The 116,624-nt window shown below is 45.9% G+C and overlaps 4 protein-coding genes across 8 annotated transcripts; 2 read left to right on the forward strand and 2 right to left on the reverse strand.

The window, feature by feature from the left end:
- The first annotated feature begins 786 nt into the window (after nt 1-786).
- Nucleotides 787-28,777, forward strand: STRADA (STE20 related adaptor alpha). 4 transcript variants are annotated; one of them, XM_044247649.1, is made up of 13 exons: nt 787-880; nt 10,517-10,596; nt 12,281-12,338; nt 14,586-14,614; nt 19,995-20,097; nt 20,501-20,622; nt 22,217-22,325; nt 22,444-22,567; nt 24,309-24,480; nt 24,983-25,087; nt 26,985-27,226; nt 27,541-27,583; nt 27,859-28,777. In XM_044247649.1, exons 2-13 carry the CDS (start codon nt 10,561-10,563, stop codon nt 28,009-28,011), a joined length of 1,296 nt encoding a protein of 431 aa, XP_044103584.1. In that variant the 5' UTR covers nt 787-880; nt 10,517-10,560; the 3' UTR covers nt 28,012-28,777. The 4 variants fall into 4 exon arrangements, with proteins under 4 accessions (XP_044103584.1, XP_044103585.1, XP_044103587.1 ...); XM_044247650.1 differs by having other exon boundaries at nt 10,517-10,572; XM_044247651.1 differs by lacking the exons at nt 787-880; nt 14,586-14,614 and having other exon boundaries at nt 10,566-10,596.
- A 2,657-nt stretch (nt 28,778-31,434) lies between these two features.
- Nucleotides 31,435-33,855, forward strand: LIMD2 (LIM domain containing 2). The gene is made up of 5 exons (XM_044250369.1): nt 31,435-31,525; nt 32,293-32,387; nt 32,587-32,631; nt 32,718-32,857; nt 32,933-33,855. The coding sequence occupies exons 2-5, from the start codon at nt 32,346-32,348 to the stop codon at nt 33,090-33,092; spliced, it is 387 nt and encodes a 128-aa protein (XP_044106304.1). The 5' UTR covers nt 31,435-31,525; nt 32,293-32,345; the 3' UTR covers nt 33,093-33,855.
- A 1,538-nt stretch (nt 33,856-35,393) lies between these two features.
- On the reverse strand, nt 35,394-98,214 carry MAP3K3 (mitogen-activated protein kinase kinase kinase 3). Of its 2 annotated transcripts, XM_044247653.1 has the most exons (17): nt 97,943-98,214; nt 88,614-88,735; nt 86,672-86,764; nt 74,657-74,697; nt 69,205-69,304; nt 65,685-65,798; nt 55,912-56,032; nt 47,809-47,942; nt 44,831-44,904; nt 42,822-42,889; nt 42,516-42,608; nt 41,731-41,922; nt 41,027-41,175; nt 40,242-40,373; nt 39,795-39,924; nt 39,280-39,457; nt 35,394-38,177 (listed from the first exon to the last, which is right to left on the reverse strand). In XM_044247653.1, exons 1-17 carry the CDS (start codon nt 97,944-97,946, stop codon nt 37,949-37,951), a joined length of 1,974 nt encoding a protein of 657 aa, XP_044103588.1. In that variant the 5' UTR covers nt 97,947-98,214; the 3' UTR covers nt 35,394-37,948. The 2 variants fall into 2 exon arrangements, with proteins under 2 accessions (XP_044103588.1, XP_044103590.1); XM_044247655.1 differs by lacking the exon at nt 86,672-86,764 and having other exon boundaries at nt 97,943-98,212.
- Nucleotides 98,215-107,014: 8,800 nt separating this feature from the next.
- On the reverse strand, nt 107,015-112,976 carry LOC122906091 (translational activator of cytochrome c oxidase 1). Its single transcript, XM_044247656.1, has 5 exons — nt 112,503-112,976; nt 110,171-110,277; nt 108,552-108,679; nt 107,877-108,054; nt 107,015-107,567 (listed from the first exon to the last, which is right to left on the reverse strand). The coding sequence occupies exons 1-5, from the start codon at nt 112,783-112,785 to the stop codon at nt 107,367-107,369; spliced, it is 897 nt and encodes a 298-aa protein (XP_044103591.1). The 5' UTR covers nt 112,786-112,976; the 3' UTR covers nt 107,015-107,366.
- Between the last annotated feature and the right edge of the window lie 3,648 nt (nt 112,977-116,624).

The raw sequence follows: 116,624 nt of genomic DNA on the forward strand, positions 1-116,624 counted from the left end.
CAGCACAGGCCTCTCAGACTTGTGCACGAGGAAGGATCCAGGGACAGAAAGCTCCAGAAGTGGGGGGAAAAGTTCCTGTTGGCTGTTTTATTCCTTTTACAGCGAAGGAAACTGAAGCCCGGAGAGTGGGTCTTCCCTTTGCAGCTTGTCGGTCTGATGTTGGAGGGGCGTTTGGGAGGCCTTCAAAGAGAAGTGCGAGACAGCTTTTTTCACTAAAGTCCTACCACACAAAATGGGGGGGGAAATTATTTTTTTTAAAGTAGCCAAGTCATCCGCCAATATTTGTTTGCCTTCCTCTAGTCCCCCCGACTCTTCACTATTGAAATCCTCCTACTTCCTTCCTGCTGCGGGGGCGGGGAGGCTCCTGGGAGCCCTCGTCGGACCCCGCAGGCCCCCCTAGCCCAGCTACGCCTTCGGCTTCCGCACCCTGGGGGAAAAGGACCCCTTCTGTTAGAGACCGCGTGCCCTCCCTCAGGAACGCGCTGCGCGGACCGAGCTAACTTAGAACGGAAGAAGCGCTCCCCGCGCGGCCGGTGCGGGGAGCGGCCGGTGCCAGGAGCCTGCGGCGGCGGGGGGGGGGGGTGCCAGAGCACCCGACGCGACGCGGGACGCACTGGGGAGCAGCCCCACCCCCGGCCGGGAGGGAACCGGGCGGGGAACGGAGGACCGAGCTTCCTCACCCGCTTCGCGGAGGAGCCGGGGCGGGGCGGGACGGGACGGGGCGGGGCTCTCCTCCACCAGCCCTACCCCCGGCCCCGCTACTGCGCATGGCACGTTGCGTACCTCCCCCCACCCCCAGCAACCGGCCAGGCGGCGCGGCCCTAAACTAAGGAGGCGGAGCTGAGACGGGGTCGGGACTGCTTGCTAACTCCAGGACCAGGTACCGGGCTGGCGGGGCCGCCTGGTGCGCTCCAGGGACCAGTCCTCTCCCGCCCTGACGCCGATTCCATCTCCTCAGGGGCGGGCCTTCGTCAGATCAGCCATCCCGCGCCCCCCCCCCCGCCCTCCACGGGTCCCTTTTCACCCCATCCTCCTCGATTCCCGCAATGAGAGGGGCTGCAGCCTGAGAGCAGGATAGGCTTGGGCCTGCCCGGGAGACGCCGGAGCGGAGTTGCCGGGCGAGAGAGGCGTGCGCCTGCTTTCCGTACCCATCTTTCCCCCTGACTCCTAGGTGGGGAACCTGGGGCCCAGGTGTCAGTTTGCCCTTCCCAAAGAGGTGGCCGATGCTGTGCTGACCCCCCTCCCCCATCCCCATCCATCCCAGTCTGGACAGGCAGCGAATCAAGCTTAAGAAGAGAGATTTAGGTGACTCCTTGAATCAGCAAAAACAAAGAGCTTCTAATTGTCCTGGTGTTTTCCAAGAATGTTTCAGTGCCCACGGTAGATTTGGGGTAGCGATGGGCGGTGGGGGTAGGGAAGTGAGCGCGAGGGAAGGGGAGTGGTTAAATAAAATTGTTCAAGTTTCCAGGAAATGGGGGACTAATTTTTCTGCCCAGCCTTCTGTTAAGATAACCTAGCATATTCTAACCCGACTTTCCCCGAAGAGGAAAGGCCGTTCGAACTGGTCCTTTTCTTACTGTATAATACCTGTTGAAGTACAACCGTAATTCAGTATGTATTTGAGGCTTGAGGACAGTGCTCCATTGACTGATTCATACTGTCTAAAGACACCCAAGACTGTTTTTTATTCTTGAGAATTGAAGAAACCGAGTCTTACTGGTTACCTGCCTTAGGCCAGGAACCTACTCAGCTATTAGTTACAGTGCTGAACTTGTAAAGTCTGTTCCCCCACCCTTCAGCCAGGTTTCTTAGAGTATCCTAACTCAAATGCAGTGTTTGTAGTTGTAACCCGAGACATAGAAGAAGTTTAGGAAAACAGTGACAGAAACAGGGGAAAAGGAAAAAAAGAAATAGAGTAAGGTAAACGAGTTCTTTTCTGTTCTGTTTGGCATCTGGTCAGCCACACTGTCAAATCGGGCCATGTCTTCTTGGTCAGTCATCATTCTATCTTTGCAGACACTGTCTTGACACTTCTCCCTAGACTTCTCCATTATCACTCTGGTTTCTAGAGCACAAGCATTGGAACACATCTGCCTGGTCCTCTACCAGTCACCTGTGTCATTCTGGGCATTTAACCTCTCTAAGCTTTAAGCTGCTGATCTGTAAAATGAGGAAGATACTACTTACTGTGAGCCGATCTCTGTGAAGCATTTAGCATATAGTAAGTTTACTATAAGTGTTTGCTGCTTTTATTATTTTTGCTATTAACAGTATAATAGATAAGTGCCCATCTGATGTGTTGGGCGCCACAGCACCTGGGAATGCAATAGTGTATAAGATGCACTTAGCAGTTGACATTGCGGTAAGTGTAAGGGTTGAATACAGAGACTGGATACCTAACAGAGGTGTGGGGTCGGGGGTGGGGGTGGGGGAGAATGATGGCCAGGGAGGACTTCTGTAGCACAGGGTACATGAGATGAGTAGTAAGGAATGACAGGTCAAAGTTAACCAAGTTGGGGGAGTGCAAGTGGTCCAAGAGGGGAAGGAGAATCTTTAAAGTTCTTCCTTTGGACTCCATTTCCTACCTTCCTTCAAGCATGATGTCCGACATATGGACTTATCCCAAGGCTTCTTTCCCAGCCTTCTCCTTTTTTCTCCCCATTTTCTCCTTGAGTGCATTTGTCACTGTATAGCTTTGGCTGCTAACTCCCAGGTCCACATCGCCGTCTCTAACATCTCTCTTAAGCATCAGTCTTACTTTTCTGACTGCTCTATCTTCTCACTTGGGATATATAACTATTTTCTCAACCTCAACATGATTTAAAAACTCGAACTCATCTTCCCACCAGAACCACTTCCACCTCTGAGTTTCCTGTTTTGTTGCTGACACACTACTCTTTCCCAGTTACTTGGGCACAAAAAAAATCAGAGTCATCAGAGTTGTCCACAAGTCGAATGGGTTCTGTGATAAGGCAGTGAGTCTCTGGCAGGGGAAGTTTTCAAGCAGAGGCTAAATAACCTTACATCCTAGGGTTTGTAAAAGCTCTTCCCCTGAAGGGTGGAGGACGGGCTAGATGATTTATGGTGTCTTAACTAACTAAATATAATTTCTTTATTTTTCCTTCATCCCCTACCCATCTATTTCTTTTCTGTTGTTGTTTTCTTTTCTTTTCTTTTCTTTTCTTTTTAAAGATTTTATTTATTTATTTGACAGACAGAGATCACAAACAGGCACAGAGGCAGGCAGAGAGAGAGGAAGGGAAGCAGGCTCCCTGCCAAGCAGAGAGCCTGATGCGGGGCTCGATCCCAGGACCCTGGGACCAAGACCTGAGCCGAAAGCAGAGGCTTTAACCCACTGAGTCACCCAGGCACCCCTACCCATCTATTTCTTAACATTCCCTCTGCTACAAGCTCTTATCACCCAAATATGGTCCCCTGTAATTGTGTTCTAACTGGCATTCCTTCCCCTGCGGATTTTGCACCTCCCATTCTTCCATTCATTTGCAGATTAATATTCCTTAGAACGTTTCTTAGAACGAGGCTTCTCAAACATTTGTCAATACACAGACCAGACCAGCAGCGTTACCATCAGCTGGGAGTTTGTTAGAAGTACTAGGCCCACTCCAGACCTTCTAAATCAACATCTGCGCTTTTAACAAGATCCTCAAATTTTGTGAATGCACTATAAAGTTTGAGAGACACTATCTTAGACCACTGTTTTGCATCTGTCACTTTTCTGTTCAAAACCTACAGTGGCTCCCTCTTGCCTGGTGAAGAAAATGCATCCTCTAGCATGCCCATTAGGCCTCTTCATTGTTCTCATATATCTGGAGCTGTGCTTCTGTAACTGGTTATACAAAGGGCTGACATAACTCCTCGGTATATTTGGTCAATCAGTCAACATTACTGAGTGCCTACTACGTGATACGCACTAGTCTAGAAACTGGGGGATTCACGCGTGGACAAAACAAAGTAAGCACTAAAAATGAGCACCTAATACCATTTCATGCTTGGAATTCCCATTTTCTTTAAGTCCTCTTTGACACTGACTACCCAGGTCTGTTCCAGGTTATAGTAACTGTCTTTCCCTTTGCTGAACACCATAAGGATTTGCCCATTTCTACGTATGTCTTCCCCAGACCTGCTGAATTAAAAATTTCTGAAGGTGGGAGTTTGAGCACCCATAGGTTTTTATAACTACATGAGTTAATTTGAAACACATCCTGGTTTGGGAGCCCATGTTCAGAAAACTGATGAAGCTGTTGGTGTGGTAGTCAAGGAGCAGTTCCTAGGTTTTGTTAATTTATAGTGTTTGGAGACTGACTTTACTTTCTATTTCCACTATTTTCCCAGAGCATAAACAGTTCCTTCCACAGATAAAAATCACCTTTTTATCTACATTAATATTCTGTTTTCCTTCTGTTGTAGACTACATATGGATATGGACTCTGCTTCCTCTTAAATTTCTTTTGCACGATGCTTTGTGTTCATTGTTATTAAGTAATGTGCTCTCTAATAATCTTTTTTTTTTTTAAATCAGTCAATATTTTTACTATTTCATGCCAGGATAAATGATTCTCAACATGGTGATGATCTTCTATAAGAAGATTAGGATAGGGGCGCCTGGGTGGCTCAGTGGGTTAAGCCGCTGCCTTCGGCTCAGGTCATGATCTCAGGGTCCTGGGATCGAGTCCCGCATCGGGCTCTCTGCTCGGCAGGGAGCCTGCTTCCTCCTCTCTCTGTCTGCCTGCCTCTCTGCCTACTTGTAATCTCTCTCTGTCAAATAAATAAATAAATAAAATCTTTAAAAAAAAAAAAAGGAGATTAGGATAGGGGTGAGGATAGATGCAATTTGGTAAAAATATATACATGATTTTAATGCCCCTGGATTGAAAACCATTGCTTTGATTTCTCTGAAGCAGTTCCAAGGATTCCAAGAACTCTGTGTATCTGATTAAGTTCCCACTCCCATTGCTATACTATATACTATCGCAATCCCTCAAAACCCCAACCCACCTCAAAAAAAAAAAAAAAAAGGAAACATGGCAAGGATTTTTTCTAGATTCTTCAAAAGTGTTTCTGATTATTTAGTCATTTTACCTTTAAAGTCATTTTTATTGAGATACAATTTACCTACAATAAAATATGCCTACATGAAGTATATGGTTTATTGAATTTCGACAGAGACACTTGTGTAACTATAATGCAATCAAACTACAAAACATTCCCAGCACCCAAAAAGTTCTTGTGTGTCTCCTTGAATTTGGTCCGAGGCAACCAATGACCTGCTTTCTGTCATAGTATTTTTACTTTTTCTAGAATTTCATGTATATGAGTATGTAGATTTATGTCTGAGTTTCACTTAACATGATACTGTATGTATCCATACTTTGTTCCCTTTTTATTCCTGAGTAGTATTCCACTTGTGAATATACCACGTTATGTTTTTTCACTTACCAGTCGATAGACATTTGGATTGTTTCCGATTTGGGGCCATGGTGAATAACGCTGTTATGAACATTCATGTACAAGTCTATGTGAACATATGTTTCTATTTCTCTTGAGTAGTCTTCTCTTTCTAGAGCAGACTTAGTGGGTCACAGAAAGCTACTAAACTATTTTCCAAAGTGGCTGATACAGTAGTTTGCATCCCCATCAGCAGTGAATGAGAGTTTCTGTTGGTCAGTATCCTTGTCAACCCTTGGTATTGTCAGTTTTTATTTTTAGCCATTTCAGTAGGTGTATAGTGGTATCATATTGTGGCTTTATATTACATTTCCCTGATGACAAGTGATGTTGAGCATCATTTCTTGTCCTTAGTGGCCATTCCTGTTCTTCTGTTCAAATCTTTTGCCCATTTTTTAAAATGAGTTGTCTTACTGAGTTGTACAAGTTCTTTAAATACTCTTTTTTTTTTTAAAGATTTTATTTATTTATTCGTCAGAGAGAGAGGGAGAGAGAGCGAGCACAGGCAGACAGAGAGGCAGGCAGAGGCAGAGGGAGAAGCAGGCTCCCTGCCGAGCAAGGAGCCCGATGTGGGACTCGATCCCAGGACACTGGGATCATGACCTGAGCCGAAGGCAGCTGCTTAACCAACTGAGCCACCCAGGCGTCCCTCTTTAAATATTCTGTATATAAAATGTTTTGTACACACACACACACACACACACACACACTTCTCTCTCAACTTGTTCATTTTCTTAGTGGTGTCTTTCAAAGGCAGAATTTTTTCATTTTCATAAAGTTTATATTTTTCTTTTTTATTTCATGTACTTGGTATTCTTTTTTTTAATTATTTTTTTCTTATCCCAACATCATGAAGATTTTCTCCTGTTTTACTTAGTAGTTTCAATTTTTTCTTTACTTCTGTGATCCATTTCAAGTTAATTTTTGTGTATCATATAAGGTAAGGGTGAAAGTTCATTTTTTCTAAATGTCTATTAAGTTGTATCTAGGTTATTTTCCCCCATGGAATTACTCTGGCCCCTCTCTTGAAAATTAATTGCCCATACATGCATGGATCTATTTCTGGATTCTCTGTTCTGTTTCATTGATCCATTTGTCTATGCTAGACCAAAGTACACTATCTTGGTTACTGTAGCATTAAAGTAAGTCTGGAGGGGCGCCTGGGTGGCTCAGTGGGTTAAAGCCTCTGCCTCCGGCTCAGGTCATGATCCCAGGGCTCTGGGATAGAGCCCCCCATCGGGGCTTTCGGCTTAGCAGGGAGCCTGCTTCCCCTCTTCTCTCTCTGCCTGCCTCTCTACCTACTTGTGATCTCCGTCTGTCAAATAAATAATAATTAATAAATAAATAAATAATCAAAGTCTGGAAATCAGGTAATAGAAGTCTTCTAACTTTGTTCTTTTTCAAAATAATTGTGGCTATTTTAGGTCCCCTGTATTTCCATATAAATTTGAAGATCAGTTTAGCAATTTCTCAAAAGTCTGCTGGGATTTTGATTGGGATTGTACTGAATCCATACATAAATTTGGAGGGAGTTGACATCCTCACAATACTGAGTCTTCCAATCTATGAACATAGCATATCTCTTATTTAGCTTATCTTTAAATACCTCTTAGCCATGTTTTATAATTTTAAACACACAGGTTCTTATTCATAATTTTAAAAAATTATTCCTAATTATTTTATGTTTTTGTTTGTATTATAGATAGTTTCATTTTTAAAAATTTCATTTTCTAATTGTTCTTCGCTAGTATATAGAATTACAATTGGGTTTTGTAATTGAGCTTCTTTCTAAATTCATTTTTTTAGATCTAATAATTTTTTTGTATAATTCTTAGAATTTTCTACATACACAATCGTGTTGTCTATTAATGAAGAGTTTTACACTTTCTTTTCCAATTTGTTTGCCTTTTGTTTCTTTTTTTTTTTCCTTTTTGCTTTGGCCAAGACCACTAGTACAATGATATACAGAAGTGATAGGAGCAGACATTCTCGTTTCGCTTCTGTTCTTAGAGGCAAGTCACTAATTCTTTTTACTACTAAGTATGATGTTACCTTATACATTTTTCCTATGTATTTTATCATTTTAAAATATTTATTTATTTATTTATTTGAGAGAGGGCGCGCACTCATGCTTTCTTGGAGCGCTCCCTCCAAGAGAGGAGGGAGAGGGAGAAGCAGACTCCACACCGAGTGCAGAGCCTGATGGCAGGGCTTATTCTCCTGAGATTGTGACCTGAGCCGAATCAAGAGTCTGATGTCTAGGGTCGCCTGGGTGGCTCAGTTGGTTGGACGACTGCCTTTGGCTCAGGTCATGATCCGGAGTCCCAGGATCGAGTCCCGCATCAGGCTGCCAGCTCCACAGGGAGTCTCCTTCTCTCTCTGACCTTCTCCTCGCTCATGCTCTCTCTCACTGTCTCTCTCTCAAATAAATAAATAAAATCTTAAAAAAAAAAAAAAAAAGAGTCTGATGTCTAACTGACTGAGCCACCCAGGCTCCCATTTCATATATATATTTTTACCAAGTTGACTTGGTAAATTCTATTTCTATTCTATTCCTATTTGACTGAATTGTTAAATCAAGAATTGGTATTGAATTTTTTCAGATGATTTTTCTCTATCAAGATGGTTTATTTTTTTTTTTCTTGTTTACTCAGTTACTCTGGTAAAATTACATTGATTCTTTCTTTTTTTTTAAAAAAAAGAAAAGCTCTAATGCCCAGTGTGGGGCTTGAACTCATAAACATGAGATCAAGAGTCACATGCTCTACCAAGTTCATTTTTTTTTCTGCTCACCCTACCATTTCTTTTAACTCCTTAAAATTATTATTTGCATACAACTTTGGACAAAAACAGTTTGGTATATATTGATTCATTTTTTAGTATTAAAACAGTCTTCAGTCCCTGAGATTAACCCCACTTGGTCATGATGCATTATGCTTTTAGTCACTCTAGATATAATTTTTTAAGATTTTTATTTATTTACTTGAGAGAGAGAGATCACAGAGGAAGAGGGAGAGGGAGAAGCAGACTTGCTGCTGAGCAGGAAGCCTGATGTGGGGCTTGATCCCAGGATCCTGAAATCATGACCTGAGCTGAACGCAGATACCCAACCGACTGAACCACCCAGGAGCCCCTCCAGATATAATTCTTAGCTATAAATTAACCAAACATAAAACAAGATCAGGATGATATGAAAAAAGAAACATCTGAGAAATGGCAAAAGTTCTTGGAAATGTATAAACAAAATTTAAAAATTAGTAGAAGGGTTAGAAAATAAAATTGAAGAAATATCTTGGAAAGTAGAGTTTAAAATAGGAACAAAACAAGTATAAATTAATTCTAGAAGTATGTTTTTATTAGGAATTCTGTAACATAAAAACAGAGAAAGTGGAGGAGACAAAATTATCAAAGAAATAATACAAGAGGGATGCTTGGGTGGCTCAGTTGGTTAAGTGGCTGCCTTCAGCTCAGGTCATGATCCCAGCGTCCTGGGATCGAGTCCCACATCAGGCTCCTTGTTCGGCAGGGAGCAGGCTTCTCCCTCTGCCTCTGCCTATCACTCTGTCTGCTTGTGCTCACTCTCGCTCCTCTCTCTCTCTGACAAATAAATAAATAAAATCTTTTAAAAAATAAAAGAAATAATACAAGAATATTCTCCAACATTGGAAGATCAAAATTTCCACATGAAAAAGGCTACGGTAGGAGAGCCTGTTTGGCTCAGTCAGTGGAGCATGCAACTCTTGATCTTAGGGTCGTGAGTTTGAGCTCCACGTTGGGTATAGAGATTACTTAAAAAAAATAAAATCTTAGGGACGCCTGGGTGGCTCAGTTGGTTGGACGACTGCCTTCGGCTCAGGGCGTGATCCTGGAGTCCCGGGATCGAGTCCCGCATCAGGCTCCCAGCTCCATGCGGAGTCTGCTTCGCTCTCTGACCTTCTCCTCGCTCGTGCTCTCTCTCACTGTCTCTCTCTCTCAAATAAATAAATAAAATCTTAAAAAAAAATAAAATAAAATCTTAAAAAAAAAAGGCTAAGTGCAGCTAGCTTAGAAAGCAACTAGTCTAGATTGTAGCATGGGGATGGAGAGCCTTAGAAAAGCAATCTTTAGGGAAAAATTGGAATGGATGAGTTCGAATGTATGGTAAAATATATTGATAAGACAAATAGCAGAGATGTACTTTGAAAAAGTCAGTTAATAGATATGTGGAAAACCAAACAAGTAAAAAAAAAAAAATGAGTCCATTATTAACTCTAGGAAAGCAAATAGTGTACAAGAAAACAGATGTGGTCATCTTTGCCTCAGCTCTGAACCATGTCATAACAATGTAAATGTGGACTATTGATTTAATCAAACAATACGCCAGAATTGTGTTAAGAATGAAAGCAAGAGGGGCGCCTGGGTGGCTCAGTGGGTTAAAGCCTCTGCCTTCGGCTCGGGTCATGATCCCAGAATCCTGGGATTGAGCCCCACATCGGGCTCTCTGCTCAGCAGGGAGCCTGCTTCCTCCTCTCTCTCTGCCTGCCTCTCTGCCTACTTGTGATCTCTGTCAAATAAATAAATAAATAATCTTTAAAAAAAAAAAAAAGAATGAAAGCAAGAAAGTAGGGTGCAGGAAGGTGATGTCGGACAGTGTAGTCTTCATCTACCACAGTAGAAATTTAGTAGATACATATCTAAAATGGCCATATAAACATTTTTTAAAGAGTGCTAATAAAAAGCAGGATAAACAGCCAAAAGAAGTGAAGCTCATTACTTCTGGGAAAGGATCAGTGGGGAATTCAGTAAAGAGAAATTTAAAAATTAAAGAAGAAAACCACATAATAACAAACCCGTCTTTTCTTATAGAGATTGCGGTATTTCCAAATGTAGTGGCTAGAGTACATCCAGTTTTATTGCCTCTGAAAGTTTCTCTAAACCAGTCTTCAGAATCTAGAAATTTATAGGTCTGGTAGAGTGCTCTTAGTGGTAGACTCATAGAGGAGGCTTTTGTTCATCAAAAGGCATTTCTATAAAAGGAGATTTGACTAACCTGTTTCTATTTTCCTTTTAGGCTTAAATTTTTGAAATTGAAGTAGGTCTACACATTAGGAACTCATGTCTTTTCTTGTAAGTAAACCAGAGCGAATTAGGGTGAGTGTTTCTATTCTTCCGGCTTTACTATTTTTATTTTCTGTAAAGCAATGTGTTTTGGCAGATATTGTAGGTCGTTTTTATGTGATGCTCAGAATCCTCTGGAAGGGAGGAATGTGGGAAGTAAAGCAGATATTACAGCCTCCATTCCTGAGAAAAGAGCTTGCAGGTAGAGGCTGACCAGAGACACCAAATACACCCACCAGTTCGTCTAATAGAGAAGAAATGGAGGCTTATTTTATGAATATCACTCATACAAAGTTAAATGAGTAAATGTCCCTTTTCACTATAGATATGTAATTGCTAATAAGCTGCCTATTTCCTATGTATTTTCAGCGAGTTTGTGTTTTAAAAATCAGTATCAAATTATCATTATTGGAACATTTTTTCTAAGTATAATCATGAGTTTTAACTGAAGACTCTTTAAATGTGAAAAATGTTATTAAGCCTGAAAACTTCACCAGCTAAAATGACCTCAAGAGCAAATACTGGATTTAGCTTGTTTGTAAGCTTCCTTGACTTCATAAAAGAGTATTATATTTTATTTATTATCAAGTATTTAATTTCTAAATGCAGTAGGAATTATTTTCAAATTCTGTGACAAGGAAGAAGTGCTATATGACATGTGAACATACCACTTTCTTTAAATGTTAAAGTATATGTTATATTTTGTGATACAGTATACATTATTTTTTATACCAAGTTTTTTTTATTATTATTATTTTGGGTGTTCTTTTTTTAATTTAGAAAAAAACTGATATAGAGGAGGACAGAGACTGATGTTATAGTTCCAATTCAAAACACATCTTATACATCGTATTTCTGAAGGTTACTTAATCTTCTCTTTTCTTTGTGTATATAAGAATAATTTATACTGGAAAGAGTAAACTTCACTGTTAAGAGGAAAAACAGAGTCTCTCCCTAGCCTGAACTCTGTCTGGTGGAAAGAATGCCCCCAAGCCAACCTTGAACACTATTTCTCAAGTCAAATTCAACCTTGATTTCCATTACTTTTACATATGAGCTTTTTCTCTGTGTCAACCTTGCCTGATTCATGTGAAACCAGACCACTGATGAGTATTAAGGAAATCCAACACTCATTTGAAATAGGATAGTAAAGTGAACCATGATTGGGGAAGTAAGTGTGGTCCTTGTAAACCTGGTAGAAAATGTAAGTGGTGACGTCTTTAGAAATCCTAGTGGATGAAAGAATATTCAGCTTACTGTTTTCTTTTACAAATTAACAGAGGTTGTGAAAAACTGTTTGATCTCTATTTTCCATATTATGAATTCCAGTAGCATTTTTCACATTGGCATTCATGATCCAAAGCATCTGTAATAATTGACAGCCATTGAGAGAGTCAGATGGAATCAGAAGGTAGTTTTATGTATGGGAAGGACAAAAAACCTTCTTCGTTATTAGGGCCAGTACTACATGTTTCACAACTATCTGTCAGATTTGAAGATTATTTATCAAATTAGGGCAAAGAAGAATGGAGAAAGGAGTTAACCTATTGTTTTCTGTTGACTTAAATCCAGGATTCTTTTTAAAAACTGTCCATAGAAATGCATCTTAACTGTATGGCATGATTCTGTTTTTGTAGTTTATGTTGTCTAATGGCTGATAGCTAATTTTTTGTGGCTTGGAAGAAATACTAATTCTTTTTGGGGTTTTCCTCTTTAGCGGTGGGTCTCGGAAAAGTTCATTGTTGAGGGATTAAGAGATTTGGAGCTATTTGGAGGTAAGTACAGTATGGCATTTTGCCATCACTTTAGGGTAATGTCACTTTGTTGTGATTTGTTGACTAAGTTAATTGTAAGGGCAAGTGTAAACGACAGCTCTTCTATTCATTTGGCGCCATTTTGAATCCATGGTTTCCCAAAGATGTGAGGACTCATCTGGCAGTTGACCTTGGCCTGTCTTGATTGTTAGAAAGTCAGTATTTACTTAAAGTCATATGTATTTCTTCCAAGTATTCATCCAGTTGGAAGACATATTCTTAAAGGAAAAAAACTAAGTGTTTAAAAGCTTCTAACCTTGAAGATTTTAAAAATAAAATTATTAGAACGAAGGTAGCAATGATATAAAAGTTTTGGTTTACTGATCAATCTAGTTGACTCATCTTTTCATGGTAGAAATTGTGAGACTTAAGAGAACTAAGGAAAAAAAAATCTGTCAGGACAAAAATATTAACTGACTTCCTGTTGTAAAATCTACATGCTGATTTCGGAAGTTGTAACCTTGCAGTTTTGAGGTTTAATAGGGCCAGGCATTTGCCTTTGATTCTTTTCAAATTGAGCCTTTTCAAGAACTGTGATCTTAATTTTAGGCAAAGAAAATTCTTTTCTACACAAGTAATAGTAATAGAGCCCCATTCTTTGTGTCTGGATACCAAGACACTCTTCGGCTAAAGAGGCAAGTTATTAGATTGAGTGCATCTGTTGACTAATCCCCCCCCCCAAAAAAATACCCTCAGATTGACTTCAGTCATTGAGAATTGAAACTTGTTAATTACTAGGTGATACTTGTTTATTTATTTTCCCTAATGTCACTCAAAGACCTTCCAGAGGAGTATTATTTGTGAACTCTGTCAAAGTATTATGTTTTAGACAAATGAGAGTTTAGAAAAATGATGAGGTATTTTTGTTTTAGTTCTGAAGATTAAAAATGAGCTGCACAGTAAAGGAAAAGCTAAATGGGAAGAAAAATACTATACTCTGGTCCTGTTGTCATTTTCTTCTAATCATAAATGGAAATACCATGGTTTAAAAGTAGACATTGGCACTGGTGAAAATTGAGTTGGAAGTCCAGTTTATAATTAATTAGTTAAAAATATGCCAGTATATGTGAAGTGAATTAAGGATTTTGGTTTCAGCATCTTGAGTGTAGGATCTCTGGCAGACTTTTGACAATTCCCTTGTCTCTGATCTGAGGAGAGTGAAGGGATTGGTCTGTATATTGTTTACAGCTTGATGAAGTATGTATTATGAGGTTTTATACACCTTGGAATTTGCCTTCCACTCTGTAAGATTGGATTTGATTTCCTTTAATCTATTCACTTGGCTTTAACAGACTATCTTAAGCAAATGTACCTGCCACTTGTATACCAAAAAACTGATATCCAAAGCAAAAGAAAAAAAATCTTATTTTGACGAATTAAGGCTAATTTATCTGTGGCTAGTCTCTTCTAACAATACAAATAGATGCTTTGATTTCTAACTTAAGATACTTGGAAATATGTGATCATTCCAGTACTTTCCAGTTAAAAATCAACTTTGATGATTTTTCTCACTTTCATAAAATGATAAAAATAAAAAGTACAGATACAGAATTTGTCTGATTTAAGGGCAGGATGTTATTTGAGTCGTCCTTTGCTTTATTTCACCTAGAGTAGCAGAGGGCCAAAAAGCCCTTGCTTTATCTGTATTCAGAATAGAATGCATGTGACGGAAGAATCTAAGTGGGTAACGGTCTCATGTATCCATGTTGCCGTATTAAAACATTTTTGCCTTTTTTTTTTGGAAAGCCTGTTTTCTGGTCTCTGCACTTTCTGGGAAATAGCTACATATCTCTGCAACTTTATAATGAATGTTTTGTTCACAATATAAGACCCTGAAACCAGCCTATTGAAAGTAACATTGTGTGCTGATGGAAAGTACACGTAAGACTAGAATTACAGCAGCTGAGTTATACTTGCCAAAGAATACCCAGAGAATAGTAGCCTTGCCATCTTTTGAAGATCCAGAGATTCATGTTTATAAAACACCCATCTACATGTGATGTTTTGACTGTGAGTCTCTGTGTGTGTTAGCTAGTGTTTGTGTGCATTGTATGTGTTTATAACTAACCCTGTGGGCACTTTTTACCATTATGACTCTTAAGTGGTTCCATAAGTAAATGTCGTCCTAAGTGTAATCATTGCTGTTGTGAATGTGGATGTGTCTTCTGCTAAAAAACAAAATGCCAACAACCAATTTCTCTACTCCAGAACAGCCTCCGGGTGACACTCGGAGAAAAGTAAGTGACTTTCTAGGTTCTAGCATGATGGCTGTTGCATGGGGATGACTTCTTGTGGAAATTTGTGGTTTTGGTTGGCTTATCATTTTGTGTTTCCGCTTATCTCAATGAGTTGTATTTGTAGTGTGGAAATTCAGGTTTCACCCTGGAAAGATTTCAGTGGGTACTTTGGAAGCTGAAAAAGTCTCAGGCACTTTTTGTCTCTGTCTTGGGGATTAAGGATTCCTCCCCTTCCCGACCCTACCAGTTCCCCACCACCCCTCCAAAGAAAAGAAAGTTTCAACAATCTAAGATGTGGTTATCTTTTAGTGTCTGGTGGTGCTACATTTTCCATCCAATTAGGTCTATTGCTCATTGATTTCAGTCCACAGAGATCATACAGAGCTCTACCTCGATTATAGGCCGTACCTCAAATCTACCTTAAAAACAAAACCCCACATTAAAAAGTACAAAACAGAGGTGCATTTTTTTATTGGCAAAAGTTGGAAGACTCTTTTCCTGCTTCCTACTCTTGTAGTTCATTTCACCAATATAACACCAGATGTGCACTGTGTACCAAGCTGTTTTTGATAACATAAATCAGTGTCTCATAAAGAGAGGGGAAAAGAACCTCCAGGGTCTCCTCTGCGCTCCCCCCTTCCCCAAAAGACTTCTTGGTCTTTTCAGGTGACAGACATATGCACATTTTGCCGGCAGCCCCACAGCTGAAGGATGGTGATGTTGACTAGGAATTTTTGAGCAAAGCTTTGGCAGATTGAAATATGTTCTAGTCAGGAGACCAAAAAACATTCCCTGTACCATCAGTTAGATATTTTTCCAGAACAGAATGCCCATTATATATAATTTTTATGTTTTCACAGCTGCTGGCATTATGCTGAGTTATCCTGTGTGAAACCTGGTGAGGGGGTGGATATAGCATTTCACAAATATTGTCTTTGTGTGCTCTATTGTACTTCATCTTAAACTCTTTAAACAAAGTTATTTAATGTTCATTTCTGGCTATCAGTAGCTTATGTATTGTCCAAATGCTTCAAAATGAATAAAATGGTTTTCATGGCAAGGGGAACTAAGAAGCTTTGCTAGAATTAGTTTCTCTAGACAATTTGAGATTGTACTTCATGCTAATACAACTATGCCATGCTGTGTTTAAAGAGAATTTCATCCTTTTCATCTGAATTTTGGCCTTTTCTAACTCTGAAACAGTATACTGAACTAACCCCCTTTCTTGTGGCAATATCAGACCCGACCTCTTCCTTTCAAAATACTGTCTTTGTTTGCTTGTTTTCCTAAATAAAGGTTGGTTTCTCTCTGAGTTCAGACCTATAGAACATCCACAAACTAGAACTCGCCCATTTTGGGATCATTGCCAGTGAGATGGGAACAGCAGCCACTAGACTAGTTTATCTCATGCAATTCCCGATTGCCAAGAATTCACATTCCCAATTACCTAAAGAATCTTATTTCCTAAAATGAACACTTTTGAGTCATTTTCTGTAGTCAGCAAAGATAGTAGAAATACTTGCCAAGTTACTATCTAATCATACCAAGAGTTTACTACATCGTTTCCTACCTAGGCTCAACAGGGGCGTGTCCCTAGTGTGTAGCCTACTAGACAGTACGTCTTCTATGCACTTGCAGCAAGGAAGAGGGACATAGGTCATAAAAAAGTATCTACCAGTTTTTCCCAAGGGAATTATTTAAAATGCCTTTAATAAGTACTTTCATCTCACAACTCCAGCTGTCCATCTTAGTCTCTATATCAAATTACAGAAATATTAAGGAGTTTTCCTAGAAATCGGAGGAGAGAAGACCTTCAAATATATAGTAGTTTTAGATTTGTTCTCATTGGGACTATATTGCTACTTGCTAAAAAAATGCAGTACTTCCTTACAGAACAGATTCTGTTCTATAAAGCGCCCCTAGTAACAAGGGATCTAGTGCGTGTGTCACATGACAGCAGGTGTTTTCAGTCTGGGTCAATATACTGAACTCCGTCTCTGGTGGAACTGGCTGGTACATGTCCCCAAGCCTCTTCAGCTCATGGCAATGACAAGGTCATGGGCAGGAGACCTTCCCAGTTCAAACTAGACCCATGCAAACCTGTTCTCATGGGTTAAGTATAGCAAGTTGGGGATGTGGTAAGGGATGTCATTAGAACTAGGCAGGGGCCAAGTCACGTGGATCCTCACAGGTCAGAGCAGGGACTTAGGGTCTGCAAGCCACCCCCTGAGTTTTATGTTAAACTGATGACACCGATGTTATTGAGGAGTAGATTAATATTTCAGAAAACAGGATCCAAAGAAGAACAATAGGTACAGATAGTGAGAGGTAGGAAGTTAAGAAGATGGGACTCAAGACTAACTTAGCTTGCAGCTTGTCAGTTCTAAACAAATGGTAAGGGGCGCCTGGGTGGTTCAGTGGGTTAAGCCTCTGTCTTCAGCTTGGGTCATGATCTCAGGGTCTTGGGATCGAGCTCCACATCGGGCTCTCTACTCAGCAAGAAGTCTGCTTCCCCCTTCTCTCTGCCTGCCTCTCTGCCTACTTTGATCTCTCTGTTGAATAAATCAATAAAATCTTAAAAACAAACAAACAAAACAAATGGTAAGCTGCCATTTCAGAGCTCCTGGTTTGGGTTTTTGTTTTTTTTTTAAAGATTTTATTTATTTGACAGACAGAGATCACAAGTAGGCAGAGAGGCAGGCAGAGAGAGAGAGAGAGAGAGAGAGAGAGGAGGACGCAGGCCTCCCACCGAGCAGAGAGCCCGATGCGGGCTTGATCCCACGACCCTGGGATCATGACCTGAGCTGAAGGCAGTGGCTTATAACCCACTGAGCCACCCAGGCGACCCTAGTTTGGGCTTTTTGGTCACATTTTGTCCCTTGGTTGTGTATCTCTCACCTGTCTGAGGCACTTGGGAGGTATCTTAGCATTATTCTGAAGACCAGACAGTGTCAAGAAGCTATAATGGCTATCATTGATCCTAGAGTTTGTTTTCAGAGCATTGGAAAACACAGGTAACTATAAAAACTAAAATCAAACCAACCTTAACCATTTATCAAGCTCTTCTTAGGATTCTCTGTTTTCTTCATTTTCTCTGTTCCATCTGATTTGTCGAACAGGAGAGTGACCAAACAGTAGGCAGTAAAAAAGGGAGGAGAAGAACAAAATTCATATTAATTGAATACCTATGAGACACCAGTTAGTGCTAATCTCTTTCCATATTTCATCTCATTTTATTGTCACAACAGCCCTATGAACTGGGAATTTAATTTATTCCACTAATGAGATAACAGAGACCCTAAGAGTTTAGAGTGACTTACCGGGTCACAGAGCAAGTGATAGACCTGAGTTCAAGTTCTGTCTCTCTCTCTCTGGTTCCTGATCCTATAGTCTTTGTATTGTACCATTTATCTTGCTTAAAATTGCCTTTCCCAAATTATCTTTTCCAAAATTTAACAAAAAGATTTCTGGATAAGTAGATTTGGGAAGTGCTAGGTTAAACAAAGTTAAACAAGTTTCCTTACTATAAAACTTCTCAAAACGAGCATGCCATATGATTCTTCACAAGGAAGAAAATGCCGCCTTTGCTCATTTAATTGAACATGTAAACTTTTTTTTGTGTGTTAACTGCCAAGATCAGTGTTTCAGGGGGCTTACTTTGGGGGAAATCTTGCATTAAAACAACCCAGTAGAAAAATGGACAAGAGAAACAAAGAGGCAGTTTCACTTGGAGTAACCCACATCGCCAACAAATATATGAAAAGATGTTCAACCTCGTTAGTAATCAAGGAAATGTAAATCAAACCCACAATGACATTGGCAACAATTAAGTCTGATTAAGTGATGGAGGAAAATGGACCAAGGAAAACATGCATATAATGCTGGAGGGAGTATAGATGGGTATAACCTTTTTGGAAAACAATTTTGCATTAGATGGTAAAGTTAATCATTCATTTACTCTGTAACGTACCAATTCCGTTTCCGGGCCTAAGCTTTAGCATAGCTCTTGTACATACGCATCAGGAAACACATTCAGATGGGTTTCCGATAGCACAGTTCATAATAGCAGAACGGAAAACAACCCAAAAAGCCCATCGACACTGGAATGGATAAACTGAGGTAGAGTCATAAGATGACTATTACATAACATGGGTATATAGCATTGCTAAACACAACAATATGGATGAATCTTAGATACAGAAAAACTGAATTAGAAATTTGCTGACCACGCTCTCTTCCTTGACGAGAGTCCTCTTACTGTCATAGTAAGTGGTGCAAGAGGAAGAACCCCATGTGGTTTCTATCCCCACTGGCAGCATGAACTCTTGAAACCAGATGTGCTTGAAACGTCAGGGACACCCTGCCAGGTGGTACCACCATGCCAGAACATTCTCGACTCACTCTCTTCTGGCTAGCGCCGAGTCTGAGGCCTGTCGTCTGTTCACAAAGACCTTTTCCTAACTAGCGCTCAGGTTTAGGAACATAGCATATGGAATTTGAGCTGGCCTAAGGTTCTACATTTCCATAGGACACACGTCTGAAGAAAGATGATCCAAAAGAAAGAAAAACATGACCCCGAAATCATGTAAATAAATTTAGGTCTGGAAGAAGGAAACAGCCTTTTGAGCTGAAAGAAGAGCTGTTGGTCTGCCATTGATTTTGATGGGCACTCTTCTTCTGGACCTCAAAGGCCAGAGGTGTGATGCCCCCCATCCTAACTGGCTGAAGTCCCGCTTCATGTGTGGCAGGAACAGGGAAGCGGGTCACTTCCGCCGCCTGGGATGATGGCTGAGACCCGACAGTTCTGTCCCTTGCCTGCAGTCATGTGTGCTGGCTGATTTTTTTTTTTTTTTTCTTTCCTTGAAAACGTCAGGGAATAATTGGTCTGGGCTCTTAGTTTGCTAAAGAGTAGATTTCTTATGGCCTCATTTTCCCTATACCAAGATTCAGCATGTGACCTTTGAAATCTTGTGTTCAGGACCATAAAATAGGAACCCCCCCACCTCTCCATCCCGCATCTCTTTTATAAACATGGCTTTCTCCAGACATCCTGTCCCCAGATAAGAATATCACAGTTTTTAGCAAATAAGCCACTTGTTGGAATGGACAAGCAAATCAACAGTCGACTGAAACGGGGCCTGTCCCTTACTCCCAGTGCTATATAGTACTCACATTTACTGGCTCTGATATTAGAGCTGGTGACTACATTGAACATCTGGTGTTTCACATTTCTCATCGAATAGTGCTGGAACAATTTCTTTGCCCCAGAGTCAGAATTTGTGTGGTTAGATGCCAGTCTCCTCGTGGGTCTGAATTGCCACCTCCCCCTCCCATCCCACACCCAGTTTTCTCTTACTAACCTATTTTTCTTTTTCTTTAGACCAATGAAGCGAGCTCAGAGTCGATAGCATCCCTCTCTAAACAGGAGATCATGAGTAGCTTCCTGCCGGAGGGAGGACGCTACGAGCTACTCACCATCATAGGTAAAGTGTAGCGACAGCCTCTCTCAGGCTCCAGGGTCTCCTCTGCACGGCGCCCTTCCCCAGAATGTGTGCCAGAAGCTGTGAGCTAGTTAGCAGGCTTCAGGGGGACAAACTTGGGGGCCTCCTCTGCTTTTGTCTTCCAAGTATGGGAAAAGAGCTCTTGTTACCAGGAGAGAAGCTCTTTTGCAGTTTTTCCTTTTTGGCTTGTACACTTTTGATGTCCTGCGCCGTAGTCAGTTCGAATGGTTGGTGGTAGAGGAACTGAAAGACAAATCGAGAAATGTCAGCCATGAGGGTAACAGTAGTGACGATTTTAACTTGAATCTCCTTTTTAGATCAGGTCTCTTTAAGGCAACCTTTCTTGCACTTGTCCTTGTTTATGGCCATTCCCCTTTTCTTTTAGGCAAAGGATTTGAGGACCTGATGACCGTGAACCTAGCAAGGTACAAACCAACAGGAGAGTATGTGACGGTACGAAGGATTAATCTGGAAGCCTGTTCCAATGAGATGGTGACATTCTTGCAGGTAATAAAATGTGAATGGGACGCTGGAAGGGTGGGCTCTTAGTTCTAGTAGTAATCACCAGGCATCTCTTACATCTGTCTTCTGAAAGTAGCTGGAAGCAAACAAAGGTGGACTAAACTGAGATGTTACAGAAGCTCTGAATGAAAAATCCTTCTTTATAGTCCCCTCCCCTTCTCCAAAGACTGCTTTGTAGCTCATTTATTCACTTGTTTACTATTCAGAGAGGCTAAGTAACTTGCCTGTGGTCACACACACTTGTATGTGGTTGAGCCAGGATTCAAACCCGGGCAGTCTTGTTCCAGATTCAGGGCAGCCTGCTCTGCCATGACAGCCGTGTTCCAGTGTCATCATCCTGTTAGCCCAAGGTTCCTTTCTGTTGGAGAAGCAAGTAGCTGCCCTCTTGTTAAACAGGGAGAGACCACAGATCTGGTAGCTGGCCGGGGGCTAGACTCTCCTCCACTGATGCAGGCCTGCACTGAGAACCTCTGAGATCCAGGGCCTGGGTCGGTGTATTTTCAGCCGTGGACGTGCAGCCTGTCTCCTACTTCATTCATAACGTGTCTCTGAATTCATGCTCATCTGATGGTGCTCTAATACCCACCCATTCATGTGGTCGGAGCAGTTTTGTGGGTTTGAGGATGGAACTGAAAGTCCATCCCAGCTTAGTTATTTGGGAAGAAAAATATTTGGTTTATTCTAGAGCATGTTGGACTTTAGGATTCTTTTTTAATTTTCTGGAGCAGTGGACAGGTAGAAGGTATAGCTTCTTTGACCTTAGCTCATATCCCATCTCAGGACCCTGGAGTGTCTGTAATTCTTTCGCCCAAATTTATTTTAAAATCCCATAGGTCTGGGGCACCTGGGTGGCTCAGTCCTTAAGCATCTGCCTTCAGCTCAGGTCATGATCCCAGGGTCCTGGGATTGAGCCCCACATGGGGCTCCCTGCTCAGCAAGAGGCCTGCTTTTCCCTCTCCCACTCCCCCTGCTTGTGTTCCCTCTCTCACTGTGTCTCTGTCTGTCAAATAAATAAAATCTTAAAAAAAAAATCCCATAGGTCTGACACTTTCCGTGACCGCTCTCCCTCCCGGGTTGCTGGAGAAGCCCCTTCGGATATCTAGTACTTATCGTTTGCTCTCTGGTGCTTTGTTTCCTTGTTCTGTCCATTACAACATTTTCCTTTACAATGGGAAAGCATTCTTTGTTTTCTTACCTTAAAGAGGAGTTCTGTGCCTTGGCCCTTGAAGTCAAGCTAAGCTCTAAGCTCATTGCTTCCTAAGTCTTGAGTCAGCAGTTGGTTCTCGATTCTGAGGTAGCGAGCTGGGACCCTTGATTGTGCTGTTGGCAGTCTCCCTGCAGACAGGGAATTTTTCTTGAGGCTTTGAAGATCGGCTGGTGGAGCCAGACTCAGGCAGAAGCTGGCAGAGCAGTGCTGGGCTCCGTGTGGAGACCGCAGAGCCTGGCCTGTGTCCGCTGGCTGGCCTCTGGCCCAGGCTGCTCCCAGGACTCTGAGAAGAGCTCCGGAAGTACTAGGTCACCATGTTATTCATGGCGTCCGGCGCGCTTGATTCTGACTTCCCCTTACCATTGCTTTCAGGGGGAGCTTCATGTCTCTAAACTCTTCAGCCATCCCAACATCCTGCCATATCGAGCCACCTTTATTGCAGACAATGAGCTGTGGGTTGTCACATCATTCATGGCGTATGGTGAGTGGGACAAGGGTCCTGGCAGAGAGCTGTTCTGGGAACTCTGTTGTCAGCCGGCTGACGTGCAGCTTCCCTTCTCTGTTACCCTTCCCCCGGCCCCCATGACTGTTTTCTTCAGGTTCTGCAAAGGATCTCATCTGCACACACTTCATGGACGGCATGAATGAACTGGCGATTGCTTACATCCTGCAGGGGGTGCTCAAGGCCTTGGACTACATCCACCACATGGGATACGTACACAGGTGCAGTCTCGGGCACAACCGCCCCTTCCGAGAGCGCATGAGCCCTCGAGGAAACGGTGGGAGGTTGACTGAAGTTAGTGACGTCAGAGTTTAAACCAAGGCTCAGTATCCTGTCCTCGCCTCTGACTTGGTAGACAGAGCATTTGGTCTGTCAGTTCTGACTTCCTCTTTACTGAGTGACTTGGTCCTGAGAAGAACATCTGCCCCATCCCTTGGAGCACCCAAACTGGTGTATGTGCCCCAAAGTCGCCCTATATGCCGAGAGGCCCGGGGGAAGGCAGGTTGCTTAGTAGATGGTATCAGGACAAGCAGCTCACAGTAGGGAAGATAATGAAACCGGACCCCTATCTAACTCCACATACAAAGGAGCAGTTCAGATGGCCTCAATGTCCGATGTGAAACTACAGACTTAGATAGAAGGAAATACTTTTGTGACCTGAGGCATCGAAGACTGTCTAGATATTTTAGAAGTATAAAACATAAGACAAACAAATTGACGGATTTGATAATATCACGATTAAAGATCTCTCTCCAATGAAGGACATCAGGAAAAAAATTAAGAAATGGGTGACAGGGTGCGAGATGTAAGCTTTGTGTAAAACACACAGGAGATTTGTAACAAAGAAATCCTGTGCATCAACAAGAAAAGGATGGCAAAGCAATAGAAAAAAGAGCAAATGATTAGAAGTTTATAAGAGGAAGTCCAAAGGACTAACTGTTGTATAAAAAGATGCTCAAAGCTAGCAATAGTCAGAAAAGCAAATTAAGGGGCGCCTGGGTGCTCAGTGGGTTAAGTCTCTGCCTTCAGCTCAGGTCATGATTTCAGGGTCCTGGGATTGAGCCCCATGTTGGGAATCTCTGCTCCGCGGGGAGCCTGCTTCCTCCCACTGCTCTCTGCCTGCCTCTCTGCCTACTTGTCTGTCAAATGGATAAATGAAATCTTTAAAAAAAAAAAAGCAAATTGAAACAGGATGCTGTCACCCTGTACACCTGAGATGGGGATAAGGTGGAGGCGGCCCAGGGCAGTGAGGAGGCGGGGTCTCCTGTCCACACAGTGGAAGATGCCCTGACAGGCGGGGTCGCTGGGGACTGGGACCATTAGTGCTGCTCCAGGTGGACACCCCAAAGAAACCCTCAGGGGATAGGTGTGGGCGTCATCGTTCACATTCATGTGGGGTTAGAGGCAGCGTCCGTGCTCCTCCCTGGGAGAGCGGATGAGTAAAAGTGTTAGAACCTGGCCCAGAAGTACAGGCAGCAGTTAGGAGCAAAGCTGAGTTGTACGCAGGGGGCAAGATGGAGGGATCTTATAAACAGCACTGAGAGGTGAAGGGAGAATGGGAGGGATAACACAGCACCGTTGGGTAAATTGAAAATATATGCATACAAAACCATGCTACACTTTATAAGAATACCTACAAACAAAAAAGTATAGCTCGAAGGCAGTAGATGGTAGGGGAAAGCAGTGGTCTGGGAGCATAAAAGAGAATTTTAGCAAAATGTAAGTAAGTTTTAAAATCTGGTGATACGTAAATTGGGTCATGCTACTTTCTCTTTTCTCCTATATGTGTTATATACATATAAATATGTGTTTATGTATAAATGGCCTGAATATATACATGTGTAAGACACACAGCCAGACGCTGCCCGGGAGAGAGCTGACTGGAGCTGGTACGTGACGATCAAAGGTTTGCGGTGTGAGGGGCTCTGGCTGCCCCGTGACACCCCCTCTCCGCCCTCCCAGGAGTGTCAAAGCCAGCCACATCCTGATCTCGTCCGACGGGAAGGTCTACCTCTCTGGTTTACGCAGCAACCTCAGCATGATCAGCCACGGGCAGCGGCAGCGTGTGGTCCACGACTTTCCCAAGTACAGTGTCAAGGTTCTGCCTTGGCTCAGCCCAGAGGTCCTCCAGCAGGTCTGTGCCCCGAGTCCTGAGGAGTCCCCATCCCTCACCAACTCAGTGTCCCAAGGGAGCCTTCAGGAATTTCCCAGGATGGGGAAGGAGTGAGGGGTGGAGTGAGGGCTTCTAGAGGGAGGGGTTCCCTGTTGGCACGTGGACCTGGGAGGCCTCTCAGCGTGGGTGTTGTTTCCCCTCGGGGGGGTCCCAAACTGGGCCGAATACTATTTCAGCCCCCATCAGAGGCCTTCCCATCTTATAGGAAGAGTGAGCCTTTTGGAAGTAGTTGGTGCTCTCCACGCCCCTCCACTAAGCAGGAGCATAGGCCCCACATTTCTTCCTTCTTATTACACAGCATCAAACATTCCTTCCTTTAAAATATCAGCTACTCTTCGGTAGTAAGGAAGAGGAAGGCTAAGGAAAGTGCGCTGGATTGAAGACAGGCATTCTGTTCCTCTCCCCCATGCCCTTCTCAAGCTATAGGTGGAGTGATCTGTGGGGTTTTTTTCTCCTGATTTAGAATCTTCAGGGTTACGATGCCAAGTCTGACATCTACAGTGTGGGAATCACAGCCTGTGAGCTGGCCAATGGCCACGTCCCCTTTAAGGATATGCCTGCCACCCAGGTGAGCCTGCCGCCTGGTTTCCTTCTTGCCTGCCCCCCTGCATGCCTTCCCCTGCTGTGGAAGGGGACCCCAGGGCAGGAGAGCTCAGGAGCAGGCCCACTGCTCACTTCTGTAGGGCCTGGAGCAAGAGTACAAACGGAGGCCCACGTGCCATGTGTCTGTTTAGATGTATAAATCAAGCTAACACATTTTTATAAATTTATAAAATATATGCTAGCCTCCTACTTTGATAAATATACCTGGAAGGTCTATTTCTAAATTATAGTTCTCAGACTCCTCAGGTTCTGTGCTACCTGCTACCACATTTTGGCCAATACCTTTGGAACCTTTGGCTTACAAGTTCAATTTCTTTTCATGCCCCTTACAACAAGTGCCCTTTGGTCACTCCTTGGCACGCACAGCCAGTGGCATCGTGTACCTTTGGGAGACAGCCTGGGGGAGAGACTTATCCAGGCCTTATCAAGTCCAGGAAGCAGACTTGGGATAGCTGGGCAAGGATTACTTTAGTCCTAAGTACCCTGGAGCATGATCTAGAACTGGGTTGGGGGGGGGGTTGGCTCTAAGCGAACCTCTCCTTAAGCCCACAGAATGCCCTATGGGAGAAGGGGCACTTAGAGAATGGCCAGAGGGGAGCTCTGTAGAGCAGGGGTCCCAGGGAGGCTTCTAGGAGGAGGTGACATTTGAGCCTTGAAGGCAGATATGTGAAGAATGGGAAGTAGAAAGAAACTCTTGGCTAGAGGGAACAACATGTGCAATGATCCAGAGTCAAGAAAGGATAGGATCTGGGGAATGGCAATAGTTACAAATAGCTTAAGTACAAGGCACTTCCCGGGGGCTGCTAGGTGATGTGGCTGGAGAAGGAAGCCAGAGCAGATCCTGAAGGACTTTGTGTGCCACGCCAGGGCATTTGGTTCCTAGCCCAAAGCATGTGGAGAACTGCTGGTGGCTTCTGAGCCCAGAAGCAATAGCCTCAGATGCATTTTGTTAGATTACTACTGCAGGTAGAAGACCTAGCAGACTAGTTAGGAGAGTCATGGAAACATACATAAGGAATCTAGAAAAATTTAAGTCCATCGCAGAAAGGAGCTCTGGGAAAGTGAAAGGCTATGCGAGGTGAACAAGAGGTACGGACCCAGAAACAGCATGGTCCAGTAGCACTTTCTGGGATTGTGGGAATTCCTTATCTGTGCTGCCCAGTACGGTGGCCACTTACAGTGTGGTCAATGAGATGGAGGAACTGAATTATCAGCCAAATTTAAAATCACTTAAGTATAAACAGCTGCCCATGACTGGTGGCAGCACAGCTCTAGAGAGCCTTCCAGGTTTCTGGCTCCGCAGTTCACCAGGGCAACCCCAAGGACGGCAGTCCCTGAGGTGGGGCTGGTTTTGCTCGTGTAGAGTCCGAGGACTTCGGCCCAGCCGCCCTAGCGGAGCCTGCCCCTGGGCTCCCGTGCAGCCTGCCACAGGGACAGCCCGGGGCAGGGTGGGGCGGGTGCCATGTAACGCACCCCTTTGGACCCACAGGGGCACCACAGATTGGAGCCGGGCTCCAAACAAAATGACCTGATGGCCGCCTTCACTCTAGGGTGGGGGCTCTACGGGTGGAAGGCTGTGATCACGGTGTCGTATAAACGGGAGAGGAGACTGGGAGCCCCTTCCGTGCAGCCGTAGTCGGGGGGTGCATTTCTGTAGGCCTGCTCCTTGGCACTCTGGCCTAGCTAAGGGAGGGCTGCTGAGCCTGCGACCCGCATTGCTTCTGAAAAATCAGACGTACCCCACTTCTCTTTTCTCTACTCCCCCAAATTTGTATTTTGGGAAAAGTGTATTTGTAAGGAAACGCTATAGATCTCCCAGGGGCCCCCCCGTTCAGCCCGGGTCCCGGCTCTGTCCTCCCCAGATGCTGCTGGAGAAGCTGAACGGCACAGTGCCCTGCCTGCTGGACACCAGCACCATCCCCGCTGAGGAGCTGACCATCAGCACCTCACGCTCAGCAGCCAACTCAGGCCTGAGTGAGAGCCTGGCCCCCAGCACCCCCAGGACCTCCAATGGCGACTCGCCGCCCCACCCCTATCACCGCACCTTCTCCCCTCACTTCCACCACTTCGTGGAGCAGTGCCTTCAGCGCAACCCAGACGTAAGGTATCCTCTCCGGGCTGAGAGTGGGCTTTCGGGGGAGCGTGGGGGGCTGGCGGCGGGGAGGGGGGTGAAGGCCAAGTTCGAGAGGACACATCTGTCCCGGAAAGGGCTGGGTTCCTGGAGGAGTCCCGAGCCCCTGTGGCCGGAGGGATGATCACAAGGGTTTACTAAGAAGCCAGCCTGGGTGGCTCTGGCTGTCGTGTTTCTGGGGGCTGATCGAAGAAGTAGAGGCTGCCCGAGGATAAGGTGTAAGCAGCAGGGTTTGGGAAGTCTGGGGCACAGGGGTGATGCTGGTCTCTCTTCCGCTTTCTCTGCAGACCAAGTGCCAGCACCCTCCTGAACCATTCTTTCTTCAAGCAGGTACTTTCCCGAGGCTCCCTGGGGTGGTTTTTCCCTTGCCTGTGCTTGGAAACACCCTGCACCACCTTTGCTTTGGGATCCTTAGTGTGTATTCTCCCCTCCTCCCTTCGAGTCAGAGCGATGGCCCTGTTTCCGGAGCCCCTTAGAGGCGCCGCTCCTTCCTCTCCCAGAGATTTTGGGCTCTAACAGGCCAACTGTCATGGGGCCACTTGGCCCCGTGGTGTCCTGGGAACCAGAGCAACGGGATCCACCCCTAACTGTCTCTCCCCCCTCAGATCAAGCGACGCGCCTCAGAGGCCTTGCCTGAGTTACTTCGCCCCGTCACCCCCATCACCAATTTTGAGGGCAGCCAGCCTCAGGATCACAGCGGGATCTTTGGCCTGGTAACAAACCTGGAAGAGCTAGAGGTGGACGACTGGGAGTTCTGAGCCTCTGAAGAACGTTCACATCTCCGTCCCCCCGAGGCGAGGCATGAGCCCCGGGGGCCCTCCCCGAGGGCTGGCCACATTCCCACCCTCCTGGGTGCAGATTGGGTAGAAAGGACATTTCTGCCACCAGAGTTGGCCGCTTACTCACTGAGAGAGAAATTCCTGAAGAGAAACCTTCTTTACTGCTCCGGGACTTCTGAGACACAAGGGAATCCCGGGAACCAGTGATCAGAGAGGCCGGGAAGCTGACATTCCATCCTGGGAGCTCAGGCGACCTCTTCAGAAGGAAGAGATGCTATTCTGGCCCCAGAGGGCTGAAGGCCAAGCCCAGGGTTTGACTCTTTGACCCAGGGGACTGTGGGACTTCCTCTTCTCACTCTTGCTGTCCTACCAGGCTGTTCCATTCTCTTCCTCTGCTCTCAGATCCTATAGGTCCACGGAGGGGCAAGCAATAAGCAACTGCCTCCCATCCCAGCCGCCAGACCACGTCCTAATAATTGAAAGGAAGGGCATTTTTTCTTGTCAAGCACCAAGTGAAGGGGGCAGTCCCTCCTTATCCCTCTCATTGCTTGGGCTGCAATCTAGAACTTTCCCATAGTTCATCGTGTGGTTCATCCCTTCCCCACCAAGAGTCCATCTTACTGCCTTCTGCTGGCTGCCTTGAGGCTTTCTCCAAGGCCACAATGTCTTGCCTAGCTTGAGGATTTAAGTCCTTATGCCGCTTTAGTTTCATCGCCAGAACAAATTAAAATTTTTGGAGACTCCACTGGAGAGTGGCATTGCTGTGTGCTGGCCATATAGTCACCCAGTCCCACATTCTCTGTCCCAGAGCGGTCCCAGGAGTGCACGCAGAAGCATGGCTGTAACCACTTTCATTAAGAAAGCCTCATAACAGACATAGAGCTGTCTCCTCACACCCAGAAATGTGAGGCTATTCATTTTAGCCTCACTTAGCCATCAAACCACTTTGGGGCTGGAAAGCCTAGGTGCCAAAGACTAGCCCTTCCGCAGGCCCCACTTCCGGGCCACTAGGAGTGGAGGCAGAAGAGGCTCATCTTTGGCAGGAAAGGAGGTGGAGGGTTTTGTTCTGTAACATGACTTGCAGTGTCTCCTTACCCCTGGAACTAATACCCAAAGAGCAGGTAACCTAAGACCCAGATCTGTCCCCTCTCTGTCATCCTGGCTGGTGGCCAATGAACCTGGGCAAGGGGGTGATTCCGCCCTTCGTCTCCATGGTGCTTCCCAGCCTGCATGGGCACCTTACCCCCTGCTGGTCCCTTAGGGGTAAGGAACCCTTCTCTGGCTCAGGCACTAAAAATGTCAGATTAAGGAAGTGCCCCTCCCTCTTCTCTAAAGCTGCTTTGAACCCTCGAATGCTCTCACTTTCCCTTCCCTCGGAAATTTTAATACCAGTTTAGAAACGAACAATAAAACCCCTCTTCCTTTGGGCAGTTACAGGGGTTGAGGTAGAGGGAATGGATACCCACAGTGAGGCCGAGTGGGGAGGCCAGGTCACCTTTGTTTCCAGCTTTCCTCCTTAACCCCTGCCCAGCTCATCTCCTCCTTAGACCTCAAGTTCCCCTTTCTCAACACCATTATCAGCCTGTTTCTTTCCTTCTGAGCTGCTTCACCTGTGGTCAGCTCATACTCCGCGCCCAAGCTGCTGCTTCTGTGGGGGCTGCGCAGTTGCCCCTGCAGACTCGTCCTGGGCAGGGGAGGGGGCCAGGCTGCCTGCTGCTCCCGGTGCTCTCCGTGCTCCCAGTGCTGCCGGTGCCGGGGAGGGCCGCACCTTCCTGCATCAGGGCGGACGCCTTTGAGAATTGGTGGCTGCTGTGCACACTGCCAGGAAAGATGCACATAAACACAATTTCAGAAGTGTGACACGCACACACACACCCCAGCCAGGGAGGCCTGGGCCTGCATCTCCACCCATACGTAAATCTTGCTCCAGAGAGGGGCAGGAGGCTGGGGAGGAAAAGCTGAGCGCCGCCTACGAGCCCTGAGGGGCCCTGCGGGAACTGAGGGAACAGTCTCGGGGCTGGGGAAGCCTGCCGCCTCCCCGGCCTCCCCTGCCGGGGACGGGGGCGCTGAGTTGTTCTGTTCCCTGGCGCGTGTGTGGGCCGTGCTCTGGAGCCACTAGTTCTATTCCTGCCACAGTGTGGGAACAAGCTATGTTTAGGGCTGTTTGGGAACAGCTTCCAGCCAGACGGCAGGCAGAGCCCGCCAGTCCCTGGGGCGAAGGAGACCCGGGTCTCCCGGCAGAGATCCCTCCAGGAAGCCGCTGCCCCATGTGCGCAGCACGGCTGAGCGCTACCCCCACCAGTGGGTGCGGGTCACCTGCCTCCTGCGCGCCTCCGACCTGTCTTGCCGGGTGCTGGGGCCGCGGCCGCCGCCGGGCAGAGGGGCAGGGAGTAGGGAGCCAGGGGCGGGGGGCGCGGCTTCTGACGCCAGCCCTGCTGCTCTCGCTTTGTTCCTTGGAACCAGGCACTTCGGAGCCTCAGGCCTCTCCCTTGTGTAAAGTGGGGTTAGGGTGCGCCGAGAGACTTGCTTGTCTGAAGGATGGAAATCTCTTCCCCCGGAGGGAGTGCCCTCTCGCAGGCCACGGCGCCCGCCCGCAGGAACCCGGGGTTCCTACGGCCGCAAAAACCCGCCACAGAAACGCTTCAGGACGGCGGGCCTTGGAGCCTCCCGGGGCCCTTGTCTATGGGGTCGCAGGAGAAAGCGCTGAGGGGCGGTGGTCCCGCCGGCCCCCTCGTGTAGCCTGGGGGCAGAGCACGCGGACGCCGGGCCTCGCAGCCTCGCGTGGCGTGACCGCGTGCCGGCCGCCGCTACCTTCTTCCTCCCGCGGCCGAGCGGGGGCGGCCTCTGGCGGCCGGAGGACTGAGCGGCCGGAGGGGGCGTGGGATCCCGGACGGGGCCGCCCCCGCGGGGTCTGTCAAACCGCAGGGCCCACGGAGCGCCGGGCCCGCACGGGGGCCAACCGGGGGAAACTGAGGCAGCGAAAGGCCCAGGAGCGCCCCAGTGATCCTTTCCCGCCGCAGGGGCGTCGCCGGGAGCGCCGTTTGTCCCGGGACCCCAGGCGTCTCAACCTGAACTCGTCCTCGCCCTGAGGCGTGCGATACACTCCCGCTCCGGGCCTTGCCTGGGTCCCGAGCGGGCCGACGGGGCTGCCGGCTTCTCGAGGCCGGCGAGCGCGGGGCCTGCGGGGACGGTGCGAGTGCCCGGAGTGCGGGGTCGGGGCGGGGGGCAGACAAAGGCAGGGGACTGAGAGCGAGGGAAAGACAAAGCACAGAGGGGGTCGGCGGCGGCGCCGGGGCCCCGGAGGCGGCTCCGGGCGCGGCGGAGCCAATGGGCGGGCGCGGGGCGGGGGCCGGCGGGGGCGGCGCCGCGATAAGGCGGTGGCGGCGGCGGCCGCTCGGGGACCACTGGCAGCGGCGGCAGCTCGCGCCCTCCTCGCACCCGAGGCGTCCCCCGGAGACAGACCCCCCGCCCCGCGGCCCAGGCCGGGGCCCCGGTGAGACCCGCGGGCGGGCCGGGGAGGGGGCCTGCATCCGTCTCACAAACCCGGGCGCCGAGGTGGGGGTGCGGGCGCAAGGACCGACGCTTGCGGGGTCCCGACGCCCAGCGCCCCCGCCCGTCGCTCTCGCCCGGAACCCCGAGGCCAGCGGCCGCCCTCCCGGGCGGGCCTCCGAGCGAGGACGCAGCCGAATCCCTCTGGCTGCGTCCGCGGGGGTCCCGGGTTTGGGGTCCGGTCCTCGCGGGCCCGGGGGCTAGAAGCGGGGCGCGCGGGCGGCGGGTCTGCCGGGCGGGGCGGGCGCGCAGCCCGGGAGCGCTGTCCAGGGGCTGGGCCGGCCGAGCGGGGGGCACCGGCGACCTCGGCAGCCTTGGGCCGGGGTCAGGCCGGGCCAGCGGATTCTCACCGAAGCCCCGCCCGGCCCGCTCGCCACTGACCTCCCCTAGTCCAGGCGGGGTCCCGAGCTACAGGGCACCCACGGCGGCTGCGCGGCGCCCCCTCCCCCGCCGCTCCCGGCTAACTCTGTTCTTCCCCCGACACATGGTTCCACTCAGGGATCTCTGTCCCTTGGGGAGCAGCGTGGGGGGCGGGCGGGCGAAAGGGAGAGGTGGGTGAGGGGCGGAAGTGGCAAGACCCAGAGCAACAGGAAATGACTTAGGGAAAGTCCCAACCGCAGCCCCCCAGTCCCCTGCCTGTAAACACTCCCACCCCACCCTGTAGGCTAGGGAAGGGCTTGTGGGGCCCGACCGACCGACTTCCCCTTGCAGAACCCAGCGGGTGCCGCGTCTCCACCTGGGGCCTCCATCACCCCCACCGAGCCATGTTCCAGGCTGCAGAAGCCGCCCAGGCCACCCCCTCTCATGTAGGTGATCAGCGGGGCGGGAGGGCTCCTCTCCTTCAGACGTCTGGCCTGGGGTGAAGGGGTGAGGGGCGGCAGGTTTGTCACCCTTTGCCCTGACCCTCCACCCCCACCCCGACAAGCGCCTGGGTTCTGAGTTGGTTACCGCAGTCATGGTCTGGGGCATCCCTCTGACCTGGCCCTGACTGGCCTTCTCCCTTAGGAAGCCAAAGGCAGCGGTGCAGGCAGCACTGTCCAGCGCTCCAAGGTAGGGCCCCTGAGAGTGGAGTGTTGGGGGTGGGGAGAAGGGATGGGCACGGGTCAGGCCCCTGGCTGACTCTCTCCCCCCAACAGTCCTTCAGCCTTCGGGCCCAGGTGAAGGAGAGCTGTGCCGCCTGCCAGAAGACCGTGTACCCCATGGAGCGGCTGGTGGCCGACAAGCTCATTTTCCACAACTCTTGCTTCTGTTGCAAGCACTGTCACACCAAGCTGAGGTGCGCCCTTGCCCTGCCCCTGCCCTCGCCTGCCAGCCCTGACCTGACCTGACCACAGTTGTTCTGCTTCTGCAGCCTGGGCAGCTACGCCGCACTGCACGGGGAGTTTTACTGCAAACCCCACTTTCAGCAGCTGTTTAAGAGCAAAGGCAACTACGATGAGGGCTTCGGCCGGAAGCAGCATAAGGAGCTTTGGGCCCACAAGGAGGTGGACTCCGGCACCAAGACGGCCTGAGGCCCCTCTGCCATCCACTGTCTCTGTAGAAGAGGACCTGGAGAGGGGCAGAGGGAAGGGTGGGAAAGAGATTGGACCTGGGCTTGGGTTGGGGGGCAGGGTGGGATGGGGATAAAGCCATCTTGCTCAGGCAGAGGGCTGGGGGGCAGGGCTCAGCTCCAGGGTTCCTTCATTCTCCCTGGGGCCAGGGTGGGGGGGGTCGTTTGGGAACCAGGATTGGGTTTTGCTCACCACCCTGCTTCCGACTTCTTTCAGCCTACCCCACCTCACCCCTGGCCCCCTGGGAGGCCCCCAGGCCCAGCTTCCCTATCTAGGTGCCTTTTCTCCAGCAAGGAGTCACCATGCCCCCTCAGGGTTCCAAGCTCCCTCACTGCCACCTGGGGCCCTCTGGGGCCCCCATGTCTCCCCATCTACCTCTGCCCTTAGCCTGGTTCTGAGCCATGGAGACCGGAGGAAGGAGAGCCAGCGTGCCCTGGCTGGGCCTCACAGAATGCCCACGAAAGCCTTGGGGGTGGGGTAGGGAGGGGGAAGTGGATTAGCCCCGCCCTCCCCTGAAACAAGAGGCGGGGCATGCCCAGTGGGGCTTGGGACCCATCTTGCACCACCGGAGTCAAGAAGCAGAAGCTAAAGCACCTGCCCTGCTGAGAGCCAGAGACTGGCTGGGGTCTGGCATGGGCCACGCTCCTCTCCTCTTGTCCCCCGTTGCTGCCGGTTCTGACTGTTGTGATCAACCCTGTTTTAAACATGTTTTAACAGATTCTGACTCTGTATTATGTGGCCTGATGGGGCAGTGGTCGGGGGGTGGGGGACTTTGTGGCAGGAAGGATGCAGAAGTGACAGGTGACATGGTCAGCCCAGAGCACTCCTGGCCTTGATTGGGGTGGGGGGTGGGGCTGGTGATGGGTGTGAAGAAAATGACACCAGCCTGAGAAAAAGAGGGGGTGCTCTTTTTTCAACAGCCAGGCCTCCGTGCTGTCATAACCAGAGTGGTTTTAGAACGGAAATTCCACTTTGCTTCTCAGCCTTGGGTCGGTTACAGGAGAGTCAGGACAGCTGGCTCAGTCGGTAGAGGATACAACTCTTGAGCTCACCCTGCACTGAGTGTGGAACTTACTTAAAAAAAAAAAAAAAAAAAAAAAGGGTCAGGCCATCAGTAGGTGATGGCCCATGGCCTCACTGCCTTTCAGTATACTGCAAGGCAGAACCCTTCTGCTGAGTCCTTGTCTGGAACCCCCTTGCCCTGGAAATCAGCAAAGGATGGTGGAAACCAGCAGATTCAGCAAGTACTGTTGAAAGTTCTGTAGCTCACTGTGTACTTCCCCATCTGTCCTCTTCCCCTTGCTTTTTCAAGCTCTAGAGTAGGGCAGCCACCGTCCCTGTCTCAGGTTGTCCAAGGAGAAAACAGCTTATCTGCTACTCTGAGGGACAAGTTTACTGCAGGGCAAGCAAAGCCAACCTGGAGGCCCCCAGACACCCGCACCCCGAGCGGATTATATGTGGGAAATCCGGGATGTCTGTCCCAGACCCATCTGTTCTGATTTCCCCAAACTGTCCGTGGGCTACATGAACTGGTAGAGCCAGAGGGCTGACTCCTGGGGGACATGCTGCCACTGCACCCGATATAAGACCGTAAGTTCCTAAGTGATGCCAAGCCCATAGGTCAGGGTAGGGAGCGGGTACTCAAACTGGTAGCAGATGGGCCACTGTGCTGTGAGAAGTGGACGCTGCCCCTTGCAGCAGAGCTGCTTCTCAGCAGAGGTGGCACTGGGTCTTCAGCATGAGGAGCACCGAGAGGCTCATTCAAAGCTGGCCCAAATTCTGCACGGGAGGCCTCAGATGGGGAAAGGGCAGTCTCTCCTTGCTCTGAGCTAAGCATCAGCCGCCGATAGGCCAGGGGAAGATAACAGAGAGGTGGCTCCTGGAGATGACTGAGCCTTGCCCTGCAGAACACGGCTCCGGGGAGGACTTCCCTGCACCGAGAAGACTCCTAGACGCCATGAAGTTCTGGACCCCAGCCACTGGTGACCCTTGGGTCGGGGGCGGCTGACAGTACCAGCTTGATAATCAGTCCCAACAGAAGCACACTCCGCAGAGCTCCTGGAAGTGGGGAGAGAAGGGAACCACCTCTGAGCTAGCAGTGGTCTCAACCAAGTCATCCCTGCCTAGGACCCTGCTTGGAGTCACTTCAAGTTCCCCGCTGAGGGACCCAAGCTGGCTACCAGGCACCATACCTGCTCCTCCTGGGAAAACACCTACTGTCTCCACTCCCCAACTGGAAGCATTGCCACAGGACCCCTTGGGTATAAATGATCCCTTTTATTGTAAGTAATGCGCGACACTGGCCTGGCTTTGCACTGCAAGCCCTCGGTCGAGATATAGTCCAATAACTATGGCCGCAGGTTCTTCTGCACGATCCACAATTCAGACACAGACACAGAGCTGAGGTGGATAGGAGGGGCAGGAGGGGCAGGAGGGCGGCGGAGTGTGGACTGTCCCCAGCCCTGGCCTCCCCACGTAGGTCTGGCCAAGGCTGACGTAGCCCATGGAATGCTGAGCAAATGGCAGCGCGGCCCTTCTCACAGCAAGCCTGGGGCTGCCGGGGACTGCCTTTTAGAATCCTCGGGCCCAGGCTGTCCTAGGCCCACAACTTGTTATCTGGGTTATTTAATATAAAGACAATAAATTAAAATTAAGCAACAGCTTGGTCCTGAGGATGCTGAGCCAGCATGTCCACAGTTTTTGGCACACAAAAAAAATCAGGGTCTTTCATTTTTTTGGAGTGCAGTGTTTGTTGGCCTGTTTGCAAATTCACTTGGAAAACCCATTCCCTGTGAGGTAAGACCCCAGGAGGTGGGGCTCTGTGAGAGCCTGAAGCTGGGACACACAGAGTCGTCTTGTCGCATCCGCACCATGCTGTTTCCTCTTGGGGAACAGGGACTGGGGACCGGGGTGTGGGCCCAAGGAGAGTGCTACAGCCATCAGGATGGAGTCGTGGAGAGGCCGAGCTGCCACGTGGCGGCTTTGGTCAAGTTGAGGGGCCAGTCCCCACCCTGGGCCAGGGCTGAGGTGGAGACAGGAGCGCATGCTCACTGTCTTCAGAGGGCTGAGCTGGGGTGCCTGACAGAGGCCCCTGGGGGAAAAGGATGGAAACAGAGGGGCTCAGGCCCAACTGGCACCGTGCAACACACATTCCTGCAAAACCAGCTGCTTTCGTTTTCTCTTCTCTCTCTTGAGGCGTCCATCACCTGTAACAATCTAGAATTGATATATATAAAAACCATCAAATATGATCTGAGATATAAATTAACAAGTACAAGGCCTCACATTACATGATGTGAAAAGGCTAAAAACAGCGATAGAAACTACATTCATAAAAGTGCATCGTCAACATACAACGAAGGCTTTGGCTTGTTCTGGTGCCCAAGGGGAAGTGGGCATGGCTGGCAATGAGCTGCCTGGCGCTAATCCCAAGCTCCCCAGAGAGGCCCATCCCTGGGCACTGGCGTTGTTATTGTTGTTGTTGTTGTTCCTTTCATGACAACTCCCAAGGAAACTGGGTGTTGGGAGGGAGGAGCTCTAGCAATAGGCACATTTTGGAGGGGAGGGGCCGGAAGAAAAGACCAGCGCCCAGGCTGAGGTAAATAAGGCCAACTCTAAGCTGCTTGGAGATACTGGCTCCCCGACCCCTGCTACCATTCCTCCGCTAAGAAGGGAAAGGGGTGAGACCTCATGGGGATGGGCGAGGCTGGCCAAGGAGGAACAGAGATGGTAGTCTGGGACAGAGTTGGTGACATCTTACGGGCTCTCCCTTCTACCAGGCAGAGAGGGCTCTGGCCTAGCAGGGTCACGAATCACAGACAGCCTGATCCGGCTTCCCTGGCTATCCAGAAGAGCCTGCCCAGGGCTCAGGGCAGCCAGCTGGGTCAGATCTCCTCACCACGCTGTCCATCTTCCTTTCTGCTCCAGTGGGGGAAAAGGTGCCAGGTCAGGAACACAAAGGCCATTACCTTCAGCTCTTTCCAATCCAGCCCAAGGCCCAAGCCCACAACAGGGATACTTAGAGCCCGAGGGCACACAGTCTCCAGTTTAGAAACTGGATACAGCATAAGAGTGACTCCAACTTGTAAAACAGAGACAATTGCATTGACAAAACGGGGTCTCCCCCCCCAAGTGGGGGCAGTTCCACACCTCAAGCCCCTGCTGGGGGAGGGGGGGTGCGGGGTCATGGGGGCAGGCAGGATGGGCTCCTCCTTCCCTGAATAAGGCAGCATAACATTTGCTTCATTCATCTTTGGTAAAGGACAGGGACTGGCGAAGCTGACCTGGGGGCTCCGGGGAGAGCATAGCCCCAGCCTCTGCCTTCCATTGGCTGTGGGATGCTGGGCTTTACCTCAGGCTTGGCTGGGCTAATCCAGCCCAGAGATGCCCTGGTGGTCTCCAGACATGGGAGGAGAAACACAATAACACTCTGAATGAAAGTAACACTATTCAGACCCTCATGTCCGTCCTGGGCCCGAGACCCGTGGGGCTTTGGCGCTGACTGCGGCGTCAACACATAGCCCTGAGGGGAAGGCCCTCAGCACTTCGCACACTGTTCCTAGCCCCTTCCCCTCCACGTGGAGCTTAGGATGCTGGAGCTCTCAGGTCTGGCAGGCTGGGGGCTCCCAGTCCTTGAGGCTGCAGCCACCCCACCGTGGCTCTGAGCCCCAGTGGTGGAAGGGGCGCAGACAAACGCTGGTTGGACTGGAGCCCCATGGTCCACAGCACTGCCTGGGAGAAGCAGCAACTTCGCGGAGCCCCTCGGCAGCCCCTTGCCCGTGCAGCAGGGGCAGCTGGCAACAGTGTGCCTTGCGAGCTCAGTACACGAGCTGTGCAAAGTGGTGTGTGAGCAGCTCCTCAGCTGAAGGTCTCTGGCGGGCCTCCACAAATATGCGCCTCAGGAAGTCCCGGCCGTGCTCAGAGATGTGGGACGGCAGCTGAGGATTGGTGGGCTGGGTGGCGATCTTGAAAATGGCAGCCATGGCTTCATACTCTGCCCAAGGTGGTTTCTCTGTCAGCATCTCTACCACAGTGCAGCCCAAGCTCCTGGAGAGAGAATCCCATGTCATCCCAGGCTCCCTGACTTGCTCACCATCATGAAAGGAGGTACCTTTCTCAGAACACCCTGAGGAAGGACTGGGCAAGCTGAGGGTTGACACCTCTGTAGGGGGTCCCCAAGGCCTCATCTACAAGGGCTTCATTGACCTACACCCACTTGGGTGAATCTTTAGATTGGGGAAGAGTCCCCTTGGCATGGACAGAAAGAGCTCTGAGATCATCGTGTTAGCTTCCTATTGCCACTGTAACAAATTACCATGAGCATAAGACATAACAAAAATGTATTCTGGAGATCAGAAGTCTAGAGCTAGTCTCAACGGGCTAAAGTCAACGGGTCAGCAGGGACTGTTCCTTCTGGAGGCTCTGCTCTAGTGGCTGCAGCACTCCTTGTTTCACGGCCCGTCCTTATACCAGTCCAGTCTCTTGCTTCCACTGTCCCATCTCTTGCTATCTACTCTCACCTGTGGCCTCCCTTTCGTAAGGACTCCAATTATCCTGAGCCACCGTGGATAATCCAGGATAAGCTCCCCATCTCAAAAATCCTTCAATTCAGCATTATCTGCAAAGGCCTTGCTGACACATAAGGAAACATTAACAGGGCGTGGGTTACTACATGGGCATCTTTGGGGAACCATTACTCAGCCCACCACAATACCGTTCTGAGGGGAAGAGATGCTCTCACAACTTCCAGGCCCTTTCAGAGGATGCACAAGAAGGAAGATAGAGCAAACACAGGCCATCTGAATGCTAGGAAAGAAAGAATCCTGCTACGATTCAGAGACTGACCCAGGCCTTCAGACTGGTGCTGCTTCTGTTAGGAATTTAGCAAACACTAGGGATGTCTTCCATGGCCCAAGTTCTCATCAGTAGCAGACAGGCGCTATTTGGGGTAAAGGCCATGCACTTGCCATATGTGCCGGGGTGGGCACCGACGTCCTGCACTCAGGGAGCCTGCCTCCTGGCCTGGCTACTGAGAGGTGAGTCTCCTCTTCCTCCCACCACAATGCACAACCCCCACAGCTCATTTCCAAGTTAGGGTCATGACAGCCCAGACGTGGAGAGGCCATCCCCGCACGTCCTCAGCACTCACCACACGTCTGCCTTCCTTCCGTAGCCCTCACCACTGATCACCTCGGGGCTCATCCAGTAGGGCGTGCCAGTGACCGAGCGCATGCCTGTGCCTGACATGCAGATGGTCTGCAGACGCTTGCTGGCCCCGAAGTCCCCCAGCTTCACGTTCCCGGCAGAATCTCGGAGGATGTTGGCTCCTAAGGCATGAAAGGGCAGAGGCTACAACTCTGGGCCCTAGAACACTTTCTACCATCCACCCTCTTCCCCTCACCACCAGGTCACGGGGCGGCAGGGGAGGACGGAGACTACCATGAATGAGACATGACGTGCACGGAGTGCCACTGGCTCCGCCCTATAGCACAAAACGATCACCACCATGGCCAACACCTGCACAGCACTCTACAAGTGGCTTCCCCAATTACCCAATCAATCCATACCAACATCCCAAGGAAGAAATTAGAGTCTCACTTTTCAGAAAATTCAGAATGGTTAAGTGACCAGGTCTCGGGGACCCCACAGCCCGTGCCTGCTCACCCTTGATGTCTCGGTGAACGATCATGTTGCTATGCAGGTAGGACATGCCCTCCAGGATCTGCCGGGTATACTTGCGGGTCACACTCTCTGTCAGAGCTCCGTAGGCCTTCAGCTGGTCTTTCACTGAGCCCTGCAGCCACAGGAGTCAGAGGGAGTCAGTTCAGAAAAGGATAGGGAGGGGGGCACGACTATTTCCAGCCCCCAGCATTGCAACAAAGGAGTGATTCAGGCAATCCCAGTGAGCGATGCTCCTGGCTTTGTTGGGGGTGGGTAACCAGGCAGAGTAACCAGAACGGTCCCCTTAAGCAACGTATGACCGAAATCCAGGAGGGAGGCCCCACCGCTCCAGGTACAGGCAGTCCTTACTCGACAGTACCACCACCTTATAAGCCTCAGGTCAGGGTGGCCTCTTTTGTGGGTGTCCCACACGCATGGAGGAGCACGTACCCCCGGCATGTACTCCATGAAGATGGTCAGAGTCTTCTCGGCACGGTCCCGCAGGCAGCCGTAGTACTGCACTATGCGCTCGTGCTGCAGGTTCTTCAGCAGCTGGATCTCACACTCCAGAGCGCTCACCTCCTAAGGGAGGGGCCTGGGGGTTACCCTGACTTGCAGGGTCCCGTTCCTGCCCACCTGGAATCAGCTCCGGTTGCCCTAATAAGTGACCTTGGAGGGGTCTGTCTGCCTTGGGAACTTCAGCTGGAGCAAAGGGGAACTCTCTTAACCATCTGGCCCTGGGATGCAATGCTGGGCGACCCATGGGACAGTGGCACTCCCAGGCTAGAAGAAGGCAGACGCTGGGGTGGGAGAATGGGTGTAGGGACTGAGTTAAGGTAACTGCTGCATTTGTTCACTGAGATTGAAGTGTAGGCCACACTCGAAGCTGAACTCCAAAGCTAAGCTCCTTCCTGGATGAGGGGTGAGAGGCATTCCTTGGGGAGGGTGGGCAGGTACTGCTCTTTGTGGCGCTGGCCACTGCCTCTCAGCGCCGGTGGTTTGGTACTTTGGCATCAACTCAGCTCCTTATACCTAATGCCTCCCCCAGGGGATCTAATGCTTCTTTGGACCATAGTCTCTTCACCCCATGGCCATGGCCAGGGTGGAGAGCAAGGGAACTTGAAGAATGATGGGGGAAGCAACGTGTAGCTTTTTGAGCAGTTAATCTACACAGTGAGACAGGAATTTCTGTTAAGGGTGGGTAACTGGAAGCCAGACCATGGGGAAGGCAGTACCTTGCTTGTCTCAGGGCTGTCTGGATCAAACTGGACTTGTTTGGAAGCAAGTTCACGTCCTGTGTCCACATCATAGCACAGATAGACCCTGCCAAAGGCACCCTGGCCCAGGAGCTTCCCACGGCGCCAATTGATGGGGGCACTAGGAGCTATAGGAGAATGGAAGGAAGGAGCATTAGCTCAGGCCCATTATTTACTGAGATCTTCTGTTAGTCTCCAGAGGCTCTGTGATGGGACCTCCGGCTCAAGACCCTGCTCACCCAGCACCCTCCCATCTCTCAGCCCAGCATCTCCACCCCCATCCGGAGCAGGCTCAGTGCCCTCCCTGACCAGTGAGACCGCTGAGTCCGAGTCCTGAGAGACAGAGGACTGGCTACCGTCATGGTTAAACACTCCTCTGAATGGATCAGATACCTTTACTTCCTAAGTCCCTAAACATCTGAATATGGCAAAGACTGAGGAGTCCGTTTAAACACAGAGAGACTAAAGACCGGAGAGGGGGAGTGGCATGCCACACCACAGCGGAGTGAGGCCTAAGGTCCAGGGGATCTGCTGCCGACCTACAGGCTCTTCCAGTGTGGTGAGGCTGGGCCACAGCCTCCTGCTGACCTCTGGGTCAGCCCCAGGGGACCTCTGGCCTCCTGCCCTGCCACCTGTCTGAGCACCCCCTGGGCATTCCATTCTGGCCAGGGCCCATTCCTCACACTTGGTCGGCACATTCCTCTCCTGCACGGAGAGGGCATTCTCGCTGTCCGCACTCCGCAGGCGCCCTCTGGGGTCCAGGTATTGCACTGCCAGACCCATGTTCTCGCCATTTGTGCTCAGGGAGCGGCTGGACGGCACCAGGGTAAAGAGGTTGCCTTGATGACGCCGTATTCGTGGAAACGTTCTTCTGCCTGAAGGGATGCAGGAGCCAGGGTAGAGCAAGTCAGACCCCTGGCCACGGGGCTAAATGTGCAAACCACATCATCCCATCTGCCCTTTTACCTAATCCATGCCAGAATGGCTAATGTCCCAAGCACCCTGAGAATCAGGACAAAAGCAGGAAATTAGGAAGCAGCCACGGATGGTTCAGGAAGCCCTGGCCAAAAGGAAGGCACAGGGCTAACCCTCAGCACCACATCACTCACAAGGCCAATCCACTGCTGCAGTCTGTCTTCGTAAACCTAAACCTTTACGGAAGCTCCATTCTGTCTGCTGCCATGGGGCAGAAGAGGGCGCTGGAGAGCGAGCACCATGGGGCACACTAGGGATTCAGACCAAGGACAGTGTTCCCAGCGGCAGCATCTTGGTTTCCGAACACCGCCCTTCCACCCATCTCCCCTCTGTCTCTAGTGCCTCAAGTGTGGCCACAGCTCCTCAGGAATAAAGAGAACATTTGGCCTGGAGGGCCTGGGCCCAGCCGCTGGCAGTGGCTTTTGAATGGCAAAGCTCTACCCATGTCCATTCTGAGGCAGCCAGCAGGGGGCAGGGTAGAGGCATTACTCACCCTCGTTGTAGTCCTTGTGGTGCACAGACACGTGGTAGCGCCGGGGGTAGGTTCCACCTTTGACCCCTTTGTCATACAGCTGAGTTTCCCGATCTGAGTAAGACAGAGGAGATGAGGAATTGCTGATTTGGGGCAGCTCGGTGTGAGTGAGCCATTTAAGCCCCTGTGTCACCTGAGACCTCAGAGCAGCAGGCCAGAGGAGAGTTAGAATACAGTCCTGGCTTCCCAACTTGGCTACCAAAAGCAGAATGCCTGCTGTCCCAACCAGATACCCCGTGGTGCTCTTCCAGGATCTGGGGAACTCACCCGAGAACTCCTGTCTGTTGTCTGGGAAGCTCTGAGCTCGGGACATTCTTGATTTGCGGAAGGATGGGCTGGAAAAAAAAAAAAAAAAAAACAAAATCACAATGTAGACTTCAGCCTACTTCAAAAAGCTTCCCATGAGGGCAGAAGACAGGATCTCCAGATAGATTCTCTTTTCTGACTCCCTCCTGCATCATTACACGGGACAGAAAAACCAGAAAACAAAATATCCAGACTGCCTAGCTTACCACAATGCCTGCTTGGTGTGTAATCTTTCCTCACAGTTTGGGAGGGAAGCAGAGTTTGAGAGAAACAGCCCTTTTCTGAGTTCGGCCTACTGCTTTCTCTTTAAGAGTTTGAGGTCCAAATCTGACAGGTCCTGGAAGAATCAATTCATCCAGCCCTTGAAAACTCCACCTTGGAATCTGGCACACCATTTTCCCTTCTCGCCCTTTCCTCCCACCTTGGTAACAGGGAATGAGTTGCAAAACATCTCTTGCTCAAGGCAGTAATAAAAATAACACCACCAAGTATCTTCCTTTCAGACTAAGCAGCACCCCACTTTAGAGATAGGGAAACTGAGGAATGGAGAGATTAAGGGAAGCTATTTGACTTATATTTGATGGGGAGGTGGGCTCTATGAGGCTCCAGATCCTGTAAGGAGGAGAAGAAAGCCCTATGCTCAAGTGAGGCCAGGCCTCAAAGGAGTAAGTCCAGGTCACTGGGTTTTATTCCCAAGGAAATGAAAACAAAGCATTGGAGGGACAGAGGCAAAACCCAAGGATCAAGTGGATATGTTCCGCTATCTTTCCTAGAATTCACTGGAATGGTCCTCTACCTTCCATGTGATACTGCCTTTTGAGAGGGCCCCGGGTCAGAAACAGTCAAGGCAATGACATGGGGGCCGCCTCCTACTTCACAACTACTAGACCTTCCATGGTCTTGTTCTGCTGCCCACCCCACCTCCCAGCCCTGCTTGGCCATAAAGCTTAGGAGATAATCCAAAATCAGAGTCAGTCCCTATCCTGGCAGTCTTCAGTTTGTGGCAGCAGCTCCTGGCACTTTTACCTGGGCCTCCTTGCTCCCCTGGTTGAAGAGCAAGCCCCAAGCAATGCTATGAACTGGGCACCAACAAGTAACTATGACTGTACTCTATGACGTCTAGAGGGAGGACAGTGTTCATCAGTTTGTAGATCTGTTAGGAAAGACAAAGTACAAATTTGGCCAGTACCCATGTGAACAATTTATCAGTTACACAAAGGAAAAAAAAAATCCCTAAACTTGGTCCAGCCCTAAGCCCAGCCAGCCATGATCAAATATGCTATTGGGCATAACAAGGTCAATGTGAGAGACTGGCTGGATCAGTGCCAAAGCCAACTCTAAACATACCCCTGCTGATGGGTGAACCGGCTCTATAGAACCATTTGGTATGTAAAAGACAGCACTTGTTCCCTCCTAAAGTGTGAGAACAAGATTACACACCAAGCAGATACTGTGGTAAGCTAGGCAGTCTGGATATTTCGTTTTCTGGTTTTTCTATCCCAGTTTCTTACTCCATCAGAAACACTTGGAGGAAAAAAAAAAAAAAAAGAAAGTAAATGCACGGGTAAGAATTCAATATCTGCCCCCAAAACATTGAAGGTTCACTACTTCTCAGGCCAGATCACAGCAATGAGGCCAAAGGCACTCGAACTGCATGTATTACACAGAAACTAAAAACAAGTAAAGCGGTTGGGATAACAGAGCAAACATTTAATGCATGTGACTTGCTCTTGTGAGCTACTGTTACACTCACCTAATTACACAAACATAACATTCTCACAGTACTTGAAAAATTAAGGAGAGGGCTAGGCATCCCATAAAGAGGTTTCTTCCCCAGAAGCATGATGTTTTAACCGTGGACCTGCAGACTGCCGTCTAGATCAGAGACATACTGGCTAACTCTGTTTCCTCAGCCCACCAGTCCCAAACATGCCTACGCACTAGCCCCCAAAGCAGCCACAGTCCCATACCTGTCTGCCGACCTGTCCAAGGATTGGCAGCTTCCTGACAAGGAATTTTCAGCACTGCTCAGGGGATCCAGTATCTGCAAGGCAAGTCACACAATAAAACCCCAGCCCCAGCTCCAGGCCCAGCTAGGTAACTCAGGGCTCACTGACCTAGCCAAGGCCAGCAAAGAGTCCTTTTTGTCAAACTATGAAAGTACCCTTTCTCTGCCTGTGCAGTGGGAAGAACAGTTAGGAAGGTACCATTCTCCCCTGTAGTTTGAAAGGCAACTTCCCAGGAGGGAGAAAAATGCCTGGCCAGCATCCCAAGGAGCTCTGCCAGGCGAGCAAAGCAGAGACACTACTTCTCGCGTTGGCATTTTGTTGGCTCATGAACACTGGGAGCCCGGCACGGAAGCTGGTACTACCCCGCAGAGGCTTCCATGGCGTACGGGTGGGACTGTAATGTTTCTGTTTACACTTCATAATTTTAAAATTTACAGAGGCAAGTATTGCCCTTGTTTCACAGGCCACTGCAGGTCTAGGAAGGTTAGGAGAATTGTTTCAAGTCACGAAACTAGCATTATGCAGCTGATACAGATGAAGAATGTTCCTGGTTCTCAAAGGGAGGCAGTAGGTATCTACGTAAGTTAAAATGTTTCTCTAGCCCTTGGTCAATGAGGTAACAAAAAGCCTTCAGGTTAGCTTTGTCTCCAACTCATGTCCCTTCATTTTGCCCGTGGGTGGATTCCTTATCAGAGTATTCATGGTCTGAGATCCAAAGTTAAACACTACAGAGGGAAGCAAAAATCAGAATTATGAGAATTCACTAACAACATTCATAAAATTAGTTTCCAACTCAAATTACCCTTTCCTATTTAATACTAGGGTCCATCTTGCCCATAATTTAAAAGTGAGACCAGTTAACAGAAGAATGTGCAAATACAGTAACACGAAAGGCATGATGATGAAGGATGAAGAACACCAAAGATTCAAGAGAGGCCTTTGGAAAATCCACTGAATCCTATGAAGGCTTCTGTAAAAAAGGGCCCTCTTTATAACAGTGTCGCAGCCGTCAAAGGGGAAGTAAAGGAGGTTACATTGTGCCAGCAAAATTTCTGTTAGAAAAATTAAGCCAAAAAACTTAACATGAATCATGCTTTTGTTCATTCTAAAAATTAGCAAACAGATGCAACTACTACCTTAATCTGATGAAAGAAAAAAACAAAATAAACCTATCTTAGTTTCACTTTTCAAGAAAGTCCCAGTTGAATATTCTTTCACTATATACTACACTGTTTTGGTCTCTGTTAGGTGGATTTATCTTGAATTGCTGGTTACGAGGAACAATTCATTTTAGCTAAGGGGAAGGACCAAGGCATTTCTTCTTTGGCCTCTGTCTAAAAATCTGTCCTCACTAGGAGTCCAATACTCCCACACCTTCCAAGAGTAGCCAGGTAAAGCAAAGATGTAAAGGGACCAGGATATAGGTCCATGGGGAAGGACAGAGACAAAAGCAGTGAACTCATTCGCAATCTCGGATTTTACACCGAGTCACCTCTAACACAGCTGATGGCCAGAAGTGCTCTGGCTAGAGAAAACAGAAAGGATGGTCAGTAAAATACCCAACAAGTGAATCCTTAACTAAAAGCACCCCAGGTCACTGCTCTAAACATAAATTTATCTGGAAAGCAGGAATTACAGGAAAAAAAACAGCAGCGATGTAAAGGGCTTCCCTTAGTCTATGTACTTTGGATAATGCTTTATAGAAATTAGCTATCACTGGGAAAGAAAAGTTTGAAGAATGAGTTTTAGGGGAAAGAAAAGTTATAAGGATCAGTTCTCTGTAAAATCCCTCGTGTGGTGGTACTGGCCCTTGTATTGGATGCTTTGCTCTTAAGAAATTTCCCTTTCCCAGACCAAATCCTAAACATTTTTAAGAGCGGATCTTTCTCTTATGCAATCAAAGCAAGCTTATCAAAAAGACTTCACAATGAAGCTGAAGATCTCACTCTTGCTGAGTTCACGAAGCCAAAATGCCATTTTCCTCAAGTGAGCCACTAGTTAAAAAGTTAGCCCTGAAGATGGGTGAGCCATTGTGGTGGGCATACCCTAAGGGTGGCCGCCACAGTGAGTCACAGTCTTGTATAAACCCCTCCCCTAAAGTAAGGGTAGAACTGATTGCTTCTAGTCAAGACTATGGCAAAGGGGGTGGCATATTCATTCCTGTGATTACGTTACGTTTGATGACTCCATCTTTATTACAGACCAAAGCAAGAGATTCTCCTCTGGCCTTGTAAAAGCTGCCACACTGTAATAGAGCCATGTACCAAGGAACTGAAAGTGGCTTCTAGGAGCTCAGAGTGGCCCCTGATCAACAGACAGCAAGAAGAAGGAGCCCTGAATGGAGGACCCCATTAAATCATGCCTAGGTTCCTTACCCAGGGAAATTATAAAATAATAACTGTATGGTGTTTTTAAACTGTTAAGTTTGTGGTAATTTGTTGTGTAGGAACAGATGACTAATATAGCTACCATCATAAAAACTCACCCAAAGTAAGCATTTCTATAGTGTAATTTGGATATGGTACACCCCCTACCTTTCATCAAGAAATAGTAAAACTAAAGTATGGCTGATGAACTACAAAATCTGTCAGTTTAGGATTGGTCATATGTTCAACTCTGCTGCTTTCACCGGCAGTTGTAAGGAAGGGTTCCAATGGCAGAGTGGGGTTCTGCAGGGAGCCCACTGAGAGCAGCTCAGCAGAGCAAATATCTGTCAATTGCTCATCCAACACCAAGGTGCCTGGTAGTTTACACACTGTTCACGGCAGGAATTAACAGTTGGCCCCTAAAAAGAATAATCCGTATCTGGGAAGGCCTAGTTTACAAAGGAGCTACTGGATGGGGTTCAAATCCCTTAGCTCTGTCCCATTCCCACGGAGAAACCCCATTACAACCTTGGTTGGACACATGCCAAGGCGCACCCCGAGCCCTATACTCACACACTGCTCGCTGGTCTCCGGGATGAACTCCCCCTCACTGTTGATGCTGGTGTAGGAACCCTGCCGGGCAATGCGCTGCTGTCGCTCAGGCACGTAGCCAGGGGGAGGCGAGCTTCGGCCAGGGTTCTGGGAGCCTAGAGCACAGAAACAAGACCTTTTACAACAGAGCCCAGAATGTGTGGCAGAGAGCAGCAGAGAGGAGGTGAGGTCAGACCAAACATCTGTTGCAGAGGCTGGTACCAGGTAGGAACTCAGCAGAATTCCATTTATTTCCTTCACTCTATGTGGCAGATACAAATGGGTTAGACTCAAGATCCATTCTACTGGGGCGCCTGGGTGGCTCAGTCATTAAGCATTAAGTGTCTGCCTTCAGCTCAGGTCATAATTCCAGGATCCTGGGACTGAGCCCCAAGTCAGCAGGGAGCTTGCTTCTCCCTCTCCCACTCCCCTTGCTTGTGTTCCCTCTCTTGCTATCTCTCTGTCAAATAAATAAATGAAATCTTAAGAAGAAAAAAAAAGACCCATTCTAACTTTCTAGTATGGCTTCCTATATTTCAGAAGTTAATCAGCTAAAAGCTATTATTCCTAAGACCCCCTAAGGTCTGGCCAATCAGATGTGCTTGGGTGAGATTTAGTTGGCTGCCTGCGGCTCCTACTGCTCCTGGGCACAGTCACAGGAGCCCTGGTTTGTACGCAGCGTTATTAGCAGAGGCCCCACACCTGGAGTCCAGTTTTCCTGACATCAAGACGCAGATGCAGTCATTCCTATGTACGTGCTGTGGACCAGGGCAGAGGGGCACTGTGCTTCTGAATCTGGTAGCTTCCTGGTTACAGAAGAAGGAGGAGCTCTGTGGCTTCTTAACCTAGAATCTGTTTCTTTCTCTACAATCACTCTGTAAACCAGGATGTGCGCTAAGTTTCTTCTTCCCCAAACTAGTTAGAATGGATTCTACCCTGTGCACCTGAACCCCGACCAATACACTCTGGAGTGAAAAGGTCTTACACATCTGACAGAGAATGAACCAAAAATATCTCTTGTAAGGGACTAATTAGAGAGGAAGAAAAACTTACTTATTGATGAAGTCCCAGACAGTGGTCCAAAGTATCCCCAGACAGGATGAACTGCCCTCAGTCTGTTACAGGGATTATCTAGGTGAAGCCTCCCTGGGATAAAATACCCAAGGCCCTGGACACCCATTCTCTCCTTTACCAGTTGCCACTGAACTCTCCCCTGGTTTTACAGGTAGGATGGGACTGGCTTGTATGAGGCCAGCCCTACAGACCCAGGAGAGGCTGGGGGAAAATAGCAAAGGTTCTCTGAGCTTTTATTTCCAGCCAGAGACTTTCACTTTTTCCAATACACACCGCTGCCTGCAGAGAGCCAGCCTTGCTATCTGATGGGCAGTGGGCCAGGGGCTATTGTGCACAGGCCCACAGCTTGGGGCAGGAAAGGGAAGTCTCCCCAAACCAATGGCTATCAGAGGAAGCAAATGGAAAAACCAGGAGTTGGCAGAACTGCTCCAGAGCATTTTCAGTTTTGTTTTTATCTTCAATTCAGAAATTGGGGGCTAATGAGACATACAACAGCCATCAAGAAGAAATGAGACAGGGACCTTAACGGGTCAGGATGCTGGGCTGCTAGACTCACCAATGTGCCCATTATTAACAAAGACATGTTGTAACATATTAACAAAGACAGCAGTGAAATAGATAGTACAACCACAGTACTATGCAAGACAACTTATTCTAGGCCTTGGAAGGCAGGTGTGGTGGGGATGGCAAGCTCTCTGGGATGCCCTTCCCTAGCATTCCAGTTGGAACTTGCTCTGTTCTCATGAGGCTGTTTGTGTCAAGGGGGCCCCATCAGCAGCAGCTGAAGCAACAAAGCAGAGTCATCGTCCTGTGTGCAGAGCAGCCCACAGCTCTGCACCAAGGTGTTCTACACACAAGGAGAAAGCCACGGCTTGAAGCTGCTGACCGGCTGTAGTTCTCCCAGGGCATGCCAGCCCTCGCTGTCTCCTTAACCCATAGTGCAAAGTCCGAGCAAAACTCTCACCGAAAGCTGAAAGACTGGCTCTCCGATTCTGACCCTTCCATAGGAGACTCTGGTCAGGAAGCTGATGCAGTCAGGAAGTTCCCTCTGCAGGGAGTTTTAGGGTTTGGGGTCAGTGTTAATGTGCAGGTCATTGCAAGTACAAAGAGATAGCTGTTTTGGCCATCAACTATTTTCTCGAAATCCTGCTGTCTCTTGCTGGGTAGATGAGACTGGGGGAGGAATCAACTCTGGGAAATCTTGAGCAGTATTTTTCGGTGTGCTCCCACTGGACCAGGCTGTGCAGAACAGAGCTTCTCAACATTTCATCCCTTAAGACCCTGAGAACATCCTGGATGTTTCAACTTCCAAAATTCCCATCTGATTTTGAAGTTGCCACCACTACTAAATAGTTTCTGGTCTCATCCGGCATCACAGAAGAGTTTAAGGCGAGGAGGAAAACCGGTGGAGGTGAAAGAAGCTGCCCTGTGTGATGGGGGGCTCCACTCTTCGAACTGAACCAGGGCAGGAGGCCTGCGCTGCGCACAGCTCTGTAACCAGCTGCTGCCAGGGGCTCCCTGCAAGTTACCTCATCTTTTCAATACTCTCTCCTCCTCTGCCTGAATTTTTTCCTCCCCTCCCCGTTCCCAAGGCATCAGGCACCCTCCACCTGCACTCCCCATGTCACCTGCAGCAGAAGTCACCTTCCCCATGTCCCCTTGGCACCTGCGTCATTCCCTTTTCAGCTGACTCTGAGCCTCCCTTCTTCGTGAGCATGCTCAGTCTCTAGTTTATAGCCTTGACCTTCCTTCTTGCCTCTCCTGTAAGCCACTAACCGACCTCTGTTTCTCTTTCACAGCCAAACTCTTTGAAAGAACTGATGGCCTCCACTCCCCCACTGCCCGTTTTTTAGGGGCTGCAATCTGGCTTGCTTCACTGTGGGACTGCGGCAGCATGACGAGGAGCAAGATGGAGTAGGACCAGAGACAAAGGCACTTAAGGAGATGCATTAGACCCAGTGGAAGTCAGAATGTGGCAGGGACAAGTCCTGCATTTGAGACTTGGCTGCGTGGTTTAAGGGCACCACTCAACATATTATAGAAAAAAATGGTGCTTGAGCTCAGCTTCAAAGGTGGGCAGAATTTCTATGGGCAAAGATATAAGGAAGTGCACTGTCACCTAGGGAAATTCCACCTGCCTTGTCTGAAGATCTCCCCACAGGGGTCTTTTAGGTTAACTCATTACCTAGTTGTTGTTTTTGTTTGTTGCTTATTTTTGTCTTTCAGCATGAACTAGTTCTATTAATAGACTCATTGGTTTGAAAAAAAATTAAATTCAAGGTATGTATATTATGATGGGGCAAACAAAACACAAACATGACAGCTGGTTTCGAACAGTTAAAACCTGTCATATGAAAGGTGTTATCTTTGTATCTGTGTTGCTCAAGAGAGCAGTACCATAGTCACTGGGTAAAGTGAGGGAAGGCAGATTTTCAATTCAGTATAAGGAAGAAGTTCAAAGAAATAGCACGAATTGGGCTACCTTGCACCTTCCCATCACTGAAAATGGTGCCATGGGGGCTGAATGACCCTCATGTTGCCATTTCACACTAAATACTCACAGGTTACTTCATATTGGGGGAGGGAGGAAGGCAAAGCCCCCTTGCTCCTCCTGCTTGGGGGCTGAATTGCTAAGGCTTCTCTTTTAACCCCGTTTCCTTCTTCTTCTTCTTCTTCTTTTTTTTTTTTAAAGATTTTATTTATTTATTTGACAGAGAGAGATCACAAGTAGGCAGAGCAGAGACCCCCCGATGCGGGACTTGATCCCAGGACCCCGAGACCATGACCCTAGCCGAAGGCAGTGGCCCAACCTACTGAGCCACCCAGGTGCCCCTTAACCCCGTTTCTATTGCAAGGACTTCTCATGCCTGATACTTAAAAAACTGATTCTCCCCTCTTCCTGTTTTCTTCTACTTCCAGAAGGCCTTACACTACCCAGCACAGCAAGCATTCAGACAACTGTGGATGAAAACAACAAGTTGTGTCTCTTACCCCTTCCAGCCTGGCTGGTACCATGTAAGGCCTCTTCCCACCCTCTCCTGTTTCTCTGTTCACTCCTATCTGTTGTCCTTTGCAGGTTCATCCTCCTCTAGTTGGCCACTAAGTGTCTGAGTTCCTAAGGCTCAGCTCTCGGCTTCTTCTTCCTCTGTAGTCTTTGCCTAGGGCCTCTCATCTGGACCTGTGGCTTCACCTGGACAATTTCTAATTTTTTTTTTCTCATCCTGATTTCCTCTCCTTTGAGGTAGAGACCTATATATCTACCTGTTCATTTGATAGCTCCTCTTAGCTGTCTCAAAGCCACCTCCAATTCAACCTATCTAAAACATCAGGTCTGCCTCTTCTCAGCATGGGAAACCAGGCTCCCATCTCTCGTTACTGTCCAGTGAAAGGCAGGGCCATTTATCCAGATCCATAAACCAGTAACTTAACCTCTTGCTCTTTCAACATTCACAAAGTCAATCCAATCCCACAGTGGTTCTTAAACCTCTTAGAACCCTTTTACACTTTAAAAATCAAGAACAGGGGTGCCTGGGTGGCTCAGTGGGTTAAGCCTCTGCCTTCGGCTCAGGTCATGATCTCAGGGTCCTGGGATTGAGCCCCACATCAGGCTCTCTGCTCAGTGGGGAACCTGCTTCCCCCTTCCCCCTTCTCTGCCTACTTGTGATCTCTCTCTGTCAAATAAATAATTTTTAAAAATTTTTAAAAATCAAGAACATTGAAGAGCTTTTATTAGTGGGTTATATCAACTGATATTCGCTATATTAGAAATTAAAGCTCAAACATTTTGAAAACCCACTAATACATGAGCACACATTCCATTAGCCATCAGAGCAATGACATCACCTCAGTCGGGTGACCTATGGAAAACTCCACTCATACTCATGAGAGAATGGAGTAAAAAGGCAAATCATAGACTTCCTGAAATGATCTCAGGGACCGCCCCCACCCCAAGTTCCCAGACCACACTTTGAGAACCAAGCAACACCATGTTCTGTTGGCTTTACCTTCTAAATGTCTCAAATCCATCTGTGCCTTCCTCTCTCCACTGCTGTCACTAGCCTAATCCAAACTTCTGTCTTCTTCACCTGGACCAAACTACATTAGCTTAACGTGGTTTCCCCTTTGGTCTGTTCTGGCTCCCCTGCAATCTGTTCTCCACACTGTATCTAGAGTAATCTTTTCAGGACACAAATCCGAGTATGTCATACCACCTATTCCTGTTCACTTTAAAAACCAGAGAGTGGATTTTTACTGCTTTCAACATTAAGGACCAAAATCTTCATCATGGACCACAAGCTTCTGCCTCCCTCTCCAGCCTCAGTCCATTCCTCTGCCTCGTTCCGTTGTTCTTGGGGCCTCCACAGGTGTAGCTCTCCCTGCCTGGCACTCTCTTCCCTGCTTCCCCTTTGCATCATTCACACTCCAGATCATAGGTTAAGACTTTCCTGGCCCCAAAATTAGGATGCATGCCCCTGGCACCATACTCCTTTCGGTCACAGGCTATAAATTACACAACAGTCTCATCATGACAAGTGTTTGTCTTCCCATTCAGCTATAAGAGCCACAGGGGTAGGAGCCAGGTCTTTTTTGCTTCCCATGTTTCCTGCACACAGCTGATACTTGGCCAATTAAATCCTAAATGAATAAATGAATAAACAAAAAGGGAGTTTGAGAGGGAGAGAAAAGAGAGTAAGATAATATGATGAGCACTGTAACAGAGATGGGCATAAGGGACCAACATTTGGTCCCTTGGTTAATGGCTTCCCACTGTCTACCAAACAAGCCCAAGGGAAGTCCAGGCTCCTTAGGGGTGGCCCAGGGATCCTTTCTCAGCTTCTTTATTCTCCTTTAAATTGATCAGCCAGGCTGAAGGCCAAGTGAAATCTCCACAGATAGCTGAAAAGCTTTCCCCCTTCATCCTTATCTACTGAAATCCCCTACCATCTCTAAAGATCCAGTTCAAATAGCTCCTCCACAGAATGCCTGTCCCTAGTCATTCCAGTTAGAAATAACCTAGGCCATTTCTTGGCTCTATGGAAAGGCTGGCAGTTTCCGCCCACTTCTTCCCTCACATCCGCCATACTCCATGCCAGTCGTGGTTCTCCCAACCCACCACCTTCTTTTGTGATTGTGTCTGGCAGGTGCACTGTCCTGTGCCAGGAAAATCTCTATGCTCAGTAAATCTTTCCTTCGTGTGGCAGCTCTGATGTTTTCTTTTCTTTTCTTTTTTTTAAGATTTTATTTATTCATCTGAGACAGAGACAGAGATGGAGAACTAGAGCACAAGCAGGGGGAGAGGCAGAGGGAGAGGGAAAAGCAGAACCTCCACTGAACTGGGAGCCTGACCTGTGGCTCGATCCCAGGACCTGGAGATCGTGACCTGAGCCGAAAGCAGATACTTAACCATCTGAGCCACCCAGGCGCCCCTGATGTTTCCTCTTCTGTGGAAGCGCTTCTCCAAAGTCCTGAGCTGAGTTGGTTATGCCTCCTCCCATAGCCCCCATTGTACATGCCTCCATTGTAGCCCTTACCCTAGCTCAATGGCTGGTATGCATTGCTTACTGAACGACAGAACCCTGCATCTACGTGTGTTGGAGGCTACGTTGGCCGTTCTCTAGATACACAGGAACTACTTCATAGAAATCCTATTCCTCAGCATTCTCAGACAAGGAAATTCCACATATGGCTCCTCATAACAATGGCCCAGCATTTGGCTCTTGCCTCTACACACAAATCACAGGCTCTTGCTCAGGAGCAGGCCCAATTACCGCCCCATGTCAATCCTCATTGCTTATTGTACAAAGGAACAATGCTGCCTTCCTCCAGCCCCTCAATCTCTCTGAGGGCTCTGGAATAGAGGCCAAGCTGGCAGAGTTTCCTAGGCTTCAGGGCACCTGGATTCCAGAGCCAGAGATATTCCAGATAGGGCCTCCTTGCTGGGGGGTTGGTACTCTCTCCTCTACCAGCTTATTGAAAACATAGTCACCAATTATCCACAACGTTAGAGAAATATGAAACTCATATACAGATCTTCAGCTTGGCAACACTTAATACCATGTTTGCTCAAGTTCCAAAAATCACTCAGCAAGGCAAAGTCAGTGCCTCAGTAACACATTCTTCCTGCTACCCTCTCAGGAGGCTTCTCACTCACAGACAGGCTCAGTGTGATGTTCAGAATTCCCCAAGCTCAGCTCAAGATCTTCAGAGAGCAGTTCCGTTCGATGCAACTCTATCTGTGTGGACAGAACTTGTCTTCCTAACAGCAGCGGGGGTCTCAGCAACATTAGGGCAGTAGGTTCAACACAAATGTTTGATAAGGCCAGGTTTGCCTCTTGATACAAATTCCACAATTCGGGACATAGGCTTTCTCCTCAGACTCTGGAAAATGGGATCCAGAGCAATACTAGGTTATCCGGAATAATGCACAGGACTGACTTGGATTTCTTTCCTGGGGAGGCCTGGGGGCAGCTACATAGTTTTCTTCCAGTTAGCCAATCCTATATACTGTGTCAAGTCTCTCCTCCTTCCCAGCAACCTGGTTTAATTCTCCAAGAGTTTCATTGGTCAACATCTTCGCCAAAGCATAAGGACTCCTCGGGAATCGGAAGCAAGAGGTCTGAGGTCAAAACTCAAAGTTGGGCCTTATTCCTACCTCAGGTCTCCAGTTCTTTGATGAAACAATGGTCAAAAATGAGAGTGGACTGTTCGTTGCCAGAGGTCTTCAGCAGATGTTTGAGGGGATCCCTTTTTCAGACATGTTTATAAAGGAACTTGGTCACGCCATCACATTGTTACACTGTAAGCTCTCTGAGCATCAGGACACCATCCCAGCCACTTCTCTACCCTTCCCCTTCCCCCCTAGAGGGGGAGTAAAGGCCTAGAGGATGATTTTACACGGAGTAATAGTCTATTAATGTTTGATGGTGGTTTTTTAAATTAATAAATACTTGATTTTTAAAAAGCATGGGCAGATAAATTAGATGAAAAGGAAAAAAGCGGTGAAATACTCACTGACAGAGAGGTGCCTGCTTCGGGGCTCAGGGGGCTGGTAGATGGTATTGACATCTCCTGCAGACTGGGAAGCTTTGATCCGCACCTGCCTGGACACCCCAGAATGGGGAGAGGGACTGGTCTGTAAAGTAAGAGGAAAAAGGCTGAGCCATCTTTAGGCAGACAGGCCAAGAAGGGCCTGCTTGCCCTTCCCTAGGATGCCTCGTGCTCTTAGTTGCCTTCCCACTTTTTAAAAAAATATTTATCTATTTGAGAGAGAGAGAGAGAACACAAGCAAGGAGGAAGGGCAGAAGGAGAGGGAGAAGTAGACACCCGCCCACCCTGCTGAGCAGAGAACCCAATGCAGCGCTTCCTCCCAGGTCCCTGGGATCACGGCCTGAGCCAAAGGCAGAGGTTTAGCTGACTGAGCCACCCAGGTGCCCCGCCATCACACTTTCAATAGACGAGGTATCTAGCCTCCCCCCAAATCTCACTCCTCAATCAGTCTTGGCAAACCACTATTTCCTCTTTGTAGTTTTATAGCTTCAGTGATATCTGAGCACTCAGACCCACTGCCCCAGTTTAAGAGGTGATGACCCAGGCATGGAAGAATAACAGGTTTTCCTATAATAATATGTCAAACAGAAAAGCAAGTTGTAAATACCGTCTCATAAAATCTCCAGAGAGAGAGCTTGGGAAAAAATAGCAGGAAATTATTTCAGCAGCGAGACCACCTGCCGAGTTGGGGGTGGTCAGAATAGAGAATGACCGCAACCTCCCTGCCCAACAGAATTCTGGCTGGTATATGTGCTGCCGAAGCGAGCACTAGAATTCTGGCTGGTAAACATGTATTTCTAAAAGTAGCTTGATGTGATGCTTCTACCCAACCACAATCACTCCTCCCAAATCACAGCAAAATATCAGCTGCTTAGTATCACCAGAATTTCCATGAGAAACCACCTCAGGCTTGTGCTCATCTGGGAAAGGCTATCACAGGTGCCATTTTTGCCAGAGGTCAAGGACCCCAGAATAGGGTCAGCAACCTCACCACATGCACCCTCACTTCTGCACTGTTCTAGTCAACCCACCAAGTGAGCCCTAGGGGGGGAAAAAAAACCAAAGCAACGCAAGGGGCCCTCACAATGAGAAAGCGGAAAACCGAAGGTGGACAGTGATGAGGGGGTGCGATTACAAGCATGTGGAACACTGCCAAGAGTGGGAATGGGAGTCAGGAGTGCCAAATAACTTAAGGCAAAGTTTCGACTTGCTTCTCTAGCTCTTCTACCTCACATAAGGAAAAAAAAAAAAAAAAGTCCAACCTAAACAAACTATATCCTGCCCTCCAGGAAAAAGGCTTCCCGCTCTCGGGGGTGAATTCAGCTACCAAGCAGCCTCCTCTGGTCTCTCCATGCCAGACTTTATCACATGCAGGACTGTCTTTACAAACTGTCTTGCTCTAACGGGAAGTCAGAACCAAGGGGAAGTGGAATGTTCTTGCTGAAGCCTCCGATGTGCAATAGCTTTCTGCTGAGAGTCAGAAAGGAAAAAACAGTCAAAGCCACACACTGGGGAAGCAGGCCAGTGAAGGGCAAGGAAAGGCCACAGCCCTGCAGTCGGAAAGAGAAGAGCCCCATGATGAACCCCCTGAGGACACCCGCTTGCACACAGGGCCTTGCATGTAGTGAGAATTCCATAAATCGCAGAGACGTGAATTTGAAATGCACCGAAGAACATATACTCTAAACTCAATTTTAAACTCTAAGAGCTGAGACAGGAAAGTAGGTTCCGCAGTCAGTACAAGCATTGGTTTGTAGAAGAAAAGGCTGAAGTTATAGCAACAGGCTGGAAAACAGATGAAGGGAATCAGTGGAGGCTTCAAAGCAGGGATCTTTTTTTTTTTTTTAATATTTTATTTATTTATTTATTTATTTGACAGAAGAGAGAGAGATCACAATTGGGCAGAGAGGCAGGCAATGAGGTTGGTGGGGGTGGGTGAGGAAGAAGGATCCCCGCCGAGCAGAGAGACTGATGCGTGCCTGGATCCCAGGACCCTGAGATCATGACGCAAGCCGAAGACAGAGACTTAACCCACTGAGCCACCCAGGCGCCCCGAGAATCTGCATTTCTAACAAGTTTCCAGGTATGCTGATGCTGCTGGTCCATGGACCATACTTTGAGCAACAAGGTCTTAAGAGGAGAGTCATACTTGAATGTAAGGTCTTGGGTCTCGACCCTAGCCACCCACTGCCTACAGTGCTTCAGACACCTCACACCACCTACAACAAAATTTCTGGGGATGGTGCCCAAGGACTGGTGTTTTTTAAATCTCCTCAAGTATTTGTAATATTCAGTCAAGTCTGAAAACCCTGATTTAAGGGGATAAAAGAGAACTGCATGGATTCTTCATACAAGGATTCAGGGAACTTTGAGCACAACTTAGAAGTGGAAAAGAGAGAGGATGCCTGGGTGGTTTAGTTGGTTAAGCATCTCCGCCTTCAGCTCAGGTCATGATCCCTGGGTCCTGGGATCAAGTCCTGCATCGGGCTCCTTGCTTGGCGGGGAGTCTGTTTCTCCCTCTGCCTGCTGCTGCCCCTGCTTGTTTTCTTTCCCTCTCTCTCTCTCGTTCTCTCTGGCAAATAAATAAGTAAAATCTTTAAAAAAAAAAAAAAAAAAAAGAAGTGGGAAAGAGGAAGGAGGGGCTAGGAAAAACAAAAGGGGACTGTAGTGGAGTGAAAGGAGAGCCCACAAGTATAAAGCGTGGCCAACAGAACGTTGTAATCATAGCAAACAGAAGGTGACATTTGACTACTCAGTGTTAATCTCACCAAAGGACTCTGTAGGTAACAGTGTGTAGAGCTGACACAAACAACATGAGAAATTACCAGGGAACCACATCCATAAAGACTGCAGTGACTGGAAACTAGGAGATCAGCAGAAAAAGTGGTCACAAGAGTAGGCTCACAGATTACCTTGATAAAAGATTTGGTGGTAGAGACAAAATGAACAAGTGGATTCAGTTCTGCAGGGGGTAAAGGAGTGTGTGTGTGTGTGTGTGTGCGCGCGTGCACACGCGCATGCATGTGTGTGTGTCTGTGTGTTTATTTCAGTTTGGTTCACAGGAACATAAGGTAAGAAATGGCCCCCAGGATCGCACCAGTCCTCTGTTTCAAGGGTGGCACCAAGAGACTTTGCACAGAAGACTACAATAGTTACGACAGTTGTATTTTCTTCTTCTAAGATAACCCCCAATATCTTTTTTAAAGATTTTATTTATTTATTTATTTATTTATTAATAAATATTTTATTTATTTGACAGAGACAGACACAGTGAGAAAGGGAACACAAGCAGGAAGAGTGGGAGAGGGAGAAGCAGGCTTCCCGCCAAGCCGGCAACCCGATTGGGGGCTCGATCCCAGGATACTGGTATCATGACCTGAGCTAAAGGCAGACACTTAATGACTGAGCCACCTAGGCACCCCGATAACACCCAGTATTTAAAGGGTTCATCCAGGGGCACCTGGTGGCTCAGTGGGTTGGGGCCTCTGCCTTTGGCTCAGGTCACAATCCCGGGGTCCTGGGATTGAGCCCCACATCAGGCTCTCTGCTCAGCAGGGAGCCTGCTTCCCTCTCTTTCTCTCTGCCTGCCTCTCTGACTGCTTGTGAACTCTGTCAAATAAATAAATAAAATCTTAAAAAAAAATTAATAAAGGGTTCATCCAAATTGCGATAAGGTGACTAAATCTGTGTTTTCATTATTTGCACTCTCCAGTGCTTCCTAGACTTTGACTGCTTATATATGATTAGGGTGACTTTCTGGACTAAAGGCGACCACATATAATCCCTTGAAAACGCTGTCTTCCCTTGCACCTTCTTCCAGCTTGGTTACCCTCCGAGCTGTGGGAAAGAGAATGACACAACATCTCACAACTTCTCCCCATGGGCAACATTATACTTTCTGTTCTGCTTCTGATAAACTGTGGAGGAACCTGGGGGAGATCTTCCAAGGGTTACAAGAACTCTAAGACCCCTTTCCGGGAGGGTAACTAATAGGTACTGAACTGTAAGTCAGAAGATCTGGATTCTAGACCAGCTCTGTCACCACTGGCTGCTTCACCACCGGCAAGTGACCCTAAGTCTTGGTTTCCCCAGGTATAGACTGGTGAGTACATATGCTTGCCACGGACCTCTAAAAGTTGCAAGAGTCAAATGACAGACAAAAGCACTTATACATGTAAGGTGTTAGGTTTAAAGAGGGGCCAGACTGAAGCTATTATACTCAAAAACTTTCATCCTATCTTCCTGCACTTGCCCCTTACTTTAATAAGACTGAAAAGAATTACTATTTAGATTATCCTTGATATTTTGAACTTAAATAGTAGACAAGATAGCATCAAACTCATTGTTGGGATATTTGGGAAGTGGGCAACATCTGGATGAGAAGATCAGAAGTCTACTTTTGTCAGGGAGAATCTAAGATAACAAAACAAAATGCCATCATCAGTTTAAGGTAGCTGGGACAGATAGAAGTGAAAAAGAATGTAAGCTTGAGATTATTTTAAGATAGTAGAAAATCTGAGCCTAGGAAGTTATAAGGTCAAGAGTGAAAAGTTAAACACAAACATGGTTAGAGAAGAAGTCTGTAATTGGAATAAATTAAGAGTTAATGGTCCAGGGGCGCCTGGGTGGCTCAGTGGGTTAAGACTCTACCTTTGGCTCAGGCCATGGTCTCAGGGTCCTGGGATTGAGCCCCGTATCGGGCTCTCTGCTCAGCAGAGAGCCTGCTTCCCCCTCTCTCTCTGCCTCTCTCTCTGCCTACTAGTGATCTCTCTCTCTCTCTCTGTCAAATAAATAAATAAAATCTTAGAAAAAAAAGAGTTAATGGTCCAGGGCACAGGCCTAAGGCAGCAAGAACTACTGAAGGAGACGATGAAGTATCTTAAAATGGCAGGAGAAAGCAAGGCTAGAGAGGGGCTCTTCAGACTAAAGGGAGGTTCTGTGATGACCAGACTCCAGGAGTTCTCAGGTAAGAACAATAATGAAGCTTGCAACATGACCTTGGCCAGGTGAGGTAGGAGAGGTAAATACAAAGGGAAGATCAGAAGTTGTCATAGAAGGATCAGTAGAAAAGGAATTCAAAGAGAAAAACTGCACATTTAAAGACAGGAATAAGAAGGGAAGTGAAGGTGTAAGTGGTAACAAAAGGTGGATGAGGCAACAGATTGCTACAAATGGAAGAAACTCAGTAGAGAAACTAAGTGACTGTCAGTTAGCAGCTGGAGGTAAAGCAGGGTGCTGTGGTGTCCTGGAGCAGGGCGCTCAAGGGTGCTCTGTGTGGCTGGGACCCGGCGACAGCCGATGGTGTAATAATCCTCAACAAGGTAATACAGAAACGGAAAATAACTCTTTACAAACTTTTACAGCAATTTAGCAGAATGACTTTCTGCCTATCAGCTCTAGCAATAAGAACTAGGGTCTTGTATTGTGTATGTCCCTCATTTATTTTTCCATTTCATTTTCCAGTTTTTGTGTTTTAAAAAGAATTGGTCCATAGCAGACTGGAAATTAAAAGAATAAAACTAGTATTTCATCACAGAGGGTTAGAGAAGCACTGTTCTCGAGGTGGGACTCCTGAGCACACAGCAAGTCCAGTTCCTGATACTTGTGTTTATTAAGCCTGAAGTGGGGCGCCTGGGTGGCTCAGTCAGTTAAGTGTTCCTGAGGTCATGATCTCAGGGTCCTGGGATTGAGCCCCATGTCAGGCTCCCTGCTCAGTGGGGAGTCTGCTTCTTCCTGAGCCCCCTCTATACACTCCCCCCAACAAATAAATAAATAAAATCATTTTTAAAAAGATTTTTTTAAAAAATGTATTTATTTGACAAGAGAGAGAAATCACAAGTAGGCAGAGAGAGAGGGGGCTCCCTGCTGAGCAGACAGCCTGATGCGGGGCTTGATCCCAGGACCCTGAGACCATGACCTGAGCCAAAGGCAGAGGCTTTAATGCACTGAGCCACCCAGGTGCCCCTAAATAAAATCTTTTTATTAAAAAAAAACCCTGAAGTATAGCTGAGGAAGTTCCCAAGAAAAGATCTCATCACCACCATTACCACTACTAGTCTTAAATGTAAATCTTTACAAATGTAAAAAGTTGGAGCAGGTTAAGTGATCGGACAGTAACAAAAATGGTTATTTAATTAAATTGCGGTATATCAACTCAAGGGATTTATGCATCTTTATAAATAATAATTATGAAGATTACAAATTATCTTAGAAAAATGTGCATGACAATGTTAAGTGAAAAAATTAATTAGAAAATTGTTTTAGAATATTAAACAAATTAAATTAATTAGAAAATGACCACATGACAACATTTAAAGTATGTACCCATATGGCCAAAACTGCAGGGGCACATATAAATATCAATAAATGTGTTACAGAGATAGGTTTACATAGGATAATTCTCTTTTTTAAAAGGTTTATTTATTTAATTGAGAGAGTGGGTAAGTAGTGAGGAGGGGCAGAGGGAGAGGGGGAGGGAGACAGAATCCCAAGCAGACTCCCCGAGGAGCGTGGAGCTCCAAGCAGGGCTTGATCTCACAACCCTGAGATCACGCCTGAGCCAAAACCAAGAGTCAAATGCTTAACCGATTACGCCACCCAGACACCCCAACAACTGTCTTTTTCAACTTTATAAAAGGTTATACTGACATTACAGTAATTTTTAAAAATAGAAGTCCTTAGAAAGAGAGGCATCAATGTGGCATTTATTTTATGCGCCATCTAATGCAATGTCATAGGCATCAGAGCTTGGGTGGTCATCTTTCAAACAGCCTGGGTGTTGCAGCAGTATCTGCAGCCATGTGCAGCCCTTAAAGGATGAGAAAGTGGATGTAAATCTATATCTTCTATATCTTGTCTATATCTTCTCATCAAGGGAATGAAGGGATCATAATCAAGGGTACTAGCTCCCAATCAAGCAATTACTCCATTAAACCAAACCCCAATTCTAGCTTCTTCTGTATAGAAAGGGTTTGCTGAATATGATCTCTGCTTGACTTCTGCCGAATAATCAAGATGCATTCACTGTGTTTTCTTAAGAAGATAGGTGGGGTAGGGTCCCAAAACAATTAGTCACGGCTCCTGCTCTTGAGGAGCTTAATAATCTTTTGGGGTAAAACTTATAAATATGCAACAACTAGAGGGCAATTACCAAGCAACCTATAAACTAGTGGGCACATTTTATCCAATGACTAAAGGAACAGGGAATAGTCAAGATGGCCTCAGTGAAAAACAATGACAACACTGTAGCAGGTAAACCAAGCTAGATCCTGAAAACAAGGTGACAGCCATGGCAAAGAGGGATAAGGAAGAACTGCAGAATGGGGGAGTGTGCTGAACAATGTGGAAAAACGAAACTGGGGAGCTGGAAAGCAGGGTAGTTGGTGATAAACCCTGGATGCTAGGCTACATTTAGATCCTCTACAGTAGGCAATCAAGAAAGACTATACGGAGTAAGTTAGTAACTTGAACAGAGAAATAAAATAATAAAGTATATATTTTATTTCAGAATACTTCCCAAAACATATTCAGAAAAGAGATACATCTGGGACAGAGGAGAACAATCCTCAGTCACAAGGATACTTTTGTAATATTAGAAAAAGTCTTCTTTATTCTAAGGCCCCCAACTGCTTTCTCCTGTGCCTCCCTTTCATCATTACGACAGCCCGATCCCAATATGTTTCCTTAAAAATAAAAGGTCAGGGGGCGCCTGGGTGGCTCAGTTGGTTAACCATCTGCCTTCAGCTCAGGTCATGCTCTGAGTCCTGGGATAGAGCCTGGTGTCAGGCTCCCTGCTCAGTGGGGAATCTGCTTCTCCCTCCCCATCTGTTTCTACCCCCTGCTTGTGCTCTCTCTTCTCTCTAATAATAATAATAATGGTAATAAATCTTTAAATAAACAGATAAATGCATGAGCACCATTCCACCTAAACTCTGTCCTACTGTGGTGCGTTCACTGTCCTCATGCAGCAATGTCAGCTGTCCATAGTTGGCTGTTTTCAAGCGTAAGGAAAGGATAGGAGTGCCAAGAAACCTTTAAGAACATGCATCTTGGGGCGCCTGGGTGGCTCAGTGGGTTAAGCCGCTGCCTTCGGCTCAGATCATGATCTCAGGGTCCTGGGATCGAGCCCCGCATCGGGCTCTCTGCTCAGCAGGGAGCCTGCTTCCCTCTCTCTCTCTCTCTGCCTGCCTCTCCATCTACTTGTGATTTCTCTCTGTCAAATAAATAAATAAAATCTTTAAAAAAAAAAAAAAAAGAACATGCATCTTAAGAAAACGGGTGTAGAAATTGGTGGTTACAAGTCAGATCCTGGGGGCACCTGGTGGCTCAGTCGCTTAAGAGTTTGCCTTCAGCTCAGGTCATAATCTCGGGGTCCTGGGATTGAGCTCCAGATGGGGCTCCCTGCTCAGTGGGGAGTCTGCTTCCCCCCTCTCTGTTTCTGCCCTTCACTCGTGCTTGTGTTTGCTCTCAAAAAAAAAAAAAAAAAAAAGACAGACTCAGACTGCAATCACTCGAGAAATGTAGGCTTTCAGAGACCTTTTAGGAGAAGCAGCTACATAACTTCCCATGTCTGCCGGCCCCTGCTGACTGCCTGCCATTTGGTAAGGCAGCAACTGATAAACTACAAGAGGCCCTCCACTCCGTGGCCTCTTTTCCATTGAACAGAAAGAAAGTTTGTTTCCTACATGTGTCACAAGACACAGGCATGGTTGCTGAGGAGTTGCTGAGAGATTTACATGACAGCGTCAAATCCTTGGCAGTCTTTGCTAATCAGCATCTCCACCCTAATCAAAACTCTCTTGTTGGGGTCCAAATTAAATTGAAACAACATAAGTACAGAGAAAAAGAACTTTCTCTTTTATCTTATATGTTTTCCTTCTTCCCATGCCACAAGCCAAGTAACCTTTAGCTGCAACTTTATTTATTTATTTATTTATTTATTTATTTATTTTTTAAAGATTTTATTTATTTATTTGACAGAGAGAAACCACAAGTAGGCAGAGAGGCAGGCAGAGAGAGAGAGGGGGAAGCAGGCTCCCTGCTGAGCAGAGAGCCCGATGCGGGACTCGATCCCAGGACTCTGAGATCATGACCTGAGCCGAAGGCAGCGGCTTAACCCACTGAGCCACCCAGGCGCCCTATTTTTTTTTTTTTTTAAAGATTTTATTTATTTGACAGGCAGAGATCACAAGTAGGCAGAGAGGCAGGCAGAGAGAGAGGGAAGCAGGCTCCCTGCTGAGCAGAGAGCCCGATGCGGGGCTCGATCCCAGGACCCTGGGATGATCATGACCTGAGCCAAAGGCAGAGGCTTTAACCCACTGAGCCACCCAGGTGCCCCTAGCTGCAACTTTAACATAGATTTGACTTTGCAGTGAAATCACATGCAAAATGCTATCTGGCCAATGACACGGTGGGCTGGGCTGCACTTAAGTGCTTGCTTCATTTTTAAAAAAATTTTTTTTAAAGAGGGAAGTGGGGGTGCAGAGGGAGAGAGAGAATCCCAAGCAGACACCCTGAGCATGGAGCCTGTTGTCCCAGTGCCCCAAGATCATGACCTGAACTGAAATCAAGAGTCGGATAGCCAACTGACTGAGCCACCCAGGCGCCTACCCCCCTCCCTTGTGTGCTTGCTTTAATAGCAGCTGAGAAGCACAAAATTCTGTCCAGGCAGCCAGGTAAACCCCTGAAGGAGAGCAAGTTCTGTTTTCAGCTGCCAGGCCATCATAGGCGCTACTTACATGATTTCTGTCCTGGGACAGCAGCAATATCCTAAGGCTTTTCATGCTTGAGCTTCTGTCTAATATGTCAATTGCTTTATCAAGATCATCTTGGTTCTTCAGCAGGATGGAGAGCTGTGACACAGGACACAGAAAAAGAATCATATAAAAGAAAAGTTGTTAGTTTCTAAAAAATAAGCAAAATACACAAGAAAAAAGTAAGATTGAAGGAAAACAATCCCATTGGATACTAGGTGGTCTTAAAACTAATTGAAACCATATAGATAGGTACAAGTGTACAATTCAATAATTTTTAATAAATTTACAGAGCTATACAATCATCACCATAATTCCATTTTAAAACATTCCCAGTTTTCCAAAAAGATCTTGTGCCCATTTGTAGTCATTCCCTCTTCCCACCTGTAGACCCTTAGGCAACCACTAATGTACTTTCTGTCTCTATAAATTTGCCTCTTTTGGGGGCACCTGGATGGCTCAGTAGGTTAAGTGCCTGCCTTGGGCTCAGGTCATGATCACAGGCTCCTGTTGAACCCCACATTGGGCTCCCTGCTCTGTGGGGAGCCTGCTTCTCCCTCTCCCCCTCCCCACTGATCATGCTCGCTGTCTCTTGTCTCTCTCTCTCTCTCACTCTCTGTCTCAAATAAATAAATAAAATCTTTATTTTTTAATAATATTTTATCCATTCATTTGACAGAGAGAGAGATCACAAGTAGGCAGAGTAGCAGGCAGAGAGAGAGAGGGGGAAGCGGGCTCCCTGCTGAGCAGAGAGCCCAATGCAGGGCTCAATTCCAGGACTCCAAGATCATGACCTGAACCGAAGGCAGACGCTTAAACCCAATGAGCCACCTAGGCGCCCTTATTTTTAAATTATTGTTTAAAGAATTTATTTCTTTAAAATAAAAGAAGTAGGCTTTAAAAAATCATAAAATAGAATAAAGGAAGGTGGCTTTAGCTTAAAAAAACTACAATTTTTAAACATATGGTATAGGTCTAGATATCCAGAATATACAAAGAACTCTTACAACTCAACAGTAAGAGGACAAATAATCCAATTCTTTCAACGGGCAAAGGATTTGAACAGACATTACCCAAAGATGTTGGACAAATGGCTAATAAGCCCTAAAAAGATGCTCTATGCCATAGGCATTAGGGAAATGCAAATTAGCTGGCTTACTCTAGCCTCATTTTTTTTTAAGGTTTTTAAAAATTTATTTATTTGACAGAGAGAGATCACAAGTAGGCAGAGAGGCAGGCAGAGGCAGAGAGAGAAGGGGAAGCAGGCTCCCTTCCGAACAGAGAGTCCGACAAAGGGCTCGATCTCAGGACCCCAGGACCACAACCCGAGCCGTAGGCAGAGGCTTTAACCCACTGAGCCACCCAGGCGCCCCTAGTCTCACTTTCTTAGTAACTGAAGCTTGAGGTGCAATTTTTTAAAGTTCTATGCATTTGACATTTATATCTTTTGGGTTCTCTTGGTTTTTTGGGGTTTGTTTTTTTTTTTTTTTAAAGATTTTTTATGTATTTATTTGAGAGAGAGAGACAGTGAGAGAGAGCATGAGCGAGGAGAAGGTCAGAGAGCGAAGCAGACTCCCCATGGGGTGTTTTTGAGAGAGGGAGGGAGCATGTGCTATTGGGGGCCTGGGGGAAGAAAGAGAGAACAAGAATCTTAAGCAGGCTCCACACCCAGAGTGGAGACTGATGCAGGGCTCGATCTTACAACCCTGAGATCATGACCTGAGCCAAAATCAAGAGTCAAACACTTAACCCACTGAGCCACCCAGGCGCCCCTCATATCCTGTATTTCAAATGTTTTAGTTTACATACTTTAAAATACTTACATCTGCATTACTTATTAACTATAGAGTTAGTGGTTTATTTTCCAAATTTGTTGTATTTCTAAAATTCGTTCAAAACACAAAAGATCAGACAGTCTTGTTTTTGTTAGCTATTTAGCAATATACCCAATTGTAATTATACATTTTGAATAAAGGGGACCAGAAAGTTTTTAGCCAACAAATCATAGCTTCTATAGATTTCAGCCCCCAAACTATGGAAGAAATGCCTTTTTTAATTCCCCTCGAGCTGAAGGGTTTATTTGTTTTATTAAATATAGTTGACATGTGTCACATTAGTTTTAGGCATATAACACAGTGATTCAACAAGTCCATACCTTATGCTAGGCTGACCATAAGTGTAGCCCCCATCTGTTGCCATACCACTGACTATATTCCTTATGCTGTACCTTTTATCCCACGATTTATTCATTCCATAATTGGAAGCTTGTATCTCCCACTTCCCTTCACCCATTCTGCCCATCCCCCACCCCTCTGCTAATCATTGGTTTGTTCTCTGTATTTATGGGTCGGTTTCTGCTTTTTGTTTATTTACTCTCTTGTTTTCTATTTTAAATTCTACATACAATTGAAATCAAATGGTATTTGTCTTTCTCTGTCTGACTTATTTCACTTAACATAGTACCCTCTAGGTCTATTTATGTTGTTGCACTTTTTTTTTTTTAACAGCTGAGTAATATTCAACTGTATATACACACCACAGCTTCTTTATCCATTCATCTCCTGGACGTATTGTAGCTTATCTTTTTCTTTCTAGCGCAGGCTTAACAAGAAGCAGAGGTTTAGGAGGGGCTGGAGAGGTGTGGAAAACTGGTGGGTAGTTCCTTTGACGGTCATAAATGCTGGATTCTTCTCTCAGAGGTGTATGGAGGTGATTCTTAACTCTTCAACCAATAAAACAAAACTACACAGTAAGGACCAGTTTCTCAAAGAGCCAGCATGTTGCCTGGGTTTCTGTCTTGCCCTCCAACTCAGTTCCCTCAAGATGCACACTCTTTGCTAGGCATCAACACACCGCCTCTCACACTAATGCAAAGCACCAGCCCAAGCAGACTGTAGCCTCTTGTACCTTTCCTGGAGCTGGGAAAGCAGAGAAGTAATTGACATTCAAAAGAATTCCATCCTGGGTGATTTTCAAAGTATGAAAAATAAGGACTAGAGGAGTGGAGGACAGGAGAAGGAAGAGTTAAAGAAATCACTCAGGCAGGTGCTAACTTTGGAAACAAGCTACAGCTGGTAGTTAAACTCTGAGAGAAGAATCCAGCATTTATGACCGTCAAAGGAACTACCCACCAGTTTTCCACACCTCTCCAGCCCCTCCTAAACCTCTGCTTCTTGTTAAGCCTGCGCTAGAAAGAAAAAGATTAGCTACAAAACGTCCAGGAGACGATATAAGCCCTGGCCCTGGGACCACAGCTGATTCCACTGTGGAGTATTAGAGCTACTGGCACTGAATGAGCAGGAGAATGGAAACAGCTATGTCATCTCCCATGGAGTAAAAACCACAAATCCCAGAATGACTGGAATTAAGAAAAGAGGCTCCAGAAAATGAAAACCTGCAGATGACACTAGAGGAACAAACTAAAAAGATCCTCAGTGAAGCAGGAAGTAAAAGGTAGTCAGCTGTCACCTTTCCTTGTTCCCACACCATCCATCTAGTCTCTTACCTCATTGTTCATGTAATGCAGATCAAGAGGCTGCCCGAACACTGTTGTCACCTTGTGTTCCACATCTTCGTATCTCACAGGCCGGCTGAACGGTATAATTCTGAAGAGAAATAGGAAGTGTGGTTAATTGTGTATTTTAAAAGTCAGATATGGAAAGCTAGGACTCGTGAGTGATATCTTCCTGTTCTTTTAAACACAGAGTTCTTTCTCTCCTTCACATAGCTTGCCTTTCTGTTTCTTTTCTTCTCCTAACCACCTTATTTTTTTCACCCTTCTTCTGAGCATCACAAGCACTGTTCAGTCCCAATCGATATGCTTTCACTTCAGCTCAGATCTGTCAATGACAGTTCAGTATCAAAGCAGGACACCCGGATTTAAGGTTCCAAATACTCAGGTTAGGAAGAAAACCTGGAGATTGGAGCAGCGTTCCTGAAAACATGGTCTTAACTCCAAAATGACTCAACTCCAGGACTTGAAAGGTCTTTTCCATTGCTGATGCCAGAGGAATCTCAATGCTAATTATCCTTGGAATTGAGATTTCCTACCTCAGAGTCAAAGGAATTACCTTCGATTTGGCTATATGCCCAAGTTTTCTTAACTAGTGACACATATGGTCATATAAGTAGTGTTGATACTGACACTTTTCTAGAGAGACTCATTAGGTCAGTTCAAAGAACTATTTCTATAAATAGAGAGTAGAGCAAGAACTTGTTCAAAGAGTGTTAAAATGATTTGTCGGTTAAACATCATAGCAAAATGTAAAAGTGGGGATAGATGATATATACAAAATGAATGAAACACAGAAGAATGAAATAAACAAAAAACTGGCAAAATGTTGATAATATTGAAGCTGCATTACAAGTTAGAAGGATTTAGTGTGATATTCTCCCTACTTTTGTGTGTATTTGAAATTTTCAGAATAAAAAGTTGTAATGAATATGTTAGGTTGAACTACATGATATGGCTGGTAGTTAACAATTTTTGATACAACAGTGGCAATTTCATACGGTTCCAACCCAATACTTTAAAACTTAAATCCTTAAGACAAAAATAAGCAAAGAGATAAATGAAACAAGAGAGTATTAGAAAGAAACTCATATATACATATATATATTACATATATACAGAAGAAAGTATAGGATTAAAAAAATACTGGAGTGGGGAAGGTCTTCCTAAGCATTACATAAAATACAGAAGACAAGAAGACAAATTTGACAAAAAAAATTTGAAGATTTATTTATTTATTTATTTGAGAGAGAGAGAGAATGCACATGCCAGCAGGGGGAGAGGCAGAGGGAGAAGAAGAAAGTCCTCAAGCAGATTCCCCACTGAGCACAGAGCCCGACACAGGGCTCTATTCCAAAACCCTGAGATCACAACCTGAGCCAAGATTAAGAGTGGGATACTCAACAGACTGAGCCACCCAGATGTCCCTGACAAGAAAACTTTAAACTTCTGATAGCAAAATGAGCCATCAACAAAGTTGAAAAACAAATATCAAGTTTGGGGGGAAAAAAATCCTTGCAAAATCAGTAAGATAAAGATAAACAACCCAACAGAAACATGGGCAAAGGATATGCTGACAAAATTCAAAGAATTATGAATGGCTAATAAACACGTGAAGTTATGTTTAATATGATGGGGGAAATGCAGATCAAAACCACCTTCATCTCTTGGCAGCCTAGACTGGATGAAATCGGACTAGTGCTGGGCAGCAGAGCAGCACTCACACCTGGGGCCTCTACACTCCGTGCCCTCCTTGATGCTGAGAAGTGTATGGTTCTTTTACATCTTCTCTGCTCCCCCTGAATGGAAAGTGTTATAACCAGAGGAAGGAGCAAAAAGCCACAGGAGAGAGGATCTAAGCCACTGGATTTTAATGGAATCTGACCAGATAATTTCTTTAACGCTCTTCTGTGCCAGGCTGGCACAAATAAGTGGGCAGCAAATAAATTTCATCATCAAGAACTGCGCTCTTCAATATGTGGCTAGTTCAGATCAAACTAATTAAAATTACCTGTTAGATTGGTTCCTCAGTCACAGCAGACTGCAAGTGCTCACTAGCCATATGTGACAGTGGCCATTGTACTGGGCAACACCGGTATATAACATTTACATTATAGCATAAAGTTCTTTTCACATTGATATCAACCATAGTCTATCTTATCCTTCACACAAAGCCTAACATCTCAGAAAAATAATTTCTCCATAACTTTTCTTTCATTCATCACCACCTTTCATTTTTGTAAATTATTCTGCTGAATACAGTAGTTTATATCCCACCTGAAAATCCATTCATATTGTAATCCTTGTATGCTTTTTTCCCCTCAAATCAACTGTTCCAGGGAGTGATACTGTTAGATTCTATCTAGGTATGGGTTACATAGACATAGGCATTTTCTGGAGTCTTTTAAGAGAATGGCTTCACATTAATTCCTAATAGCAAATCATAACCCCTTCATCAGGACCCCAGCAACAGTCTTTCTGAACAAAATACCAGAAGACCTTTTGGATGTCCCTAGCACACTGCTAGAAGAGGATCAGGCTCAGATAAGTGCTCCTGCATTTGGTCTGGCGATGAGGCATTCAAAACCTCCAAAAGCAGCCCCAAAGTCAAGATCAGAAACCAGGACTCTCAGGTTTGGTAAGATCTAAGCTGCTGCCATCACAATAAACAACAGGCATTTTTAGCCAGTGCTTCAAAAAGGGGCCAAACACCGATGACAACCACCCCCACCACTGTCCAGACAGGAAGATTTTCAAAGGGAAGAAATTTGAATCTATAGTCCTCCTCTTCTATCCTCCTGGGGCTAAAAGGGAAAAGCATTAGGAACCTGGTTCCTACTCTTTCAAAGTAAAGAGAAACAGAATGGATACCTGGCATAGATGAATGGAAAAAGTCACTATTTCTTTTCTCTTTTCTATACATTCTAATTCTATAAGGGCCTACTACATTTAGATAGATACTATCCATATTCCCCTGCGAAAAGTAAAGAAAGCCCACAATAATATTCTCTACAAAAATCCCAAGACGTGAAACACATGAAACCAGAGCTATCTGGCACAGAGTAGTTTGAACTTGGCTTCCTTGCACCAACTTTATAAGGTCCTCAATTCCACACACAGTACGCAAACAGTGAAATGCCATGGCTCCTGAAAACAGCTCCATAGAAAGAGAATGCACAGTTTTTAAAATCTTGATACCAACACTCTGCTGCTCAAGGCCATTCCTGCCTGACCACCTTAAATATTTGTGGTTTCGATCTGGCAGCTTCTCTGAAACTAAACACATACACTTTCTCAGTGCAAGTCCGCTCACTAACACGGCATACCACTTTAGGAACAGGAATTCAGGAGAGGGTAACTGTATCACTAACTCCAACACAAGTGAGCTTTTGATTTCGTATCTACTTCTGAAAACTCTCTGCTGCTCTGAGTTTGACAATCCCTCCAAAGCCCCGTCATTCCAGAAGTGTGAAAAGCAGCAACAATGAAGTGACAACTGAACTTTCCTGCTACTGGCAGGACACAGAATAAGCAGCTGGAGACAGAGCTCAGAAGACTTTCCTCCCTCTAGGCCTGAAACAGCCCTAGAATCCACATGGCAGCAGCACAACTAAGGCTCTGCAGATCACAGCGTATCCACCCAGCAACCTCTGGCAACCTTGCAGGCTTGTGAATATACCTTTTTAAGGGAGAACAGCAGCCGTATATCTGGACCCATGCTAAGATGTTTGGAGGAACTAAGGTCCTCTGGTGGGACTTATATAGTACAAGAAGCTTATTCTCATGGGTATGCTCTTCACATTTCCAAATGCTCAAAGGGAAAAGGAGGGTATCAATGGGAGAGAAGTGCACAGCAGGGAGCAGAGACCTAAAAGCACACTTAGGCACATATATGCCACATGCATGCACACACAGGATTCTAATTATCCATGACCAGAGTTCTGTATGCTTCTTGAAGTTTTTCCTTGGGATGACTGGGTGGCACAGTCAGTTAAACGTCTGACTCTTGGTTTTGGCTCAGGGGTCCTGGGATCAAGCCCTGCATCAGGCTCTGTACTCAGCATGAAGTTTGCTTGGGATTCTCTCTCTCCCTCTGCCCTGCTTGCTTGTGCTGTCTCTTTCTCTCTCTCTCAAATAAATAAAATCTTAGGGAAAAAAGTAAGTTTTTCTCAAGAGATGCCTGGCTGGCTCAGTTGGTGGAGCAGGTAACTCTTGATTTTGGGGTTGTGAGTTCGAGCCTCATGTTGGGTGTAGAGATTACTTAAAAATAAAATCTTTTAAAAGAATAAATTTTTTCTTAAATAACATGAGAAATTAAGTGGAGTCTTATTTTTCTCCAAAAGAACGTCTACCTTGACTTCCTACAAAAAAAAACACTAACGATGGAGGAAAGGACAGAAGGGTTTCGTAACATTACTCTCACTTCCTTAACAAGGTAAGATACTGAATATAGATTGAAAAACTCCCTCTTTCTATATCCTCAAATGATCTGAAATCTTTCACAACTGACAGACTTGATGCAGTTTTCCCACTCAGACACATTCTAAAGAAACTTCCAATTCCCTAACCTGGCCCTGCTGTGGACAAAGCCAGGGCCATTCTGTTGGGCTAGGAACAGCATCACATCACAGGAGAATCACAGTCTCCTTCTGATGCTCACAAATGGCACAGTGTCAGTGTGTTTGGAAGCCATAACTCTGAATAGAGCTGGAGTTCTGACTTCCTTCCCTAGCAAAGTGGTAGACCCCACAGGGGCAGAATAAGAGCAGAAGAGCAAAACACCAGCAGCTGAAATGGCTTCCAATTCTGAGACCAGAAATAAAATTCAACTGACAAGCCAAATAAAAGATGAAAATTACTCTTCTGTGCCCAATCGACCCCATCACCCAGCCAGTGACTCCAAAGGGATCACTCCAGGGAACACAGCTTTCATAAGTTCAATGCTTTCTGAGAGCTGCAGCACACGCAAACAAAACCACTGATCAGAAGGAAGACTTATGGGACGCCTGGGTGGCTCAGTTGGTTAAGCAGCTGCCTTCGGCTCAGGTCATGATCCCAGTGTCCTGGGATCGAGTCCCACATTGGGCTCCTTGCTCGGCAGGGAGCCTGCTTCTCCCTCTGCCTCTGCCTGCCTCTCTGTCTGCCTGTGCTCGCTCTCTCTCCCTCTCTCTCTGACAAATAAATAAATAAAATCTTTAAAAAAAAAAAAAAAAAAAAAGAAGGAAGACTTATGGGGCGCCTGGGTGGCTCAGTGGGTTAAGCCACTGCCTTCGGCTCAGGTCATGACCTCAGAGTCCTGGGATCGAGCCCCGCATCGGGCTCTCTGCTCAGCGGGGAGCCTGCTTCCTCCCCTCTCTCTGCCTGCCTCTCTGCCTGCTTGTAATCTCTGTCTGTCACATAAATAAATAAAATCTTAAAAAAAAAAAAAAAAAGAAGGAAGACTTACCGCCTCTCCCCGTTGTGCTCAAACTTGATTCTGACGTCACTCTGCCAAAGGAATGATAGACAGGTTAGCGGGTTCTCTGTGTTGTCTGTGGCATGTGTTAGCCTGCCATTCCCAGGTAAGCTTCAGGTAGTCCTTTAGCAACATTAGACAAACATCCCTGATGCCTCCTGTTCCAGCTTCTCTACCTCATATGCATTCCTTTCCAATGAGTGGGCAGCCTTCCAGTTCTAACCTCAGAAGCAAGAAAGCTCTTGGGACAAGATCCCCAAGTAGCGGTCCCAGATCAGGTGCAATGCTCTGACAGGTCATTTCTAAGTTCTACACTCATTTCCACAACAGACACTGGAGTTTCTCTCACCATATCACCTCCTGGCCAGGATACCTTTCCTTCTTGGCTGATATGACTGAACAGAAAGAGAAATCTTGGGATGGATACTTCCTAGCTATGGGTCCAAAACCAAGTTACTTATCTGTAGTTTTCCAGCGTACAGTGGGGCTAAACATACCTAATTTGCAGAGCTGCTATGAGAACTAAACAACATAATGTAAATAAAACACCAGATACAAAGTAGACATGTGATAAATGGTTGCTGCTGCTACTACAGATTTCTGAACTCCTTTATTTTTTTTTTAAGATTTTATTTATTTATTTGACAGACAGAGATCACAAGTAGGCAGAGAGGCAGGCAGAGAGAGAGGAGGAAGCAGGCTCCCCACTGAGCAGAGAGCCTGATGCGGGGCTCAATCCCAGGACCCTGGGATCATGATCTGAACTGAAGGCAGAGGCTTTAACCCACTGAACCACCCACGCGCCCCCCCCCCCGGGTTCCTTTTAATACTACTCCCAGTGGGGTAAAGTGGGATCCTGGACAAATTACTGCAGAACTGTTCCCAGATTTGTCCTAAATGACCATCATGGGTAACCTGTAAGGTGCGGAAGGACATGAACTGCATCTATCTTGTTTCTGTACCCCCAGTGAAAAGCAAGGGGACTGGTATATAATATCTGAGCTTACTATTTATCCAAACGGATTAATTGGGTAAAGAACAGAATTGTGTAAAGAGTGTAAATATCAGAAATCGGAGGAAGTTGGAGCATCAGAATGTTAAGAAATAAATAAAGGAGGAAGAGATATTGTAAAGGGCAAACAAATGACTCAAAGGAGTTAAAAATGGCAGGAAAAGGGAAGAGATATTATAGAAGAAAAGAACAGGTATACAGAAAAAAGAAAAGACTGTCAGGAAACCAAAAAATAATAGAAATGGAGGAGAGAAAGAGTACATAATCAGTGAATAAGAAGTATACTGAGAATAAAGAGAAATTAATAGACTGGCTTGGAAGAAAGAAGAAGGTTCCAGAGTATCTTTAGATGAGAAGCACAGAGCAGAGAGAGAAGACAACAGAATGGGACAGAATGTCAAAGGTAGGGTGGATACATAAAGGACTTCCTTTACTCAAGAGATCAGAAGGTTAGAATTCTCCTCCAGTCCACTGACCTGTACGGGTGGTTCTAATTTACACTCTAAAAATGACTGAGGACCTCAAAGAGCTTTTGTTTATATAGATTGCATCTACTGAGATTTGCTATATGAGAAATTAAAACAGAAAATTAAATTTATTTTATATACTTTAAAAATATTACATGTTAACATAAACACATTGTTATAAAAATAAACATATATTTTTAGAGTTTAGTGAGAGAACACAAATTTCTTTAATGCATAGCTTAATAGGAGACAGCTGGGTTCTCATGTCAGCTTCTGGTTTTAATCTGTTGTGATAACACATATCATGTAGCTTCTGGAAAACTCTACTGTACATTCTTAAGAGAATGAAGGTAAAAAGGGCAAGTAACATTTTAGTATTCATAGGAAAATAGTTTTGACCTCAGGGACCCCCTGTAAAGTTCTTGGGAACTTCCTAGGTATTCCTAGCCCACAGCTTGAGAATCACTGAATCAAAATATAAGAATGCACTCTTCTAACCCATTATTTTATTTTTTTAAAGATTTATTTATTTATTTATTTATCTGACACAGATTGAGAGAGAAACATAAAGAGAGGGAACACAAGCAGAGGGAGTGGTGGGGGGAAAAGCAAGCTTCCCACTGAGCAGGGAGCTGGATGTGGGGCTTGATCCCAAGACCCTGGGATCATGACCTGAGCCAAAGGAAGACGCTTAACAACTGAGCCACCCAGGTGTAGTTGGGGCTCAAAGAGCTTCATATACCTGAAAAGTTCACATGCTAAACAGTGGACAACAAAGCTCCCCTGACCTGCAATGTGGTAACTCTTCAAAACAGTCCTGATCTTGCCCTCTCATCTTTTTTTTTTTTTTTAAGATTTTATTTATTTTTTTGACAGAGATCACAAGTAGGCAGAGAGGTAGGCAGAAAGGAAGGGAAGCAGGCTCCCTGTCCAGTAGAGAGCCGGATGCGAGGTTCGATCCCAGGACCCTGGGATCATGACCTGAGCCTAAGGCAGAGGCTTAACCCATTGAGCCACCCAGGCGCCCCGGCCTCTCACCTTTTAATGTAACATACAGACCATTTTATCCACTAACAGTATATGAAAATAGCTAATGTTTCTTGAACATTTGCTGTGTACTAAGCCTCGTTCTAAACATGCTCCATTTATCAGTTAAACAAACCCTCACAACAGATACTGTTATTATCCTGTTTTACAGGAGAAACTGAGTTACAATGAAGTTAAATAAGTCTCCTCAGTGTCACCATGCTTTCAAGAGTGAGCCAGGATTCAAACCCTGGAAGCCCAGCCCTTGACCACCATCCAAGCTACAACTTCTTTGTCTCAGAGGCAAAGGAGGTTTATTTTACTCACAGATGCAGGGCTTCAATGGGAAAAACTATCAAAGGATCTTTTGTGACCATACTTTTTGGAACTCATAGTGGAGATGGAGCAATAATGGAGTCAGAACCAGGAGACTGAGGTAGCAGTCATGTAACAAGTTATAGGTACAGGGCCTGGAAAACTAGCAGCGGAGGCTTTGGCTGAGGTTGTGAGTAGACAGGGATGAAGGAGGTAGAATGGGAAGGTCAGTGTCTGCATCCAGTCTGCACTTGCGTGTGCGTGCTACGGTGTGTATGTATGTGGGTGTGTCTGGGCATGCATGCATGCCCGAGCAGCAAGGCGGGGCAGAGAGAGTTATTGTGTGGATTTAAGGTTTATGCAAGTGACAGCAGTTTTTGGTCTTCTTCTCCTTCCCTGAAATGCTGAGCAGTTAGCACGGCCAGGGCTCCCCATGGCACAGTGCCTATGACAGGGTGCTGTGCACCGACATGCCACCTCCAGCTGCCTACACGCTCTAGTCCCCCAGCCAGCTCAGTACGCAGCCCCGTCTGCCGCGGCAGGTCGGTTACCACAGCCCTGCACCTCCTGCTGCTCGCGGCCCAGCGCACCTTGGTATAGCGCTCATTATTACTATTTTTTATTAATAGATTTTTTTTTTGTGAAAACCTTATATTAACTTTAATATCTTCCTGCCATAAACTTTTGGCCATAATTTTGAAAAACCAAATGGAATTTGCTGTTTTACCTTCTTTGGAGAACTTGTTGACACAGGAGAGATTTGAATATTACTGAATCCAGTTTGAATTTTTTCCTCTTGTTTGTTTGTTTGTTTTTACCACAGCCTGTCATTGGTCAGAAAAGGTGTGAGGATGAGATTGCATTCAGTTTTTGGGGTGGGGTCAACTTTTATTTTCAAAATGACATAAGTCTAGATTGAAACTTGGGAGTGTTTAATGCACATGGCATGTTGATGATAGCTTATAAGGTTAGGACAAGGGGCGTTAGAGAGTAGTAGGGAATTTGGGTAAATTGGAAGGGGAGGTGAACCATGAGAGACTATGGACTCTGAAAAACAGTCTGAGGGGTTTGAAGTGGCGGGGGGGGGGGGTGGGAGGTTGGGGTACCAGGTGGTGGGTATTATAGAGGGCACAGCTTGCATGGAGCACTGGGTGTGGTGAAAAAATAATGAATACTGTTTTTCTGAAAATAAATAAATTGGGAAAAAAAAAAAGACCCTGACAAGCTTCCCAGTAAGGAAAAAAAAAAAAAAGCAGTTTGGCAGTAAAGTGGAAAAGTCAGTTTAGGATTTTTGAATCGTAAAAAAATTTGCAAGATGTACTATCTAATATGTTGCCAGAAAAAAAATTAATGAATAAACTAAGTTTCAATTATGAGATTTTATTTTTTTTTAAGATTTTATTTATTTATTTGAAAGACAGAGATCACAAGTAGGCAGAGAGACAGGCAGAGAGAGAGAGGAGGAAGCAGGCTCCCTGCTGAACAGAGAGCCCGATGTGGGGCTCGATCCCAAATCATGACCGGAGCCAAAAGCAGAGGCTTTAACCCACTGAGCCACACAGGTGCCCCTGGATTTTATTTTTAGAACTGTTTTTGGTTTTCAGAAAAATTGAGCAGATCTCTATCTGCCCACATACTCTTCTCCCCACCAGTCTCCTCTATTGACATCATACATTAGTACGGTACATTTATTTTTGTTACAATTAATTAACCAATACCGATGTATTACCTAAGGTTCATAGTTTTTTCAGATTCCCTTAGGGTTTATTTCTTTCTGTTGATTAAAAAAAAAATTGTAGGGCATGCCTGGGTGACTCAGTCAGTTGGGCTTCTGACTCTTGATTTTGGCTCAGGGCATGATCTCAGGATTGAGAAATCGAGCCCCGAGTTAGACTCTGTGCTCAGCACAGTCTGCTTGAGATTCTCTCTCTCCCTTTGACTCTGCCCCTCTCTTCCCTGGCTGGGACATTCTCTCTCCCTCTCATGCGCTCTCTCTTCCCCCCTTCAAAATAAATAAATAAACAAATCTTGGTTTTTCTCTAACTTTTTTTTTTTTTTAAAGATTTTTTATTTATTTATTTGACAGAGCGAGATCACAAGCAGGCAGAGAGGCAGGCAGAGAGAGAGGAGGAAGCAGGATCCCTGCTGAGCAGAGAGCCCGATGTGGGCCTCGATCCCAGGACCCTGAGATCATGACCTGAGCCGAAGGCAGCGGCTTAACCCACTGAGCCACCCAGGCGCCCTTTCTCTAACTTTTTATAGCAATAAAAAAGCATATAGCAATAACTCTTAAACTGGGACATACTTTGATGCATTTATAGTTTTTTTTTTTAAGATTTTATTTATTTGTCAGAGAGAGAGAGGGAGAGAGAGCAAGCACAAGCAGACAGAATGGCAGGAAGAGGCAGAGGGAGAAGCAGGCTCCCTGCCGAGCAAGGAGCCCGATGTGGGACTCGATCACAGGATGCTGGGATCATAACCTGAGCTGAAGGCAGCTGCTTAACCAACTGAGCCACCCAGGCGTCCCTACTTTGATGCATTTATAAAGGAATCTCCTCTGTCCCTTTGTGGGACTGAAGGAACTAAATTTATTTCATCTCGTTCATAATTCAAGCACTATTCTATGTGAATTCAGTTAGAAAGGGAATTAAACTTTTGCCTTAAACCATAAATCACTCCTACTCAAGACTAACCAGGCCTGTGATTAGAAAGCAGTGTAAACAAAGATGCTTCATGCTCTGAATCCCTTCTCTGATGTGGTGACAGCCTTTCCCTAGCAGGATGCCTGCATGTACCCCACGGGTGCCCACATCTGCCAAGCTCCTAAATCTGAGTTTCCCCCTGTCAGGCTGACCAGAATAAGCCATGGATAAGGAAAGTTCAGATAAAGATAACTTTATTCAGTTCCTCCTGCCAACCATCCTCCTTGCCTCTCTGAGACATTTCACACTGGTGGCCAAATCCTCTTTAATGAGGTTCTCTCCTCCCTTGCCTTCTGTGACTCTGTCCCAGCCCAGACAACCTGCCACCACTGTAACCACTACTGCTTCTTTGCTGGTTCCTCTTCCTCATGCCTTCTCCCACCCCTCCCCAACATGTGATGTTCCTTATGTTTGGACTTTCTGCCTCTGGATTTCTCCCCCTTTTTCACATCTTCTCTTCAGTAGGAATAAAAAATAGGCAACTTATAAATAGAAAATCCCCAAATCTCTGACCAGCCCCAATCTCTCACATGACACTTCCTCTCTCGCAGGAAGTGTAACTGCCCTGTAACTGAGGCAGGTAAGTCACTGGTAAGAACGCAGCATTAGAGTCAAACCATCTGGCTTCAACTCCTGGCTCTACGACCTCCTAACTCCATGATCTTGAATTTGACTAACCTGTGACTCAGTTTCCGCATCTGTAAAGTGCAAACAGTAACAATATTTATCTCATGGAATTATCAGAAGAATTCAATAAAATATTTAGGTCAAGATATGAGAATAGTGCCTGGGACATAGCAAGTGCTCAATAAATGTTAACGCAAGTCCATGAGCCTTTAGCCAAAACCCGTGGGACCAAATGCGTGTCAGGGTGCACACTGTAGACAGAGGGAGGCAGTATACATGTTCCATGTATGATGTAATGCCTCCCCCCAGGGGAGGGTGTCTGGGGCAGCACTTCCAAGCCACAGGCAGAATACGAACAGGTATTCCCCATGCTTCTCTGTATCACTTAGCCTCTCCTGAAGTTAGTTTGGGGCTTTCTGACTAGTTCTCACCAAGAGCTGGAAATATCACTGAATTCTATACTCCCTTCTCTGGCAGCCATGTCCCAGGTCAGTCTGGCCACCCTCAACCAGGGTCCTGGCTGTGGACCCTGTGGACTATCTTTCCCTTGCCCACACTGGGGATATTGTGTTAAGTCACCTAATATCTAGGGTTTTTCTAGTAACATAGTACAAGCTGGTTTTTGTAGTGAAAAGTATGAATGCTCACAATAAGTAGAATAAAGACTATAAATAGCCCTGCATCCACTCAAGCCAGGTTTTGCTGCCAAACGAATTTGCCATAAATTGAAAAAAGAAAAAAAGCCTTTTCAGTTTCTTTTCAGTACTCTTTGGATTTCAGAACTACAGGTAAGTGATGGTGGACCTGCAAAAAAAATCACACACACACACACACACACAATCTGAGTTTTTTCTCACTATGACCTCAAACTCAACCTGGCTCCATGTATGTCTGCACCAACTGCCCTCCTAAACTGGTCCCCTTCTCAGCACTGCCACTTCTCACAATGGTACTACAGCTCCCTTGGCTGCAGACTCAGACCTCTGAGTTCTGCTTGATCCTTTCCGTCCTCTCCCTTCCAATTCTCCCTTCAAAGGCCTCTGTTATAGCACCCCACTTCTCATTCTCTCTGTCCTTTCTCTCACTGAGCCCCTTTCCCCTCACCCCTGGATTCCTAAGGGAGCCTCTCTACTTCTCAGCTCCCTTTTCCAACACATTCTACATTCCTCTGTAGTGCTGAACAGAGGAACAGAGTGCTGAACATTTTAACCATGGCTTTTGCCATGTCCCTTCCTTGTTCAAAAAGCAATCAGTGACACCCCTGACCTATGGAATAAAGTCTAAATTCTCAGCTGTCATTCAAAGCCCTTTGAATTTACTCTCACTCAGTTTACCTAGACATCTCACGCTGTTCTCAGCAGGAATGCTCTCTGCAGCCCAATCATCCTGAAATAAGCCATGTTCATTCTTTCCCCTAGGCCTTTAACCAGCTTCCCAATTTGGAGTGCCACCCTTCCTCCCCGCCACCTAACTAAACGTTCACACATCTTCACAGTTTAAGTGCTACCTCCTCCAGAAATGAGTCTGTAACTCCTTTGGCTCAAGTTCACCTTTCACTTTTCTGGTCTTCTTCAGCACTCACTGGTTGTACCATATATTCAGGCACAGTTGCATCCCATCACAGTTTCCTTTTTTTTAATATTTATTTATTTATTTATTTGAGAGAGAGAAAGAGCACAGGGTGGGGAAGCAGAGGGAGAAAGAGAATCCCAAGCAGACACCCCACTGAGCACAGAGCCCGATGCAGGGCTCGATCTCACGACCCTGAGACCACAGCCAATCTTAACCGACTGCAGCATCCAGGAACCCCACCTCAGTTTCTTTTTTTTTTCATGTATTTCTCAGTTCCCAAGAAGACTGTATGATTCTCAGAGTACAGGGAACATATTTCATTGTATGTCTAAGGCTGGACTATAGGCACATATTGAACTGAAGGAGAGGGGCCATCTTGCTAAGAAAAAGAATTCCAGTACAAAAATTCAGATCTAGGCAAGTTCAAGTTCCCTGCCCACCATAGCCAATCCAGTAACAGTGAGGGCCATGGCCAGGAGGATAGTGCAGGTTGAACTACAGATTTGGCAACTTAGCAGGCATGACAGGAGTAACCAACAATGATACCAAACTTTTTTTTTTTTTTTAAAGATTTTATTTATTTATTTGTCAGAGAGAGCGAGAGAGTACAAGCATGGGGAGTGGCAGGCAGGGGGAGAGACAGGCTCCCTGCCAAGCGAGGAGCCCGACGTGGGACTCGATCCCAGAACCCTGGGATCATGGCCTGAGCTGAAGGCAGGCGCCCAACCGACTGAGCCATGCAGGCATCCTAATGATACCAAACTTAAGTAGAAATAACCTTCTCTAATCTAAACTCAAAAACTGAACATGCAACACAAGAGAGCTCCCAGGAATCCCCGTAAAAATCAGAATTTATTACACAAGGCTTGTGAAACAATTTGAGTTGACAAAGGCCTCAGTCAGCCATTGTTCTGAGTGGCCTCTCTGATGCTGTAGACCTCTCTTCCCTGTATTTGCTAGGTATCATTGATGGCTCCCCCATCTTTGGTAGTGGAGTCCTTATTTTGCCAAAGATAGTAAATAAATGAGAAGAAAAAAAAAAAGGACAACAAAAATAATTTTTTGTGACTCTGGAAAGCCCTAAGAGATCAATGGAAGAGACGATTATAAGGCACCCTTCTCTGCCCTAGTTCCTTCTATATCCTCAGTCCTTGCATTTTATCTGGCATGCAAGAGCAGTTCAGTGAGTGTCTGAATGAATCAGTGATTAAATGGCTTATTACTTATCTGTGGCTGCCTAATAAATCACCACATATAAATAAATAAATTTATCTTTTATAAACACATATAAATAATACAAAAAATACTATATAAACACATAAATAAATATAAACATACATATATGTATATAAAATATATGTAAAGCAATCTTCTTATAAAATGTCAGACCTATATATTGCTTTATGTTTTATTTCCAAACTAGCCAGACTATCTTATCAACAACCTTTGAAAGAGAAAGGAAGTCCTGAAGAGCCAGGTCTATCACAGTAAAAGCAAAGACCGTCTGCTCAATCACTGACTTTGCTGGAAGAACAGCCCCTAGAATTCTCCTCCTTTAGAAATGAGAGCCAAGAGCTCTGCCCTGCTCGTGCCTGCAGTGAGGAAAGCAATTTTTCCATTCTGAAGCTCCTACTAGTGAATATCTGCAAAGTCAGACCCAGCAGACCCTGAGTTCTGTTCAAGCCTTACCAGTTTGGTAAGATTTGAGAAAAACTGGAATTGAAGATTCTATTTCGGGCAGTGGGGTGGCTCAGTTGGTTAAGCATCTGTCTTCAGCTCAGGCCATGACCCCAGGGTCCAGGGATTGAGTTCTGGGGTGAGGTCCCTGCTCAGCAGGCAGTCTGGTTCTCCCTCTCCCCTTTGCCCTCCTACCCGCTCACGCTTTCCCTCTCTCTCTCAAATAAATAAATAAAATCTTTAATAAATAGAGTATTTCTTCCCCTACTGGGATTTTTGTAAGTTAGGATAGCCTCAGAGGTTTGCAAAGGACTATCTGGTAACAATCCAGTAAGGGCAAAAAACCTTAACCCTTTCAGAGTTCCATGACAGTATGCAGAGTTCTGATTAGAAACTTCCGTCAGAGCTCATACTGCAATGCCAGAACAGAAGTGATGTAATCACTACCACTTTACATCCGTACATTTGTTTCATAATGTAAAAGATGCTTTACATTCTACAATCTTACAACAACTTTTAAGAGGTAGACACAGTGGGTATTACTATGTCTATATATTCGATGGAAAAACTGAGGTTTAGAAAGATTATTAGACTTAGACATAGTAAAATTACTGTGACCAGGAGTCAGAAGATATGACTCCTGAGTTTGCGTCCTAGCTCTACTCAACACCTTTGTGTAAGCACTTTGCAAACTCTGAAGTATTATACATGTACTATGGTCGTTGTTATTATCGTTAACTGTTGTTGTTGAAAGCACTATGTACACTATAAAATCCTAAGTTAATGGATCAGTAAGAATGACTTCCAAGCCAGTGCTCTTTTCACTCCACTAAGCCGTCAGCTTCACAGAGACACTGCACCTGCTGATACAGCATTGAGTTAAGACCAGGAAAGGGATGCTGCTCACCAAGGTCTGCAAACTGTCCACATGGCCCAGGCCACCTGGGATGGGCCACACATTTAAGAATGTTCAGCCAGCTCTACTCAGGATGTAGGCTTCCAGGGATCTAATGTACAGGAGAAAGAAGAAAGCACAGATCCTGCCTCCTAGCAAACAGTTCATAGCTAAGCACCTCACTGCCCATGTACTTCCATAGCTACTCAGAATGCTTAGTTGTTGCGAAATGCATTCTCTTCTTCAATTAGTTACCTATTTTATTCACTTAAGGAAGAGGATGTCTGAAGTCCTACCAAGCAGAGATATTAGGTCCTAACCTAATATCTATTTTCCAGTTCTTCCAGGCCTCAGCTCCCAACCCCCAATATTTCTGTCAATGAACCCACAGCTCTTCTGGCTTTCCTTTCCTGTGTCCAGCTTGAGCTCCACGAGGCAATGCCAATGTCAGCTCTGCCCTGCAGCCAACACTGCCCTTCTCACGCTGAAGTAAACACTCTTTGCCGGTGCTGGCGCCATCACCTGCCTGAATAGGCAACTTTTCCTGCTGGCCAAAATACTTAGTTACTTTCAGCTGGAACTCTGCAATTTGAATCTTTAGTCCTATTTAACATCTCCTAGCTAATTTGGCATCTCTTAACCATTTAAATTAGGTTTTAGTCTTTCATTCCTCTCTCCCAAGTATAGACCTCCTGGCAGAAGAACTGGTAATGGAGAAAATGGTTTAATCCTACCCTAAGCCCAAAGAAACAAAAACAATAATATTAATAAATATGGATTCAGTCTATAAAATGTCAAGTCCTAGGTTAACAGATTATTAACATCACCAGACTCTTAGGCCAGGTTCCTTTCATTACACTAAGCTGTAAACACATCTCCCTCCAAGGTTCCCCCTACCCCCATTTCACCCCCTCCTTCTTAGAAATGTATTCACTGAGACTTTTTCCCCAAGTCTCCACTTTTGGATTTTGCTGAAGAATACCCCTCCTGGTCAGAAGCTGAACATCTGCTACAGTTCCCAGGAGACACCATTCTACAACCTTGACTTTATTAAGGGAAAAAGTAATCTTGACATTGTCATTGTCTTTTATCCAATATTAGCAAAAACTTTGAGCTTCCATTTCTAAACAGCCATACTCGTTCCACAGCTCCATGTTTCCCCCACACCCCCCTGCCTCCTGGAATAGAATCTTAGCTAGGCTTCCCAATGATGAAGTTATCACAATGTGCAGAAACACGTGATAGGTGTGGAGGAATGAACATCCCAATGAATCGTTAAACACCTCAAGCATGCTCTTATTTTCTTGCCCAGCAAGCCGAGAGTCCCTTATATAATATTATAAAGTTGTGCTGTCCAAGCCAGTAGCCACTAGCCACATATGCCTATTTTAATTAAAATTAAATAAAATCTAAAATTCACTGCCTCAGTGGCTCAATAGCTACATGTGGCTAGTGGCTACTACACTGGACAGCACAGATACAGAACCTTCTATCATCACACAGAGTATACTGAACAGCACTGACAGATGCTGCTTATGAACAATACTGTTCTGTGACATGGTGACTAAAAGCACAGAACATAGGTAATGAGTAACCAGTGCTCCCTACAAATCCACGAAAATGACTTGCCTAGGAAATGAACTCCACACTTTTCCTGTACTTGGATCAGATCTGAAAGCACATTTTAGCTTTATGAGTAATTTGGTTCCTTACCAAAAATTTCTTTTCCTCACCGGCCCCTGCACATGAGCTTGTTGTTAGTGTGGGGCTCTTCAGAAGGGCTGAGCTGCCGCTGTTGTGTTTTTTCTTTAAAAACAAACAGACTGAGGTTAATAATCTGTATCCTCCATGCAACAGAAAAAAAATTGATGATATTCAAGTAAATTGTAGGTACTCAGACCCACTACCTCTTAAGATTACTTCTTAACCAATAGGCAATCCTTTTTTACAGCCTTCTCCCTTCATAACCACGGACTTGACTTTAGTAACATAGCGGCAGACACAGGACAAGATCAGGACTTTTTTTTTTTTTTTTAAAGATTTTATTTATTTATTTGACAGAGAGAGATCACAAGTAGGCAGAGAGGCAGGCAGAGAGAAAGGAAGGGAAGCAGGCTCCCTGCTGAGCAGAGAGCCCAATGCGGGACTCGATCTCAGGACCCTGAGATCATGACCTGAGCCGAAGGCAGCGGCTTAACCCACTGAGCCACTCAGGTGCCCGATCAGGACTTTTCTTACAACAGTTTTAGGTTTTAATCAGAAGGATCTCTAAAAGGTAATCTCCCTTCAAGGAAAGGATCAGGGACCACCATGCTACCCTCCTCTTCCCAGCCTGGTTCCTTTGGGTCTTCCAACTCAAGAAAGCTTCCCCTTTTCACCTAACTGATATCCACGCTAATAGCCCCATTTGGAGAAAGATCAGCTGACTGGAGCAGCACACTCCACCATAGGAAGACAGGAAGGAAAGTGAGGTCATTAGGCTCAAGCCTGGGGGAGGGGACTCACTTCTGGTAAAATGCTCCTTCCAAAAGCAGCTTTGAATAGAAGAGAGTTACCACAAGGCAGAACCCACACAATAAGACAGAATAATGTATGAAAATAGCATAAGAATGGGCCCTTTTCTGTTGTTCCCCCAGTTCTGTAAGGTAGCCATAAAAATGAAAGCAGCTTTCTAAACTAATCCTTCTGTTATATCATGAAACAAAAGGACTCAGGGTCCCTAGTTTTCCTAAAGGCAGGAAATACTCTGAGAGGCTATATCTAGCAGACTTTAGACAGTAAGTTTTAGGGCCTTACTTTTTCTCTAGGAACCAAGGATTCTTCAGAACAATTGGTAAATAAGGTGAAAATCAGGAAAGAGGTTAGCTGATAATGAAGAGACACGCAAGGGAAAATGGCAAGGACAAATTTTCATCAAACACACTAAATATAGCCATATGATACAGCACTAGATACCCATTAGGGAGGAAAGCTCTCCGTCATTCACTCTTCTCTGCAGGCCAAAGAACCCAGGAATCAGGGAGTTTGTAAATGACATTGGAGGCCAGAAGGTGGTTCTCAACAGTGCATGAGTTTAAGTGTTAATAAAAATAGGAACTGTTTTCCTAAAGAAGCACACAACTGTCAATAAAACAGGCACCCTCAACTACCTGAGTTACTAGGAGGGGAAACAACTGAAAAACAATAGATATTATTGTTTCCTTTAGAATATATTGTATGACATTTTATTAAATAAATTTTCCTTCTTAATTATATTTTAGATAAGCTAATAGCAAAATTAATTAATTTTTCCTAAGCATATACTGTAAGGTAGTTAAAAACCTTCTGAGTTAGAGATTATGAATCTGGATTAAACATTTACCAAATCATCAGTAAAGGAACAGTTATATGAATCCTGTCTCTATAAATGAAGGAATTACTCTTATTCTCTACAGATGAACAGTAGGCACAAGGTCAGATACACAAGGCTTTGGGACTCCAGATCATGACCCACACCTGACTAGGTTATATCACTTACTATTTAACAGACTGTGAAAGAAAGAGGCCAATATCACTCAAGCCTAGTAGTAGAGTATCCTTGGCTTCTCAAATATTTCCCATTTGAAAACCCCTCCCCAGCAATTTAGCTGGTCTTGCCATGGCCACACACACACACCTGCCTATTTGGGTGACCTGTGTCTTTGTTCTTCATGGTCTCATATCCAGGCACCCGGGGACGTCGGCTCATCTGGAGGGCCACCAGATCCTTCATGATTGAGTTCAATGCCTCCTGTTCATCTGCAACGAAAGAGAGCACATGGGTTAAGATACTTTAATAGGGACCATAGTTAAGTGTTGAATCACTAAATTGTACACGTGAAACTAATATTACGCTGTATATTAACTAACTGGAATTTAAATAAAAACTTAAAAATACAGGCCAGCAAATTACTATCAAAAATTATATCACTGGGCACCTGGGTGGCTCAGTGGGTTAAAGCCTCTGCCTTTGGCTCAGGTCATGATCCCAGGGTCCTGGGATTGAGCCCCGCATTGGGCTCTCTGTTCAGCAGGGAGCCTGCTTCCTCCTCTCTCTCTGCCTGCTTCTCTGTCTACTTGTCATCTCTATCAGATAACTAATAAATAAATAAAATCTTTAAAAAGAAAAAAATTATATGACTAATAGTTAGGGAGTTCTGCCCAGGTAAAATGACAGACCCTGTAACTATAAACGCATGCATCTGACATCTGAAGAATAGATAAATGAGGTCAGACTATGGCCACTTAAATTTTAATGGATTCTTAACAAATCTCCAATAAGATTTCTGGCAGCAATATTTACCAGTTCACTGGTGGCAAGGGAGGTGCTCAAACAGGGCAATTCTTCCAGTGCCAGAGAAACTCAACCAGGAAAAACAGATAAAATGTTGGAGTGAACAACAACATAGCACAGCGTAGTAAGGTCGCGAGTGAAAAGATGAATTCTCAGAGAGCTGATTATAGGTCAGAGTCACACACAGACTTATTCTTAGAGCATCCCATGCAGAAGAGCACATTCTAAAAGGTACCAAACAAGGACCTCTGCTTTGAACAGAAGTTGTTTTACAAGCCTACTCTTTGAATGCCCCCTCCCAACTCCTTACGAGTTTATAGGCCTTCTGCTTCCCATAGGGAAGCCAAAAGGCAGCTCTATTGTTTTTCTTCCCTAACTGACCAAGCAATGCATTGTCTCTGCCTTACTGGTATTACTTTTAATCCCCTTTTCTTGAACTAGCATAGACTACTAGAATTCTCACGCACCGAAGACGATTGGACAAAAAACCCAGAACCCAAACCAGCCCAATTCCATGTTTTGCAAAATTCTCCCAGGTCCTTGAGGAGAGCATTTGGGAGTTGAAAATAAATCTGTTGATCTGGAAAAGAATATGAAAGATGAGTTGTTACACGTTTTGGTGACAAGTGAGTCACTTGGGGACCTGGAGCACACCTTAGAAGTAAGTACAAGAGACTCCACCCAGAGAGTACCTATTTTTTGTCTTTTGTCGTTGTGCCTTGGAAATGTTCTAACACCCTGTGAAAAGAACAGCATTTAGTGTAGGAAGTAAAACTGTGCTATTTGCCTCGTCCCTCTTTCTAGATCAAATGTGCTCAAGTGCCAACACGCCCTCTGAGGAGGTTCAGGAAAGGAAGGAGAAGGGCACCCATGTGAAGGTTTTTGCCTGCTCATAAAAGTAAATTAGACTTAAAATGTGCAGAGAAAACACCACTAGAGTAGCTTTCCATCCAATTCCATTTCAAAATATGTACCAAAGTGTATATGAAAGTTGATGTATAAATGGGATAGTGAATGTAAAGGAAGTAGGTATCTACAGAAAAACATGTCAAAATTTAAACACATACATCCCAAGATAAAACGAACAGTCACAGTGGAAAACAAACAAAGAAACAAACACACAAACGTCCTATCAATTGTTTTATATTTTCTAGCCGTTTCCCTATAAGCTCCTTTTTTTTTTTAAAAGATTTTATTTGTTTATTTGACAGACAGAGATCACGAGTAGACAGAGAGGCAGGCAGAGAGATAGAGAGGGAAGCAGGCTCCCCGCTGAGTAGAGAGCCTGATGTGGGACTCGATCCCAGGACCCCGGGATCACAACCTGAGCTGAAGGCAGAGGCCCAACCCACTGAGCCACCCAGGTGCCCTCCCTATAAGCTCCTTAAAGAAAGGAAACTTGTATGATATTTTGCTTTGTTTTTTAACCTCCCAACCAAGATTTAAAAATTAGAGCATAACATCTAAGCTTGAAGACTGGCTTATACATATAATATGTATAGGCTTACATATTAAGCTAGTTTATATACTATTTAATATATGTGTATACAATTTTGGGGCCAACTGTAGCAGTAAATTGGGATCATCACTATAAAGAGAATTATGACTAGGTAGGTGTTTTCTGAGGCACATCCAGTGATTTTCCAAACAGAAAAATACATGGAGTTTTCAGCATCAAGGGAAGCACCCTGAGAATTGGTAATTTCAGAGATGCACAACACACATGCTTTTCAAGTCAAATCCACAACAAGTGGAACTACAGAATCATTTCTAATTCCGTATAAGATGATTCTATTATAAGAGCTGGTTTATCAGGTTGACTAATTTGGTTTCCAGGAAGCTAACCAATTCCTGGCATTACTTCATGGATAAACTTGTTTGGTAGTTCCAGGGCTGAGAACACACTAGAGGACTGGTTCGGCACTATCTCTTAAAACCCAGGATAACTGACAAAATGGACACAGGAATATAGAATCTGATTTTTGTCAAAGCCGAAAACACTGCTAAAGGCAGCCAGCTTCTTAAATGGATACTTCAAACTGAGGATGTGGATAAAGACAGGAAGTAAATCAAGTGGCTCTTTTAGGCATTTCTTCCTGGATTGAGATTTTTAACTGAATTATCAGCACTCTAGTATGATATTCCTCAAAAACAAAACCAAACAAACAAAACTTTTAAAAACAAATAGCAGCTTTCTTAGAGTACAGCAATCATTTACATGCACTTTTAAGTCAGAAAGACCTGGGTTTAAGGAGGCTTTCAACAGATCACTGATTCCCTTTAAGCCTCAGTTTCCTCATCTGTAAAATGGAGATAATAAAAGTATCATCTCACAGAGCTGCTGTAAGAGCTAAAGGAAAAAGAACTTACAAATTATTCCTCATGGTACCTAACTAACACTTAGTAATGCTAAAAAAATGCTGGCTATTTATCGTCAATGGGGAAAAGGTCAGTGGAAAAAGACTGGACACTATTTAACCCTAATGCTTAATTTTTCCTGGATATTTATTAGTCATTAACAACAGCCATTTACTGAGTACCTATATTTATTATACATTAGATAGTTCCAAGTTCTTATACATTAGATAGTTTCAAGTTGTTCAAACTCTAGGGGTAAAAGAATGAATGAGACCCAAATACAAGCTTACACAAATAAAGCGATGGACTTAGACAATATACAGACCAGACTACATAAACATGCACATGTAAAAAAAATTTTTACAGTGAGTAGCAAGAGGTTTTATAGATGATTTTACATAATTATTAACAGAATAAGGTTTTTTTCAATAAAGCAAGCTGTTCCAGCTACACAGGAGAGCTTAAAAAATGAACTGAAGACGAGAAAGAACCTAAAAGCAAGTGAGGGGACTGAGGGGAAGAAAAGCGGGTCAGGGACTGATCCTCAGTGAGTACTAATCCTTATCGAATAGAGTAGGAAGAAAGTATGCTGGCAAAGAAACCTTTAAGAGGACTGGGAAAAAAACAAACAAACAAACAAAAAAACAAAAAAACAATGAGAGTGACACCAGAGCAGTCAGGACCAAAGAAGGAGAGTGGCAGGCACAGGCCAGGCAGGTCCAATAGAGCGGCAGAGGCAGAAACAAAATTTTTTTTTTTAAAGATTTTATTTATTTATTTGACAGAGAGAGATTACAAGTAGACAGAGAGGCAGGCAGAGAGAGAGAGAGGGAAGCAGGCTCCCTGCTGAGCAGAGACCCCCCGATGCGGGACTCAATCCCAGGACCCCGAGACCATGACCTGAGCCGAAGGCAGTGGCTTAACCCACTGAGCCACCCAGGCGCCCCAGAAACAAAATTTTAAAGGGAATCAAGAAGCTGGAGATTAAAAGGAAACTGGAAGTAGTAGAAATCAACAATTCATTTCTGAACTTTACACATGAGCAACTTGAGGCTGGGGTAATAGTTAGTGTGCTATAACCTTGAAAAGATTTCCTGAGGATGGAGGTGGTTTGACACACTTAAACGCTACCAGGAAGAGGCAGAGAGGAAGAAGTTCGTTCTAGAGGTTAAGAGGCTATGACTACAGAGAGGAGTATTCATAGAAAAGAGAAAAGAAGGTATCTATGAAAAAAGGATTAGAGTTCAGCCTTAAAAAGTGGAAACTCTCAAGCAGTTTTAAGCAGACTGCTATCCATAAAAATCCAGCAGCACAGACTTTTTCTTCTCTGGATACACTGACCTATGGTCTGGGAGCTGCCAGGCAACACGTTCCTTTCTCCTTACCTCCAGCATGAAGTCAATCTTGCAGAGTGAACTGTTACTTCCATCTAAAAGTAGGGTCTTAAGGCACTCCCATTTACGAATTCCCTGAGCTAAAAACACAGAAAAATTTCTAGTAGCACATTGTCGTCCTTATGATATCTGTGTACTATGTCAGACACTCTCCCCTTTCCATATATATAAATCTCAAAAATAATGTTTTAATTATTGTTTTCACTTAACTAACATTATTTCTTCACGTGGCCAGCGCTCTACTCAGCAGTGCCAGACTGTCCGATCACGCTGCTCACCCAGGAGATGCTGTTTTCAGTGTCCCTGAGTCAGATTTTATTACCTTCTCCCCCATTTCTTTTTTTTCTTTAAATATTTTATTTATTTATTTGACAGACAGAGGTCACAAGCTGGCAGACAGGCAGGCTGAGAGAGGAGGAAGTAGGTTCCCTGCAGAGCAGAGAGCCAGATGGGGGGCTCGATCCCAGGACTCTGAGACCATGACCTGAGCCGAAGGCAGAGGCTTAACCCACTGAGCCACCCAGGCGCCCCCCTTTTTTTCTCCCCCTTTCTTTAAAGATTTTATTTATTTGACAGACAGAGAGAGAGGATGAGTGAGCACAGCAGGGGGAGCGGAAGAAGGAGCGGAGAGGGAGAAGGAGAAGCGTACTCTCCACTGAGCAGGGAACCCCGCATGGGCTTGATCCCAGGACCCTGGAATCATGACCTAAGCTAAGGGCAGACACTTAAACCAACTGAGCCACCCACGCACCCCCAGATTTTACTATCTTGATCTTCATAACATTTCACATATTCCCACTGCCTTCACCTTGTCAGAACCTGGGCAAACATTATTTTATAGTAAGCACAAACAAAAAGGCCTGAGCCTCAATTCACAAGAAATTTTTTCCTTCACAGACATGGTTGAACCTTTGCTAGATCTCAAAGTCAAATTCTGGTGTTTATTTTTCTGTTTCTGGGATATAACAGCCCTTCCAAAGAAACTAACCACTAAATTTTTTTTTTTATTTTTAAAGTTTTTCTTTATTTATTTGAGAGAGACTAAGGGAGCAAGAGTGAGAGAGTCACTGAGGACAAGCTAGGGAAAGGCAGAGGGAGAGGGAGAAGCAATGTTCGCACTGAGCAGGACGCCTGACATGGGTTTCGATCCCAGGACCCCAAGATCATGACCTGAGCCAAAGGCAGACACTTAACTGACTGAGCCACCTAGGCACCCCCCAAATTTAAAAATACATATTACAAAGTAAGCTGTTGCTTCCTCATAAGAATCAACATATCACCACTATATTTTATTTTAATGTTTAATGAAATTAACCTAAAGGTCTGGAAACTATAAAATTATGTAGGTCAATCCCAAAACTATAGAATTGATCTCTCGCTCCCAGGCATCTTTACACGGTTTGGACAAAGTACCTACAATACCCCTTGTACTCACTTGTTTACATGTTTCAGGTTCAACTTACCTTCTTAAGGTAACTTGTTAAAGCAGGATAAATACAGATACAGGGTTTAGTACTGCTCCCTTCACATAAGAGCCAATAAATAAATGAATAAAGATTAAAGGAATAGCTTATATAGACAGAACCAAGAAAACTGCTTCTTATCCTTTGTGTATTCCCCCACTGGATACTTACTTTTTATAAATGCCTAAAATTTAGTTTTAAAATCCAACTGTTAGGGGCACCTGGGTGGCTCAGTAGGTTAAACGTCTGCCTTTGACTCAGGTCATGATCCCAGGGTCCTAGGACTAAGCCCTGTGGGACTCCCTGCTCAATGGGGAGTCTATCTCTCCCTTTCCCTCTACCCCTTCCCTCACCCCACTCCTGCTTTCTCTCAAATAAATAAATTCTTTTTAAAAAATGAAATCCAACTGTCATTTAAAAAATATCAGAAATCTAGTCGACACACAGCCATGTTGACTCATCAAATTTCAATTAAAACAGTTGTTGGTCAGAGTCCAGATTGTCAGGTTGTCAGACTCTAGACAAGCTGAACTGACAATGGTCTTACTGAGACTAATAACAGCCCTGGAACCTTAGAGACCCAAGATGTCTGTAAATCACAATGATTCTGACTTCCAACCAAGCTATCAAAGCAGAACCAACCCATCCTTAATCCTGTACTCAGTTCACTATAGTTTCCCGCAACATTTCCAAGTTGTTACATGTTTTTTGTAACATCTCCCACTGTTTCAGATTGCATTTATAAAAAGTCCAAATACACACAAGTGAATTAGTCTCAAGTGTTATTAACAGCATTTGCCACTATAATCACTAAAACTGGGAGAGAATTCTAGTGTGACCAAGAAAAATGAGCAGTCAATTCCAATTTTTTAAAATAACAACATAGTATCAAAGCAAAAAGAAAAAAAAAAAGAAGCCTATCTCCATATTTCCTATTATTTACAAGGTTAAATGTACTACAGGGATAAATGTAGTTCCCACTGGGCATTTACTGAGGCTAACAGCCAATATAAAATCTAACCTGTTTTTATTACCAACCCAAGTTGTCAAACAAGCTTGAGTCTGGGGCTTTGAACAGCTCAGGAAAATATAACTGTTAACCAAAGAACCTGCAGGGCAGAGACTCCAATTAGTTTTGGTCTTTTCCTCACTAAGCTGAAGTTTAACAAGTATCATGAAAATATTAATAAGTCTGTATGCCTCTCTTATCAACCTCTTGCTGTATCATAATACATTTAGAACCACAGCAACTAAAGCAAACTAATCTGGGAATCTAAATTTTCATCTGATGAAAAAAGAGACACTCTCCGTGTGTGTGTGTGTGTGTATACATATCCTTGCTGAACCTTTTATATAGTAAATTAAAGATCCAGGCTCTGGAGGAACTCAGTATTAGCTCTAATTGCATATCAAGGTCATCTACAAAAAAAAAAAAAGAGAGAGAGAGAGAGTTGTATGAGAGGAACCTGCTGGAGAAAGCTAGGCAGTGGCTCTTAAACCAGCTTGCCTAATATATGGCAGCCCAGGCAAGTTAGTTCCCCTCTCACTGCCTCAGTTGCTTTATGTAAAACAGACATGGGGACAAATGAAAAGCAGAGTTCCTGGTCCTTTTTTCTTTGCGGTTCTGGCCACTACCTATATAGTTCCTTTCCTCCCCATCACTGTCTCTCCATAAACTCATACACTTAAAATAGTTCTTAAAAATGTCCGGAAATGTGAAAACAGGCTGACATCTATTTTCATGTTGGACATGCAAATGTAATCAATAAATCTGGGGACTTTTACTAATTTAGCAGTCAAGAAAGTGGGGAGTGGGAGTCTGCCCATCCTCAAGTATTACACAGTCCCTTTCGGGACTTAAGACCTCCCTCACGAGACAAAGAGGAAAGTATCACAAACACTGGTTTACAAACCAACTCAAGGATTGAGTTCAATCATCAAATTCCAAAACACGAGCTAAATGTTTGAAGCTTGGGGAGGACAAGAAGAATCATGTACCCCATTTATAGTAAATGTTTGGTAAGTACTTGTTGAATTATGTATTTAAATATCAAGCCTTAATGGGTTCCTTTTTCTGCTTGCTGTCACACAAGACTTTATTCCAGAAGAGCAAGCGCTTTTGAAGCAAAGCATGGGAAGGAAACAGTAAACCCAGCAAATGAACAAACCCATCCTTTACTGTACAGGGGAAGTGTGGAATAGAACAAGGCAATTCATTCAAAGGCACAGTGTAGAGACAGGCAGCAAAACAGTATCTGCTCAATGTGACACATCATACACAGCATACACTTAACCTTCTACGAAAATGACTAGACCTTGCTATAGGGCAAAGCAAATATTAACATTCCCTCTTCACGTGCATGGCACTTCACAGATACAATGAATGCCTTTGCAAAAGATCCTCTCACTGAAGTTTACTCCTTGGTTGTTTAGGACAATACCAAATACTCTGCAAAACTTGTGATTGTGGACAACAGTATCACTATAACCGATCCAACAAGAGAAGCAAAGTACATCTAAAATGTTATTTACTTCTTAAACTAGTCCACTAATCATTTGCTAAATTACCAAAAAGGACCCCGAAATATAATTCGGTTCAAATGCCGCGTGTAGAAGACATTAAAAGCGTTTCTTAGATTACATCTTCACAACTGAAACTGCAAGTATTGATGAAAAGGAAATGATTTCACGGATTCTTTTGTGCAGCGAACGCTTCTTTAAAAGTTACATAATTTCAGCGATACCGCTAAATAAAAATAATGGATGTAAAACACTGCAACGGGATTTTTCAAAAAAGTAGGATGTCCCCGACCAATTCCTAACCTCCCGCAATCTGCGTGCGGCTCGCATTTCTCAACCGCGCTGCTGATAACAGTGATTGCCGTTTTAATCACCTCCCAGCCTATCTCTCCGCACGCCCTCCCCCCTGCGCTGGGGCGCGCACAGGGCTTGAGAGCAAGCCCCGGGAACTCTCGCTGGCCGGCCTGTGTGAGCAAAGGGAAGGAAATGACACAGGCAGGAAAAAAAAGCAAATCAAGGAAAAGACACAACAGCAGCTGGGCCTGCACCAGCCTCCAGCCCGGGCCCCACACTGAGCTCCCGCTCCCCCGCCCTCGGGCTCGCGGTCCGGCTCGCTCGGGCCGGAGTGGGCTGCCCAGCCAAGCACGGGCCCTCGATCCAGCCACCGCCTCCTCGGGATGCGCCCGCCGCGCGGCCCGGAAGAAGGCTGCCCAGTGGGCTCCGCCGGCCAGGACCGCCCCGGCGGCCCGGGGGAAACCGAACCCCCGCCCCGGCCGCCCAGCTGCGACCGCGGCGGGCGGGCGCCGGCGGTCCTCAGCCCGGGCCCGGCGGGCTGTCCATGCCTGTCAGGCGGCGGCCCAGGGTCCTCCTCCCCTCAGCCCGGGGCGGGGCGAGGCGAAGCAGCGCGGGCACAGGCCGGGGCGGTGGCGACACTCACCCATGGTGGCGATGGCGGCGGCGGCGGCTCGGGCCCGAGTGTCACCTCCGCAGCCGGAGCTGCATGCCGGGGGCCCGGGCGGCGGGGACGGCAGCGGGCCTGGCTCCGCGCGGGGGGCGCGGGCTGCGCTCGGGCCCCCCGCCGCCTCCCCAGGCTCCGGCTCCGGCTCCGCCCGCGGCCGGGCGCTGTGGCATGGGCAGGGTGGCCCGCTACATCCCCGGCGCTCCTCGGCTCGGCCCAGCCCGGCCTCGGCGGCGCCGCTCGGCCCGCCCGCCCGCCAGTCTCTCAGTCCCGCAGTCGCTCCGTCCGGCCACCGTTCTCCACCTCAGGAACGCTCCGAAAAACAAACCGCTGGTCGCGCAGCTCGCCCCCTTGCCTGTCACTCACCGCAGCGCCCGCCAATCCCAGGCAGTCGCTGGACCTTCATACCACCCCCACTCACTTCACCAGCCAATAACAGGGAGGAAGTCGCTGCCCCAGTCGCCCCCCAACTCCGCTCTCTCCCCAACACCCTAACTCTCAGTCGCCAGCTAATCATCAGCACCACACGATGAACCAATCCCGCCTACTCTCGTAGGTTGCCAATGGGCGAAGCCAAGGCCTTTTCCGAGGGCTGTCTACTGCCTGCCAATCATCGAAACAGCACCCGGTTCACTCTCTGCTAGCCAATCACGCAGAGGGCTCTGAGCACCCGCCTCTACGCATCCCTGGCCGTCTCGCCCGCCCTCTCTCCCCAGGAGGTGTTGGTTGCTCCAATCACAGCTCGCGCGAGAGGCTCCGCCCACATTCCCACCTCCCGTGGGTCACTGATGGCTCGGCTGGCGCGCGGGCTGGCGGTGTCCCCCCCCCCCCCCCCCCCGGCTACTTTGGGGCTGGAGTTTGGGAAAGCGGCTGGAGGGGCCGCCAGCCTCCCGCCCTCCCTGTTCTCGGAGGCCCGGGCGGCCCCTGAGGCCGGCGTCCTGCCCCTTCTTGTTCCCGCACCGGGCGCAGAGAAAGCGGGGAGGGTTCTGGCTCTGAGCGCTTCCCGGCGTGTGGCCATCTCTGCCGTCCGATCCCCTGACAAGTCCTCCGGTCCGGACGCTGCGCTTGCCGGGAGGCAGGGGCGGCCTCGCCACTGCCCGCCTTTTCCTGGGTCTCCTACCTCCGGGGCCACACCCTCCGAGGGGCTGGGGTAGTACTGGAATGTGGGTCCTCAGAAGTCTGGGAGTTCCGCTGCTGGCCAGGGCCGACACCAGTAAGTGGCGAGGTCAGAGACGTTCTTTCGGATAAAAGCTTTTTTTTTTTTCTTTGGTTATGAAAGCAATACAAGCTATTCGAATTAAAACCGAAAAAAAACAAAATCCACCCCAGGGATAACTTAATCTCTTTCCTACCAAGATATACGACGTTAGACAAAAATGGCTTCATATTGTTTTGTAGTGTGCTTACATTTTATTATGTGTTTTCCCGTGCCACTGAAATACTGTTCCAAAACAATTGTACTGACTGCATGATATTTCAAAATAGAGAATGACCGTAATTAATTTCCCCAACCCTCATTGTTCAGTATTTTATACACCCAGGTCTTCAGATGCCAAATCCATCACAATTAATATGGGCTCCCTTCCTCTCTTGCTGTTCCGCTGTGGTACAAGTCAGACGCCAGAATAATCTTCCTCTGATGCCATTTTCAACCGGCAACTAAGAATCTTTAGTGGTGACTTTGCCTTGGGTGTCAAATCTCTTAAGAATTACCTTGGACTCCCCTCTTTCTTTACACTCTCTCCCTCCTCCCCCGAATATTTAATCAGGCCCCTTATCCTGTTTTCTTTTTTCTTTCCAACAAGCCTTTAAGTCGGTCTTTCTCCCATTTGATTAGATCCCTATCCAGTTTATTGTAGTTCTTAACTATAAAAATCTCTTTTCTGGGAAGGGGAGAAAATGAAAGGGAAAGGCGAGCCTGGGTGGCTCAGTCGTTAAGCCTCTGCCTTTGGCTCATGTCATGATCCCAGGGTCCTGGAATCAAGACCCACATCAGGCTCCCCACTCTGCGCGGAAGCCCACTTTTTCCCTTTCCCTCTCCCCCTGCTTGTGTTCCCTCTCTCGGTGTCTGACAAATAAATAAAATCTTTTAAAAAGAGTAAAAAGGAAAGAAAATCAATAATTATTAGTTGTTTATTATATGCCAGGCCCATCATCTTATTTAATCTTTTCAATAACTGAGGTAAGTAATACTATTGGCATTTAAATGAGGAAATGGAAGCTCAAACAAGTTAAGGACCATGTCCAAGTGGTAAAGCCAGGATTCATACCAGGTCTATCTGCCACCCAAAGGTCATGTTCTTGTACCAGGCCAGTGTTCCTCAACTGCTTTTTCATTATCACCTCCCCTTGCCCCCCACCCAGAAGAACATTCTGAATTACTTAATTAAATGTAAATTCTAATGAGAGAAATTAAAGGCTAAGGAATAAGATTTGGTCAAGTAGGGTTGAGCTTTGAAGGCCACATACCCACTGTATTATCTAAGTTTTTTTTTTCATCCCTTAATCATTTTTCCCCTCCATGGGTATCACCCTGGTGAGAATGTGTGTAACAGGCCAGGGCTGGAGGTCTCAATCTACCAATCTGAGGCTCATATCTGACCTATGAGATAAATATTAAAAAAAGATATAACTATGCAAGTGGAACTCTAGTACTCACTCCATAGCCTGTATTGGAAGGTTTATTCAGCAGCTTTTCTTGGAATGTGTGAAACACATCTCCCAATTTCACAAGTTTCACCCTGAACTCTTTATCCTTTCCCCCTCCCCCGAAAACACCCAACTCCTCTATTTTCCCATTGTGTTTGTTAAAATACAAGCCTAGAAGTCTTCCTTGGTTTTGCTCTTTGCCTAACATCCCTGTATCTAATCCTTCAGCAGGTTTTCTTGCCTCTGGTTTCAAAATATATCTGAATCCAACCACTTCTCACCACTATCAGCCTGGTCCAAGCTGCTACTCTCTCCTGGATGATTGCCCTAGCTTCCTAACCCATCCCCGTTTCCTCTGTGGCCACTTGAAAAATGATTCTCTGCACAGCAGCCAGAGTGATCCTTATACAGTGTAATTCAGGTCATGCCATCACCCTGCAGCTAAGCCTCCAAAGGCTTCCCCCTGCACTTAGAATAACACCCAAGAAGTCTTTGTCACGGCCTTTCGGGCTCAGTAAGAGCTGGCCCCACCACCCTCTCCCACATCATCTCTAACTCTCTCCCATGATCACTCTTCCAGCCACACTGCTGTCTTGCCACATTTTGAACCTATCAACCTCAAGATCTTTGCACTTGCCATTTGTTCTACCTGGAATGCTCTTCCCCAAAGTATTCCCATGGCTAACTCCTGCATTTTATTCAGGTCTTTGCTCAAACATCAACTCTTTTCAGTTTGTAAGCACCCTTTTCAAAAGAGCCCCTCTCCTCTCCATCATTCTTTATTCTGCCTTATTTTTCTTCATAGTGACTAAAATTGTATGTTTGTTAGTCCTTCCTCTAACTACCATGAACATAAGCTGTGTGGCAGCAGGGATTTTTGTCCCGCTCACTGCCTTATCCAATCACCAGCACTTAGAATAGTGTCTCACACATAGGAGAGAACTGCAGTATAACCACATAAGTTTTTAGCTGAAAAGAGCCTTGTGACTTTCTTTCCTTCTAGCAACTGCTTTGAGGGCCTTTCCATTGTCTGTCCCTTAGCAGCCATCTCAAACATTCCCATGCTGAAGTTACCATACTAGACCTTCCTCTGAGCTTCCAAGGCCTCATCCTCTAGCCTCCCATAGGCATCTGAGATTCTACAGGTCCGAACTGAATTCATCATTTTCCTCCATAGTTTTGTATTTCCTCTGCGATCTTCAGTTTCCCAGGTTTGCCCTGTGAATTCTCTGCCTTGGAGAACACTTCCTCTCCATTTCTCTCCTCCCACAGCTACCCTTGACCATGTCACCAATCTGTCTATTCCTCTCCCAACCTCAGCTCCACCATCCTAGTTCAAACCCAGCAGAACAGTGTCTGCTTGCATCACAGGGTGATCTTTCTAAAATGGATCCTGATCCCGTCGTGCTCTGCTTAAAAACTTTATAGTTTCCTATCGCCCTTAGGATAAATCAAGTATGTGGATATAGATAAGAAGGCCCTGCCAGACTCAGGCTATGGCTCTTCAGCCACAAGCTTTTCCATTCCCCACCTCTGTCATTCAAATTCTATGTTCTGGCCACAAAGAACCACTGTAGTTCATCTCGCCTCTATACTCCACATCTGCTATTTTGTTTTGTTTTGAATACTCTTCTCCTCCACTCTTTCCCCCATCTTCATTCTTTCAGAAAAGAACTAAGCCTGAACATCACACCCTTCAAGAAACCCTTCCAGACAAATACTCACAATTCTGGGTATCAGAGCACCTAATACTTTCTTCACCAAAGCACCGGTCCCACTCTTTTGTAACTGCCTTTAAGGAAGTAAGCATAGAGACAGAAGCTGTCATTCAAATTGGTATACCTAGCATCTTTCACGGTACATTAAAAAAAAAAAAAATTTTAATTAAGTGAACCTTAACTGGGGATGTTAGTAGTTGAATGTAGTATCAACAAGTGTGCCCTTTTAGTTATTTTTTCTCTTTCTATATTATTTCTCTCCTCACTCTGCATTTTCCCCATGTAAAGACTCCCATCTGGATCATGTCTTCTCAAGTCTGTTCCCATGGTGTCACACAGTAGATGCCCCTGGATAAGTACCTGAGCCATACCTGATCCCAATGCTCAGGGCATCAGACAGTCTGATATACCAGCTGAACACTCTCCTTTTTTTCTTTCAAGAGCATAGAGACACTCGGACATGAGATAGGGAATAATAAAGATGAATGAATTCTTTTCAGGGATAGCTCAATGAATTTGGTATTAAAAGAGAAAACAAGGGGTGCTTGGGTGGCTCAGTTAGTTAAGGACTGGACTCTTAATTTTGGCTCAGGTCATGATCTCAGGGTCAAGACTGAGCCGTGCGTCAGGATCCAAGCTGGGTGTGGAGCCTTAAGATTGTCTCTCTCTGGGACGCCTGGGTGGCTCAGTTGGTTGGACGACTGCCTTCGGCTCAGGTCATGATCCTGGAGTCCCAGGATTGAGTCCCGCATCAGGCTCCCAGCTCCATGGGGAGTCTGCTTCTCCCTCTGACCTTCTCCTCGCTCATGCTCTTTCTCACTGTCTCTCTCTCAAATAAATAAATAAAATCTTTAAAAAAAAAAAAAGATTGTCTCTCTCTCTTTCTCTCTCTCTCTGCTCCCCCACCCCTGCTTATGTGCATTCTCTCTAAAAAAAAGAAAAGAATGCCAACAAAGCTACCCCTTGATTTGATGAAAATTCTAAAAAAAAAAAGTTTTATTTCTTTATTTGAGGTTAGAGAGTGAACATGAGTGAGGGGTGGGGACAGAGGAAGAAACAGACTCCCCACTGAGCAGGGAACCCCGTGTAGGCCTCAATCCCAGGACCCCAGGATCATAACCTGAGTGGAAGGCAGACGCGTAACCAACTGAACCAACCAGGTGCCCCTATTGAAAGTTTTTTCAGCTCAGAGGTAAAGAATATATTCAGATCAGTAGTTCAACCAGTTATTTTATCTGCATTTGTTAAGGAATGATGTCTACCTTGGAGAAGATTTTTAAAACATTGATATTTTATATATTATTAACACTAATAGGGAAAAAGTGCTTTTCATTTAGAAATTCCACTTCTATAAATTTATCCTAGGGAACACTCCACAAGTGAGCAAAGGAAAGTAATGGTCACTGAAGCAACCAGGATACACTGTGAAGTGAAAAAAACAAAAACAACTTATAAAGCAGAAATGTAGAGGGTGATCACATTTCAGTTTTTTAAAATGTTCATTCATACTGAGTTGGGGGGAGAAGGCCAACATTTATTGAGCACTTACTACTGCTAGGCACTGTTTTAAGTGCTTAACATTTGTTAACTTAATTCTCAAAATAGCCCTATGAGATAGGTACTATTGTCCTCTTTCTATAGATGAAGAAATAGGGGCAAGGAGGTTAAGTTCTTGTCCAAGGTTCCTGGCAATTGGCAGAGTTGAAATTTATTCCCCAGCGGACTGGTTCCAAGGAGTAGAATAATACAGAGTGGATTAACGGTGGTTAGATCTTAGAAGGAACGGGGTAAGGAATCCCCCACTTGAGGTTCACTTATTCATTCAAAAACCACAGATGTTACCACTTTCACATTGCTAAAAGAAAGACAAAAAGAGAAAAAGCAAAAACTGCTATTGTCTTCAGTGTCTAAGGAGGGCATAAGGAGAGAAAGTGGTTCCAGTCTAGACTAGTGTGGTATCTATCATCACTCCCTCTTGCCAGACTTACTGGCTTATTTATTTCCTCTTCAGAATGGCTCCAGAGGAGTCCCCAGGGATTCAAATCAAAGTCTACAAGTTGGGGTTTCTTCAAGTGTGAAGTTTCATTGACTGTTGTGCTGTAAGTTTTTATTGACTGTTGTGCTGTAAGAGAGTAAAACAAAACAAAACATAAAACCAAAAGAGTAACTCTGGCCATGGATGAATTTCCATTGTGGACTGGAAGCAGAGCCTTCATGGTTCCTGTTCGATTCAGCTGAGGCCTCTGGCAGAGGGAAGGCAGCTATGTACCATGTGAATGCTTCTTGTGAGCGGCAAGGCTATGGACCGACCCTGTCACAAATACTTCGACCCCATGGAAAGGTCACTTGAAAGTGAGCCAAAGCCAGCTGCAAGGTATTGAATGATTTTGTCTGCTAAAACGATGACGGACGATAAGGCAAAGACAAGCCAAGACCGGATCTCATTCTTTGGAGGTTAAGGTATGCCTGATTCCTGGTCTCTCACATGCTGTCACCCTAGTTGGACAATAATATGACTAGTTTTCTTTTTTTTTTAATATTTACGCTCATAAAATATATGACTATAGAAAATAAAGCTCAGTGAAAACATTACCACCCACAGATAACCAGTTCTGAGATTTTGCTACACTTCCTTCTAGTCTTTTTTTTAAAAGTTCATAGATAAAGTATGATTATATTTTCAAATTTGGACCATACTATACATATAGCTTTACATCTTTGTTTTCCACTTAGTATTACATTGTAAACATTCTTTGACATAAAATATTCTTCAGATAATAATTTTTAGGGGCAGAATAACACATATCCTCTCTACTTAACTATTCAGTTAAATAGTTATTTAACTATTTAACCTATGCAGTTAAGGGTCTCTTTAGCAGACTTAGAGGCCAAACAGGGTCCAAAGAAGGCTCCATTTCTGCCTTTCCCACATTAGCCGCAGGAAAGACTGCAAGGCACCACCAGGGGTCAGTGCAGAGCCACTCAAAGCCTTGCTGTAAGAAAGCCGTTACACAAAAATTCTTTCAAACAAATCCTATCTATTAGATTAGAAAACTATTCATGTGAATAGCCACTTTCCCTTCCAGAGCAGGCTCTCCTGGTCCAGATTTCTCAGATCAGAAATTATCAGATTCTTCCAAATTATATTCAACATTTACAAAACAGCTCTTTTTATAAACCAAGGCCTATCAATGTAAGAGTATTAGACCTATTCTCACCTGCTTGCTATTAGACCATTTGTGCATAAAATACTTGGCCTGATTATTTTGTAGGTTTTCTGTGAAAATCAAGAAATAACACGTAAAAGTATCTTAAAAATTACAAAGCAGCACTTTAAATTGCACTCTTTTGAGGATGTGCTCATCAGATATCTAGATGAGTTATCTCCTTTAGAAACTAAAGAATGTGGGATGCCTGGCTGGCTCAGTCTGTTAAGCATCCGACTCTTGATTTCAGCTCAGGTCATGATCTCAGGGTGGTAAGATCAAGCCCTGCATTGGTTGGGCTCTGGGCTGAGTGTGGAGCCTCTAGGGATTCTCTCTCTCCCTCTGCCCCTCTCCCTGCTCTCTCTCTCTCACAAATAAATCAATCTCTGAAACAAAACAAAACAAAGCAAAAAAAATAAAGAATGCCAGGTGGTATCACGTTATGTAACGAGGTATAAGAGCATATGCTTTGGCATTTTTGTGGGTTATTTCATTGGTTTTCCTTTCCTTAGCCTTTGCTCTCCGATTGTTAAAGTCATCATGGAATTAGTAATCTGTTTTTTTTAGAAGCTGAAGTTATTATTTATAGCCAGCCAATTGGTTTTTCTTCTTTTCCTCATTTACCTGAAGCTCCTTTGGGAAAATTACTCTGATCTCAGAACTGGCTTAAACAACTTGTAAGTAGGTGAGTAACGGGGATCAATAAGCCACTCCAGGCCTGACATGCTTGATGGGCTCCTGCACAGTGACTAGCACTCCTGGTCTCTCAAAACCCAAAACTGACACTTTGGAGCCAAAGGTACAAAGGGTCCGCTTTCCCAGCTGGCCAGGCTCTGACTCAGTCCTTCACCCTTCCTTCTGTTTTCGTTTCCTCTCCAGTTCCCAGTGCTCCAGAATTTGGCAGCAGGGATGAAAAGGAGCTAGGGCGGGCATTCTGGTGACCAAGTAGCTCTGATGAGAAGTCTGCTCTGACCAATCTCAGAACACATAGGGGCCTGGGTGAAACAGGGCCTGGGAGTCCCTTATCACTGGCACTGGGTTAGAGCCTTAAGCTCTCTGGCAGAATGAGGGCAAGGAGGCCACAAGAAGAGAACAAGGAGGCATGCACAGCAGCTCACACTGCCCTAGGGCAGTTCCAGCAGACAGCAGTCCTGTGTCTGACCTCTGAGGTCCTAGGTCTTAAGAACGGGATCTAACACAGGGCACCAACTAAACAGCTTATGCTCCCGGTTAAGTACAGTTCCTGGTACACAGGTGTTTGATAAATACTATATGCATGATTAATGACAGGTTTAGGCCACCAGACCAGCATTAGGGCAAAGTGGTGCCATAGAGATCTACATTTCTCTGGTCCAAAAAAAAAAAAAAAAAGCCTGGGACTGGAGTAGTAGAATTAAACCTACAGACTTCAAAGGAAGTCAAGAGGGTCCCAACAGCTGGACAAAAACCCAGGAAAACACAAAGCCACACAACAGGAGTGTAGCAACCCAGATCAGTTATATTATTTAAGAGAAGATTCTAGTAAAAGGGCCCTCAGGGTACCTGCTGTTCCCCCAAGGACGAACTTCCTAAGATCAAAGTCTGATTAGCTAGCTGGCTGTCTCCTCCCTACAGCCAGGAGGGCTCTGAGACACCAGCAGAGCTGACAAAAGAGGCCCCACAGAGATGCAGTGACTCCTTTGGCCACTCCCGTATCCACACAGGTCTTGGTTTTATGCCTCCTACCCTGGAAGGCCTCCAATCTGCTTCAGTCTCAGTCACTGCAGAAGCGTGTGCTCCAGAATGAGCTGCCAGCTGTCTAGAAAGGCCCCCGGGGGCTCACAGAGCTAGTTACTCAATGTTGTCATAGACCTGGATCACGTCCTCATGGTTGCCAAGAGCCTGGATGAGAAGGGCGGCCTGCTCCAGGTCAGGGTCAGCCAGCTGCACCTTTGTATTGGGGATGAATTCTAGAGAACAGGACACCGAACACAAGCCCAGGGAGTCCAGCTTCTTCCTCACTTGGTGCAGTGAAGAGGCATCACAAATAAACTAGGGACAAAAGAAAGTCAAGAGGTGAGAGGCCAGGAGATAGCAGAAGAAAGGCAGTCAGAATTTTGCAAAACCTGAATCACTGTGTTTAAGCTCTTACCAGCAGAGCTATAGTTTTCAGAGTTCTGAATGCTTCTTGTAGTCCTCGGTAAAGTAAGCCCTACGTAGTATTCACGTAATTAATGTTTATGCAACATGTGAACTCTTTGTGTCACTTGTACCCCAGGGCGTGAGAAAGAAGAAACAGAAGCATGCCTTGACGCATCTATTAGGACAAAAGTCCAGCAAACACCAAGGCTTTATACTCACTTTAAAAATGTTCTTTTCCTCTTCGTCTTCAGTTTCCTTGACATCTTCAGCTCCTGCTTCAATTGCCAGCTCCAGGGCACGCTCTAGGTTCACAGCTTTCTTCTCTTTGTCCTCCACTCCAACCACGATCACTCCCTTTTTGTCAAAAGAGTGGCGAGCTCCATCAGCCAGCATTCCCCTCAAAGGAAAGGAAACACACTAGACTGAATGCCTGTAGACACTCAGCCCCCCATAGCACTGCATTCTAATTACTCTGTTTCCCACCCAGACTTCGATGTATAGACATACATACTTCTGAAGGAGAGTATGCAGTGACCACTGGGCAAGGGAAAAATCCAATTTATCCCCATCCCCTTCTTTCTGCCCTGATTGCAGTTTAGTGGATGCAAAGACGTTGCTCATCATTTAAAATTCCAGTCTTAGTGGTACATTTTAAGACTTGGACATTACATGGCTACAGATGGGGAAAAAATGGGACAAAGGGCCTCTTCTCCACCTGATAGACAAGCCTAGTACAGAATGAATTAAAGGAGAAGAAATGATCCCATTTGGATTCTGTTATGGATGAAATATGCTTAAAACTTCAAATGCCACGAGGAACAACTGTAGTTTCCTTGCAAAGAACTGGAACCTCAAGGCTTCATACCCTTCCACTCTCCCCAGATGTACACCTACCCATTCTTGTTCAGGATACGTCTGATGTCTGAATAGCACTTGGAGCCACTGTTAGATAATGCCTCAATGAGCAGAGAAGAGCCGCCAGGGCCTCGGCCCTCATACAGCAAATAAACATCCTTGGTTTTCTGCAATAAACAACATGAGCATATTTTCCTGTTTCCAAATTACCTCTTGCATCCCAACCCAGAACACAGATACTGACTCCACGGGATGGGCACTCTGGGGTACAGCTTAGGGTCTCAAGTCTTTATTGCTGTCCCCTACCTCTGAGAGGTGGCCCTTTGGGACCCATTTTGAGGTAATTGCAAGTATGGCCCCTTACTGAAAAGGGAGTCTGTGTCTCTGGTCCCCGAACAATCAGTTAGCCATCTCCTAGTTTCATTTCCTCCCTGTCCCAACTGAATCCCACCTCTAACACACACATCACCCCCCCACACTCCCACCAAGACTCATCTTCCTACACCCATCCCGCATGAGACCCACCTGTGAAGTCTCCTACCCCTGGGGAGCTGAGTATTGCTTTAAGAAATAGCACTCTGGGCCTCCACTCATCCCTTGCCCACACATCCGACCTCCACCACTCTCTCCCAGCACCCTGCCTTGCTGCCTTTCCAGGAACTCTCAACGACTTACTCCTTCTTCTTTCACAAAGGACATAAAAGACCACCAGGTGGGGGGAAATCCTCTTTCCACGGTATCTGCACCACGGCCCACATGGAGGCATGTGTATAATAATTAGAAAACAGGTTCTAGAGTCTACCTGGTTTCAAGTCTGTCATTTTCCATGTGACTTGGTCACCTAATCTTTCTGTGTTTCAGTTTCCACTTTTTTTTTTTTTAAAGATTTTATTCATTTATTTGACAGAGAGATTACAAGTAGGCAGAGAGGCAGGCAGAGAGAGAGAGGAGGAAGCAGGCTCCCTGCTGAGCAGAGAGCCCGATGCGGGACTCGATCCCAGGACCCTGAGATCATGACCTGAGCCGAAGGCAGCGGCTTAACCCACTGAGCCACCCAGGCGCCCTCAGTTTCCACTTTTGAGGAAGTTTTGAGGTTGTTCTGATGATTCAGTAAGATACTGCATACAAAGTTCTTCCCCAAGTGCTTGGCCTAGAGTACGCTCTCAATAGTTATCAGCTATTAAGATGATTATCACTTCCTCAAATCCTTCCTACTGTCCCAGAGAAAGAGGTGTCCTCTCACCTGGGCTCAAAGACAATTCCCATACCTGAGCTCCACACTCTGTCCCTCCCACAATCACTAATGCCCTGTCTCCTTTCTACTGGCTCTTCTCCTTTAAGGCATAAATATCTGAAAAACACACCCTTCCTCAATCTAACACTCCCCACATTGTACCCCTTCTTTCTACCTCACATCCTCACACTTTGGCTGAGAAGTCCTAAGCAGTCTGTTTCTGTACACTGTCTATTCATACTATTCCCGACTGTGCTCCCATGTCCTATGTCCAAGGTCAGAGAGCCACCAGAAGACTCTGCATTGAGGGTATCAATCACAATGCTATTGGTCTCTCTGATAATCTAAGGAGTGTGTGGCAGCCTTCTGGACATGGGCCCTGGAGGGGCTGTGAGCAAAACAAGAAGTCAAATTGAGGACATACCCCCATTTTCAGTGATGCCTCGATCGTTGACTTGGGCATATGCTTGCTGCGACACACCTCTAAGATGTTGGCCAGACTGCTGTTATGCTCAGGGTTGGGGCCTCCTTCTGAGATAGAAAGAAAAGAGTGAGTGAACACATCTCATTACAGCTGGGAGAAAGAAGGAATTTCTGCCACTCTACCCACCCCCACCCAAAAGAGTAGCAAGTCACCACCTGGAACTCAGTTAATTTTGAACATTTATTCAATATTAAATGTTGAAATGGAATATGGAGCAGTATTTTGGAAAGAAGCTTTGTTTTTTTTGTTTTTTAAATATTTTATTCATTTGACAGAGTGAGAGAGAGCACAAGTAGAGGGAGCAGCAGGCAAAGGGAGAGGGAGAAGCAGGCTCCCCAGTGAGCAGGGAGCCCGATGAAGGGCTCGATCCCAAGACCCCGGGATCATGACCTAAGCCGAAGACAGCCACTTAACCAACTGAGCCACACAGGTACCCTAAATTTTTATTATATTTTTAAATTTATAATTTAGGTAGTTGATGTACAGTGCAATGTTGGTTTCTGGAGTAGAATTCAGTGATTTATCATTTACATACAACACCTAGTGCTCCTCATAACAAGTGCCCTCCTTAATACCCATCATCCATCTAGCCCATTTCCCACCCACCTCCTTCCATCAACTCTCAGTTTATTCTCTATCATTAAGAGTCTCTTGGCACACCTGGGTAGCTCAGTCAGTTAAGCATCTGCCTTTGGTTCAGATCATGATCTGGAGTCCAGGGACTGAGGCCCATGTCGGGCTCCCCACTCAGTGAGGAATCTGCTTTTCCCTCTGCCCCTCTCCCTGCTCATGCTCCCTTTCTCTCTGTCTCTCAAATAAATAAAATTTTTATTTTTAAAAAAATAAAGATTTTATTTATTTGACAGAGATAGACACAGTAAGAGAGGGAACATAAGTGAGTGGAGTGGGAGAGGAAGAAGTAGGCTCCCCGCCAAGCAGGGAGCCTGATGAGGGGCTTGATCCCAGGACCCTGCAATCATGACCTGAGCGGAAGGGAGACGTTTAACGACTGAGCCGCCCAGAAGCCCCAAAAGATTTCACTTATTTATTTGGCAGAGAGCGCACAAGTAGAGGGAGCAGCAGGAGGAGGGAGAAGCAGGCTCCCCAGTGAGCAGGGAGCCTGATGCAGGGCTCAATCCCAGGACCCTGGGATCATGACGTGAGCTGAAGGCAGACGCTTAACCTGCTGAGCCACCCCAGCGCCCCAGAAAGTTCCTAATTAATCCTAAGGATGGATATCTTTCTGCTAGGTTTCAGCAAACACCACTTTGCATCAGACAAAGAGCTGAGGGATGAAAGTGGTACCAACATTTCCTGGACTTATTAATACCCCTTGCTCTGACTCTACTATTTGTGTGTAATTATTGAAACGCTCATATGACAGCGTGTAATCATGCTGTCTCTCAGAGTAGGGGCTATACCTCCATTATTCTGTATTACCAGTGCCCATAACAAACACTCAATAGTGTTGATCTCACTTAGTATCAAGAATGTAGAAGGAAGCCAAAAGAAATATCAGGCATGAATTCTAGGGGGAAATTAGTATTTACTGAGTGCCTATTATGTGCCAGAAATGACCATACAGTGGTATGGTATGGTATGGTATACAACCTAACCCTGTTTTACAGAAGGAAACTGAAACTCTGCCAAGATTAAGCCATTTGCTCAATGTCATCAGTTAGTAAGTAACAGAAACCAAGTTTTCTTGACCCCAAGGTCCATGATTTTTACAGGACTTTTTTCTCCACTCCTACGGTATCTAACACTAAACACAAAAACAAAAAAGTTATCTTGCAGTGGCTTCACAATTGAAAAAGACATGGTTGCAAACTTACCTTCCAAGAAAATGTGTCTTAGGAAATCCTAATAAAGCAAACTGACACGGGCAAGTAACAGATTTACTCAACGTCCCTTTCACAGCCTACGTTGTGGTTCACAACCAGAGGGGACTAGAGGGCTGGATTTGTCTCTTCAGGCAAGAAACACATAGACCTTACTCTTAGAGTCTGTTTCCATGAAGTACCCCGCTATGCATTAGAATGAAGCCACTTTTACCATTATCGTCCTAAGAGCAACTCCCTGCCTGCCATGCAGGCAGATGCTCAGCATCTGGAAAGGTGAGTGGACACACACAATGCAGGTAGGTGTCCTGAACGTTTATGAAGTGGGCAACGGTGGGAATTAGGAAAAGAAAAGAATATGAAGGACCAAGGTTAGGGGTGGGCCCCTGGTTTAGCTGTGGGCGCACAAAGTGCAGCAACGGGTGACTTACCTTTAACTGCCAGGCGGATGCTCAAACAGAGCTTGGAGAAGATGCGACTCTTTTCGGCGTCCTTGGGACCCTTGATATGCCGGACTTTGGACCACTTGTTGTGCCCGGCGGGGACCGTCGCCGTGAGGTGCAGCGTCCTGCCCGGAGCGCTGGTACAGCCCGTGGGCTCAGGCTGGGAAGACGCGAGGGTGGGTGAAAGAGCCGCCCGGACCCCGGGGCCTAGAGCTCCCCGCAAGCACCGGGCAGCGACCCTGCTCAGGCTGACGGCAGCCCAAGCTGCCATTGGCTCCGACCCTGGACCAAGGTCAGCAAGAACAGCCAACGAGCAGCGGCTAAGATCAGCCCGTGGCGTCCGAGGCAGAAACCGGCAGGTCCTGAGCTTGAGGCCGCCTCCACTCGTCTCTGGAGACCCAAGTGCTCAGGCCAGCGCGGCAGAGCCGGGACCCGAACGACCCAATACAAGACCCGCGGAAGCCGGGAGCGGGTGCCTTAGATACTGTAGCACACTTCCTTTCTCCGGTCCGTCCCAGAAACGTGCCCCCCAATGCCCGAAAAATCCGTTCCGCCGCACGGTATTTGCTCCAGTCTTCGCGCCTCTGCTGAGCCGAGGCCGAGATGGGGGCGACTTTTGGAGTACAACTCGAATTTTTTAGCTTTAACTAATAGTTCGCTTAGGAATTTATTATTCTTGTTGCTTATTATCCAGCCTACTTTGTGATGGGCTCGGCACTCTCCTTCTACTTTGCCATATTAGAAACAGATTGCTCCTGGTACCTTTTGCTGTTCCTGTATTCAGCACAAACCTGGGTCTTTTTGGATCCTTGTTCCACTTCACTTCATCTGGCTAAATTTTGCTCTTCCTTCAAGATTCAGTTTGGACATGATTTTCCACCAAAGGAAAACATGCCCTAATTTTCCAGTTGGGCGCAGATGCCCTACTTCGTGCTGACATGACCCTTCAAGATACTCGCCTGTACCTTAGCACTTTTTAATCTAAAAATGTTTGTCTCCACCACAATATTAAATTCTTTGAGAGCAGGACAGGACCCCGTGTCCAGCATAGTTCTTTTTTTTAAATAACAGCTTTATTGAAATAATTCACAGGTCATACATCACCAATTTAAAGTGTATAATGATTTTTAGGATATGTATTCAGACTTGTGTTACCATCACTATAATCAGTTTTACATTGTAGTCCCCCCAAAAAGAAACCCTGGATCCATTAGCAGTCGTTTCCAATTTCCCCTCAATTTTCTCAGTCCGAGGTAGAAAATTTACTTCTTCCTCTATGGGTTTGCCTATTCTGGATGTTTCATAAGAATAGAATCATATAATATGTGGTCCTTTGTGACTGACTTCTTTCACTTAGCATGTTTTCAGGGTTCATTGATGTAGGATGTATCAGTACTTCATTCCTCTTTTATTGCCAGATATTATTCCATTGTATGAATCTACAACATTTTATTTATCCATTCATCAGTTGATGGACATTTGGGTTGTTTACACCTTTTGACTATTATAATATTGTCACGAACATTCATGTACAAGTTTTTGTATAGACATGTTTTTGTTTCTCCTAGGAGTATATACCTAGGAGTATATATATACCTAGGAGTAGAACTGATGAGTTGTTGCAGTGACTCTGTTTAACCTTTTTTTTTTTTTTTTTTAATTCGACAGAGAGGTCACAAGTAGCCGAGAGGCAGGCAGAGAGTGGGGGAAGCAGGCTTCCCACTGAACAAGGAGCCTGATGCGGGGCTCCATCCTAGGACCCTGGGATCATGACCTGAGCCAAAGACAGAGGCTTAATCCACTGAGCCCACCCAGGCGCCCTCTGTTTAACCTTTTGAGGAACTGCCAGGCTGTTTTCCAAAAACAGTTGCATTATTTTATGTTCCGACCAGCAATGTATGAGGTTTCCACTGTTCTCCACATCCTTGCCAACACTTATCTCTTTTTGATTTTAACTGTTGCCACCCTAGTGAGTATAAAGTGATAACTCACTGTGGTTTTGATTCATATTTCTCTCATGACTAATGATGTCTAAGATGTTTTCATGTGCTTACTAGCTATGCATATATAGTATTTTTTGTCATTTAAAAATACAGTTTAATATGTCCTTTTGAATAGCAAAAGGCAAATTAAGGGAATCACAAATAAGCATGAAGGCCAAAGTAAAGTCTGAAATTGCCCTAGTCCAATCAGCCTAAATCTACCAGGGCAAACCTGTAGTTCAACCAGGTCAGCTCTGGGCTCAGTGCAACAAGAAAAACTCCACACCGGAGGGATGGTGAGGTGTCTCACCAAACACAGGAAAAGACAATTATTATAGGATTGTGGGCAAAGGTGGAGGTTAGGTGAAATTTCAATGGAATAGAGTTCAATAGTCTCAACAGAACACAGAAGCTGTGTCAGCACCAGCCCTGGACTGCAAAGCAGACCGAGTTCAATTTCTGTGCAAACTACAAAACTCATGGGGAGTGCTGGATTCCGAAGCACCTGCTCTTAAGTTTTATACCTGGGTTGGAAATCAAGGCTGCAGCTCTGTCAGAGTGACTTAGATTCTCTGAAAGCAAGACTGTTAAGTCCTCATTCTCACTGATAGAATTTCAATCAGCAAATTTTTCTGACAGTCTCTGATTTTAGAGAACAGTTTCTCAGCGAATTATAAAAAACAAACAAACAGTCACTCATAGAGAAGGGAACTTCTATGGCATTTTAAGTTGCAGGTGTGCTTGTGAGAAATATTGTTTCCTGTTAACTTTGCGGCTCATTTTATGTGTCTATTTATCTGTGATGAATAGCAGGGCAGAATTTTACTTTCTCAGTTTGAGCTAATAATGTCTCAAGATAAATGCACAGATGACTGAACCATCGCTAGAGCCTGTTTTTCAGGATCACTGAAATCATTTACAATGAGCCTTGGCCGCTCATTTGTTGGTGGGGCAGAAACAGAACTATTACGCACTACCTTATTTCCTCTTCCTAGGCGTACAGGCAGACTACCTTTCTTTTTTTTTTTTAAGATTTTATTTATTTATTTGACAGAGAGAGATCACAAGTAGGCAGAGAGGCAGGCAGAGAGAGAGGAGGAAGCAGGCTCCCCGCTAAGCAGAGAGCCCGATGCGGGGCTCGATCCCAGGACCCTGGGATCATGACCTGAGCCGAAAGCAGAGGCTTTAACCCACTGAGCCACCCAGGCGCCCCCAGACTACCTTTCTTAAACATCCTTGCAGTTAGGTTGGAATCATGTGGCTAAATTTGGCAGATATGGGCAGAACTCTTCCTAACATATTTTCCCCTTCCAAGCAACCTAGGAGGCCACAAGTTCTGGATGATGTAGCTGACCAACCCCCAAAGGATTTCACATAAGCAAAAAGTAACATTTTGTTGTGTTCAGCCTCTGAGGTGTGGCGGTTTGTTACTGCAGCTTAGCCCAGGCAGCACCACTCTCCCAGAGTGCCCCTTAAAAACTAAAGAGCAGGAGGGGCGCTTGGGTGGCTCAGTGGGTTAAAGCCTCTGCTTTCGGCTCAGGTCATGATCCCAGGATCCTGGGATTGAGCCCCACATTGGGCTCTCTGCTTGGCGGGGGGCCTGCTTCCCTCTCTCTCTCTCTCTCTGCCTGCCTCTCTGCCTACTTGTGATCTCCCTAAAAAAAAAGAAAAAAACTAAAGAGCAGGAATCTCCTATTTCCCATCTGTGTCGTCAGACTGTACAGTACAGTTCTAACAGAGCCAGCAGGTGCTCATTTTGTCCCAAGGAGTCTGAACTCTTAAAAGTGGTTTTTTGTTTTTTAAGTAGGCTCCACACCCAACATGGGGCTTGAACTCACAGCCCCGAGATTTAGGGTCACGTGTTCCACTGACTGAGCCAGCCAGGAGCCCCATAAACTCTTAGAGTACATACTTCTTTTCCCCAGACCCACTGCCGCCCCCAGCTCAATGCTTCTGTCACGATGGCAGTTACTTGCTGAACACTGGGCCATGGAATCAATCACAATCTACCCTACTTCTCTTCCTTTGCAATGATTTAATGGGAGCCCAGAATGAAAATAAAAATAAACAGAAGGAGTATTCAACCAGGACTTAGAGCATCTGACCAGCAGTGGGGACAGGCACTCCT

Source organism: Neovison vison, chromosome 5, assembly GCF_020171115.1.
Source record: "Neovison vison isolate M4711 chromosome 5, ASM_NN_V1, whole genome shotgun sequence".
Classification (NCBI taxonomy): domain Eukaryota; kingdom Metazoa; phylum Chordata; class Mammalia; order Carnivora; family Mustelidae; genus Neogale; species Neogale vison.

What these genes read in the sequence shown, in the direction of transcription:
- STRADA (XM_044247649.1), top strand. Translation starts at nt 10,561, where the DNA reads ATGTCTTTTCTTGTAAGTAAACCAGAGCGAATTAGG. An exon ending in CGAGCTACTCACCATCATAG is followed by an intron (nt 20,098 to 20,500) that starts GTAAAGTGTAGC and finishes CTTTTCTTTTAG; the next exon opens with GCAAAGGATTTGAGGACCTG. An exon ending in ACCATTCTTTCTTCAAGCAG is followed by an intron (nt 27,584 to 27,858) that starts GTACTTTCCCGA and finishes CTCCCCCCTCAG; the next exon opens with ATCAAGCGACGCGCCTCAGA.
- LIMD2 (XM_044250369.1), top strand. Translation starts at nt 32,346, where the DNA reads ATGTTCCAGGCTGCAGAAGCCGCCCAGGCCACCCCCTCTCAT. An exon ending in CCCAGGCCACCCCCTCTCAT is followed by an intron (nt 32,388 to 32,586) that starts GTAGGTGATCAG and finishes CTTCTCCCTTAG; the next exon opens with GAAGCCAAAGGCAGCGGTGC. An exon ending in GCACTGTCCAGCGCTCCAAG is followed by an intron (nt 32,632 to 32,717) that starts GTAGGGCCCCTG and finishes TCCCCCCAACAG; the next exon opens with TCCTTCAGCCTTCGGGCCCA.
- MAP3K3 (XM_044247653.1), bottom strand. An exon ending in GTGAGGAAAAGAAATTTTTG is followed by an intron (nt 74,698 to 86,671) that starts GTAAGGAACCAA and finishes TTCCTTTGGCAG; the next exon opens with AGTGACGTCAGAATCAAGTT. An exon ending in AAGCAGGCACCTCTCTGTCA is followed by an intron (nt 47,943 to 55,911) that starts GTGAGTATTTCA and finishes TCTGTGCTCTAG; the next exon opens with GCTCCCAGAACCCTGGCCGA.
- LOC122906091 (XM_044247656.1), bottom strand. Translation starts at nt 112,785, where the DNA reads ATGGCAGCTTGGGCTGCCGTCAGCCTGAGCAGGGTCGCTGCCCGGTGC. An exon ending in CATCCGCCTGGCAGTTAAAG is followed by an intron (nt 110,278 to 112,502) that starts GTAAGTCACCCG and finishes TTTCTATCTCAG; the next exon opens with AAGGAGGCCCCAACCCTGAG. An exon ending in AGGAAAAGAACATTTTTAAA is followed by an intron (nt 107,568 to 107,876) that starts GTGAGTATAAAG and finishes TTTTGTCCCTAG; the next exon opens with TTTATTTGTGATGCCTCTTC.